Source organism: Myxocyprinus asiaticus, chromosome 1, assembly GCF_019703515.2.
Source record: "Myxocyprinus asiaticus isolate MX2 ecotype Aquarium Trade chromosome 1, UBuf_Myxa_2, whole genome shotgun sequence".
In the NCBI taxonomy this organism is placed as follows: Eukaryota; Metazoa; Chordata; class Actinopteri; order Cypriniformes; family Catostomidae; genus Myxocyprinus; species Myxocyprinus asiaticus.
Window position 1 is genome coordinate 33298256 of NC_059344.1, and position 144179 is coordinate 33442434.

The 144179-nt window shown below is 40.0% G+C and overlaps 5 protein-coding genes across 12 annotated transcripts in view; 3 read left to right on the forward strand and 2 right to left on the reverse strand.

The window, feature by feature from the left end:
* Positions 1 to 26332: 26332 nt before the first annotated feature.
* On the forward strand, positions 26333 to 51771 carry LOC127448405 (palmitoyltransferase ZDHHC1-like). Of its 3 annotated transcripts, none has more exons than XM_051710905.1 (11): positions 26333 to 26938; positions 27855 to 28103; positions 28424 to 28599; positions 29096 to 29197; positions 33011 to 33138; positions 33285 to 33440; positions 37313 to 37434; positions 40667 to 40758; positions 49140 to 49254; positions 49427 to 49529; positions 50156 to 51771. In XM_051710905.1, exons 1-11 carry the CDS (start codon positions 26867 to 26869, stop codon positions 50719 to 50721), a joined length of 1881 nt encoding a protein of 626 aa, XP_051566865.1. In that variant the 5' UTR covers positions 26333 to 26866; the 3' UTR covers positions 50722 to 51771. The 3 variants fall into 3 exon arrangements, with proteins under 3 accessions (XP_051566865.1, XP_051566881.1, XP_051566873.1); XM_051710921.1 differs by having other exon boundaries at positions 50300 to 51771; XM_051710913.1 differs by having other exon boundaries at positions 40670 to 40758.
* Positions 51772 to 61281: 9510 nt separating this feature from the next.
* Positions 61282 to 68016, forward strand: LOC127448506 (tubulin polymerization-promoting protein family member 3-like). Of its 2 annotated transcripts, none has more exons than XM_051711120.1 (4): positions 61282 to 61399; positions 65131 to 65328; positions 65540 to 65693; positions 67198 to 68016. In XM_051711120.1, the coding sequence occupies exons 2-4, from the start codon at positions 65141 to 65143 to the stop codon at positions 67387 to 67389; spliced, it is 534 nt and encodes a 177-aa protein (XP_051567080.1). In that variant the 5' UTR covers positions 61282 to 61399; positions 65131 to 65140; the 3' UTR covers positions 67390 to 68016. The 2 variants fall into 2 exon arrangements, with proteins under 2 accessions (XP_051567080.1, XP_051567070.1); XM_051711110.1 differs by having other exon boundaries at positions 61316 to 61399; positions 65111 to 65328.
* Positions 68017 to 73471: 5455 nt separating this feature from the next.
* Positions 73472 to 80247, reverse strand: LOC127439882 (uncharacterized). Its single transcript, XM_051696171.1, has 8 exons — positions 80097 to 80247; positions 79896 to 79980; positions 79272 to 79390; positions 75334 to 75584; positions 75069 to 75183; positions 74814 to 74951; positions 74426 to 74542; positions 73472 to 74318 (listed from the first exon to the last, which is right to left on the reverse strand). The coding sequence occupies exons 1-6, from the start codon at positions 80245 to 80247 to the stop codon at positions 74923 to 74925; spliced, it is 750 nt and encodes a 249-aa protein (XP_051552131.1). The 3' UTR covers positions 73472 to 74318; positions 74426 to 74542; positions 74814 to 74922.
* A 14818-nt stretch (positions 80248 to 95065) lies between these two features.
* LOC127448442 (dipeptidase 2-like) lies at positions 95066 to 108557 on the forward strand. 2 transcript variants are annotated; one of them, XM_051710973.1, is made up of 12 exons: positions 95071 to 95222; positions 98905 to 99052; positions 99605 to 99753; positions 100640 to 100766; positions 101376 to 101505; positions 104475 to 104616; positions 104794 to 104863; positions 105378 to 105554; positions 105824 to 105908; positions 106027 to 106102; positions 106410 to 106545; positions 107625 to 108557. In XM_051710973.1, the coding sequence occupies exons 3-12, from the start codon at positions 99614 to 99616 to the stop codon at positions 107814 to 107816; spliced, it is 1275 nt and encodes a 424-aa protein (XP_051566933.1). In that variant the 5' UTR covers positions 95071 to 95222; positions 98905 to 99052; positions 99605 to 99613; the 3' UTR covers positions 107817 to 108557. The 2 variants fall into 2 exon arrangements, with proteins under 2 accessions (XP_051566925.1, XP_051566933.1); XM_051710965.1 differs by lacking the exon at positions 98905 to 99052 and having other exon boundaries at positions 95066 to 95222.
* A 294-nt stretch (positions 108558 to 108851) lies between these two features.
* LOC127448372 (solute carrier family 12 member 4-like) overlaps positions 108852 to 144179 on the reverse strand; it is a 36500-nt gene continuing 1172 nt past the window's right edge. For 2 of the 4 annotated variants that reach the window (XM_051710862.1, XM_051710871.1), the window contains 24 exons: positions 134499 to 134571; positions 134187 to 134284; positions 133732 to 133863; positions 132385 to 132531; positions 131276 to 131330; positions 130962 to 131092; positions 124929 to 125170; positions 124423 to 124637; positions 124070 to 124234; positions 123830 to 123928; positions 123606 to 123663; positions 122989 to 123163; positions 122412 to 122530; positions 121834 to 121932; positions 121408 to 121527; positions 121162 to 121266; positions 120450 to 120618; positions 119925 to 120120; positions 119555 to 119724; positions 118653 to 118784; positions 118437 to 118544; positions 117648 to 117835; positions 110733 to 110866; positions 108852 to 110589 (listed from right to left, as the gene is read on the reverse strand). In XM_051710862.1, coding sequence (XP_051566822.1) covers positions 110498 to 110589; positions 110733 to 110866; positions 117648 to 117835; positions 118437 to 118544; positions 118653 to 118784; positions 119555 to 119724; positions 119925 to 120120; positions 120450 to 120618; positions 121162 to 121266; positions 121408 to 121527; positions 121834 to 121932; positions 122412 to 122530; positions 122989 to 123163; positions 123606 to 123663; positions 123830 to 123928; positions 124070 to 124234; positions 124423 to 124637; positions 124929 to 125170; positions 130962 to 131092; positions 131276 to 131330; positions 132385 to 132522 — 2910 coding nt within the window. In that variant the 5' untranslated portion in view covers positions 132523 to 132531; positions 133732 to 133863; positions 134187 to 134284; positions 134499 to 134571 and the 3' untranslated portion in view covers positions 108852 to 110497. Of the gene's footprint in view, positions 110590 to 110732; positions 110867 to 117647; positions 117836 to 118436; positions 118545 to 118652; positions 118785 to 119554; positions 119725 to 119924; positions 120121 to 120449; positions 120619 to 121161; positions 121267 to 121407; positions 121528 to 121833; positions 121933 to 122411; positions 122531 to 122988; positions 123164 to 123605; positions 123664 to 123829; positions 123929 to 124069; positions 124235 to 124422; positions 124638 to 124928; positions 125171 to 130961; positions 131093 to 131275; positions 131331 to 132384; positions 132532 to 133731; positions 133864 to 134186; positions 134285 to 134498; positions 138135 to 144179 lie in introns of those variants that run through there. The other 2 variants (XM_051710853.1, XM_051710844.1) reach the window with 2 other exon arrangements.

The following is a 144179-nucleotide window of genomic DNA, read 5'->3' on the forward strand; positions in this document are numbered from 1 at the left end:
TGTAAACATCCTGAACTACTTATTCTTTGTTTGTCTGCATTCATGATTTATGTAAGTTAATAAGTTATGTTTGTTATAAGTTAAAAGCTTATTTTATAATATGAAGTGGCACTGTCCTGTTTGAATTGAGCTGTAATGTGTATTCTGTTTTCCTATTTGTAAACCGCACATTTGGAGTCCAATCAGCTTCACCCTGTAATAACTCCGGCAGCTACAGAATCTGAAAATCAAACAGACCTCCTTCGTCCATTATTTGAAGAAATACAGGAGCAAGGCATATTAATCAAATACATGGTCATGAGTGGATCCTTATTATCCTTAAAGTCTCATCATTCTACTCCCAAAGTTCTTAGCAAGTTTCTGTCCAACGGATTGGTTTTATTTCTGCTCCTAACCATATTGTTCAACAAAGAGTGTCTTTGGTTCAAGCTCATTTCCAACCCATGTTTCCACCTCTCATTAATCATAATGGGCCTCCTAAATGAAAATGTACGAAATATACAATATATTTTGAGTAATTTATGCGTAAAACGGAGCTTCCCGAAAACTTTCTGTTCAATTCACAAACTCGTATTCCCCAGATTTGTTAGTAAAACGCGTGTTAGTAAATTCCAAACATTCGTAAATAGATCGCGCGAGCATGTTCATTCACAATTATCATAATCCACGCTCATGAAAACAAAGGCTTCTGACTAGCTAGTAAATGAGAAAAGGAAGCTTTTAACATCTATGCGAACAGTAATAAAAGTTTTTTTAATTGTTTTAATGGAGTGCATTCACATTGTCAGATATTGATTTAGCAAACACTTGCATGTTCGTTCTAAAAAGAAAGTGAGTAACTTACAGTCACTGCATGCTTTTGCTGTCATCTGAGGTTCTTTTGTGAATTAAACAGTCCATGAGGTCAATAAAAATGGTTTGACATGAAGCTTTAATGTAAAACAAATTTCAGTTCACGGTGACAGGAGGATGTGTACCAGCATTAACCTTCTGCTGGAAAAACGATAAGCAGAGTTGAAAAAAAAATATACATGCAAATACTTTGAAATAATACATGCAAGCAGCAAAGAAATTTTTCTAAATAATTGTAGGCTATGGTTTTAAAAGAAAACAAAGCTTTTCTTTTATTATTTTATGTAATTTTTTAAGGGTAATATAGCCAATTTAATTATTAATTCATTATTTCATTACTTATTTGATTTTACTTCTATCAAAAAAGTCATGGCAGTTTGTCTGAAAGAACACAACACGTTCGGATGTCTTACGTATGGTTCCCTATCTGTCACTCACTCGACGTTGGTGTCGATGTAGTGACACTAGGGGTCACTCTTGGGAGCCCGAGACACCTCTGGTCTTTGATAAAAGGCCAATGAAAATTGGCAAGTGGTATTTGCATGCCACTCCCCCGAACATACGGGTATAAAAGGAGCTGGTATGCAACCACTCATTCAGATTTTCTCTTCAGAGCTGAACGGTCATGCTCACTGAGCTGAATACTACTGTTCATTCACCTCTGCTGGATCTGATGGCGCATTTCAGCGGCTTCTCCCTCCTCTGCACTGGTGCACTGCAGAGAATGCCCCTGGGCGCTTCGGCAGAAAAACTAGAGAGTATATTTTCTGAAAGAGCATTTTTCCCCTCTAAAAGAGTATATATTTCTCTAAAAGAGCGCACACACGGAACGTCTTTTTAAAGACGCGTCTTTTTAAAGCTACTTTTCCGATTGTGTGTTATTCCTGGTTGTGCTCGTTATCTCTCGCCTTCTAACGGTCACGATCACTGTCTTTCGTGTCTGGGCACTGCTCATGTGGAGACAGCGTTCGTGGATGGTCATGTTCTCATTGCGAGAATATGTCCATGGCAACGTTGCGGTCGCGGCTCGCCTTCGTAAGAAAGCGAGCCACCCCAGAGGCTCCCGCCTCGGTCCTTTTACCCACGGGTTTGAGGCCAGCGCGGCTAGCACTGGGGGTGATTTGGGGACCCCAATGGGACTGCCTCCGCCGGGTATCCCCCCGCGGACCTCCCATTTCCCAGCACGCTCGTCTGCCCCGATTGGGCTTCCGGGTGAGTCCGCCGGCTCGTCTCACGGTGAGTTCACCTCTTATTCAGAGCCCGCGAAAGTGATGAGCTCTCGAGCGCAGCATCGGAGAGCGGGCTCATCCAGTCGGAAGCCTCAGCTGGGCTCCTCCCTTCAGGGTCGATCGCCCAGTCACAGGCTGATGCGGAGATGACGACATGCTTTCCCAGGCAGCCGCGAGCGTCGGTTAGAGTGGATTTCACCGCTCTTCCCTGAACCCTTGCGGCTCGGTGATTGGTTCCTGGGCTCGGGGCGCCGCTCAAAGCCACGCCCCACCCCGTTCATTTCTTCCCGGAAGTGCATGAAGAGCTGACAAGGTCGTGGGAGGCACTTTTTACTGCCCGGTCCCGATCTTTTCAGCTTCCCCGCTCTCAATACCCTCGATGGTGGGGTGGCCAAGGGTTATTCGGCAATCCCCCGGTGGATAAAGGCGCTCGCGGTGCACAATGGCCACACTAGTGGTCCAGGAGCGCCACCTTTGGCTCAACCTGGTCGAGATGGGTGAGGCCGACAAGACACGACTCCTTACTGCCCCCATTTCCCAGGCGGGCCTATTCGGCGACACTGTCGAGGACTTTGCAAAGCAGTTCTCGATGGTAGAGCAGTAGATGGATGCTAGCCGGCATATCCTGCCCCGGCGCGGCTCAAGATCCCGCACCCCATCTACTCATCGCCAAGGGCGTCCCCCTGCGGTGACTGCACCGGCTCCGCCGCAGCCCGCCCCTTTAGCCTGGCCCCGGCGTGGAGCCCACCGCAGGAAGCAGACACCACCCGTCTCGCGGCTGCCTAGAACCCGTGAAAGGCTTCAAAGCGCCCTTGAGATGGCGAACCAGGGACAACGAAACCCGCTGCTCTGGAGCTGGTAAACAGATCTTCATCTTTTTGTTGCCTTTTGCATTTAATTGCGCTGCATGCCCAAGTGGCTGCAGTACTCAAGAGCTCAGCAAGAGTGGTTTCCTTGTTCCCTAGGTCACATATCCGGTGTGTAAGGCTGTCATCACGACCACCGTCCACCACTCCATTTGGCAGGTTGGTGCTCCAGCGGCGGTCTCCCGCCCTGAGCGTCCAGCTGTGGCACAAATCCACCCCCGATGTGACAGTCTCCATGGGTCACGAGGACAGGCCTCTTCCTCCCCCGTCCCAGGCTGTTCCGGGGGTGGTCACAAGGAGCCAGGTAAGTGCTTCGATGTCCTCGGACTCAGCACGGCCACGACGTGGTGTGGCACCTCGAGCTCCACCCCGCCGTGAGGCCCCACCTGCCGGTACATCCGATGATGTTGTCCCTTTGGTCCCCCTTGCGCGGAACTTGGACGCATGGCTTGCGCCTTCCAGTCCGTCACGAGGGTTGGTCCGGACCGTCCGACTAGGCTGCGCGATTCACTTCGCCGGGCATCCGCCCAGGTTCAGCGGTGTCCACTTCACCTTGGTGAAAGATAAAAATGCTGCTACCTTGCGCGGAGATCGCTACCCTCCTACGGAAGGACGCGATAGAATCTGTCCCTCCAGCCGAGATGAAGAAAGGGTTTTACAGCCCCTACTTCATTGTACCGAAAAAAGGCAGTGGGTTGCGGCCAATCTTGGACCTGCGAGTACTGAACCGGGCTTTACACAGACTCCCGTTCAAGATGCTGACGCAAAAACGCATTCTAGCGAGCGTCCGGCATCAAGATTGGTTCGCGGCGGTAGACCCGAAGGATGCGTACTTTCACATCTCGATCCTTCCTCGACACAGACCCTTCCTGTGGTTCGCGTTCGAGGGTCAGGCATATCAGTACAAGTCCTCCCTTTCGGCCTGTCCCTGTCTCCTCGTGTCTTTACGAAGATCGCAGAGGCTGCTCTTGCCCCGTTAAGGGAGGTGGGCTTTCACATTCTCAACTATCTCGACGACTGGCTAATCTTAGCTCACTCTCGAGACGTGTTATGCACACACAGGGACCTGGTGCTCTCACACCTCAGCCGACTAGGGCTTCGGGTCAACTGGGAAAAGAGCAAGCTCCTCCCGGTTCAGAGCATCTCTTTCCTTGGTTTGGAGCTGGACTCAGTCTCTTTGACAGCGCGCCTCATGAACGAGTGCACCCAGTCGGTGCTGGCCTGTCTGAAGGTGTTCACACTGAAAACAGCGGTTCTACTGAAACTTTTTCAGAGGCTCCTGGGGCATATGGCATCCTCAGCGGTAGCCACCCCAATCGGGTTGATGCATATGAGACAGCTTCAGCACTGGCTTCAGACTTGAGTCCTGTGATGGGCATGGTTACAGTTACGTGTAAAAATTAGGTCCAGCTGGTTGCCTGATCTGTGAGTTGCTGTGATGTGTAGTCTTTCCAAGTCAAATGTGGCCAGGAGAGTATTCAGTTCAGTGGCCTGGGGCTTGTCTTGGTGTATGTTGAAATCACCAAGACCCACAAGTGGCCTACCATCCTCCGGCAAGGAGGACAGCAGGACATCCAACTCCTCAAGAAAGTTTGTCAGCTGATCTGGAGGGCGATAGATGACAACAACATGTATTTTTGTGGGTTGCATTGTAGTAATAGCATGGAATTCAAAACTAGTATTGTTACATAGTGAAGAGTGTGGTGAAAAAGTCCAGTTGTTATGAATGAGCAAACCTGTTCCCCCACCCCTACCGGTGTGTCGAGGGGTGTGAGAGAAGGAGAAGTTGTTGGAGAGAGCAGCAGGTGTTGCTGTATCCTCTGGACGTATCCATGTTTCTGTCAGTGCCAGGATGCTGAGGGTGGACTGCGTGGCAAAGGCTGGAATGAAGTCAGCTTTGTTCACAGCTGACTGGCAGTTCCAGAGTCCCAATGAGAAAGAGAGCAGCGCAGGTACTGAAGTGCAAAGTGGCCGAAGGTTGTGTGGGTTGCGTTTGGTCTTGCATCGATATCATGTAAACGATCTGTAACAGATAACAGGGATGTGCTTGAAGGCATGCATTATTCGTGAAGTAGACATGTTAGTATATAGATGGAAAATAAGAAAAGAGATACAATAACAAGGTACTTAAGTGCTATGGTGAGTGGCGCCTTGTCGGTGTCCTTGCTCGGTGGACTCGCACAGGTAGACTCGCTGGTCTTTACCCAAGTAGGTCTTCACACGAAGGCTACCACTTCCGCTGCCGCTTCCGTGTCAGCATTCAAGTAAAATATATACACGATGATAATGAGCCGTTCGATGAAAAAAAGCAGGACATTAAATCTCTTACCTGGCGCTGGACATGCCTTAATGCTACTTAGCACAATAAAGCTAGTCACGTGGTCCCTGTGCGCGAGGTGACAAGCGCGGGAACAAAATCTGTACACCGCAAATAAATTATGCTGCACTTTAGCAATAAATAATACTCTAAAACAAGTGAAGCACTGTTTATAGACACTAAAAACCATGATAGTTTTACACACACTGGACAACCAACGCTAAATCTAGCAGTGAATACCCTGGGACAAGTCAAAACAATATAGCACACACACACACACTCACACCAACCCACGTTTAAGCGATGTGAGTTCAAGACAGTAAACAAACAGCACAAGTTCAAGACAGTAAACAAACAGCACAAGTCTAGCAATGAATACCACTCTACAACAAAGTAAAACAATGAAATAAACACACTTACACGTAACTGCAGACTCCTGTAGATAGATCGCTTCTCCTGTCCAATTTGGAATCCAATCCAAAAAACAAAAAAAACAAAAAGATAATTGTTGAAGGGAAAGAAAATTAAAATCATGTCTTGTCTGGGTCAGCCTGACTCAGGGACACATCATACAAAAGACTGGGTTTGTGTTTTGCTTTGTAGTATTCTTGTTTGTGTGAAAATGTCTTAAGCTCATGTCTCACATTTTCAAAATGAGAACACAGAACCATCATAAGCAATCTGCAGTAACACACTTTTACTCTATGATCCTGAGCTCACAATTTCCAAAACATAGGATGTACTAATAAACTAAAATCTTATTAATGATTACAATTTTACAATCTGCAGGTACAAGTAGCAATTCTGTGACACTGTGTCCAAGTAATCTGTGAAGGACAGAGTTAATATTTTTACAATAAATTTGACATATAGGATCTCAGCATTAGACTTTGTATGTGCAGAATCTTTTGCAGTGTTCTCAAGGTTGACATAATCTTGACATGAACCTTTAAAACATCAAAATAATAATTCAAAGTGCACAACTTGGATGGAGTTCAATACTTCTTCACTCCCTAGGGGCATATCAGTTTCTCCCATATGCTTTTTCTCACAGCTTATGCATCAACAACAGTCTCCCGCATTCAAACCTCTACTCTAATGTCAGATAAAATCAAAGGTAAATTCCAAAACCTATCTAAATGGCAGGAGTGGGTCCTGTATACCCATAAGCAGGGTTTATTTATTTATTTATTTTGTCCTCATTTTCCCCAGGCCAGGCTCTCACACTGTTATGGATATAAACAGCTGGTTGGTCATGCTGTTGAGAATTCAGAGAGATAAAGAAATGCTATGCCAGCAAGAAAAACTCAAGTATCCCAATAAAGTGCACCAACCACAGTGAGAAAAAGACTAATTGCTTAAATTACACTTTAAAAATGGAAACGAAAATCTGTTGCTTGTTGTGTCTGAAGATCATGGTTAAAGATCCATAACTTTTTTCAGACCACTAAATCAGGGAATAGCTGCAACCTAGTTTTATAGCATGCACATAACTAAAACATTTTTTTTTTTAAATTACAAACTGACTTTTACGTGCCCCATTCTGTTTTTCTTTGCAGTTTTCTGGTGAAATGAACATTAAAGGTGCTACAACAACTGTGCATTTAGAAGTACATTTAATGTAATACTACATGTAAAGCATCAACTAATATGACATTCAAATGTGTTATTAGTGACTTCATGCCTCTTTCTATGAGTAAAATTTGCTTCAGTAAAAGAAGTTTTAACTATTCGATGATTTAAAGAAATATATATATACAGTGGATAATGCATAATTTTAATGTTTACATTGTGCATTCATGGTGCTAATGTGCTAACACGCTATATGCGACCATAATATGTGCCTATTATACTCTAATTTTATGATGAAACTGATCATAATGATCATACAGATATAGGAGTTTGCACCAGCTCGTTAATAACTCTGCATGTCAATGTGTTCATGTTGACTGATCTTGACTGACTGAACAACATAAACAGAATAGAGCACAACAGTCTGGTTCCAGAAATGTAAGCGTAGTTCTAGCAGGAAGATCTCAGGATTAATTCATCAGGCATCACATCCAATCACAATACAGCCTCTGCTTTATAAGCCTGCCAGCAGCCTCTCATTGCTCGCATACTTTTGTGTTTTCACTTCATTTCACCGAGCACGGGTGCACATTTCTCAGTTGTCACTATTTTTAAATGCCCGAGTGTTCTCCTATTTGAGAAGCAGTTTCCAATATTCATGCATGTCTTTACGCACAAGTATTTCAATGTATGCGGTCTGATCATCCTTCAAGATGATGCTTCTTGCGATGTGTTTTCACTCCTAACGCACATCAAATCACACTGTATTTTCTTTTCTCATATGTCCACATCCGCGTTTCCTTAAAGGGAATCATCATTGCTGCATGTCCTTTGACACCTAGCGGTAGACATTGCTCATTACATTTCTGTATTTCATTTCAACAGCACAATGTAGATTGTGCTCAAATACAAGAAATTATCTAATCAAATCAAGGTATTATTTCCATATTCAGCTATGTCACATGTTTCATTTTATGAGAGTCATCTGTCATCATTACAGTGGAGAGATTTGTATTAATATGAGTCACTGGAACCATGAAGCTTTCTAAACAATGGAGCATTTCTACACTATATTTTTTTTCACTACGTTTAAATTCCTAGCTTCATTACTCAAGTTTCTGTGTACAGTTCATTTTCTGCATCTGCTGGTCAAAACATAAGCTCCCCATTCATGCTCTATACATTAGTTCATTAACATATGTGTTCACTATATGTGCTCGTGGTCAGGGCAGTAACATGTAGTAGCAGGTAAGTAAGGTATTTGAATGGCTTTATCTGGATAAAAACAGTGCTGGCGGCGTAAATGTGCTATCCAGGCACTGCAACTGCAGCTTGTCTTCTGCTGTGTGAATAAGTGTCCCACGACACCACAACCACAGTGTATTTTCTGCTATCGGTCTAGGTGCCACAATTGCGGCATGTCTCCAGGTCTGCTTTTAAGCATCCCATGACACTGCAAATACGGTTTATATAAAAGGATTTAAATTCCTTTCATATGGCAAAGCATTGTTTATCTTTGCAGGGGTATTGCACAAATAATACTCGCCCTCATTGTAGGGCTCAAACGTTATGAAACACAAATGTTGTTCAAGCGCAAAATATTGCTATTCTTTTGCAAAGGTATTGCACTAACAATGTCACCCTTATCTAGGGCTCAAACGCAAAACATGTTTATCCTCCAGCAGGGGTACTGCACAAACAACGTCACCCTTATCGTAGGGCTCAAACGCAAACATTATTTGTCCTTTTGCTGGGGTATTGCACAGATGACATCGACCTTATCGTAGGGCTCAAACACAAGCGTTGCTTTGTACATTTGCAGGGGCATTGAATAACCATGCCCGCCTTTTCGCAGGGGCTCAATCACAAGCAAGGACTCATTCACAAGCATTGTTTGCCCTTCTGCAAATATATTGCACAAATAAGGTTCACCCATTCATAGGGGGTCTATAATTCTCATAAGATAGCCTACCCTTCTGCAGGGTATGGGACAAAATTAGCATGTTGTACAGCCTTTACAGGCTTATGTTTGCTTCATTCCTTCTTTCCGTCATCCTCTGAAGACCTGGTTGTTGTCCTGAGTATAATTATTTGGTTTTGTATTTTCTTTTTGGGGCTTAGGTTGAATTAGGTCCTAATTCCTTTTGGGGTAAACTCCGCTCTCCTGCCGTCATCGCCTCCATTAGGATCTGACAGTTCAAGCAGAATCAGAGCACTGAACTGTAGGACGAGGCTTACACCAAATGATAGAAGTATCTATTTTTTTTGTATTATTCCAATAATCTCAAGTCTTTCTGATAGACATGTAAGCGTAAGCGTAGTTCTAGCAGGAAGATCTCGGGATTCATTCATCAGGCATCACATCCAATCACAATATAGCCTCCTTTTTATAAGCCTGCCAGCAGCCTCTAATTGCTCGCATACTTCCGTGTTTTCACCCCCCATCCCACCCCATCTCCACCAGTTTATGTCCCATCCTGGGTGGGGTAAGCTTCGCTCACCTGCCGTCATCACCTCCTGAAGGATCTGACAATTCAGGCAGCATCGGAGCATTGAACCGTAAAACGGGGCTTATGCCAAATGATAGACGTATCTTTTCATTTGTATTATTCCAATAATCTCGAGTCTTTCTGATAGAAGTAAAAATCCCATTTATTTACCCTATAGACAAATTGATTTTCAAAGATAAATTATAAACCTTTACAGACAGACGTACCGTGAGTTACGAGGTTGTTTATCAATGGTATGTGCTTCCGCTGAAGACATCCATCTGCATTATTTCAAGTATTTGGTTTAAAAAGCATGTTTGGTAGTGGAATTCATGGTAAACAACGTCTTGGTTACTGATGTAACCTCTGTTCCCTGATGGAGGGAACGAGACGTTGTGTCGACATAGTGACACTAGGGATTCGCTCTTGAGGGCCCCAATCACTTTTGCTTTATTCAGAAAAGGTCAATGAAAATTGGCGAGTGGAATTTGCATGCCACTCTCTGCCCCGGACATACGGGTATAAAAGGAGATGGCATGCACCACTCATTCAGAGTTGTGCTGAGGAGCCGAGAGAGAGTCCCGGCCATGTCAGTGGTCGGTTCAGTGCCGTGGCAGGAGGGACACAACGTCTCGTCCCCTCCATCAGGCAACAGAGGTTACATACAACGTCAAGTGAGTGACAGACAGGGAACGTCTTGGTTAGACATTCCCTGTCTGTCACTCACTCGACATTGTGTCAATGTAGTGACACTAGGGGTTCCTATACAAAACGCCGCAGGCACTGAACCATGTCACGAGGTACAGAGGAGCAGACTCGGGCAGGCTGCTGCGTGCCTTGCAGCGAGTGCTCGACCATGTCATGACCTTCAAGCGAGTTAGGTAAGGTGTCTCCCTGGTCCCGATAAGGTTGGGAGGAGGCACTTACCCGAGGAGGCTACAGGCAGTGACCTTTCCTGATTTTTGTATTAAGCAATTTCCCGCCGAGCACCTGCTAGAATAATGCTGGGGATGTGCTCTTCCCTCTCTAGGAGGGAGAGCACTACGGAGATCCTACCGGAGGGAGGTTAATATGTGGAGAATACCTCAGATGGACTTACCAATGGGGAAGTTTACATATGGAATGATGCCACTGGGGAGGACCCTCTCTACGGAGAGGGTACACAGCAACAGTGGCCGAGGCAGAGCAGAGCTCTGATGAGGGGAAGCACAGGGTTCACCTAAGGGAAACCAAACAGTGGAAATGCATCATACGGGATTACTGAGGGGGGAATCACCACGTATGAAGCACTGAGCCCAAGTACGTGGGCTCACCTGAAAAGGGGCATACCACGAGTACTGGGCCTGGTGGCGTTACTCCTCTGCTGAGTTCTCCACCGAATAGTGCTTCAGGAATTAAAGAGGCATCCAGTGTTCACCAGTTGTGGGGAACTGTTGTGGACAAGATAGCGCACATTATCACCTTAAAAGGGGAAAGGCACAAGTGCAAGCAATACACCCAACTGGCTGCCCAGCCTACCTGTTGTTACCCCGTAAAACTCGGGCCTAAACCGGATCTATGCGCAGGTTGTAGAACCTCGCAAAGGTATTTGGTGTAGCCCAACCCACTGCTCTGCATACGTCTGTTAGAGAGGCACCCCTCGCCTGTGCCCTGGAGGACGCAACACCTCTAGTGGAGTGTACCTGGACTCCCAAAGGGCACAGCAGGTTTTGTGATTGGTAAGCCAGAGAAATGGCATCCACAATCCAATGGGCCAACCTCTGTTTGGAGACAGCTTTCCCCTTCTGCTACCCTCCAAAGCAGAAAAAGAGCTGTCCGAGTGTCTAAAGCTCTGCGTGCGGTCCAGATAGATGCGCAGGGCGCGAACTGGACACAGAAATGACAAGAACGGGTCTTCTTCCTCTGAAGGGAGTGCTTGCAGTTTCACCACCTGATCCTGGAAGGGAGTGGTGGGAACTTTGGGCACGTAACCGGGCCGGGGTCTCAAGATCACGTGAGAGTGTGCCGGCCCGAACTCCAGGCATTCACTGGTGACAGAGAGCGCCTGCAGGTCCCCAACCCTCTTGATAGAAGTGAGTGCCACCAGGAGGGCCATCTTCAGTGACAAAGTGCTGAGCACAGCCTGCTCCAGGGGCTCAAAGGGGGCTCTCTGTAAGGCAGGAAGGACCACAGAGAGATCCCAAGAGGGAATCAGGTGCGGCCTAGTGGGATTCAATCTCCTTGTGCCTTTGAGGAACCTGGTGATCAGGTCATGCTGCCGTGACGGTGTCCCATCCAGTGTATCATGATATGCTGCTATAGCAGCCACGTACACCTTCAGGGTAGAGGACAACACAGACCCAACCGCGCATCTCTGTGGATCTTCCCCGCGGGAAGAACACCAATTTGTGAAGAGATGCCAGAATTGGGTGCAACCTCCCCCCGTCTCTTGGGCATGATAAAATAAGGGCTATAAAAGCCCTTGTGCAACTCGACTAAGGGGACGGGCTCTATCGCTCCCTTCACCAGAAGGGTGGCGACCTCCACCCGAAGGACCGAGGCATCCTCGCCTCACACCGTGGTGGAGAGGACGCCACTGAACCTGGGCGGCCGTCTGCCGAACTGGATCACGTAGCCAAGCTGGATCGTCCTGATGTGCCATCGTGATGTGCTGGAAAGCGCTAACCAGGTTTCCAGCCTCTGCGCTAATGGCACCAGAGGGACGATTGGATTTATCATGCCCGGGGTGGGTGGTTCGCAGCGAGGCAAAGCAGATGCCCCACCGGGAAGATCATCCGGGGGAGGCATGCTGCCCCGCGAGCCCGCAATGGTGGTCAGTGGCTGGGGCAGGCAAGCCACCCCAAGAACCACCGTACTTACCTATTTGCCAGCTTTCTTTCGACGGAAAACAAGGGAATACGAGATACTCGTGTCCCGCTCGTTGACCAGAAAGACTTTCAGCGCCTGGCTGTCATTAGCGTGAGGGCCGGAGGGGCTGAGCATTGGAGAATGACCCAAGGAATGAGGAAACTGCTCTTTTATTGACAATTTGGGTACCGGGGCCCAGAAGGCACCTGGCGATGTTACGAGGGTCCTCACCTCATCTGGGCCAGGGGTGGGAGTGGGACCCGTGCGCATACCTGAATTAAAGAGGTGTCTGGGGTTCACCGGATATGGGGAACTATTGTGGACGAAAAGGCGCACATTATCACCTTTGAAAAAAGGGGAAAGGCACAATGCAAGCGGTACACCCAACCGGCCGCCTGGTCAACCTGCTGTTACCGCGTAACACTCGGGTCGAAACCGGGTCTATGCGTAGGTTATAAAACCTCACAGAGGTATTGGGTGTAGCCCAACCTGAAGCTCTGCATATGTCTGCTAGAGAGGCCCCCCTTGCCAGTGCCCAGGAGGATGCAACACCTCTAGTGGAGTGCGCCCGGACTCCCAAGGGGCACGGCAAGTCCTGAGATTGGTATGAAAGAGAAATGGCATCCAAAATCCAATGGGCTAGCCTCTGCTTGGAGACAGCTTTCCCCTTCTGCTGTCCTCCAAAACAGACAAAGAGCTGCTCTGAGTGTCTAAAGCTCTGCATGTGGTCCAGATAGATTCACAGGGTGCAAACTTGACACAGCAACGACAAGGCTTGGTCTTCCTCCTCTGAAGGGAGCACTTGCAAATTCACCACCTGGTCCCGAAAAGGAGTGGTGGGAATTTTGGGAACGTAACTGGGCCGGGGTCTCAAGATCATGTGAGAATGTGCCAGCCCAAACTCCAGGCATTCGCTGGTAACAGAGAGTGCCTGCAGGTCCCCCACCCTCTTGATGGAAATGAGCGCCACCAGGAGGGCCATCTTCAGATACAAAGTGCTGAGCTCGGCCTGCTCCAGGGGCTCAAAGGGGGCTCTCTGTAGGGCAGGTAGGACCACAGAGAGATCCCAAGAGGGAATCAGGTGTGGTCTAGGAGGATTCAACCTCCTTGCACCCTTGAGGAACCTGTTGATCAGGTTGCGCTGTCGTGAGGGCCTCCCGTCCAGTGTGTCATGGTAAGCTGCTATGGCAGCCACGTACACTTTCAGGGTCTCCAGCCCTTCCTAAAGGAAAGACAGCACAGACCCGACGGTGCTTCTCTGTGGGTCTTTCCCACGGGAAGAACACCAGTTTGCGAAGAGATGCCACTTCAAGGCATACAGCCTCCTCATTGAGGGGGCTCTGGCCTGAGTGATCGTGCTTACCCCCCGTCCAGGAGCCAGACGTGGAGATTCCAGAGGTGCTGGAGCGTGCCCTTCCCCTGAGTAAGAAGGTCCTGTCTCAGGGGAATGCGCCAGGGAGGTGCTACTACCAGGAGCATCAGATCAAGTCCGGTTGGGCCAATACGTACCAAGTCCGATTGGGCCAATACGGCGCAATGAACAGGACTTGCTGCGCTTCCTCCCTGACTTTGCACAGATTCTGTGCAATGAGGCTCACTGGAGGAGACGTATACTTGCGCAGCCCCCAAGACCAGCTGTATGCCAAGGAACCCGTGCCAAGGGGAGCCTCGGACAGAGAGTACCAAAGGGGGCAGTGAGAGAACTTTTGGGAGGCGAACAGGTCTACCTGCGCCTCCCTGAAGCTCTCCCAAATCAGCTGGACTATGTGGGGGTGGAGTCCCCACTCCCCACGGAGTGTTACCTGCCGTGAAAGCGTGCCCTCTGCATGGTTGAGGACGCCCGGAAGGTGAGTGGCTCACAGCGACTTCAACGTCTGCTGACTCCAGAGGAGGTGGCGGCAGGCGAGTTGCGACGTGCGACGCAAGTGTACGCCGCCTTGGCAGTTTATGTACGCTACGGTCGCTGTGTTGTCAGTCCGGACCAACACATGCTTGCCCTGAATCAATGGCCGAAGCCTCTGTAGGGCCAGCAATATCAAAGCATGCAGACAAAAGATTGGGCGCAACCCTCCCCCTCACTTGGGCATGATAAAATAAGGGCTGTAAAAGCCCTTGCACAACTCGGCTACGGGGATGGGCTCTATTGCTCCCTTCGTCAGAAGGGTGGCAAACTCCGCCCTGAGGACGGAGACACCCTCACCCCGCACCGTAGTGGAGAGGATGCCACTGAACCTGGGCGGGCATCTGGCGAACTGGATCACGTAGCCGAGGTAAATTGTCCTGATGTGCCACAGTGAGGGGCTGGAGAGCGCTAACCAGGCCTCCAGACTCCGCGCCAGCGGCACCTAAGGGACGACTGTACTTACTGTGGCTGGGCAGGGTGGTTCGCGGCAAGGCAGAGCAAGCGCCCCACCTGGAACACAGCCCAGGGGGGACGTGCTGCTCCACAAGCCCGCAATGGTGGCTGGTGACTGGGGCGGGCGAGCGACCCCAGAGACCAGCACACTTACCTGTTCGCCAGCTGTCTCTCGACAGATAACGAGGGAACGGGAGGTACTCGCATACCATGTGGGCGCCGAGGCCCAGAGGGCACCCGGCGATATAATACTTACCATGCGCTGGCCCAGGGGCGATGGTGGGGCTGGAGAGTTCACCCAGGCCAGACCGGTCAGAGTCAGTCACCTCATCCCTGGGTTGCCCATGCCAGAGCCGCCTCAAAGCCCTTGGGGGCCAGCTGACGAGCAGGTGGAGCCGACTTCTCACAGGAGGATCTTTTTCTCTGAGACCGGCATATGGGCTCTGATGGTATGGGAGCCGGGGCCGGCACCGCAGAGGAACGGCTCTGGTGAGAAGCAGATGGGGTGCAGGACTTCTAAGATGTGCTCAGTCTGCTTCCTCACCATCAAGAACTGATGGGCGAAATCCTCTACGGTGTCACCAAAAAGCCCCCCTTTGGAGATTGGCGCATCGAGAAAGTGGACTTTCTGTGGGAAGGGCGGGCATCAGCCCAGGACGGAGCGGGTTGGGAAGCAGTCGCGGTGGCTCCTTGCTTCATGAAGAAGGAAGTGAGCCGCGACTGCAACGTTCTGATGGGCAGGTTCTCGCAATGAGAACATTACCCTTCCCCAAAAGCTGCCTCGGCATGCTGGCGCCCCAAGCACTCGAGACAGATTTCATGGCTGTCCGGAGGGGAGAGATAACGGCCACATCCAGTAGCGCAAATGCAGAAGGATATCTTTAAAAAGATGCCAAGCATTTGTGCGAGCTCTTTTAGAAGGAAATATACTCTTTTGAGTATACTCTTTTAGCCCCCGCAGACTCAGCCGCCGAAGCACCCAGGGGAAGCACATCACTCGACTGTGCGAGAATGTGACCGCTGATATGCACCATAAAATCCAGCAACGTAAGCGAAAGGTGAAAGGATGAACACAATACATGCATTCGGCTCCGAAGAAAAAATCTGAATGAGTGGTGCACGCCATCTCCTTTTATACCCGTATGTCCGGGGGGCGGAGAGTGGCATGCAAATTCCACTCGCCAATTCTCATTGGCATTTTCTATTTTAAGCAAAGGTGATTGGGGCTCTCAAGATCGAACCCCTAGTGTCAGTACATCGACACAACGTCGAGCGAGTGACAGACAGGGAACCAGAAGCACCAGCAGACAGTATCAGCACACCATCACACAACCAATCAGACTATACACAGAGAGATAGTAGAACAGAGCCATGTCATCTAGTGGCCAAGGCCAATAACTTTGTAAGCAGTTTTGTCTGATAAAACATTATTCAAAATAGGAAAAAACCGCAGATGTTGTGGGTTTTGCAGTTTTGCAGTTTCCCATGCAGGAGGTATTGTTCAGAAAAGCACTTAAGTGAACAGCATTGTTGAAAAATGGTTCAGAGGGGTGCTTTAGTAATCATTGATTCAATCCAGATTGAGTCTGGTCCAATCCTCTCATTTCTTGGAAGCGTCCCTGAGATGTTCGAGACGTATGGTTCTACTTCTGAACCCCATTTGTAAAGCAAAGCAGAAACCAGATGACTTCAACTGAACTGTTAATTAATGTTAAGTAAGGACATTACAACTATGTACAGAACCCACACTTATTCTTATCTTGTTTCCAGATTTTAAGGACACAAACTCTTTAACTTTCAGACAAAATATCAGTTAAAAACAGATGTCATAAACCAGAGCATTCTGCAACTATTTATATACTGTATGTTTCTTAAGAATAAGTAATGTCTTATAAGCAGAGTGTGCTCAATTGATGTGGCAAAGTCTGAACCTATGTGATTTAAAAATGTACATTTGGCTGAATGGATTGTAGTCTAGATGTAATCATTACCTTTCAAATACACATGCCTAAATGTGTCCCCCTTCAACCAGCTCCTAAATCAGAAAATTTAGAAAAAAGGGAATATAGAGAGGTGACCAACCTTGGTGATACATTTTCTGAGTTAGAATACATTAGTCCTTATCAGACACTTCCAGGGGTTTTGTCCCTAAGAAAACTTTGAAGTAGCTTTCAAGAATGACCATCAGGGTAACACTCAATTCTATGTTGCACTAGGAAACAATTAAACTAAACATCTAAAGAAATATTTCACATTCTACACTGCTGCACACTTGGGAAAATGTGTGAATCATATTTCCCTTGACACTCTTCTTTTGTCATGAACATGTGACATAAAGACTGAAATTCTGTGACTATCCTTGTTTTGCTTGTACAGGGACAAGCAACCAGTCATGTATTCTGTGTCCGCACTATGCTTAATGGTTTCCTTCCTTTCGTGTCACGTCTTTCCAGTGCGCACACATTGCAGAGTGTCTGAGATTACGAGATCAATTTGATCCTCTGTTACACTTTGGAATGGGATTGTAATATGGATTTTTTATATTTACAGTACATAATCACTACCACAACCAATTTAAGGATACTAGGTGTGTAGTGCTGGCATTGCTTACTGTGTAAGAGCTGACTGTAACTCCACCACCTGGCTCTGTAAATCATAATGATGTGTTTTATTCTGGTTGTTCTGGTTTTTGGCCATGACTTTGAAGATGTTCTTGAACATTTCGAGGCCAACACTAATGCAAGTCTATCACAGATAAGGACATTTATGTCAGTTGTGGTTTAATTTGTTTCTTAACCACTCACATTTTGTCCTTGGTATATTTAATGATAAAGGTTGAAATGAATTACTGCAATCAAAACGTGCTTTACCTTTGCACCTTTGCTTTTTTTGTTAATGTACTCATGAAGAAACATAGTAGGCAAAAAATACAAGTAGGTAAATGTACAGGATTAGAGATCGAACAATAGTGTTTTTAAAGAGCGATACGATACTAATTCTTTTTGCGTTTAAGTGTCTGAAAAGTGATATGCATAACCGATTTTTAATTCTTGTTTTCGTTCTGCTTTTTGGCACAATAACAGCTTAATTTATCACTAACCTCTGAAGGTCAACTGCTTTACAAAACTACCTGTAATAGCCTATTATGCACAAAATAATATTGTTTGTACAACAAATTAATTTAACTAGTTTTAGTTGTGATATACACTAGTGCAAAGCCCCTCACTTAATTAATATTTAAGAATTAAAGTATTTTGTATCTAACTTTATCTGTAAACCCAATATTAAAGAACCAATAACCGATTAAGTGGAAAAGTGTAAATATCAGTTAAAAATATCTAACAAGGATTGCACAAAGCTGGGAATAAGATCCAACCCATTTATAAATTATGTTATGGTGAAACTCCAGCTTAAACAGTGATCCGAGGGCAGACCGCCGAGACCATGGCTGGCAGCTTGTGCTGGGGCACTCATTTCCCTGTCACTGCCATAAAATACAGTTCCAAGTATTGTGCATGGTCTGTGTGTCTTCTATTTTACAGAAGACAGCGGAAAAGCTGGACAGCCTCTAAAGTGATGACTACCCAGATGCATACCTCTGAAAGATGCAACCACCTAGACATTTATCACTCCGTGCAGTTTCCTTGAGGACAAATGCTTTAATTTCTACATTTTCATTACTGGATTTCATCCTGCCCTGAACTATATTACATCCCTAGTTATTTTATTAAATACATTCCTTACTGGTATTGGGAGGTTGTTGGCTTCAGAAAAACATGTTGCAACTTCTGTTATGTTATGCTACTCAAAGTATTGTCTGATTTGAAGAGATGGTCTGTAGTTTTGGGTGGGCAAGCACACACAAGGCAACAAATGTATTAAATTGTATAAAAATACTTTTTTTGATGCTATTGTTTTTGTGCTCTAGATTCTTTTATTTATTTTTTTTCTGGTGCGCCACCTCCCTCCGAGTTCACTTCCTTACACACAGCAAGGGCCAAATCTCCCTTTGTGAAGAAGAGGAAGAGTGTGCTACACCAACAGCAATCCCAGGAGACTCCTGTAGAGGACCTGGCAACAGAAGTGAAGGATCCCCCTGACTGTCCTCATATACCCACAAAAAGCAACCCCACTGTACACAGCCCTTGCTGCCACAATCATTCTTCCTGCGGTGAGAGGTAAAGAGGGAGCTGGGAAGTGGTATGAGGTGGCACAATCACGTTTTATGTAAGGTCATTTTCGTAACAGCGTGAATCATGGGGGGTGGGGGCAGGAAGGTGTTTAACAAAATCAGTTATCATGAGAAAGTGATAAGAATTGATTGTCAAAGCACAGATAGAGAAGATTCCAAGGTCAGATTCCCAGAGAGCATGCCTCTGACGTTTTTTGCTCCTTTGACCCTGCAACGCTGTTGATTCTATACGCTCAATTTTCAGTCCAGTGCAGAAGAGGCCAAGAACTCCCAGTATCTCTATGTGTAAGGCCACAATTGGAGAAATTAGATAATACTGGAAAAGAGGGATAAATTAAACTGGAGGGAAAGAAAATGAGGGTGTGACTCATTCTATGTGACAATAAGGATCGATTGAACACAGTAAGTTTACAAGAATATGTAAGAGTAGCTTTAAGTCTATAATCTGATGTATTTGATATACTTAAAGAAAAATACACTAGCATTATTTCTAAATTTGAACTTCATGCATACATTTTATTTTATCACTTTTAATGATTTTAAGGATCAGCTATTATTTTACAATCAAGATACATGATGACAGCATCATACTACATTTTGCCACTATGTCAAGGATTCTAATAAAATTCAAGATGTCATGAAAATTGGATTTGAAAAAACATTGCAGATTAACAAAACCAATTCAAATTCAGGTTTCACACTTATTCCATCTCAACAACATCACTATATAGATGATCTAAAGGGTAAATGCCTGTATTGTAAAATATAACATAAGGGAGGCCTTCAAGACTGTAGCAATGTTAAAATTGTTTAATATTTTTCCTTAATAATCACTACCACAGAAAACAAATTTGTGATATCACACTAGCTGTCCTTATAGGGCAAATCATGTTTTGTCAAAGAAAAGAAAAAACAAAGAAAACTGTGGGTCATTGAGGTTAAATTCACAGTTTGCCTACTATTAAAGATGGAAATTTCTGTACAAAGTTTTTTTTTTTCTTTCTGTAATTACATAATGTTGTTTATATTATCGTGATGTAATTTACAGTACACTCAAAAAAAACTTTACAGGGACCAAAAAAAGTTGCAATTACACAAACCATTATGAAGACTGAACGAGGCCTGGGTAGCTCAGTGGTAAAATACGCTGGCTACCACCCCTGGAGTTCGCTAGCTCGCTAGTTCGAATCCCAGGGTGTGCTGAGTGACTCCAGCCAGGTCTCCTAAGCAACCAAATTGGCCTGGTTGCTAGGGAGGGTAGAGTCACATGGGGTAAACTCCTTGTGGTCGCTATAATGTGGTTCATTCTCAGCTGGGTGACTGGTGAGTTGAGCGTGGTGGATGGTGTGAAGCCTCCACACATGCTATGACTCTGTGGCAACACGCTCAACAAGCCATGTGATAAAATGCACAGGTTGGTGGTCTCAGACACAGAGGCAACTGAGATTTGTCCTCCGCCACCCAGACTGAGGTGAATCACTATGCGACCACGAGGACTTAAAAGCACATTGGGAATTGGGCATTCCAAATTGGGAGAAAAAGGGGAAAAAAATTAAAAGAAAAAGATGGTCCTCATGCCACTCTGTGAATGAGCTCAGTAAATTGACATGAAGTACAGTTTCAGGACAAATTCACTTAGGGTCCCCTTTTCTTTTGATTAACAAGACCATAAGCCTGTCTGTCACATTCAGTTCCTGAGAAACTGAATATTTCCCCATGCTGAGCACTTCATGTTTTGTTCTGCTTCCTGCTTCTAATTTTATCAGGCCAGAGGTGCAGTGTGCCAAGGCTTGAGCATGAGGTGTGTGTGTGCATGTACTTCTGCCAGATTCTCTGCAACAGCTCCCTCCACTCTTCGTTTTCACCCTTAGCCTGAGGCTCTTTGGTCTGCACAGTTCTTGTCATGACAAATCTCAACCTAAGCCATTGAATAAAGTTATGGTGTCAAGGCCAAGGCATAATAAACTCATTCTTGACAGCATTGCCTTGTTCAGAACTATGGAAGGTCAGTGACACCAGAAATTAATCTCTGTATCTCATAACCAGCTAAATTTCGGTCCTACTAAAAGTTTACATTGATTTTACACAGGTGCAAGTCTTTGCAGAGACAGAATGGCTAGTACTTGAGAGAGATGGACTGTAGTAAAACACTTAATGAACAGCTGGACTGAGGAGTTTGAGAGATCCCTTTGGTGAGCAACTACTAGGGGAACTCAGATCTATTTCGTTTTATTTGTATGAAAGCGTGTGTGAGTGTCATCCCAACCCCAAACAAACTCATTGGCCCCTGTTACACTCTCTACTGCTGACACACACTCCTGCAAAGGAAAAATCACATAAGCCCACTTGTGAGACAGTCCAAACTTTCCCTTCAATAGAGGAAGCCTCTGTAATTAAACCCTGCACATTCTTTACAGCTTTTACTGCTTGGGCCGCATCAGCCCCATTCTCAGCCAAACACTGTTAGCTAAACATTGTGAGGTCCTCTTCCACCAGAATGTCAAACAGGGATAGAAATAGAGCTCATTATTCTCAACATGTCTTGGTGGGATATCAGCAGATCCTGTTAGGAAGTTTAAATTAGTAGCATGCAACATGCACTCTGCAGCATCCATTTACTATGTAACATGTTTGCAGAATATCATGCCTATAGACATGCTCACTCCTCCAATTTCAACTTATTTAACCTCTTGTTGGGGATCATGGGGGGTTATTCATCAGTCTTAGCACAGAGTATGGTATATCACTCTTTGGAGAAGTAAGCTCGTGAAAAGGGAATCGTTTTGGAGCTTGGTGGGGTCTGTAGTGGGTTAGTTATGAATGATGGTTTGTAACAGATTGTTTCTGCACAGCCATAAACGTTTTCTGTCACATGAGAACGAGAGAGGTGCTTATCATGCCTCATCACTTCAAGCACTGCCTGGAGCTCAGAAGAGTCATGCTGACTGAAAACACATGTCATCCCCCAAAGTCCATCCTCAAAGGCCCCAGCTCTCATTTGCAGTTATTGTAGATCTATCTATCTATCTATCTATCTATCTATCTACAAGGTTGGGAGGGTTACTACAGATTACAGAATACATGCTGTAAAATGTAATTTGTAATGTATTCTGTAACATTACTCAAGGTCAGTAATGTAATCTAAATACTTTGGATTACTTCTTCAGCACTGGTAGATTTTTTCACTTGTTTTGACTATAAAAAATCTGCCAGTACAGTAAGAAAAAATACATATGTTAAAAATACATTCTCTGAAAAACCTAAATATCTTATGCAGTGTTGCTTCTAAAACAAGATAAAGAAACTGATCATGTTTTAAGGATTCTCATCAAGAATAAGATTTTTGTCCTAATGTGAAAGGTCTTACTAGAGAGAAAAAAAATTGAATCAAACATTTATTTTCTTGATAAAAAAAAATACGACCATGCTTGGTAACAAGTGCATGTAAAATGGCTAGAAAGAGCATTTTAGCTTAGCATAAAGATATATGTTCACATGACAATTTACAAAAGGTTTCTTTATATTTCTACTGCTCCAAACGTCCTTCAAACTTACTTCTCTGTCTGCTTGTATGAATGTCACACATCATAAGAAAGTGTTCCACTGCTGTTCAAATGCTCTTTGTATCGCATCATTTAAACTGATAAATATTTTCCAACTGAATAGACTAAATATTCAATTAAACAAATGACAATAAAATGCAAGTAATCTCTTCAGTAATTAAAATACTTTTTGAATGTAACTGTATTCTGATTACCAACTATCTAAATTGTAACTGTAGTCAGAAGTTTACGTACACATTAGCTAAGGTGGCCAGACGTCCCGTATTCAAAAGCTTTTTCTAGTGTCCCGACTTATTCCGAAAAAATCGTGTTTTGTCCCGTATTTCCCCTCTCCAAAAATGTATCTATCGCCTATGCGGCTTTCTCAGTCACGTGAGTATTCTAATCAAAGGTAGCCAAGGATACGGCTTGTAAAACCAATTAAACCACACTGTGTTATTTGAAGTACATGATTAGATTAATCTATCCAATCACAATCCCCTATCAATAGACGTCAAGTTAGTGAACTGATTGAAGAGTCAGTTTGAAAGAGCACACAGATTAAATTGCGGCTGGAAAAATGTCAAGGAAGTGTGCATGTACATTTAATGAGATCTTCCAAATGAGTTTAAATTTCTAAAAAGGAGTCACAGACAGAGCCTAGTAAAGTGAGGTGTGTGATTTGTGGAGCTCGCTTTTCCATCGCCCATGGAGGCCGCACCGACATCACGCAGCATGTTCATACAAAAAAGCATGTGGATGCTACTAAAAGTAAGTGTGCCACACCAAGTGTTAGCGATATTTTTGTGAAGCAAGTTCTGAATCTGATAAGGTACATGCAAGTGAAGGACTTTTTGCTTATCATTCTGTTGTACACGGCCATATCTTTGCACATTCATGACCTGAGAAAAGTTTTGCAGGCCTGGCTGGAGGAATCATTCATACCCTCTGACATTAAAAAGCAGTTGAATGCCCTGGTTGAAGCTGGTGACATGCGAGCGGATGATATCTTTTGTGCAGTGAGAAACTTTTATTCAGCATCGGTGGATTACCTCCAAATTCGGAGCCGCTCATTGGAGAACACAGAAAAACTTGAGTGGGCCCTACTGAGGGACATCCCAGAGTGGAAAGACATTCAGAGCAGCCTCGAACACTTCTGCTCCAGAATCCCCGCTCTCAGTTTGACTGATGAAACCACGCTATTAGATGAGTGAGCTTGCGTGAAAAACATTGTCACTCGTCGCATCACTGACTGGAACAAGAACAAGACGGCTGTGTCTGAGAGATGGGCAGATGTTTTTCTTGAACTGGAGAGCAAGACCATCAACTTCGGAGTCTTGTTTTATGCCTGCCTGGGACATCTGCATCTGTGGAGCATGTGATCTCATTAATGAATGCAGCATGGACACCGGATAACTCTTGACTGTAACAGTCATGAAGGCAATACTTTTCGTACGTCTTAATTTTGGACTAGACTGCTCTGCATTTTACAATAAACTCTTAAAAGACAAGCGCACACTGAGAAAAATTGCTGCCAGCTAAAAGTACAAGGTGACAACAGTTACAGATGCGGATGCACCCTCTACTTCGCATTGATCTGTGCCTAGGTAAGGATACATCAATTTCATTTTTGCTGGGTGGAGACTGTCCCGTTTCCACAAGCAGGAATATGGTCACCCTAACCATAGCCAGATACATTTAAACACATGTTTTTCACAATTCCTGACATTTAATCGTAGAAAACATTCCCTGTCTTAGGTCAGTTAGGATCACTACTTTATTTTAAGAATGTGAAATGTCAGAATAATAGTAGAGAGAATGATTTATTTTAGCTTTTATTTCTTTCATCACATTCCCAGTAGGTCAGAAGTTTACATACACTTTGTTTGTATTTGGTAGCATTGCCAAATACAATTTGGCAATTGTTTTTTCCACAAGTTTCTCACAATAAGTTGCTGGAATTTTGGCCCATTCCTCCAGACAGAACTGGTGTAACTGAGTCAGCTTTGTAGGCCTCCTTGCTCGCACATGTTTTTTTATTTCGGCCCACAAATTTTCTATCGAACTGAGGTGAGGGCTTTGTGATTGCCACTCCAATACCTTGACTTTGTTGTCCTTAAGCCATTTTGCCACAACTTTGGAGGTATGCTTGGGGTCATTGTCCACTTGGAAGACCAATTTGCAACCGAGCTTTAACTTCCTGGTTGATGTATTGAGACGTTGCTTCAATATATCCACATAATTTTCCTTCCTCGTGATGCCATCTATTTTGTTAAGTGCACCAGTCCCTCCTGCAGCAAAGCACCCCAACAACATTATGTTGCCAACCCCATGCTTCACAGTTAGGATGGTGTTCTTCGGCTTGCATGCCTCACCCTTTTTCCTCCAAACATAACGATGGTCATTATGGCAAAACAGTTCAATTTTTGTTTCATCAGACCAGAGGACATTTCTCCAAAAAGTAAGATCTTTGTCCCCATGTGCACTTGCAAACTGTAGTCTGGCATTTTTATGGCAGTTTTGGAGCAGTGGCTTCTTCCTTGCTGAGCAGCCTTTCAGGTTATGTTGATATAGGACTTGTTTTACTGTGGATATAGATACTTGTCAACCTGTTTCCTCCAGCATCTTCACAAGGTCCTTAGCTGTTGTTCTGGGATTGATTTGCACTTCTTGCACCAAATTATATTCATCTCTAGGAGACAGAATGTGTCTTCTTCCTGAGTGGTATGATGGTTGCGTGGTCCCATGGTGTTTATACTTGCGTACTGTTGTTTGTACAGATGAATGTGGTAACTTCAGGCATTTGGAAATTGCTCCCAAGAATGAACCAGACTTGTGGAGGTCCACAATTGTTTTTCTGAGGTCTTGGCTGATATCTTTTGATTTTCCCACGATGTCAAGCAAAGAGGAACTGAATTTGAAGGTAGGCCTTAAAATGCATCCACAGGTACACCTCCAATTAGCCAATATCAGAAGCTAATTGGCTAATTGCCTAAAGGCTTGACATCATTTTCCAGGCTGCTTAAAAACACAGTTAACTTAGTGTATGTAAACTTCTAACCCACTGGAATTGTGATATAGTCAATTAAATGTGAAACAATCTGTCTGTAAACAGTTGTTGGAAAAATTACTCATGTCATGCACAAAGCAGATGTCTTAAACGACTTGCCAAAACTATAGTTTGCTAATATGAAATCTGTGGAGTGGTTAAAAATGAGTTTTAATGACTTCAACCTAAGTGTATGTAAACTTCTGACTTCAACACTATCTATCTATCCTTTTATTTATTGCCTTTGTAAGATGTTTGGTGAAAAGGAGACACATTCTCATCATATTGTGTTATTTAAGATGATTCATTATCCAATATTAAATGAATCTTCTTCTTTTTTTCACTTTAATGCTTAGATTGATAACTTGATAACTAGATAAGAATGTGATAAATGATTAGCATATTAGCAAATTATTAGCATAGATAGATAGATAGATAGATAGATAGATATTATTTTTATATGATTGTGGAATTATTTTTAAAATGAGATGTGCATACTGTATGTCCTATTAGCATGTGTTTTAATTATAAAACGAGTTAGGCCACAAGCCAGATGATGTCTAAAGACTATCAAAATATGTTTCCTTTCAAATAATACATAAAATCGTAGTCATTTACTACCATCTTTAAAATATGTTATCCGGTTCGAACAAACTTGGTTCTTTTAAATATTCTACTTCTTGCAGCCTACTTATAAGCGTCTAGGTTCTTGTAGTAGGAGGAAGTACAATGCTCCCATCTACTGGATTATTGCCTACAGTGCAACACTGCACAATTCGTGCCAAATAGAAACAGCGCAGCACTACGAAATAATCTGAAATCACGAATAAACTGAAACTAAAACATTTCGAAACAATTTGCCTCTCTCATTTTTCATTTTATAAACTTTAAAATGTACCCTTTCAATAAACACGTTGCGTGTTTCAGTGTGTAATACCTGACAGACAAAGAATATTTACTTTGTTATTTAATGCTATGACTTTTAGTTTGAAATTAAATGTATGTACCGGTTTTCCCGGATGTAGCTGCGTCGGTCAACTATTGTTTATACAAATTGTCACCAAACGCCAAAAAGGTGGATGCGATGCAGTTGTCTCTGTATCGTAATACCTTTATTGGTTGCTATCTTAATAGTCATTTAAGCGCTTTTGATATTGAACGACTGAGGGTCAGATATAGATGTGATTTGTTTGCAGAATAATTAGTTAACGGTACAGTCATTCAGCCGTGCTCTCACGACACCGGATAACTCAGCGACAACTGCTTTCGGTCAGTGTCTTTTATTGGTTAGATGCACAATAGCAGGGTGGTTAACTACCATATCTAGACGAGATTAGTTTACCCACTGCTGAGAGCGTGTATGGGCTACTGTGCCGCCTACTCCGCTCTCAGTCTACAGCCAGTGAAAAATGTGTTTTTATTATTATTATTGGATTTAAATGAGTACGAATAGAGCTAGCCGCCACACAGAGGTGTTTTGTTGGTGCTAAGGATGAGTAAGGCTGAATGATGTGTTGGGTTAGTTGCGGTCTTCCCGGGAAAGAGAGGGGAGTGCATGAAATGCTGGCTGATTGAGGACAGAGATGTTGTGGAACAGTCCAAAGCTCTGTCATCACTAACTGAGCTGGTAAGTTTTATAGTTTACCACGAGGCTGGTCATTTATTTATAACAAATCTTGGCTAAAAGAATAAATAATAATAATAAAAAAAATACTATGTTGTAAAACACAATATCAGGGTGTTTCTTTAACTTGGTGCAATTTCACGTCCCAGGCGTTTATTTTAATTTTTTAATGTTAAAATATTTTATAAAAAACATGTTTTTCTTTCTTTTTATTATTATTATTATTATTATTATTATTATTATTGTGTGTATATATATATATATATATATATATATATATATATATATATATATAATATTATTTGTTTTATTTTTTTTTAATTAAAACTTGCTTGGAAACCTTTTACCATGCCTTCATCATTGATTTCTAGTACATATTTGACTGTTTTAGCCTTGTCCCAGATTCATATAGCCAATGTTAAACTGTGAAAGTCCATTATAAAAATATGAAAAAAGTATGAATGAAGAGCATGCTTTAAATGAAACATGAGATGAGACAAGTGGTTTGAAAATAATAATAATAATAATAATAATAATAATAATAAGTTAAATATTTACTAGTGAGCAAAATATTTTCACTATATTCACTAATCAAGATGTAATTTTGCAAGAAATGGTAGAAATGACACTGTGGTGGGAATCATGACTTTCAGAAAAAATTACAAAAATACGACATAAATGTGCTGTTACACTATTGGACATTGTTAATAAACAAATGAAAAAATTAGTGTGAAAATTGTTTTAAAAAAGTGCCCAAAATTACAGAAGCACCCACCAGTGTTTCCACTTTCATTAAAAATTAAACTAAATTCGAAACAATTATCAATCATTGTGTTACCCTTGTTGTGTTTCATCAGACAGTTGCATGACATGAAAGCCTGTGTGTATTGTCTTATTAAACCTGTAATGCGTTTCAAAGGCAGGAGTGGCAGCAGAAGGCCTGCCTCTCATGGATGTCTGCAGTAAGAACTCAAATCGCACAGCCCCGGTGGGCGAGAGGGGACCCAGGCGAGCCGATGTTCCCCTGTGCTCTCGGACCAATGGTTGGAGCTGGCCTCCACACCCCTTCCAACTGCTGGCCTGGCTGTTTTACCTGTATTTCGCTGTCATTGGTTTTGGTGTGTTTGTGCCTCTGCTCCCCACACACTGGATCCCAGCCGGATATATTGTATCCTTATTTTGTTGTTTGTCATTTGGCCAAACTTTTTATTCCTGCAGACAAAGCTCCTTCATCCACATGTTATTATTATGCATGTCTGTTAACCTGTGGCATTAGCTTCCTTTGGAGGTTGAGAAATTGTGTGCAGCTAGTCTGACTTAAATTGGTTAGAGAGAATTAAATTATTTAAAGAGCTGTATTTGATCTGTTTTGTAAAATATTTAGGATGTTTGGCTTAAACATCTCTCTATTTGTTTTTCCTGTTCTTATTCAGCCCATAAAGGTTTACTCATTACATGAACAATTTCAATCTTTAACTCAGTGCTCAGTGTACAGGGATAACGTTTGTCTGTCACCTGTTCATGCATCTGATGGCGGTCTCCATCGACCCTGCAGATTATAATGTCAGAGCTAAGAGTTATAGGGGACCCATGCCGGTTTTTGACCACACCAAACATGCACACGTCATCGAGAACTGTCACTGCTACCTCTGTGAAGTTGATGTGTAAGTACAGACAGATGATTCTGTCACTTTGTCTATGGTTGTGTGGGTATGAATGTGCAGTGAGATGCAAATGTACTGAGGCACTAGGGCTGTCTTCAGGGCTGTATAGAATGAACAGAGAGGACAGCACACCCCATTTCCTTGATCAGATTTAGTGCATCTTTGATGTCTTCATGCATATTGTACTAAAGCAATTAGCCAAGAGAGGTTGTGCATTACAGTGATTATCACAGTTTAAGGGTGTTATGAGGCATTATATAATGTTCTCTTTTACCCCCTAAACCATGGCAAAATCTCTAATGGAGGTGGGGTTTTTTTTGTTTGTTTTTTGCTTGAATAAAATGGTGGTTAGATCCCAAGCCTTATAAATACAGTTTGTTTATGCCAGTAATAAACAATTGTTCAAAAATAATTCATAACTTTGTAGGCCTATTATGTGGAATTCAGTTGATGTTCTATCACAGTCCCCAAACCTTTCTTGTTTTCTTCTTTCTAGAGGCCCAAAATCAAAACACTGTAGTGCGTGTAATAAGTGTGTGGCAAGCTTTGACCACCACTGTAGATGGCTAAACAATTGTGTGGGCAGCAGAAACTACTGGTGAGTTGTTTTCACTTCCTCCATACTCCGTCATCGTGTGGGTCCACTTCACCACCTCCTGGTGTTTCCTTGGACAGCAGTTAGTAGCAAGCTATATAAACAGTTTGGCTGTCTTTCAGGACAGATTCTGTGTGAAAGACTAATATTCAGAAACAGAATTTTATAGTAAATGAAACTGTAGCCAGAATGCTGACTAAAATTTGACATGATTTTATGGCATCGGTAGCATTTTCACAAGTGGAAGTCATAAAGCAGAAATGAGGTCAAGTGGCATTGCTTGGCATAACATGCAAACAGACACCCATAACTAAGTTTTATGTAGAATAGAACACCTTTGGGATGCTGAATAACTAATTTTAGCAACATATTTTTGAATAAAGAAGTATGAAGAAGAAGAAATATATATTTTTATTTAAAGGGGTCATTAAATGCTATTTTTGTATAATTTTATTATATTCCCTGAGATCCACTGATAATGTCAGTAAAGTTTTTTTGCACGAAAACTGTCATAGTTTAGTAATAAATGATCATTTTCCACCGTCTCTGGCCCTCTGTTTGAAACGCTTGGTTTTGGCCTCAGCGTCTCCTTTAAACTTCAGTGTAAATGGCCACTGTTCTGATTGTCTACCATCGTGCAGCCCCTTAAATTCAGCCATATTTGGAACTCGGTCAGAAGAGAATAAACAAGCTCTCCACAACATTATAAAACTAAATTTCAGGGTTTACACATAACACACATCCAACACATTGCACCTGAGTATTGTAAACTTTTCACTCAAGCACATCAGCACCATAACTATTAAACAGTCATGACTTATGAAATATTCATGAATGAAACTGTTTACTCACGGTTTTGCTGTCAAGTCCAAGTGTTTTTAACAGCCCCATTATTCAATAACAGTTCCATTGCAATGCTTGAATCGTGTTATAACTGGTTCATAAGCAGTCCATGCTGATATTTGCACATACACAGTCCATAGCACAATCAACAAAACGCACACACATTTGTGCACTGCACAGATCGCCATAAACGCATCCAAACGGTCAAAGACATCCAGCTAATGCTTGTTTACATACACCAACAATTAAAGATAGGGCAGATGGGCACAAGAACAGCAATACGCAGAGCAGCTGAATGAAGCCGAACGGAGTCTCCTTTTCTAAGTTATAGTTGACACCGCGTCTTTTAAAAGTGCCGCGATAAACATGACAACGGTCAAAGACATCTGTGTAATGCATGTTGTATGCACAAAAAACTTAAAAATAGTCCAGATAGGTCCCCTTTTGGTGTTCAAGATTAGTTGGTCTCACTAGGCCTGTCTCTCTTCCTCTATGCTTACGATACAAACTGAGCGCCGGTGGGCAGGGCCAAGGGTGCAATGACACATGTTGTGGGGCATGTAAATACAACTGAGCAATGTCTCGTTACACCATGAACGCACAGTTTTGAAAATGAGATGTTTCAATAGAGTGGGAACTATAAATGCTTTTTTTAGACTGGGGAGGAAATTTTTGAGTTATGAAATTTACATTATGTTTATCAATGAATATCAAGGAAAATGTGATTTTCTTCTCAATTTGATTCATGACCCCTTTAGCATAATAATATACTACCGGTCAAAAGTTTAGGTCACTTACTCATTCTTTATTATTATTATTTTTCACATTTAAGGATAATAGTAAAGTCATCAAAACTATGGAAGAACAGAAATGGAACTATAGGAATCGTGTTGTGACTAAAAAAATTCCAAAATAAATCAAAACTATGTTATATTTTAGCATCTTCAAAGTAGCCATCCTTTGAATAGAATTTGTAGAAACATACTCTTGACATTTTCTCAACCAGCTTCTTGAGGTATCACCCTGGGATGCTTTTTAAACAGTATTGAAGGAGTTCCCATCTATGTTGGGCACTTATTAGCTGCTTTTCTTTATTATCCGGTCCAAGTCATCCATTTCAAAAACGTTTTTAATTTTTTTTTTATACAATTTTAGTTTTATAATGAAATAAATTAATATGTCGGCACAATTATATTTTTGTCTAGAAAACTAATTTCAAACATTTAAGCATACACCTTCAAATCAAAAGGTTTTTAAGATCATGAGAAACATTTCAGTCAAGTGACCCCAAACTTTTGAACGGCAGTGTGTGTGTGTGTGTGTGTATGTGTATGTATATATATATATATATATATATATATACACTATATTGCCAAAAGTATTCGCTCATCTGCCTTTAGACGCATATGAACTTAAGTGACATCCCATTCTTAATCCATAGGGTTTAATATGATGTCGGCCCACCCTTTGCAGCTATAACAGCTTCAACTCTTCTGGGAAGGCTTTCCACAAGGTTTAGGAGTGTGTTTATGGGAATTTTTGACCATTCTTCCAGAAGCGCATTTGTGAGGTCAGACACTGATGTTGGACGAGAAGGCCTGGCTCGCAGTCTTCGCTCTAATTCATCCCAAAGGTGCTCTATCGGGTTGAGGTCAGGACTCTGTGCAGGCCAGTCAAGTTCTTCCACACCAAACTCGCTCATCCATGTCTTTACGGACCTTGCTTTGTGCACTGGTGCGCAGTCATGTTGGAACAGGAAGGGGCCATCCCCAAACTGTTCCAACAAAGTTGGGAGCATGGAATTGTCCAAAATCTCTTGGTATGCTGAAGCATTCAGAGTTCCTTTCACTGGAACTAAGGGGCCAAGCCCAGCTCCTGAAAAACAACCCCACACCATAATCCCTCCTCCACCAAACTTCACAGTTGGCACAATGCAGTCAGACAAGTACCGTTCTCCTGGCAACCGCCAAACCCAGACTCGTCCATCAGATTGCCAGATGGAGAAGCGTGATTCGTCACTCCAGAGAACGCGTCTCCACTGCTCTAGAGTCCAGTGGCGGCGTGCTTTACACCACTGCATCCGACGCTTTGCATTGCACTTGGTGATGTATGGCTTGGATGCAGCTGCTCGGCCATGGAAACCCATTCCATGAAGCTCTCTACGCACTGTTCTTGAGCTAATCTGAAGGCCACATGAACTTTGGAGGTCTGTAGCGATTGACTCTGCAGAAAGTCGGCGACCTCTGCGCACTATGCGCCTCAGCATCTGCTGACCCTGCTCTGTCATTTTACGTGGCCTACCACTTCGTGGCTGAGTTGCTGTCATTCCCAATCGCTTCCACTTTGTTATAATACCACTGACAGTTGACTGTGGAATATTTAGTAGCGAGGAAATTTCACGACTGGACTTGTTGCACAGGTGGCATCCTATCACAGTACCACGCTGGAATTCACTGAGCTCCTGAGAGCGGCCCATTCTTTCACAAATGTTTGTAGAAGCAGTCTGCATGCCTAGGTGCTTCATTTTATACACCTGTGGCCATGGAAGTGATTGGAACACCTGAATTCAATTATTTGGATGAGTGAGCGAATACTTTTGGCAATATAGTGTATGTATATATATATATATATATATATATATATATATATACACACACACACACACACACACAAGACAATTTTCAGCTACCTGTTTAGCCAGCATGCAGGCTATGTGATGATGACTAAGTTTTGAGCTTTGAGGGCTTAATTACCAGTAGTACTGTATTTGTTGGCATGTGACCAACTTACCTGCTTTTGCTGGAAGCAGATAGTATACAATACAAAACATTACTGATTTCTTTCATTGATTTCAAACTGATGCCTCCTAGTCTCTAGGACCAGAGTGAGGGAATTTTCTGCATTGATTTCTCTCTTTGAAGCCCTGAGCTCAATCTTATTTAATTAATTTCTCTCTCTTTCTATTCCTGGCAGGCTTTTTCTCAATAGTGTGATTTCTGCTCTGCTGGGAATTGTTTTGGTTGTAGTTATTGCCAGTTATGTTTTTATAGAGTTCTTTTTGGACCCAACAAAACTCCGATCTGACAAGCATTTTCTACAGGGTAAGAGGCACAATCTGTGTGTCTGTTTGAAGATGCGTAAATGTGATCACAACAACATATAATTTTTTTGCAGACAATGTGATACTTCTGTCCACATGTTAAGTGTCTCAGCTTCTGTATTTCTCTCTTGGTCTTTCTTCCTGCAGTGAAGAATGAGTCTGTAGTGTGGTTTGTATTTCTGCCGGTGGCTCCAGTCACCACTGCAGGTCCTGCCATTCCTGCTCTGGCAGGTGTCACCATTGCTCTGGGCCTACTGTCTGCACTTTTGCTGGGCCACTTACTTTGCTTCCACATATACCTCAGTGAGTACACTCTTCTGGGTAGGGTTGCACCAGCTGTGCATAAATTCTCACGTAAGTTGGGACATAAAGTTCACACTAAGGGCTACTACTAGTTAGTTTGTAACTAAGGTAGTGCTTAATTTGGTTGCACCACCTGTTCTTAAGGCAAGACTTAACTAGTAGGTCATAAGCTCTCCGTAAAGTAATGCGTAGTCGCATAATATGACGTTTACCTGTATTGATCCGATAAGCAGCCTTCAAATTTGTACACAGATGTATTAAAAAGCCATGCATTTCAGTTTGATCTTACGGTCAGTTACGGTTGTTGTTCAAACCTTGTTTGCTTACGTAACTGTCAGCTATAATAAATGATATCCCACTGAAATACGATATGCAATAAAACAAGATTTCATTAATGGTATATTTAGCCTATGTAATAACTGTATCTAAAATGAATAAGGGACAATAAATAAATAATTACTTATACAACAGGGTGGAAAAATAGACATTTATTCATTTTAATATCATATATATCATATATGTTGAAACTTAACACCATAATCAAGAAAGTGCACCGTTAGATCGGTTTCATGCTGAAGAAGTACGTTTTTTACATAATGTTTTCTCCCGTAAATATAAACGAGTGTAAATGCCAACATCATCATTTTTGTTGAAAGGACGGAAGCCTGTCAACTAAAACATGAGCTCATTGATATCATTAAGTGAGTCTGCTTTTTTATTCCATCCGTTACTCCTGGTCGGAGGCTTCCGTAAATATTTAGTTTATACGTAGGGTTACGTTCTACCTGAGTTTAATGGTGCAATGCTCAAATATTTAGTATTGCATATATTGTGATTTAGTGCCCATTTACACCACAACTAGGCTAAGTTGTAACTTACATATAGCTGGTGCAACCGGCCCCTGAAAACGGACTTTAGAGAGAGCACTCCCAACACTGCATTCCTCTGATTTCAAAATATTAGCTCCAAAGATAAAACTCTGGCTCCAGTAATATACCATTTTGGCCTGAATTATTCTCTCATAGTACAGAGTTATGTGCCATTGAAAATCCACTGGCAAACTGCTCCTGTGGGAAAGCCGCAAAAGCATTTTTGTTTACATAATATTGTTTTTGTACTTTTCCTAAAAAACAATTTGACATTAAGCTGCCCTTGAAAATGTAAGAATGTCATTGCATAAGACAAAAAAAAATTACAAAAATATAAAAGAGAATGGCATTTATTGTAAAGAAAGATAGCACAAGCATACTTTTCAAGCAAAACATTTCACAAAAAGATGTTTGTTAGGATTTGAAAATACAACAGATGTACTGTTATTTGTACCTATCTTGAAAGTGATATTTACTGTAGTAAACTACCTGCATTTCTTGAACTTTGACAGTACAGTTACTCTCAGATGGATTGTGTCAGAGATCAGTTAGTAGGCTGTTTTCTAAGCACTCATCATGGGAATTAAGATTATGTATTCCTCTGATACCTGGAATCAGTGCCATTTCATTTGGGTTGAGGATCCGGTGTTGTCTTAGTTCCACTGCATAAAAGAGACCCCAGTATGATTACTATATTGGTTGTATGTAGTCAACAGGGCCATTCAGTTGGGGCAGATCTGTGCATATAGTGCCAGCCCTAGTAGCCAAGGTAAAAGGACACCACAGGCAGGAACACAGTTTTCTAAAGCCATGCCGACAAAGACCATCATCTTACGATCTGTCTCTGGTTTTGTGGTATTTGATCTCCTGTTACTGTGGATGTTATTACAAGTAAAATGTTCTCTGTAGGTTTAAAGTTTGTCAGTTTACAATATAGGATACATGCCTAATAATTACAGTTGAAGTCAGAAGTTTACATACACCTTAGACAAATACATTTAAACTCAGTTTTTCACAATTCCTGACATTTAATCATAGAAAACATTCCCTGTCTTAGGTCAGTTAGGATCACTACTTTATTTTAAGAATGTGAAATGTCATAATAATTGTAGAGAGAATGATTATTTCAGCTTTTATTTCTTTCACCACATTCCCAGTGGGTCAGACGTTTACATACTCTTTAGTATTTGGTAGCATTGCCTTTAAATTGTTTAACTTGGGTCAAAGGTTTTGGGTAGCCTTCAACAAGCTTCTCACAATAAGTTGCTGGAATTTTGGCCCATTTCTCCAGACAGAACTGTTGTAATTGAGTCAGGTTTGTAGGCCTCCTTGCTCGCACATGCTTTTTCAGTTCTGCCCACAAATTTTCTATCGGATTGAGGTCAGGGCTTTGTGATGGCCACTCCAATACCTTGACTTTGTTGTCCTTAAGCCATTTTGCCACAACTTTGGAGGTATGCTTGGGGTCATTGTCCATTTGGAAGACCCATTTGCGGCCGAGCTTTAACTTCCTGGTTGATGTCTTGAGATGTTGCTTCAATATATCCACATAATTTTTCTTCCTCATGATGCCATCTATTTTGTGAAGTGCAACAGTCCCTCCTGCAGCAAAGCACCCCCACAACATGATGCTGCCAACCCCATGCTTCACAGCTGGGATGGTGTTCTTCAGCTTGAATGCCTCACCCTTTTTCCTCCAAACATAACAATGGTCATTTTGGCCAAACAGTTCAATTTTTGTTTCATTAGACCAGAGGACATTTCTCCGAAAAGATCTTTGTCCACATGTGCACTTGCAAACTGTAGTCTGGCTTATTTTTGGCAGTTTTGGAGCAGTGGCTTCTTCCTTGGTGAGCAGCCTTTCAGGTTATGTCAATATAGGACTCATTTTACTGTGGATACAGATACTTGTCTACCTATTTCCTCCAGCATCTTTACAGGGTCCTTTGCTGTTGTTCTGGGATTTATTTGCACTTTTTGCACCAAACTCCATTCATCTCTAGGAGACAGAATGCGTCTCCTTCCTGAGCAGTATGTTGGCTGCATGGTCCCATGGTGTTTATACTTGCGTACTATTGTTTGTACAGATGAACATGGTAACTTCAGGTGTTTCCCAAGGATGAACCAGACTTGTGGAGGTCCACAATTTATTTTCTGAGATCTTGGTTGATTTTTTTATTTTTAATTTCCAATTAGCCTATCAGAAGCTAATTGTCTAAAGGCTTAGCATCATTTTGTGGAATTTTCCAAGCTGCTTAAAGGCACAGTTAACTTAGTGTATGTAAACTTCTGACCCACTAGGATTGTGATATAGTCAATTAAAAGTGAAACAATCTGTCTGTAAACAATTGTTGGAAAATTTACTTGTGTCATGTACAAAGTAGGTGTCCTAAATGAATTGCCAAAAATATAGTTTGCTAATATGAGTGGTTAAAAAATGAGTTTTAATGATTTCAACCTAAGTTTATGTAAACTTCTGACTTTAACTGTATTTGCCTATTGCCAGAAATTCATCATTTTAACTACATGTGATCAGCTCTTTCTTTGGGTTAATGCATATACATTAGGCAAGCTCAGTTTGGGCCACCCAAGCTTGGTGATTCACCTGCTCCATATTTGACCACTTTGGGGTTGATCATGCACTAATTTGCTTGCTCATTCTTGTGTGCACCATCCAAACAGTCCCCAGGATAGACTAAAAGAGGAAAAGAGAGAAAAATCAGACTTGGAACAGAATTATATAAACAACAGAAAAAACAAAAAGCTTAAAATAAAAAATTATTGGCATTTAATTACAGTATATTATATTCATCCATTATATCCATGAACAGCCCTTACTATGTGCCACAAGGGAGCATTCGTAGGTAATGCAGTGGGAGTAGAATTTCTGACATCATCTCAAAAATAAAACATCTAATTTAAGTATTTTGAAGTTTTCTGTATTTTGACTAATAATATGAATAAGATACTCATATCCTGAATTATATTTGTTCTCTCCTTCAGTGTGGAACAGACTTAGTACATATGAGTATATTGTGCGGCAGCGACATCGGCAAGAGGCTAAAGATTCCAGAATGGCCCCTCCAGAGAATGAATCTGCCATTCCAAAGATGAATCTTATCAAGGTGAAACTCAGACAAATACATTTATGCTTAGCCCAGCAAAATTTGGTTAAATTAAATTTGGAGTATGCGGTTTTCTGTAACATTAAAAACTTGCTATAAATTTATATTTTTTCCCCACTTACATGTAACTTGCAAATGTACCTATTTGCTGGTGTATTTAGTGGATGATTACTCTACAGAGGTGTCACCTGTTTGTTGATGCAGGCATAGTTATCGTAACAGATCTTTATCAGGTTTATTCCACCTATTATAGACACCTGTTGGCACCTATTGTTTTCGTGTACTTGTATATTAATATTTCAAGAGCATAAATCAAATGCACAGTTTTAGGGAAACATAGGTTTATTGATAGCATGGACAGACGTCCCGTTTTTCCCGGTCCTGTATTTAAGCACTTTTTCTAGTGTCCCGACTTATTCTGAAAAAATTGTGTTTTGTCCCGTATTTCCCCTCTCCTAAATCTCTATCGCCTATCATTACTTTTTCAGTAATGTGAGTATTCTAATCAAAGGTAGCCAAGGTTACGGCTTGTAAAACCAATTAAACCACACTGTGTTATTTGAAGTACATGATTAGATTAAACTATCCAATCACAATCCCCTATCAGTAGACATCCAGTTAGTGAACTGATTGAAGAGTCAGTTTGAAAGAGCACACAGATGAAACTGTGGCTGGAAAAATGTCAAGGAAGCGTGCATGTACATTTAATGAGGATCTTCCAAACAAGTTTAAATTTCTAAAAGAGGAGTCACAGACTGAGCCTAGTAAAGTGAGGTGTGATATTTGTGGAGCTTGCTTTTCCATCGCCCATGGAGGCCGCACCGACATCACGCAGCATGTTCATACAAAAAAGCATGTGGATGCTGCTAAAAGTAATTGTGCCACACCAAGTGTTAGCGATTTTTTTATTTTTTATTTTTTGTGAAGCAAAGTTCCGAATCTGACAAGGTGCGTTCAAGTGAAGGACGTTTTGTTAATCATTCTGTTGTGCACGGCCATAGTTTTCGGTTTACTGACTGCACTGCGATGTATGTATGATCCGAAATTTTCTTCTGCCCGCACCAAATCTGAAGCTGTCATATGCAACGTACTCGTTTTTGTGCAGCTGGACTATCTGGACTACAAATTACTGCAGCGTGGCAACATACGTTTCCTCTCTCTTGGTCCAGCTCTTGAAAGAATACTACACGTTTTCAGTGGTCTGCATGCATACTTTCATTCTCAAGCAAAATTCCCAAAGTTTCTAAGAGACATTTTAAGCGATCCTTGCACTAAACTTCGGATTGGCTTCGCACTCAAGCAAACAGCCACTTTTAATCATGCACTGGAGATAGTAGAGCAAGACCACATATCAGCCCTGAGAAAATGCACATTCATGACCTGAGAAAAGTTTTGCAGGCCAAGCTGGAGGAATCATTCATACCCTCTGACATTAAAAAGCAGTTGGATGCCCTGGTTGAAGCTGGTGACATTCAAGTGGATTATTATTATTTTTTTGTGCAGTGAGAATTTTTTTTCAGCATCGGTGGATTATCTCCAAAATTGGAGCCGCTCATTGGAGAACTAAAAACTTGAGTGGACCCTACTGAGAGACATCCCAGGGTCAAAAGACATTCAGAGCAGCCTCGACTTCAGAATCCCCACTCTCAGTTTGATTGATGAAACCATGCTCTTTGATGAGTGGGCTTGCGCAAAAAACATCGTCACTCGTCGCATCACTGAGTGGAACATGAACAAGACGGCCGTGTCTGAGAGATGAACAGACATTTTTCGTGAGCTGGAGAGCAAGACCACCAACTTTGGAGTCTTAGCCAAGGTCGTGGAGTTTGTTTTATGCCTCCCTGGGAGTTGTTGTGCTATTGCTAGTGGTAGCCTTTGTAGTAAGAAGTTTGTATTCAAAAATCTGTCAGTTCCCCACAAAGGCTTGAGCATTGAATTGAAACATTGAAACAAAGCAAGTATTGCCCACATACATAATCACCAGGGTGGCGAGCCCATGGCAGTCTAGTTGTTTTAACAACCTGGTTGTTAAAACAACCTTGTGTGGGGATGTAATTGTCTACGCAGTTGCTTCCCAGAGCAATTAACACATTCCCAGGAAAACGTCTCCACCATCCTGCTGCCAAATCCTCACAGGGGTCGGCACATTGAGCTCACACTGAACTATGGGAAGTGAGCGCACACCATGAGTTCATTTCCTGCGACAGTGTGACTCTCCCAATATGGACCATTAGCACTGGGTTTAAATATAAGACTATGAGCAGGTGTGACAATAACATATTGCCCTTGGTACCATCCAATAGCCAGAAACTCAAAGATGATGACTTAGTAAGGTAAGCTATGCTGATATTGCCTTTTGTCAGTAATGTAACAAATGATATTACTTTTTACTCCATATTTACAAGTCCTATAAGTCATATCTAGACATATCTGTCATATCTAGACAGGTTGGAATTTTAGTGAATGCTTTGCAGAAGTCTTAACTCAGTATTACACCTCATGAAAGCACTTGAGAGTTGTACATTTGACTTCACTGTTTCTTAAGATCTGTTATCTTTGGTCGCTATGCAGATTTTTCTGTTGGGCAGGGTTGCCATCTCAGTAATCATACACAAGCAAACATGTGCTATCAATACCCCACACCCTTAAAGTACACAAACTTGCCTGCACATACTCTAAACAAAAAATACATCTGTCCTCATTTACTATTATGTAAAAATGCCTCTTGTTGTGGGCATAGCAACTGATGTCTTTATTGATTGACAGGTTCTGTTGCTATAATACCAAGACTTGGCATTGATGTGGGCTTGCATCTCATGCACTGTAATTAAAGCTCTGTTAATGTGGATTAAAGCCATGGTGAATGATTCAGGAATTGCAGGACAGCTCTTTATTTCACTCATTAGTCTAGCCAAGACCTGTGTTAATAGACCTAGTCCATCCCCACATTGTTTAGCAGAAATTGTGTAATTCTTAAATCACTGGAGACTTTTTGTGTAATGAATAGTGACATTTACAATCTGTAGTCCATTTGGGCAGTATAGATTCCAAAAGGCTGCACCCAATGAAGTCCTACTTGAGTTGTAGAACTATGCTTCTCTTGAATACTGCAGTTTTGTAATTTTGTAGCCAGTTACCTAAGCAGCTCTGCAGTTCTCTGTACAGTAATTGCTAGAATTCTAGAGTTTCCGTATCTCACCACTATATTATTTCCATCATCGTTTTCCTGCAGCAGCAAGTCAGTTATACTGGAACGCTCGGCTACACTAACCCTGAGATGGAGGTAGAGGATCCAACTGCCATGAGCTCCCAAGAAGGATCAGTGTAAGTTTTGCTAGACCAGGGGTTTTCAAATTCTTAAACAGTACTTTGCAGATTTTGTGAGCTTTAAGGAGATGATTGATTCCTTTAACATTGACTCAAATAACACAAATAATCTCATTTATTTTATTGAGCAATTATGGTATGATTTCTGAGTCAGTTCTGTGAAAGTTCAGCTGGAAGTGAAGGAGAGATATTAAAGCTTTTATGGTGCCCTTAAAATGTGAGCAAGAGGATCAGTTTGCAAACTAAAGAACTTTTATTTGTAAGTTCTTTATACTGTATGTGGAGGAAATAACCCATTAGTTCATAATCCAGGAGTATGCATTTAAAATCCATCTTTTGTGAAGCTTTTTGTTTCACTGAAAAAGCTCTATAAAAAAAAAAACATATTTTACAATCAGTTCACAAAGTATTAAGCTTCTCAGGCTCTTAAATTGACCAGTTCTTCAGAAGCAGTTCCTGGAGTCTGGTGTGTTCATGTGTCTTATTGCATAAGTATCAGTCAGCATTGACGGTAAGTTTTAAAATGCTAATTACAAAACCGGCTTTCACGAAGTTGTCATAGTGACTGTTTTCTAAACAGAATGAGCAGACTTATTTCCCATGATTTGAGTAATAAAGGACAGTTTTAAAGAAGTTTTCAGTGCTACTGTTTAAATTTCCAGGGCATTAAACATGAAAGGCCTCACTGTTAAACTGCTGTAATCCCTATTCAGTGATAATTTTAAGTAATTGTTAGACATATTAATGGTTTAAAAAAATGTCAATCCCCTAATCACAAGATCTGCAAGTTTTATCTGAGATAGTAACAGAGGGTGTTGAGTTCAATAAAACATTTTGTTTCTGCTAGAGCTTGCAACTGTAAAACTTAATATTAAAGAACTGGTCGTTTTGCACAGACTCTAAGGTACATGTTGGTGCAAGCCATCTTGATAGCTGTCAACATTCACTGACTGCATTTATATATATATATATATACATACATACATACATACAGTTGCTATCAAAATTATTCAACCCCCCTGACCAGCAGTACATTCTGGTGATGTGAATTAAAACACATCAACTTAAACCTCAGTAAACAGTCAAAGTAAGTTTTTAATACACATTTGAGTGATTTTGAGAACAAAGAGTTCAGTTTACTCAAACTTTAAAATAAAAAATAACTAATTCTCTCCACAAATGTCTTGTCAAAAATATTCAACCCCCAAAGTCAATCATTTGTGGAGCATCCTTTATCCTTAATAACAGCAAATAAATGTTTCAGGTAAGTATTCTCAGGCTTCGGACACCTCTCTATTAGAATTTTTACGCATTTCTCGTGAGCAAAAGCTTCCAGCTCATTGACATTCTTTGGTTTCTGTGCTGCCACTGCTTCCTTGAAATCCCAACAAAGGTTTGCAATGAGATTTTAATGATGGACTGAAAGGGCCATTTAAGGAAATTCCACGACCTATCCCTGAACCAGATTTTGGACAACTTGGATGTATCCCTGGTGTTATTGTCTTGCTGGAAAGTCCAGTGATCATCAAGCTTCAATTTACACACAGAAGGCATCACATTTTTCATGCCAAAATGGCCCGATACCTGAAAGAATCCATGGTGTCAGTCACATAGTCAGGATAGCCGTTTCCTGCAGCTGCAAAACACCCCCATAACGGGACTGACCCACCTCCATGCTTGAGTGTGGGGATGGTGTCGTTCTTGTCATCACCTTGTCATCTTACTCCAGACGTACTGCTGACCCATGGGTGTAAAACTCATTTTTAGTTTAGTGTCATATGTCTATAAAACCTTCTTCCAGGACTCCACAGGTTTTTCCTAATTACTTCTTGAATATTCAAATCAACATTTCCCTTGGTGAAGTTCGGCTTTCTTCCACATCCCAAGAAGGTTGCTGATGTACCATATTTAAAAAAAATTATGAATGGTGCTGCCAGCTTTGTCAATTGGAAATCGAAGTGCCTTGGAAATGTACTTTTAGCCATGACCTTTCTTGTGTAATGGAATAATCTCCTCTATTAGCTTTTGAGACAGCTTATTTTTAATTGCATTTTTTGCATAGAAATACATTTTTGCTTACAATGCTAAACTTACATTTTAAAACTTAAATAAGTGCCATTGCAGATTGATGACTTAATTTTGTTTTAAAACAATTACTTGTGTAGCCTTACATATTTAAGAAACAGCTACATGCAATAAGGGTTGAATAATTATGACATGGCTGTATTTAAAAAAAATCCTGCTATTTAGAAATATTAGGTTATATATTCACACTATGACTTTGAATGTGTCACTAAACTGATATAGATATAAAGTTTACAAATTCTGGAAAAGCTTACCTTTGTAAATCCTTTCTGTCTTGGGGTGGGGGGGATATATATATATATATATATATATATATATATATATATATATATATATATATATATACAGGTGCTGGTCATATAATTAGAATATCATCAAAAAGTTGATTTATTTCACTAATTCCATTCAAAAAGTGAAACTTGTATATTATATTCATTCATTACACACAGACTGATATATTTCAAATGTTTATTTCTTTTAATTTTGATGATTATAACTGACAACTAAGGAAAATCCCAAATTCAGTATCTCAGAAAATTAGAATATTGTGAAAAGGTTCAATATTGAAGACACCTGGTGCCACACTCTAATCAGCTAATTAACTCAAAACACCTGCAAAGGCCTTTTAAATGGTCTCTCAGTCTAGTTCTGTATGCTACACAATCATGGGGAAGACTGCTGACTTGACAGTTGTCCAAAAGACGACCATTGACACGTTGCACAAGGAGGGCAAGACACAAAAGGTCATTGCAAAAGAGGCTGGCTGTTCACAGAGCTCTGTGTCCAAGCACATTAATAGAGAGGCGAAGGGAAGGAAAAGATGTGGTAGAAAAAGGTGTACAAGCAATAGGGATAACCGCACCCTGGAGAGGATTGTGAAACAAAACCCATTCAAAAATGTGGGGGAGATTCACAAACAGTGGACTGCAGCTGGAGCTGCTTCAAGAACCACTACGCACAGACGCATGCAAGACATGGGTTTCAGCGTCTCGCCTGGGCTAAAGACAAAAAGGACTGGACTGCTGCTGAGTGGTCCAAAGTTATGTTCTCTGATGAAAGTAAATTTTGCATTTCCTTTGGAAATCAGGGTCCCAGAGTCTGGAGGAAGAGAGGAGAGGCACACAATCCACGTTGCTTGAGGTCCAGTGTAAAGTTTCCACAGTCAGTGATGGTTTGGGGTGCCATGTCATCTGCTGGTGTTGGTCCACTGTGTTTTCTGAGGTCCAAGGTCAACGCAGCCATATACCAGGAAGTTTTAGAGCACTTCATGCTTCCTGCTGCTGACCAACTTTATGGAGATGCAGATTTCATTTTCCAACAGGACTTGGCACCTGCACACAGTGCCAAAGCAACCAGTATCTGGTTTAAGGACCATGGTATCCCTGTTCTTAATTGGCCAGCAAACTCGCCTGACCTTAACCCCATAGAAAATCTATGGGGTATTGTGAAGAGGAAGATGCGATATGCCAGACCCAACAATGCAGAAGAGCTGAAGGCCACTATCAGAGCAACCTGGGCTCTCATAACACCTGAGCAGTGCCATAGACTGATCGACTCCATGCCACGCCGCATTGCTGCAGTAATTCAGGCAAAAGGAGCCCCAACTAAGTATTGAGTGCTGTACATGCTCATACTTTTCATGTTCATACTTTTCAGTTGGCCAAGATTTCTAAAAATCCTTTCTTTGTATTAGTCTTAAGTAATATTCTAATTTTCTGAGATACTGAATTTGGGATTTTCCTTAGTTGTCAGTTATAATCATCAAAATTAAAAGAAATAAACATTTGAAATATATCAGTCTGTGTGTAATGAATGAATATAATATACAAGTGTCACTTTTTGAATGGAATTAGTGAAATAAATCAACTTTTTGATGATATTCTAATTATATGACCAGCACCTGTATATACAGGTGCATCTCAATAAATTAGAATGTCGTGGAAAAGTTCATTTATTTCAGTAATTCAACTCAAATTGTGAAACTCATGTATTAAATAAATTCAATGCACACAGACTGAAGTAGTTTAAGTCTTTGGTTCTTTTAATTGTGATGATTTTGCTCACATTTAACAAAAACCCACCAATTCACTATGTCAAAAAATTAGAATACATCATAAGACCAATAAAAAAAACATTTTTAGTGAATTGTTGGCCTTCTGGAAAGTATGTTCATTTACTGTATATGTACTCAATACTTGGTAGGGGCTCCTTTTGCTTTAATTACTGCCTCAATTCGGCATGGCATGGAGGTGATCAGTTTGTGGCACTGCTGAGGTGGTATGGAAGCCCAGGTTTCTTTGACAGTGGCCTTCAGCTCATCTGCATTTTTTGGTCTCTTGTTTCTCATTTTCCTCTTGACAATACCCCATAGATTCTCGATGGGGTTCAGGTCTGGTGAGTTTGCTGGCCAGTCAAGCACACCAACACCATGGTCATTTAACCAACTTTTGGTGCTTTTGGCAGTGTGGGCAGGTGCCAAATCCTGCTGGAAAATGAAATCAGCATCTTTAAAAGCTGGTCAGCAGAAGGAAGCATGAAGTGCTCCAAGATTTCTTGGTAAACGGGTGCAGTGACTTTGGTTTTCAAAAAACACAATGGACCAACACCAGCAGATGACATTGTACCCCAAATCATCACAGACTGTGGAAACTTAACACTGGACTTCAAGCAACTTGGGCTATGAGCTTCTCCACCCTTCCTCCAGACTCTAGGACCTTGGTTTCCAAATGAAATACAAAACTTGCTCTCATCTGAAAAGAGGACTTTGGACCACTGGGCAACAGTCCAGTTTTTCTTCTTCTTAGCCCAGGTAAGACACCTCTGATGTTGTCTGTGGTTCAGGAGTGGCTTAACAAGAGGAATACAACAACTGTAGCCAAATTCCTTGACATGTCTGTGTGTGGTTGATGCCTTAACCCCAGCCTCAGTCCATTCCTTGTGAAGTTCACCCAAATTCTTGAATCGATTTTGCTGGACAATCCTCATAAGGCTGCGGTTCTCTCGGTTGGTTGTGCATCTTTTTCTTCCACACTTTTTCCTTCCACTAAACTTTCTGTTTACAAGCTTGGATACAGCACTCTGTGAACAGCCAGCTTCTTTGGCATTGAATGTTTGTGGCTTACCCTCCTTGTGAAGGGCGTCAATGATTGTCTTCTGGACAACTGTCAGATCAGCAGTCTTCCCCATGATTGTGTAGCCTAGTGAACCAAACTGAGAGACCATTTTGAAGGCTCAGGAAACCTTTGCAGGTGTTTTGAGTTGATTAGCTGATTGGCATGTCACCATATTCTAATTTTTTGAGATAGTGAATTGGTGGGTTTTTGTTAAATGTGAGCCAAAATCATCACAATTAAAAGAACCAAAGACTTAAACTACTTCAGTCTGTGTGCATTGAATTTATTTAGTACACGAGTTTCACAATTTGAGTTGAATTACTGAAATAAATGAACTTTTCCACGACATTCTAATTTATTGAGATGCACCTGTGTATATATATATATATATATATATATATATATATATATACACAGTTGTGCTCAAAAGTTTGCATACCCTTGGAGAATTGGTAATACCATTTTTAAAGAAAACATGAGTGAGTAGGCAAAACACATTTCTTTTATTTCTTATGGGATTCATATTCAACTAGTTTATAACAGAATGGCACAATCATAAAATAAAACATGGCAACAAAGAAAAAAATGAAATGACCCCTGTTCAAAAGTCTGCATATCCTTAGTTCTTAATACTGTGTATTGCCCCCTTTAGCATCAATGACAGCATGCAGTCTTTTGTAATAGTTGTCTATGAGGCCCCAAATTCTTGCAGGTGGTATAGCTGCCCATTTGTCTTGGCAAAATGCCTCCAGGTCATGCAAAGTCTTTGGTTGTCTTGCATGAACCGCACGTTTGAAATCTCCCCAGAGTGGCTTGATGATATTAAGGTCAGGGGACTGTGATGGCCACTCCAGAACCTTCACCTTTTTCTGCTGTAACCACTGGAGGGTCAACTTGGCCTTGCGCTTAGGGTCATTGTCATGCTGGAAAGTCCTAGAGCGTCCCATGCGCAGCTTTTGTGCAGAAGAATGCAAATTGTCTGCCAGTATTTTCTGATAACATGCTGCATTCATCTTGCCATCAATTTTCACAAGATTCCCGTGCCTTTAGAGCTCACACACACCCAAAACATCAGTGAGCCACCACCATGCTTCACAGTGGGGATGGTATTCTTTTCACTATAGGCCTTGTTGACACCTCTCCAAACATAGCGCTTATGGTTGTGACCATAAAGCTCTATTTTGGTCTCGTCACTCCAAATTACAGTGTGCCAGAAGCTGTGTCAAGGTGTTGTCGGGCATATTGTAACCAGGCTTTTTTGTGGTATTGGCGCAGTAAAGGCTTCTTTCTGGCAACTTGACCATGCAGCTCATTTTTGTTCAAGTATCGTCGTATTGTGCTCCTTGAAACAACCACGGCGTCTTTTTCCAGAGCAGCCTGTATTTCTCCTGAGGTTACCTGTGGGTTTTTCTTTGTATCCCGAACAATTCTTCTGGCAGTTGTGGCTGAAATCTTTCTTGGTCTACCTGACCCGGGCTTGGTATCAAGAGATCCCCGAATTGGGGGCCTGGGTAGCTCAGTGGTAAAAGACGCTGGCTACCACCCCTGAGTTCGCTAGTTCGAATCCCAGGGTGTGCTGAGTGACTCTAGCCAGGTCCCCTAAGCAACCAAATTGTCCCGGTTGCTAGGGAGGCTAGAGTCACATGGGGTAACCTCCTCATGGTCGCTATAATGTGGTTCGTTCTCAGTGGGGCGCGTGGTGAGTTGAGCATAGTTGCCGCAGTGGATGGCGTGAAGCCTCCTCACGCGCTGTCTCCGTGGCAACGCGCTCAACTTGACGGTCTCAGACGTGGAGGCAACTGGGATTCGTCCTCTGCCACCCGGACTGAGGCGAATCGCTACGCGACCATGAGGACTTAAAAAGCACATTGGGAATTGGGCATTCCAAATTGCGAGAAGAAAAAAAAAAGAGATCCCTGAATTTTCCACTTCTTAATAGGTGATTGAACAGTACTGACTGGCATTTTCAAGGCTTTGGATATCTTTTTATATCCTTTTCCATCTTTATAAAGTTCCATTACCTTGTTACGCAGGTCTTTTGACAGTTCTTTTCTGCTCCCCATGGCTCAGTATCTAGCCTGCTCAGTGCATCCACATGAGAGCTAACAAACTCATTGATTATTTATACACAGACACTAATTGCAATTTAAAAAGCCACAGGTGTGGGAAATTAACCTTTAATTGCCATTTAAACCTGTGTGTGTCACCTTGTGTGTCTGTAACAAGGCCAAACATTCAAGGGTATGTAAACTTTTGATCAGGGCCATTTGGGTGATTTCTGTTATCATTATGATTTAAAAAAAGAGCCAAACAACTATGTGATTATAAATGGCTTCATATGATCACTATCCTTAAATAAAATACATGATCAGTCATATTTTCAAAATCAATGCCAAAATTTCACAGTTTCTGCCAGGGTATGCAAACTTTTGAGCACAACAGTATGTGTGTATATATATATATATATATATATATATATATATATATATATATATATATATATATATACACACACAATGAAAGTGAATAGTGACCGAAACCAACATTCTGCCTAACATCTTCCTCCACAGAATATTTTTATTTTTGATAAAACTATCCCTTTATAAATAAAGGTCAGTACTTACCAGTTACTGTAAAAATGGCCATTTAATGTTGACAAAATGCATTGAAATGTTAGAAGAAATCCTGAGAGAGAACCTGTTCTATATAATAAGTATATTAGAGATAGACAAAAACACTTACAGAGACATGGTACAGTGCCAGTTTGATTTGTTCCTCTGTATAGATTGGTTTACCAACTCTTAGATACTTATTAAAGTGATTTCCGTGTGTGGGAATTCCCTGCATTATGAACGTGGAACATGCAGGAATGATTAAAATTGTGTGAAATACCAATAATCCCGTGCTGAATGTCACACCCTGAATACCACAGAATGTCTGACATCTTTCGAGGTACTGTGAGCCGACAGACCAGCAGTTATGCAGGGTGATCAGAATTTGGAAACAGTTTGTCATTACTTGTCATTTTGTCTTTTTGTTTTCATCTTTTTGACATAGCTGGAGAAAACATCCAAGAGCATTTAGCAATCATAAACATTTCTTTTAACAAAATGATCTATGGCATAACATCTAAAATAAATACGAGTTGTGAATGTGAAAACATTGTGTATGTCCACACAGGCGTTATGGTAACGGCCGAGTCAAAGGTCCATCCGAGCAAATAGGTGAAGAAGACCTCCTCCCTGCTGTCTCAACAGAGCGCAAAGCATCACCTCGCCCTCACAAACGCACGCAGGTGTGACACAATCACACATACAAGAACAACCAGACATACAAAACCGATTTTATATCAGTGTCATTTTCAGGGTCTAAATACGAAACCAATGGCCCGTTCACCCTACTGTGTACTTTGACTGAAGTTAGCAGTATGCCTCAGTATGTGAAAACTTTCTTGATTATTTGCTTAGAAAAAAAAGAAGAAAGTGCGCAAACTTGCATCTGAGATAAGCAGTGACAGGTCCACTGACACCAGCACCACCAGAGGCATGCCAAGGACTTCTGCTGAGCAGGGTAAGACACACACAGCAGCTGATTACTATAATATCTTATTGTTTTAGTTTTATTTCTAAAATTAAAAATTCTGGAGAAAAATCTGGATTTCTAGAGATTCTATTTTTGAGATACGTCACTGGATTAGGATATTAGTATGATAAGAAATGCATTGCTATGTTATGATATTAAACAGTGCAGGTAAATTTGCATCGCAGAACACCCGGTTTTCTTTCATCTTAGAGTGGAGAATATCACTTAACTAGATTAAAGTGTAATAGGGTGTTATTATGTAATATGGTGGTGGAGAATGTCTTTTCTTGATTTATAACTTTGTTTTAGCTCCCGGGTGCCTTGTTTTTTAAGTTGTGTTACACTGTTTGATTAGTTATGTGCTCTAGAGTTATGCGTGTCTAGTTCAAATGTTTGATCTAGTGTTTATATCCCTGTTCAAGATGTTCTTGGCTGCAGTTACAGTTGTTCTTCAGTGTAGCGGTGTTCAGTGTTCTTGATGTTTTTTAAATATACATTTAATACTTTTTTTAATAATTTGTTTTACTGTTCAGAACAATATTTTCAGTGGTGTGTTAAGTAGTCACCTTTGTGATCTGGGTCTGTGTGTACATGTCTTTGCTTTACACAAATAGAGTCCTCTGTAGCTGCCGCCACTGTGTCCTCCTCTCTTGGTCAACGCTTACCCTTCCCAGCATTTCCCCTACGGGCCTCCCTTCTTCCTCTTGCGCTTGTACAGGCTGCTGGCCCCCCTGCTGAATATCATTCTGACTCTGCAGAATCTCTGGAGGAAATCCCCGTAGCAATGGCACGCCTTGGTAGTGCCGCCCTGGCAGGGGCTTCGACCCCCATCTGCACTACTACTACTGCTACTGCTGCTGATGCTGATGCTGCTTCTGCCACCCATTCCTCTTCTCTCCAGTGTGCTTTGCCTCCCTCAGCAGCTGGACAGCCGCTACCCTCCCCTCTGCCCAGGACCAAGAGGAAAGCATCAGCTCGTAAATCTTCAGAGCAGAGGTTTGAGATTGTGTCCCATAATCTAACTATGTTTGTGAGTCGAGAGAGCGGGGAGCCTGCCATGCCCCGAGAAGGCATTTGCTCTGAGGAAAGTTCACACTTAGCAAAACGCAAACAGACAAATAAAAAGAGAAGTGTGGAGGATCCTAAGCCCAGCTTAAGAGGAGGAACCCCACTGGCATAGCAAATACTACACACTATAGAGACACAACACTCCTAGTTGAGTTGTTTTGAAAACAAGAGGATCGGATAAAGACTAATCTGATCTATCTGATCTTTTGCTGGTTTAAACCACGAATGCTTGTTGTCATCAGTCAATGACGTTTGGTCTAAACTCATATTGCAGAAAGCTGCAAATAGACACATTTGACAGAAGTCTGATCTCAGATCAGAATCATATATAAAAATATTCATGAGGTTGTGTAATGTGAAAGCTGATGTTAGATCCTGCGCCTTGGACTTTGACACACAATCCCTCAATAAACTTTTGAGGAATCCTATCAACTATGTTCATTACAAACTGACTTAGCTTTTCAGAAATTCCAGTACATTTCACTACAATTTCACTGTAGCATTGCAAAAATATGTTTTAATACGTAATGAAATGCAGATGTCTGTATTTATTTATATATGTTAAATGCCAAAGTTAATTTATGATGCATAGGTTTTCTAAGCTTAAACATGCTATTTGACCAATGTTTTTCTTTTTCCATTTGTTTTTTGTTTTTTGTTTTTTTGTTTTTTTTTTGGTCAGTATTTGTACATTATTCCAAAAGTTACCTTATTTTTTTAAACTATTATTATTGTTATAATTATCAGTCTTGTATTTATTTATTGTTGTTTTTATAAGCTTTTATTTGTCTGGTTGTTTGAATCAAATCCACATGTGTTTGTGTGAACTTGACTCTTCAGTATGTACTACAGAGTGTACTTGTGGTAATATTTTAACCTAATGTCACTTATGTTTTCAGTTATTTTACTATTTTGAAACTGCTAGCTGTGAGACAGTGGTGGCCTGAGAGGGAAGCAATAAAAAATATGTTTTTTATGCTTTTTGTTTTTTGTTTTTTCTAATTATTATCCACCAATTACTTTTTAACTACATTTTCTTCTCAGTCACCAATGAGCAAGGTTTCAATGGCTCTCTGTTTTTATTTAAGCATTTAAATATTATATGAAAACTGAAGAATGAGTGATGTATTTTTGTAAAATTTTAATAAATGTTTGCACTACAGAGGACTTCTGGGTAATGCTTTCTATATTTCTGCCTATATTTATAATGCATAATTCTGGGAAGGAATATTCTGGGTTCAATACAAGTTAAGCTCAACCGATAATGTTAAGTACCACAAAATTGAATTTCAGCTCGTTCCTCCTCTTCTTCAAAAAAGGCACTTTCAGTGGAATATTCTGGAATACAATGGATATAAAAACATTGCTGCTTGTTCTGCTTCTAAAATAATAATAATAATAAAAAAGTATAGGTATATTAACCATTTATATGATGTTTCTAAGCCTTTGAAACCCTTTACAATATGATTTCCCTTTCTCAAGGGCCAATTATTGATTTTGACTTTTGTTTTTCTTTGACACTGTCCTTCTGGAACTCAGGTGGCCCATTTTGTAATATCAAGGATAACCAGTGTAACCATGGCATCAGGACACTACAACATAGTAACACAGACTGGTGGGGAGAGGCACGTAGTAGAAATTGTGTCAGGACTTGGTGACAGCAGTAGCATTACTGACACAAACCTTTTAGCTGGAGCTCTGGGGCATCCTGCATGCTATTGTTTTAAACGATGTAACTACAAGAGCTGTTTTTAAAATCCACCTGAAATTGACTGATGTGGTCAGATCATTCTTACTGGTACATGTTCATTGACTGTGCTAATCATTATAGTCAAGCAAAGACTGTATTATGAATTTTTTTTTTTTTTTTGCATTAAATACTGTATAAAAATATGATTTTATGTAGGGTTTAAATGACTGCTAAGACCTGGAGCTTTTCAAGTTTTGTATACACACAATTCCCCTACATATTTCTTTTTAAAGCTGAAGTGTGTCATTTTTGTGCCACTGAACAGAAGCAAAAATAAAAAATGTCCTGCGTCCAAAATCGCGTACTGTCACAGTACTGAATTTGATTAAGGATGCACTTCTCGGTCGGTAAAACAGTATGTTCTTTTAGGTATGTATGATAGTAGTATGAATAGATTTTGGATATACTTCATCTGGGGACATAGGCATTGTCCTGTGACCCAAATATATGGCGTAAAAACAACAACCGCAAAAATAATCTACTTTGGTTTTGTTAAACAAGCACCATTTATACACAAGGAACAACCATCTTGGTATAAATGTCACTTTCATTTGGGAAGAGCCGCCCAACTCTCTGTTCACCACCATTTTTTTATTTATTTATTTATCCAGCATTTTGACTGTGACATCGCCTAAACTCCTGAGGGATTATGGGATCGTAAAGTGTCCAGTCGATCCGTACTTCAGAATCTCACCGGAAAAAGTTAATCATCCGGGTATTTCTCGCTTAGGCCGGGCATACATTGTCCTTTTCAAAAAATGTTTCCTATTAGGAGAAATCGCTTGGAAAATATCGGTGGTCGTGGCTCGTATCAGGCGAGAGGAATTTCGAGCAGAGGTGAGTGGCTTACAAGCAGCTTGCTACCTCCCGTTCATTTTTGAACATCTAAAAAAAAAATTATACTGTTGGACAGAATTTGTGAGGAATGTGTGGCTGAACGAGCAGATTTGTCGATCTACTTAAAGTTGACCGATCAGGAGAAGGCTTCACAACTCATACAATCTATGAAAACTGAGTGTTCATGAAGGTTTTACACATTTGTAATGAGAAGGATTCGACAGCAAGGTAATACTGTTGTTCAAACAAATCCTTTGCCATACCGATGAGTTGTAAAATTTCTGTCAATGTCTATTTTTATCCGTCATAGGCCTGCTTGTTTCCATTTCAGTTCTAAGGCTACATTTAGGGGCATGTAGCAACCATAATGTTATGTACACAATAGTGGATATACAGTACTGTGCAAAAGGCACATAAGATGATTCACAAAAGCATTTGTCTTAAGATGGTTATTTATATCTTCAGCTTTAGTGTATCAATAGGAAATATAAATGTTAGACTCCCAAACATTTCTTTTGCAAATAGAAAAGATTAGAATAGAAGAACAGGGAGCCCTGCAACAGATGGCATGGTCCCCACAAAGCCCCCAACTGAACATCGTGTCAGTCTGAGATTACATAAAAAGACAGAAGCAATTGAGACAGACTAAAAAGATAGAAGAACTGTGGCGAATTCTCCAAGAAGCTTGGAACATCCTATCTGCCAACAACCAAGAAAAACTATGTCCAGGTGTACCTAGGAGAACTGGTGCTGTTTTAAATACAAAGGTGGTCACACCGAATATTGATTAAGCTTTTTTATGTTTACTGGACTTTGTATTACATTAAGTGATAAATGAAAACTATTTATTATATAATTTTTTAAGACATCCTTACTATGCATCATTTTTCACAAGTGCCTAAAACATTTGCACAGTACTGTACGATAGATTTTTTTGACTCCCAAAGTGTGAGTCTGGTGAAATCAAGGACTTTTAGGGTGGAAGTTCTGCCTGTCAGTCTGCTGCACTGAAACACAGATCTTCTTCAGTATACGCTTATCAACATGCAGTGTCAGATGAGAAGCGAGCACATCTGAAGCCCAATTATACAGATACTCCCCTAAAATACTCCAAGTTCTGCTATAAATGTCATGTTTGCGCTTAGAATAAATCCAGGTATAGTTGGCAGAAATGGTGCGCGATTTTTCACACTTTGTTTTTAATTGTATACTTTTTGGGTGCTTTATTATCATGTAGTTACTGGCCGTAACACACTGGCACAATGATTGATGTAAGCAGACAGCATTTGGAATAATTTCAGTCAGTGTTTAAAAAACATCTGTAAATGATGGAGAGTTTTCAGTTAACGCAGCCTCTGGCCATACCTGTATTCTTTTTATTTCTAAATCGCAAGCTATTACTGCCACAAGAAATTAAAATCTCCTCCTCTGGCTTTATATTTATAATGATAAATGGCATGAAAATTCATACGATTACTTCGGAATTTGCCATGTCGTATAGTCAGGTTGTGTACCACTGCATCTGTATGATTATCAGAAAAACTGAATCGTAACATGTTCAAGAGCTCATGACCTCCCGAGTGTCAGAACTTGCACTGTGTTTGCCCGGGCTTACTGTTTTATGAATACTGAGGAACATACTACTCCACTGGCATACTGTTTTTGGCATACAAAATAGTAAGGAAGTATGGATATTTGGATGCAGTGTCTGTTTTCAAACAGTCTTCCAAATATGCCTGCCCCAACTCACGCCATTTGTTGAGTCAATGCAGTTGTGTTGGGCTGAACAACTTGTTCAAAACAAACAGATGGTGCCAAAGAGACACAGCGTTTGCATTTTTCGAGAAAAGAATGGCTTTCTTTAGTTGTCTCTGAATGTTAGCTGGGATAGGAGAAAGTATTTTAACACAGAGAAAGTTCAGCTTTAAAGTTCAAATCCTGTTCATCGAAAAGTTTTAAAAGTTTAAATCTCATCTTTAAAAAGAAAATCACAGATTTACAGTAAATTATGTTTTCTATTTCTATTGCATTTTGTGGGAGGCCCTACTAGCTGCAGAGTGCAAAATTAAGTTCAGTCTCAGAATAAAAAGAAGAGTCCTTATGTAGAGAAATAAAGAATCCTACTGATTATAATCCATCCCTAAAGCCTTTTTAATCAAGATGTGTAAGTCAGAAGATCTAAACCAAAACAGTATGTCTGCTGTACACTGATACACACCTTTCATGGCCCCAGTAGTTTTACTCTGGATATTTATTTAGTCCATAAGAGCAAATTAAAAAATAAACCAAAATTTGCCTTCTCCATGCAGCTGGGGTAGGCTGAAAAAGTGTTCAAACAATCATGTCAAAATGGGTCTGTTCACTTATGTCTCTCGGTCTGTTTCATTCATTTCCAACCATGACCTCATCTATATTCCTCCACAAAATAGGAAAGAAAACCAGCTATGCTAGCAGCAATGGTATCTATGACAACATTATAAACAAAGGCTGAAATATGAAGTGATTTTTTTAAACCATTTGCTTGACCCCATGAGTGGCTCCCTCACATCTCTCTAATTCTCCCACTACCTGGCTCATTACATCAAATCATTGTTGTGGACACCAATAATCATTGTTGGACAACTTTAGACCCAGTACTTTTTTTTTCCAATGGTCAGAAGTCTGCACACTCACACATACAGTACACACATGTAGGCTTCAAAAACACATTACACACTTAATATTCTGTCACATGCAAAAGAAAGCTCCCTTAATGACTCATACACCAGTGGTTGGTGGAAGAACCATTTTCCATCATACATCAAGCATGCAAAGACACACATGCAGAAACACACACCCTGTGTACAGTTCCAGACTTTTTGTTCTGAACTGCACATCTGTTTTCTGTTTGCTATGGGCTTTTCTCTCCTTTCACACAGCTCTAAATGAGCTGAAAATGAGGAGTAATTAGTTTTCTTTGAAAAGTGGTTAGGTAAATGAAGCAAATACAACGAAAAAAAAGGGAGAGAAGGAAGAGTAAGTTATTTGATATTTTGGTTTGGAGCAGCCCAATAATCCTTCATCTGCTGACCACTACATTACACGCACATTGAATCGTGATGAAAGAGTAATGATGATAAAATATAAAAGAATCAATTGATGATGGCAAACCTCTTTGCAACCACCTGATTGCATAGTCTCAAAAAGTCTGCAAGAAAAAAAGAAAAGAAAAAAAAAAGAAGCAACAGTGTCACAATATACATGCTTCATTAATTTTTTGATTTATTTTGTTTTATTTCATTATTTAGTGTGTTTGTGTATAAAATGTCTTGGTTGTATGTAGAATATAAACAATAACTGTTTTATTTGTATTGGAGTTACAGTGATAAAGAGGTGCTAAGAATGAGAGGGTAAAATTGGATGTTAGCTGAGACTGTGTGGTACATGCATTTCATGCATCTACTGATATGCTGAAATGCTGCATTGTAAGTGTTCAGCCTCTGTTTGACATGTTGTACTTTGTAAATGTCAGATTATGGCAGATACTGCATTGTTCACTTCGCTCATGCCAGTCTGCAGTGTGAAGTTTGATATAACAACAAAAAGTTTCCATGACAACACACATACACCTACTAAATATGTAAATCATCTAAAGGTCATACAGATTTACAGTGCGTGTCTTAGTCGCATGCTTTGTGCAACATCTGAAGCTGAATGTGTAACAGGCATAACATTATTGAAACTTAAAAAGTTTGATTGATGGGGCTTTGAGTGTGTGCAGTGTATCAAACATATTTACGATCAAGTCATTGTTTTTACAGAAAGAAATTATCAAATCCAGTAAGTTTCCATATTAAATGATAATGTCTATAACAGAGCCTGCGTCTAAGTTTTTTTTTTTTTTTTTTTTTACAATTCAGAATGTGAGGGGTTTTCAAAGCACAGGGTGAGTATTTATTGGCCAGGCACTGCAAGTTCAAGTTGTGGATGAACTCTTGCTCCCAAACAGAGAGAAGGAAGTGATGAGCCTCCATATACTTACATATCTATATGCCTACAGCCAATCCACTGAGCACATTGCCATCTGTGTGTGTATGCACTACATCTTAATATAAGTGTAGCATAGCATAGGGACTGAAGCTCAGAGCAGAAGTTTGCTGGTTCAAGTCTTGCAAGTAGACAGTCATAAGCCACCACTGTAGCCACTGTGCAAGACACTTAAGGGATTACTCACCCTCATGTTGTTCCAACCCCTTATGATTTTTTCTTCTTCTGTGGAACACGAAATGAGATGTTAGGCATAATGTTAGCCTGAGTCTCCATTTACTTTCATTGCAGAATACAAATATTACTGTTGCTTTGGATAAAATTATCAGTAAGGTGATGGTCATTTAATAAATATTTATGGAGTTTGCTGAAACTGCTTGGGATTTATGGAACTAATCAATGCTTCAATATTCTAACACACAAGATGTTGAGTTTCTAATAGCTTCCATATCAGTGAATATCTTTTTCTCTTGAACAAATAAACACCACACAACCAATGCATTGTTATAGTATATGGTATCATATCATGCCTATGTGTGTTTCTGGTAGAGGAAGCTGTAATATAATCTAATCAAATGAGTGATGGTTCATTTCATCAGATCACTTTTTGGAATGGCGACAAAAAAAAAAAAAAAAAAAAAAAAAAAAAACCTGCTTTAGATAGCTGCTTATCTACCGTTTAGTAACCCCCTTGGGTGACATACCAAAAGCACACTTAAATACCTGCATTGTAATATACAAACACAACTTAATTGTTGTGCTCAGGAAACCACACCACCCAACTGGACAAACGAGAAGAGGTTAAATTTGGTGCTGTTGCACTGTAAGTATAACCTTCTTAACTTTATCATTCTAGCTTTAGATCATCTGATTCTCCTGACACTTCCGCTCTTGTTACAACAATGTCATCAAAAACAAACTGGATAATTCTTACAAAACCTTTCAAGAACATTTTCTGGTCCTAATTTACTCCAAAATCCAAAGAAACTAAAATCAATTATATTTAGCATACTGTACATGAAGCCTATTTTAGGGCCATTATTATTATTTTTATTATTAATGACATTGTTTTCATGAAATTTTTGCACATTTTACCTTCCAATTCTCATTACCACAATGCAAAAAAGATGGCCATTATGATATTCTCATTATTCCAGTCTTAAAAAAAAAAAAAAAGATATGTGTTTTTAAATCGTTGTACAACAGCATCTTTTTCACTGGCTGTTCTGGTAACGAGAATAATCACTAAAAACACAGTGAATAGTGAAAGTATACATTGTACAAAAAATTCTTAGAAAACCACAAAAACATGAGTAAATATGCATCTAAGTAACTTTTACTAGTAAAAAGTATGTCTGCTGCATGCCACAGTTTCAAAAAAATGCTGCAAAGAAATGCTTATAGAGTACCTTAAACAAAAACGTCTGTGTATGAATCCAAATGTGAAGCTAATCAGAGTGAAACAGTAAATCTTTCAGAAACATGATTCAACATATGAACAAAAGTGCTCCTTGTGTGAGCAGCTAAAGTCAGCATTTGGCAAACAGTTTGTATGAAATGCAATTCAAACAGTCAATTGTACAGTCTTACATAGAATTGGCAAGGCAAGGCTCTATCACACTTCTCTATATGTATGAATTATTCACTTCATTATTGGTTGTAAAATGTAATATGCTCCATGTCATGTGTAGTATTGACGAGGCGAGAGAGCAGGATTCAAGTGCAGCAATACTTTAATTAACAATGACAAGAAGGCAAGGATACACAAAAAACGATGACTCAGGTTACCAAACAAGACAGTCATTTGAGTTAACATAAACACATGTAACAACATACAAGAATTAACAAGGGTGGAACTGAACAAGAAGGTATATATACACAAGGTGCTGATGAGGGAATGGAGATCAGGTGGCTGTGATGAGGAACAGATGGCAGTGATGAGGGCAGTGCATTCTGGGTAACGTAGTCCGGGGGAACAAGACAGAGGACGAAAACCACTTCAAAATAAGAGTCCTAGGAAACACGGTGACTGTGACCCTCCAATCATTTGTCATGCATTTACAATAAATTGATGCTATACAAGTACAAGCTGTTTTTAATGTGTGAATACGTTTTGGCCCTGCATGTTGTGCCACTTGTTAAGTAATAAAAAACAGCATTGTTTTCATATACGATGTGATAGATTCAGAATACGTTTAGAAATAAGTGATATCCTTTTGATTTCAAATTATGTATTTGTGTTTGTCTGTAAATGTGTTAGTTATGGCAAAGATGGTTGAAGATATAAACAGCTCCCCAACAGATATAAACAAAAATATCTCCATGATATTTAGTTCCAAACAAACACATTTGGCTCCAGGTTATTGCTGACTAGTGATTCTAGTCTTTATGTGTCCTGTTCTATGGACCAAATGAGGAAAGACACAGAGGGCAACCCTGGAAACAATTAACTATGTGGCTGAAGGAGGAGTGCCAGGACAGACAGAAAGAAAGAGAAAAAGACTTGGAGAGAACGTTAGCGGGCAAGAGGCAATGTTCACCAAGCTCCTCTGTGAGGCTAGGTCTTTTCTTTTTGCCTGACAGAAAGTGTACATGCTGGGACAATGGCACCATAAACATCTCCAAAGGAACAGTCATAACTGATCGAGAGTGTTAGAGTTAGAAATGTGAAAAAATACATAATTTGCCAGATGCATGTTTCTGTAAATTATAGAACAGTACCAGCACAGTCATTTCATTTAAAAAGCTACAATACAACTACAAGGCTTTCCTCACATGTGCACAAACTGTATGTAAAATGTAACATTGTAATATACTTTGATGTGTTTCTGTTTGTTTTAGAGAGCATTACTTTCCCAATAAAGAAAAGCCTTCAATTACTACAAAACATACATTCACAAACATTCTTGAGCACATCCTGCATTCTGGTAATTAACCACTGGCTGTCCCAGGATGAGCATCTATGTACACTTCAGCTCACTACACTGAAAAAGTGGTAAGGTAACTTGCAATTTTTAACTAAAAGGAATAGTTCACCCAAAAATGAAAATTCTCTCATCAGTTACTCAACCTCATGACATTTCAGATGTGTATGACTTTCTTCAGCAGAACACAAACAGAGATTTTTGGAAGAATATTTCAGCTCAATGCAAGAGAATGGTGGCCAGAATCTTGAAGCTCCATAAAGCACATATTGCCATCATAAAAGTAGTCCAGATGACTCAAGTGGATTAATAATCGTCTTCTGAAACGGAATTCCAGGTGTGTAAGAAATATCATTGTGTGAAAGAAACATATAGTGTGTAAGCAAACATTTTTAGTAAAATAGTACATTTAAATAGCAAATATTGATCTATTTCTTACACCTAGCGTTTCGCTTCAGAAGGCATTATTTAATCCACTGAAGTCATATGGATTACTTTATTGATGGATATATGTGCTTTTTTGAGCTTCAAAATTTTGACACCCATTCATTGCATTGTGAGGACCTACAGAGCTGAAATATTCTCTCTCTCTCTCTCTCTCTCTCTCTCTCTCTCTCTCCACACACACACACACACACACACACACACACACATACACACACACAGGCAGAATTGGATGCATTGGAGTATTCTAACACATGCCCACTAACACACACATGCATTGTTGGATGCGTAGCAATTCTTACACTTCTGAATCAAACACCCACAGACAGTTGAATGAGTAGCATTTTCATACAAACACAACACAGAAAAATGGAAGATAAACACAAATAAAACAGAAATACCCCCACTCTGGACTGTGTTTAAATGCTTTCAGTGGCTGCCCTGTACGTTGTTATGCTCAAACCTCTAGTTCACCCCGGTTGATAAATGACCTTGGTCACTACAGCCTGAGTAGACTACAGTCTCTCTCTCTCTCTCTCTCTCTCTCTCTCTCTCTCTCTCTCTCTCTCTCTCCTTTATTGCCATCCCTTGATGTTAAACAGGACATCTCCATAGATACAGGGATAAACACATGATAACAAGCCCTCTGCCTTTTAAAGCCAATTTCAGAAAGGAGTAACAGGAGAGACAGAGAAGAGAAAGAGAGAGAGAGATCAGGAGGGGATAGAAGTTGTCCACTGGGTGTGTGTGCATGTGTGTGTATGTGTGTGCGTGTGTGGATTGGCAGCAGCTGGGACACAGCAGCACAGGTAAGAGCAATCTCACTCATACTCTTAGTGCATGTATTAGAATGGTCTTAATATGCAGATGCACTCTACACCTGAATGGATGCCTCCATAAACATCCATGTGAAAGTTGGAGACTGCAGTAACAGTGCCTGTCTTCTTCTATATGTAGACCCAAAATATTCTTGCCATACACTTTGGATCATTGAGACTACCACTGTGGGTTTTTTTCCCCACCTCTACTGAATATGAGCACACACGCACACACACACACAATATTTATGCCATGCACATGCCGATACATAGCAGCTAGCAATCATGGTTTACATACAGTATCAATGTTGTTATTTATGGTGTGCTGTATCAATGTACTACTGTGTACTGTGAGTTCAGTGAATATCACAAATGCACAAACACAAAGCAGTGTTATTTTAAGATTGTCCGCTGTACTAACATGCTGCACTGATTTGGCCTTTAAACAAACACAAATCTGAAGTTTGAAACAATACTTGCATTCATTACTTTGAGATGCAGGTGTTAAATGAATATTCTTGGTGTCTTAAATGTTGCTTTTTTTTTTTCTTCTTCTTTTTCTTCTACTGGTCATAAATGTAACAGAACTAACAAAACAGAATGCAGATGTCCTGTACATGGTTCTTCTATGTTTTTAATAACTAAAAACTGCAACTACTCTTTTGCAGTACTACTCTTTCTGCTACTTTTACCCCAATTTCTGCAGTCTGGCTAAGGTCTATCAAGTGCCAAAAGATGAAATCATGTTCACTTCTGTGATCATTATGAGTGCCACTAACTAAAATTATTTAGATTACAAATATATAGCAAATATACAGATAAAGCATGTTGTTTTCCCAGTGACAAATTGGCACATACAGATCCTATTCATATTATCATTGCTGTACAAAACATAGCTGACATCATCAGGTTAAGTATAGTGTCGTCTTATCTAAAAGTAAACACTCATTAAGATGGCTATCAAACCATATCAGTTTTATGGTTTGTTAAGTCATTATCACATACAGTACATGTAACTCACTCAGATCACTCTTAGTTGGTTATTAAATCCACTATACTACAGTGTGCAGAATAAATCTAATATAATTTGGTGTGCAATATACTGTAGACTGTGTGTAGAAATATGTTGCATGTATTACATTCTGGAGAATACTGATATCTTACATGCAGGATCACAGACAAGGGTTAGCCATTAAGCTTTATAGCTGAAACTGGGGAAGATTATGCTACGTCTGCACATAAAGGGCTGGACAAAGATAAAGTCTTCAGGCCATCCCCTTGTTATTTGGATGTGTGTACAGTATGTTTGAGTATGTTGTGTCTTGATGGGTGGGTAAGTGTCTTTGAGTTTCCCCTTTTATACAATGGTTTCCATAGTCACTTTCACAAGGTCTTGTCCAGAGTGAGGGGATCTCTAGGAAACTGTGCTGTGTGCTTACTTATGTGGACGGGTGTGTTTGTATGTTAGTTTGTGAGAGACTACAGTATGTGTGTGATATAGAAGGGTGAGGCTCATACTCACAATGATGTCTTTATTCGGCAGCTTCTCGTCAGGGGGCAGGGCTGCACACTTTGGGCATAACCTCAACAGCAGGCTGCATACGATCTCTCACACACACACACAAACACACACACGTTAGTGCGGTTATCCTTATGAGGACTCTCCATAGACATAATGATTTTTATACTGTATGAACTATAGATTCTATCCCCTAAACCTAACCCTCACAAAAAACTTTCTGCATTTGTACATTTTCAAAAAACATAATTTAGTATGTTTTTTTTTTTATGCGATTTGAATTATGGGTACACTAGACATGTCCTCATAAACCACATTTATAGCAGAATACCCTTGTAATTACCAGTTTGTAACCTAAAAAAAATTTCCTCGTAAACCACCCAAACCCGCACACACACAACTGTACACAGGACACACACTAAATACACAGGACACACTTGCAACGTTAAACAAAACAAGACCTCATGTAAAACGTGACTCAGTGATAATAATCCTTATCACATATGAAAACAAATTGTCCTTTGAATATAGAAAAGACTCAAAACAAATTTTCTAAATTGTAAATCAGACAAGCATAACCCCAAGCTCTAAGAACGCACAGAAACAGAGAAGCACACAAGTTAACAACACTAAAGTCTTGGTCAGTGGTGTTCTGTGTGCGTGTGTGAGCTGAGAGGAGATTGCAGATGGCTAAAGGGGTTGGAGCTGAAGTATGGTCAAGCCCACCCACTGCTTCTGTGCTCTCATCGCCTTTTTATGAAGCAGTCGCTGCCAAACCTTTGGCAACAATCTGAAACATTCCACAATCACTCCAAGACACATCAGACCATCCACACACCAACTGGCCTGGCCTGTGCAGACACACTGAAGAAGTCTAGAATCAACCTCACTGGACTTCTAAAATTCCATTTCATTCAAACAAAAAACACAACTCTGACCCACAGTTCCAATTAATTTATGCAGTTGCAAGTACAGAGACTACAAATTCGCATTTTACATAATTTGGGACATTTGTTATTTACTTCAGCCTGTTAGTATATGGTCCACAATATGAAGTCTTTGAGGCTGAAAAAGTTAATTGCTCTACTCTGTATGAGCTGCAAATATCCAAATGAATCTGTTTCTACTAGAGTGCTCTCGTTCTCTCAGTACACTGTTAATGGGAAAGAAGGCAGTGACAGGTAATAATAAAAGAATACAGTGACAGGGCACTGCAACGCAAAGATGTTTTTTATTGTATTACAGGGATAGTTTACCAAAAAATGAAAATTCACACTCATGCCATCCCAGACGTGGATGACTTTCTTCTGCAGAACACAAATTAAGATTTTTTAGAAGAATATTTCAGCTCTGTACAGTAGGTCCATACAATGCAAGTGAATGGTGGCCAGAACTTTGAATCTTCAAAAATGACATAAAGCCATGTAGGGGAATAATACAGCTATACCCAGTAAAGAAACCAGTTTGAACAATGAAGATCAGGAGTCAGAGTTGAAGTTTCCACCAATGAAGAGAATTCGAGTTCGGGTCAAGTCTCAAGCCCTCCTCCAAGGACAGCGAGCCAAACACGTTTACACTATTCTCATGGCAGGATTACATTAACTTGCAAACTACTGAACTATACATTTCCACCTTTGAAAAGCCCCAACCAGTAGGTGTCAATATGCAAGAAGAATGTGAATTGCCAAAAAGCAAAAGAATGTGAAAGTGAAAGCAGAGATTTATAGTAAAAAAAGGACAGTTATCAGTCTGCTGAGTGTTGTTTGTCACCTTATTGGCTCACTGCCTTACAGGTCTTAAATCTTTACATCAGGTTCTGCTGCTCCACACACACCTAATGTGTGACTTTTGGCTGGTGCTCTAATTTACCTTTTTTTATTAAGGCATGGAAAACCCAAATGAAAAACATGTTGAAGAACATTTTTTATGGTGGACCACTTCAGATGTTAGCTGGGCATATTCACTTGAGAGGCAAAAACCCTGCAACAAGAAGATCAGTAGTCAAATATCTCAAATTAGAAATCACAGGACAATTTAGATCATTCATATTATCTGTACAGCCAGAGGCTTCAGAAGATTATTTATTTATTTGTTTTTCAAAAGATGACATCAGCAACTATTTTTATGCCATGAAGCATAATACACACCTCTTTGACAAGATAAATATTTCCATTAAATCATAGTCTTACTTTTTGTTTGGCAGAATACCCAATATGGCAGAGAGCACAGACATTGACCAGCTTCTGAACTCCTTTAAGAAGTTTGCCATCCATGGTGACACCAAAGCTAGTGGGAAGGAGATGAATGGGAAAAACTGGGCTAAACTATGCAAAGACTGCAAAGTCATTGACAGCAAGAACATCACCAGCACTGATGTAGATATTGTCTTCACTAAAGTCAAGTGAGTTTGTAATCATTTTTGTTATTTATACCTATTTTAATACACTATCATCACGCATGCATTAGATCCACATAATTTTAATAGATTTAGATATTTTGCACGTTTCATAGATTTAGTATAAGAACATATTTGCACCATATTGACAATAGAGATGTTCTCAATAAGACAATTCACCTTATATCGAAAAAGCTACTTGTACCTTATGATTCAGATCAAAGACATCTCGGGTCATAACATATGAGGAGTTCCAGAAAGCGCTGGAAGAATTGGCTCCAAAGAGGTTTAAAGGTCAAAGCAAAGAGGAGGCACTACAGTCTATATATCAGTTAATTGAGGGCAAAGAACCTACCAATGTTGGAGTAACGGTAAGGCAGTAATTTGAAAACAATCATCTGAGGTATTTTTTAATGACCACTTGGAAATTGATGAATGATATTATACTGTACACATGATAGCATCAAAGTCAATGGCTTCAAATTAAAACTAAGAATCTGAATGTTTTATTGACGCTGACTACCACCCCTGGAGTCGCGAGTACGAATCCAGGGTGTGCTGATTGACTCCAGCCAGGTCTCCTAAGCAACCAAATTGGCCCGGTTGCTAGGGAGGGTAGAGTCACATGGGGTAACCTCCTCGTGGTCGCGATTAGTGGTTCTCTCTCTCAATGGGGCGCATGGTAAGTTGTGCGTGGATCGCGGAGAGTAGCATGAGTCTCCACATGCGGAGTCTCCTCGGTGTCATGCACAACGAGCCACGTGATAAGATGCGCGGATTGACTGGCTCAGAAACGGAGGCAACTAAGACATGTCCTCCACCACCCGGATTGAGGTGAGTAACCGCGCCACCACGAGGACCTACAAATAGTGGGAATTGGGCATTCTACATTGGGAGAAAATAAATAAATAAATAAATAAATAAAAAGACTCTGAATGTTTGAGCTGATGTTTAAAACAATAACATTAATATATTAATTTATCATATCAGATATTATAAATAAATAAAATCACTTATAGCTCAGAGAACAGCTATGGCTCAGGAAGTTAAGCACAAAAAAATAAAAATAAAATAAAATGAAGGACCTGTTGGTTTTCTGGTTTCCCACTTTATGACAACTTGATTGTTATATGTGAGCTTATTGCCTGAATATTTTCACTGTAATATGAACTAATAAGCCTGACAGACGTAATAAGGCAAAGTTTCTCAATCCTTCTTATGGAGGCTTCCCAACACTGCATATTTTGGATCTCTCTCTTAACAAACACATGGTTCAACTCATCGTCTAAAGAGTAGAGTTCTCCATTACCTGAATTGAGTGTGTCAGATTAGTGAGACACCTACAGTGTTCAGGAGGCTCATGGAGCAAGATTGAGAGACACTGTAATAAAGTCTCTTCACAACACTAGAGGGCAGTAAAAAAGCAAAAACAACAACAAAACAGTAAATCAAAAACTCTCAACTATTAATCTCTCCCTGCTTTAAATGCTTTATTAGCTTAGCATACTGTATATCACCTGTCTTATGATTTATTTTAAAGTAAAGGGTTAAAGAGGATTTTCAGAAATATTTGATGTGATGGTATGTAGTGTTCACCCAACAAAGGCTCTGAAATAACCTTTTAGAGATTATCCAATGAAATAGCATTGATATTAGTTTGCTGGAACACAATCATCTTCACGTTCAAAGTATATTTTCTTTTTCTTTTTTCCCCAGTCATTTGATGAGCACTGTCATTATATCACTTTTGCCCAATGCTATTGTTATATATTTAGTATAGGTCTATTCTGTCATGCCCATGGTTGTTTGCCAACTTTGATCTTGCAGTAATTCAATAACTTTTATTTATTTTCGTTCTTTCTCTCACCATTGTAGAAAGTGGCAAAGACTGCCACGGTGGATAGATTAACCGACACATCAAAATATACCGGCTCTCACAAGGAACGCTTCAATGAGAGTGGGAAAGGCAAAGGAAAAAGTGGGCGGGAGGAGATTGTGGAGCATACAGGCTACGTAGGGGCATATAAGAATGCCGGAACTTACAACGAGAAGACGAAGGCCAAGTAAGGCCTCGATCTCCATGTCAACACGTTCTAAGCTCTGTGCTCCATCTTCATCAGTATCAGTGACTCAGGAAGTGTTATTAATGTTTGTCTTAAAAGCATAACGATACAGGACATGGTATTATGGTCGGTCTTCATTTGAAAGTTGACATAAAGGTCAGAGTGGAACCTGTGAGAACTGGTGTCTCTCATTTCATGCTGTTACCAGCCCCTGCAATACATAAGATTTCAGGAGAACATCTCAAAGAGCAAGTATTAACACAAGCATACAGGTGGGGAAACAGTTAAGGAATGTATCCATTTCAGTTTTAATGTTGCTGTGTAATTGCTACAGTGAAATGTGCATCTGAACATCATTGTTCCAGGGAAGGAGAGAAAGAATAGAGATCCCTTTAAGAGTTTTTTTTTTCTTGCCCAAAATTAGTAAGGACGCTCTTAATTAATTGCTATCATTAAATTCTCACACAAATTCCTTGCTAGAAGTTAAATAACAGCAAAGTGATTCTTCAAATGATCATTCCTAAATGGTAAACCAGTTTTACATGTGTGTATCCTTCTGTTGTATCTTTCTTTTTAGTTATTCTACTTTATTACTGAAACTGGAAATTGCATTTATACAATGTTGAATAAACTGTTACTAAATATTATTTTGGTGATGTATTTTAAATCTTTTGTTTTGTATTTTTTTCTAATGTAAATAACAAATAAATTATATAAACAACATTTTTAGGTAAATTTTTTTCAGCAAAACCCATCATGTGAGGTGCAAGATAGGGGTCTAGAAGCAAGGCCTAGAAAACACAAAATAACATTGTTGTAATAATAATTGGTTCTAAAATAAATCAGAAATGCTGATCTATCACGTTAATCATTCACTGCTTGCAAGTTGTGTCCTCGGTTGTTTAGCATTCAGGGCGCGTTAGAAGGGGTCTCATTACTGAAGTCCACAGTTATTGCCTGCTCTACCACTTATAAACCTTTTTTTTTTTTTACCGTGGTAACCATTTCTCACAAAATAATTACAATTTGTTGTTACTGAAGAAATACCACTGGTATACCAGCCACTATCATCAAAATAAAATAAAAAGTTTCATAATACAAAGTCAACAACACTTTTTGCTGAACTTTTATAGAAACATGTTATAGAAACAAATACTGAGAAACAATATTGAATACAAGTAAAGACAAATAATTATAAAAAAACAGACAAGGGGTTAATCTTCAAAGAAGGCTCTTCAATTATGCCATCTTTTAAGAGTCTTCTTCGAAGATTAACCCCTTATCTGTTTTTTGTCTACTGAACTTTCTTGGAAAGATTGTTTTAATGTTTCAGCAGCAGATGTTTTAAACAACTGCATAACCCATCCAAGAGACTGTCCATATATCCCTCACAGCCTCGTTGTCATTCATCAAAAATCAAAGATGGCGCTGCTGTGAATAAACTCTATTGACCACAAATTCAAATCTAGTGTACTCTATAGAAAAAAAAAGAAAAAAAAAAAATCGAATATTTGTGTAGTCCAGGCCAGGTAGCCTACCGTATATTTCAATATTATTCAATCAGATCATCTCAACATTTTTGACAAAAAAGTGCATGAATAAACTAAATGTTCTAATGGTTGTATGTCTTTTTCACAAAATTTGCACATTCCAATCCATATTAAATCTGTCTCTCAAAAAATCATTACATGGATAAATGTCACTGATACTTCTGAGATGACTTTTTTAGCCTTTGGTAAAATTATAAAAGAAAGATATTTCGTTCTAACCCTTACCACAACCTATTTCGTAAAGCAACAGACGAGATGTGTGCGGAACGCCGATCCATTTGTCCGATGTCTGGTATGGGACAGACAGGACACCGACCCCAGTCCCTCATGGCTAGGGCACCTGGCTTCAGCAGTCTTCCTCTGCCCTCGGTTTATTACTAAAAACACTCGTACATGGCTACGTTTGTTTGGTTCATCTCCTTGGAAGCCTTTAATCAAAAACATCTCGCTCTGTTCCAGCTCAAACTTTTATTGCACATGTAGGCAGAACTGGCTAGACTAGTGATTCCCAAACTGTACGCGGAATGCCTCCAAAAGTTGCACATGCCACACGACTCTGGAATGTGAAACTCAATTCCTCACATTCAATACAGAAATTGAATCAGGAAAGAATCTTACACAACCCTCGTTATTTATACAATAGCTTTCTGTCACTGATAAAAGACACATATAAATATAAATAAATGTAATTTACAAAGAGAGTTTAAAACATTAAATATAGTAATCCATGTTGTTACTGAGCGCAAGATTAAAAGATGGACAGAAAAAGGGATCATAAGCAATATTCAAACGATTTTTGTATTTATTATTATTATTATTATTATTATTATTATTATTATTATTATTGCAATATAAACAAAATTGACAAACAAAGGACAATAAACAGAAAACAAAATTCCAGGAGGGTTCCAAGCAAAGAAAAGGGAGTAAGTACACCATAAAAGAGTATTTTTAGCTATCACATTTATAGAGTTCTTAAAAGAATTTAAATATAACTAAATGTCTTTCCTTAAAAATAAAAAAGCAGACATTTTCTTCGAACATATACATATATGAATATAAAATTTCAGAAAGAAATAATAATAGCAATCCAAACGTTGGACAGTATAGTCTACCATCAGTTGACATCATGAAACTAAACTTTCGGCTCAATTGTACCTCCTAGTGGCACTTTGTAGAGTGGCAAGGTAATGCCTGTTTTGTTTTGTTGTTTTTTCTCAGCAGGGAATGATGTAAACATTGTACATTGCTTATAGCAAGGAGAGCTATATAGCACTCTGGCACTACGTGAATGCACATGGACAATAGGATAAATAATAATAATAATAATAAAATAATAATAATAAAATGCCCAAATATTTGCATTTTTTAATTTTTAATTTTATTTATTTATTTTTTAAACGGTGGGCCTGCAGATTTAGGCTACTCCAAACACAAAAATGAAGGTAGGGTACAACGAGGCTAAGTGCACACCTTAAAGAAAATTAACTTTTTCTGGTCACAAAATGTATCAAGATTGAGAAAAAAACGATTTATTTTTATTTTTAATCATTGGGTTGCAGAGAAACAACACAGATTTATTTATTTCAGTATTGTATTTAAAAAAAAAAAAAAAAAAAAAGAATAAAGAAAATACAAGAAATGAAATACAGTACAATGAAATACAAAAATGAAATTCAAAAAATTAAATAGGCTACGGAAATGAAATACAGTAGAGGCTAATGTCAAATGAAAATACTAACAGGGCATTAGCCTACCCATATGCTTCAGCATACATCACCTTAATATATGCTTAATACATGCTTAAACACTCACAGCAATTTATGCATTTTTAACCAGGCTTTAAGGACATGTATAACAGTTTAATGGTTCTCAACCCTGTTCCTGGAGGCCCCCCAACACTGCACATTTTGTATATCTCCCTTTTTCTGACACACCCAGTTCAGGTCTTTGAGTCTCCACTAACGAGATGATGTGTTGAATCAGGTGTGTTTGATTAGGGAGATAACCAAAATGTATAGTGTTGGGGGGCCTCCAGGACAATAAAATTCTCATTACACATGCTCACTTAAAGGGGTCATGAACTGAGAAATCAAAATTCCCTTGATCTTTTGACATATAAGAGGTCATTGTGCTATAAAAACATGCTGTAAGTTTCAGAACTCAAATCTTTCTCGTTAGTCTAAAAACATCTTATATTGAAGCCAATCTGCCAAAACGACAGGATGTGGAATGTACCACTTTATTACGTAATAGTGTGGCTAAACACCACCTCCGAAGAAGATGATCAACGCCTGCTTCTACATCACTGCCTGTTTAGCCCCGCCCACCGATTCACGCATGTCTACACAGAAACCACAGGATAAAGATGGCTCCGAAGACAACAAGAGGCTGTGCATTGCCAAGTTGTGGAAAAGCAGTCTTTGCATTGCCTTCCTTCTGATCCCAACATTAGGAAAGAGTGGATGAACTTTATTTTTAATGAAGTTCCAGACCGCATCAGTAAGAACTTGGTCCTTTGTTCACTTCATTTTACTGCGGATTCGTTTACAAACAAGGCACAATTCGACACAGGATTTTCAGAAAGATTTAAATAAAAAGACGATGCTGTGCCGACTATATTGGATCCGACAGTAATGCCGCACCACAGAAGTGTGAGTAACTGTTATTACGTGGTCACTATTGCTTTGTCTGTTATTACAGATCGTTTGATATGCACCGAGTTTTTATGCGTTTTTAACCTAAATCACAGCAGTGTCCACCTATGAAGGATGTAGGCTGTCAAACATACATGCAGAAGTTTACATCGGTGGGCACACAGCTGTCCTTTGGAACAAGTTTTTTTACTTAAATGAAAATGATTGATGGTGAATATAAGAACGACAGCTTGACAAACGATGGTACATTCATTTATACTTCGTTTACATGAAGCAGCGCGAATTATCATTTGTCAGCTATAACTGTATTAACGTCTAGTGTCTAAACTTTATATGCAACAACCAATGAAATATAAAACGTGCAATATGCATAAATGTTAACAACATAACGACACGAACAGCTTTCTGTAGCGTCTTCGGCTAAACTCTAATATAATGTAATAGGCTAACTACCTCACAAATACATAAAGTATAAATATAAATAAAGATGATTATTTACCAGTATCCTTGCCATTTGAGGTGCAGGTTCGTTGTCTTCTGATTCAGGATCAGACTCTGGCTCAAACATGTATGGCTGAATTTCACCGGCTGCCATTTCTCAACATCGGAAGTTTTCAAAACAATTCCACACGTGTACTGACGGGGGCGTTGAAAAATTTTAAATATGCAAAACTGTTAGCCAATCATACCAGTGGGCATTTACTTCCAAGTCTACAATCCGCCACGTCTATTCAAACGGTGTGTTATGATGAGGGAGGTCAAAACAGGACAGAAAATAGCCTATTACTTCCAAATTATGATGTTTTTTAATGTAAAAATCTTGATAACATTATAAGTGGACCTCAGAGAACAGTACAGAAAAAAAAGGCAGTTCATGACCCCTTTAATTGTAAGACACTTTGGGCGATAAATCATTAAATAAGATATGATTTCATTCTAAATTTGCACACCTAGTTCTCACATGTGTGCAAAACGTGGTCAAACTCCACACATGAAATCCATATGCATCCTTCAAAAATGATCCATAACAAACACTCAATTTTAACATATGACTCTTGCGAACACGTTTAAATGTAATTCATAAGTATTTTGTGTAAAAATGTTATACTTACCCAAAGAATTCTCAAACGATGAGCAAAACGGGAAGCTCTCCTGCACAATACGTCATCAAGGCTGTCTCGTTTAATTTTTATTGGGAATGCAAAAAAGGTTAACAATTGTATAAATGTAAGTGCATATACATAACAGGCATTGACAATAGATAAAATATAAGAAAAAAAATGAAACGAGACAGCCTCGATGACGTATGTGGCTGACAAATGTGACCTCCGGAGGACACAGCCTTCCAAACGAGACACAGCCATAGAGAGCCTGGAGATGCTTCGTTCAGCGGTGATGGATGCGATATATATCTAAGGTGTTTGCAGTGTATGTTGTATCTGGTGAATAATCATTAGTGTGCTGATTTAGCTTGTATAACCAGGAACTTGCAGCCAACAAATTTACTGAACTCTTAGCAGCATACACACCGTTATGACTGGTAATGTAATAAACCTATAGTTCACATGAAAATTTAAATTCACATCTTACCCTCATGTGGTTCCAAACCTGTAAGACTTGTCTTCTGTGAAACACAGAAGGAAATGTTAGGTAGAATGACAACCTCCACCATTTCGTGTGTGTGTGTGTGTGTGTGTGTGTGTGTGTGTGTGTGTGTGTGTGTGTGTGTGTTTTCTATACAATAAAAGTGAATCATGACAGTCTACCTAACCTTTTTTTCTCATATAAGAGAAATCTTGCAAGTTTGGACAAACATGTAGGTTAGTAAATGACAATTTATTGTTCAAACTAAGTACCAATGTCAACTATGAATGCATATTTTTACAGATGCAGTTGTATGTAGAAGCATACTGACAGTTTTATAAATGTTGTTTTTCATGCACAGGGACTATGGTGCTACTGTTTGTTAAAGTATATTTATTTACAAACTATTTTACAAAGGCATTTTAAAATTATTCTGATGGTACTACCAATAAACTTTATTTTTTATTTTTTAATAAATGCATTTAGTAAGATGCCATTTTGGGATAGAAGAGGTAATGATGAAGCAGTCTTAAGTACAAAGTTCCTTTTGTTCTGAGAACTAAGTTTATAAAGCATTAATCAATTAACACCAAATACACAAATTGACCATATTTATTGCTAAAATTAGGAACTGCATGAAGAAAAAATTACATGAGATCACATACATTAACAAAGTTGCCTTTTTGAACAAGACTTCAACAAACCTTTGCAAAGAATGATCATTAAAGACCAATTGTATAAACAATTCAAATCCATGAAAACAAACATGGACAAACTGGCCTATATCAAAAAATTTTAACCTTGAATATGACCTAAATATAGCTTTGGATGATTTAATGCTGAAAAAACATTTTTGACATGTGGAAATAAAACATCAAGGGACTGGCAACAAACACTGGTGTTAAATTTGAATGAACACAGCTTTGAAGCTAAACAAGGCCAAAACCAGTGTGACATGGCAATGCATGAAAGTAAATCATTTTCAAATGACTCAAAGTCAGTGTAATGTCCAAGGATTCTGAGCAGCTCAAAACATGTGGATGCTGTTGTAAAGCTACCTTTTATGATTTCAAAGGTAAGCTCCCTGGGTATAACTTCCCACCCAGTCCAGAACTTGAGGCCTTTCAATTCATCAGGTGATGCTGTGGATCAAATAATAGAAGCTTTTTAATTTCTCAATTCTTGAGTACTTAAAACTAGGACAACTTTGAGGTTTTCTTTACAAAAGTAAATCTCTAGCATAAATTACCACTTTCTATGAAGTGCCGAAGGTATCCAGAGATGCGACACGGCGTCTAATGGGTACTCTGGAGTCTGAATCATCGCTGTCCTTTTGATTTGGCCAGATAATTCTCGGAAGAATTTGCTGTATTGAAAAAGAACAATAAAAAAATAAAGGGAGTGAAAATGTTTGTCCAAAACATGTCCCATTTATTTTAAGGAATACTACATTGTACTTTATTTGCACAAAGGTACACATTGCTCAAAAGGTGATAAAGTAACTACATGAAGAAAACGAATTTATCAGGGATATTAAACAGTAGTAAGAGTGTGGATGTTTGCAGTAATGGGACAAACACACAATCTGAAATAATGAATGAAAAGTTTTATTTTGCCATTGGTAATATAAAGCTTACTTAAGTGATACATGCTGATGACTCAGGAGGAAAAAGTAGAGGCACTGTGTCTGGATGTTGGGTCAATACTGTCCACAGTGGAGTGTCTTTAAGGCCACGTCTCATTTGCTTAATTTGTCATGATGTTCGCCCAATCACCTGTTTTTTTTTATACAAAGTGAACTCAGACATATTACCAGTACATTCAACAATAAAAAGACTTATTACATTAGTAGGTGTGTAATATATCTGTGGTAAGAAAAGGAAGACTTATACAAGCATCCTCAAAAAGCCATCTACGGTTGATGTCTGTAATGCCAGGAAGATCCCAGGCATAGGCCAATTTCTGCACCCTGCTCTTTTCTTCTGAAAATTTTGATTCTCCTTCAAGCTTTACACCAATGGAAGGAAAAACAATATTACATTAAATTGGTGAATGACAATGATATCTATAAAAATACAAACTGCAATTAAATAAAATAATAATCATGTAGCATGTGAAGATATCAATATTGTCAGTGATTGACAGTGGTAAACATACAAGCTGGATTGTATCACGGATATCCAAGTCAGGAATGTCATTTAGTTGTATAGTTGCAGTGTCAGGATTTCCTCCAACCAGAACATGTACAAAAGCTGGGCTTAGGCCTGATAAACTTGGCCCTCCATGAATGAATGAATGTCCCAACATCTTCCCTGCCATTACAAAGAGGTCACTTTCCACAAGAAATCGAGACGATGATGGCACCAAATGAGCCTCTCCCTCAAAGAGCGTAGTGATCTCTGTGTTTGCTGGGGGGAGGGGAATACATAATCTCTTGCAACAATATAAATATACTTTTCAGTTGAACTATTTATATTTGCTGTGTTTGTATAGTATTATTCTTTTTGTATAATATTGCAATCGACGTTACTAAAATCAATACAGGGCTCAACGGTAAGAATTTGTTACCCCCCTGCTGGCCCAGTATGGATAGTAGTTCAGATTTGTTTCTTGCCCTGCAAGAAAACAATTTTTCACTGGCCCCATCAAAAATGATAATGACTTTTTTCAATATATTTTTATATGTATATGTGGCAAAAATATTTATACATTATTTATATGATGCAAAACATTACAGGTTGGTTTGTAATTTTAAATGAATTCTTACTGATGCGTGCAAGATTGTCCTAAGTCATTCTCGCAATTTTGACAAAAACTTATCTATGCTAGTTAGTAGCCAAGTAGATCATTTAAATATTAATTACAAAATAATAATCACAAAAATCCAAATGTTACGTTTTCAGGCAATGAAACATTTTCACTAGATTAACAAATGTTATTTTTAGTGACAACATTGCACTGGCAAGTCACCATTCTGTCAATTGGCTGAAACTCTCATACTGACCCCAGACCATCAGGCCATCCTTAGTGTTGAGCCCTGCAAAATGTACAGTACTTCCCAACACAATTTACTTTACTTTTTCATGTTATTGAAAAATGTATTGTGGACCGACCAAAGTTTATGCTGAACCCAGACTTCAGTCTGTCAATGCATGTTGAGAAAAAAAAAGCGTGTGACGCGTTCACCAATAACAGAATCACCTAAAAAATAAAAATTAATTTAGATCAATACGTGAATACTTTTACTGCACTTTCTGAAGGGTTAGGTCACCCAAAAATGTACTCACCCTCATGCCGTTCCAAACCCACAAGACTTTTGTTCATCTTCAGAACACAAAAGAAGATATTTGTAATAATCTTTCAGTTGTTTGTCCATCCATTGACAGTCACATCAAATCACATCAAAACATTGATCAATGCACATACATGGACCACATCAACTATGGCAAACGGAAGCTCAAACAAACATGCTTGATACACAAGAACTAATGAGGTTTGTTCTCCCACATCACTGACACTCATTTGAGCTTCCATTTGCCATTGTTGATGTGGTCCATGTACAGTGGTGGACAAAAATATTGGCACCCTTGGTAAATATGAGCAAAGAAGGCTGTGAATAAAAACCTGCATTGTTTATCCTTTTGATCTTTCATTCAAAAAATTCACAAAAATCTAACCTTTAACTGAAGTAAAACAATTGAAAGTGGGGAAATATCTCATTATTAAATAAATATTTTTCTCCAAAACACATTGGTCACAATTATTGGCACCCCTAGAAATTCTTATGAGTAAAATATATCTGAAGTATATTCCCATTCATATTTTAAATTTTTTAGTGCACCTGGGTGACTAGGAACATGAAATAATTCAGCCATGACTTCCTGTTTCACGGGGGTATAAATATGAGGTAACATAAAGGCCAAATTCCCTTAATCATCAATCACAGTGGGTTAGACTAAAGAATATAGTTCTGATCTGCGGCAAATGGTTGTTGAGCTTCACAAAATGGGAAGTGGCTATAAGAAAATCGCCAAAGCATTGAAAATGCCCATTTCCACCATCAGGGCAAAATGTAAAAGTTCCAATTAACTGGAGATCTTAAGAATCGGCCTGGAAAAGGACGTGTGTCTATATTGACTGTACGCACAGTGAGGATGGTTCAAGTGGCCAAAGAATCTCCAAGGATCACAGCTGGAGAATTGCAGAAATTAGTTGGGTCTTGGGGTCAGAAAGTCTAAAAAAAAAAAAAAAAAAAAATATATATATATATATATATATATATATATATATATATATATATATATATATATATATATATATATATATACAGTATATATCAGACATCACCTACATCACCACAGGTTGTTAGGGAGGGTTTCAAGAAAAACACCTCTGCTCTCATCCAACAACAAACTCATGCACCTTCAGTTTGCCAGACACTACTGGAACTTCAAATGTGACCGGGTTCTATGGTCAGATGAAACAAAAAAATAGCTTTTTGACAGCAAACACCAGAGATGGGTTTGGCGCACACAGAGATGAAGTAGTACCCAATGCCCACGGTTAAATGTGGTGCTGGATCTTTAATGTTGTGGGGCTGTTTTTCTGCCAGAGGTCCTGGACATCTTGTTCAGATACATGGCATAACAAACTCTATCAAATACCAACAGATAAAAAAATCAAAACCTGGCTGCCTCTGCCAGAAAGCTTACAATGGGCCCTGGTTGAATATTCCAGCAGGACAATGATCCAAAATCAACACAAAAATGGTTCTCTGACCACAAAATCAAGGTTATGCCATGGCCATCCCAGTCCCCTGACCTGAAACCAATTGAAAATTTGTGAGGTGAACTGAAGAGGAGAGTCTACTAACAGACCTCAGAATTTGAAGGATCTGAAGAGATTTGTATGGAGGAATGGTCTCAGATCCCTTGCCAGGTGTACTCCAACCTCATTAGGCATTATAAGAGAAGACTCAGAGCTGTTATCTTGGCAAAGGGAGGCTGCAAAAAGTATTGAATAAAAGGGTGCCAATAATTTTGGAGAAAAATATTTAATAATGAGATATTTCCCCTGTTTCAATTGTTTTACTTCAATTAAAGGTTAGATTTTTGTCAGTGTTTATTTTTTATTTATTTTTATTTTTTTATGAAAGATCAAAAGGATAGACAATGCAGATTTTTTCACAGCCTTCTTTGCTCATATTTAGGTTAGTAGGGTGCCAATATTTTTGGCCACCACTGTATGTGCAGTGATCAATTTTTTTATGTGATTTGAGAGTGAAAAAAGGCATAAAATTAGATCTGTTCATCATTCAAAGCGATTGTGTCACTTCAGAAGACTTAGATTAAACCGATTTAAATGTATTACTCTTACGATTTAAAAGTTATGTACTTTTTGAAGCTTGAAAATATTGATCACCTAGACTTTCACTGTGTGAACACAAACAGCTGTGATTACTTAAAATATCTTCATTTGTGTTCCAAAGATGATCAAAAGTCTTATGGATTTTAAATAACATGAGGGTGAGTAAATGACAATTGTCATTTTTGGGTGAACTTAACCTTGGTTCATGTTAATTACAACATATAGTATCACATTTTTTAAATTAAAAGTTGTATATGTTAACATTAGTTAATGCATTATGAACTAACAATGAACTATTGCATTTTGATAAATTAACATTTAGAAAGATTAATTCTGTAAAAATATATTATTTGTTGTCAGTTCATGGCACCTTATGCATTCACTAATGTTTACAAAAGGAACCATAATGTTAAGAGTTACCATTTAATTTACCTTTTAGTATGCAAAATAAAGGCCGTGCCCATTCTACATGAGGTCTCTTATAAAAAGAGAGCCATATCCCGTTCTCCTTATTTAAATGTAACAGTGGCTCTCTGGCATGAGTATGAAGTAATGCCACTCGAAACTGACACATGGCTTTAGTTGGGTCTGCCAGTCTAGAGATATAAGAAGTTGTATCATACCTTTCCTTTCATTTTCACACAAAAAAGCAGGATTTTAACTATGTAGTACTTTAAGTGCATAATTACATTTTTATTTCCAAATTAGTCGAAGTAAACCCATACAACCTTCCAGATGTACTGAAACAGAGGTAGATGGGCTTATTGTTTGTTCATCAGGAACTTCAGCACTACTGCGCCTCGACTCGTTTCCATGATTGCTCACATTAAGATCATCATGTGCAGCACTGAAGTTACATAAAAGAAAGTGATAAAACACCTGTTTTACAACTGACCAAAGATTTTACAAAAAATTAATTTCTGGAACTCATGACACTGTTGTTCTTTAAAGAAAGACTTCCAAAGAATGGGGAAAAGAACTGTTTGGTAAATGATAAAAAATTAGTATTGTGGATTGCACATCTATGAGAAACACCCTTAAGGCCAATCACATCTATGGGAAGTGTAGCAGACAGCACAGGATGAAACTTGCTTTGAATATCTTAACTGATGGCAAGAATGCATAAGATCTGCACAGCTGTCTTTGCTGCAAGTGGAGGATTCTTGGATGAACAAAGTTTGAATGCAGTATTTATTATTTTATTTAGATAGAAATAGTCATTTGTAACATTATAAATGTCTTCACTGTAATTTGTGCTCAATTTAATGCATCCTTGGTGAATAAAAGTATATATTATTTTCATATGTCTATAAATTTATAAACAATATAAATGTATGTTCATTTACATTTACCTTTCGCCACATGAGCTAGCATGTATAATAATGGACTCTGGGGAGAACATTTCCAAACACATTGGACAGGGTTGATGAACAGATTCTTAAAAATGGAAACAGAGCAAACAAAGTGTGATTTTATCAGTAGTAACATTTTAATAATAACACTTAAAATAGCATTAGTAATATAATAATCTGTGCCTTTGCAAAAGATCTTACCTTTCTGCTCATCAACATCTCTGATCTCATTGTTGTTATGATCCTTCTCCTCATCGTCATCCTCCACGACGATTTCACATGTCTTAACATGTTCTGTGAGTATTTGAAGTGGAAACAATTCTCCACCCTTCTGGCAGACTGCTCTTAGCATGCTGCTGAATGCTTCTGAGGTATGTTTTAATGGACTGACGTCTAGCTCTTCTTGAATTGGGCTATATAAATTGGCCCTTTCCCAGATGTTTTTAGTATTCTACCCATATATCCACAATCGAGCGGAGCAACAAGGGAGAGCTTCCGACTACCCCATCCTCCTAAAGAAATAAAAATAAATAAAACAACAACAAAATTTAAAGTCTCAAAATATAAATCTTCACTCTTAGTGGCCTACCAAATATCTTGGTTGGCCCCCCTGCAAACCATGAGACAGGACCCCACCCACAAGTAGTGATGGCATGCACAAGTGTTTGTACAGTGCCCTTCATAATGTTTGGGATAAATACTTTTTTTCTTAATTTTCCTCTGTAGTCCACAATTTTAGATTGGTAATCAAACAGTTCACAAGTGGTTAAGTGCACATTCTCAGGCTTTAATAAATTTTCATACATTTTAGTTCCAACATGTAGAAATTACAGCACTTTTTATACATAGTACCCATCCCATTTCAGGGCACTAGTATGTTTGGGACACAGCAATAATATGTACATTAAAGTCATCACATTTAGTACTTTGTTGCATATCTTTTGCATGCAATGAATGCTTGAAGTCTGTGACTCATAGACATCACCAGGTGAAGAGTATCTTCACTGGTGATGCTCTGCCAGGCCTGTACTACGTGGCATTAAAAAGTCTGTGCAAACAAACTGCATTTTTGCAACTTTGATGCAGCTTATATATATATATATATATATATATATATATATATATATATATATATATATATATATATATATATATATATACAGTGGTGTGAAAAAGTGTTTGCCCCCTTCATGATTTCTTATTTTTTTGCATGTTTGTCACACTTAAATGTTTCAGATCTTCAAACAAGTTTAAATATTAGTCAAAGATAACACAAGTAAACACAAAATGCAGTTTTTAAATGAAGATTGTTATTATTAAGGGAAAACAAAATCCAAACCTACATGGCCCTGTGTGAAAAAGTGATTGCCCCCTAAACCTAATAACTGGTTGGGCCACCCTTAGCAGCAACAACTGCAATCAAGCACAAAAAAAACAAACACATACGTGCCCTAAGTACAAGTATAAAAGTGTTCATAAAGAGAGCAAATTCTTATAAGCAGTGGTATCTTTATCATTGCTGCACTGACCTCTGAGTAGTAGGCTGATCCTAGTTTACTGTACTCTAACACGTTGTCTGCAGTAAAATGACTATTTGGTCTGTGTAGTATTGTTTCACTGTTGTATTACTGTATTATTATTTGTTCAAATGTCATTATATGAGTAAAATAATTTTTGCAGGCCCACATAATGTAGGCATTCTACAACAATCAACATTTCATAATGTTCTACTTATTCTGAGGTATGTTGCTTTTTTGTTTTTAAATATTTCCCAACATTTGCAATATTGTGAGATAACACCTAGTATTTATTTATATGCAGTGATTATATCAGTATGTAAATTGCTTTCCATATATCCTTTGCAATGCAATGTAATTCAAGGTTGTTGACTTTGCAGTAAAAACTCATTGCATTTGAAAATATTCATGGCATTTGTGCTTGGACCCCGATGATTGTCGCTTGCAGCTATATAAAAAATGTATTGTCGCTAAGTCCTTGTTCTACTTCCACTCTATTCTATTTACAAAAAGGATTGTTTAGATCTCTCAAATTTATATTTGATATTGACAAACAAGTGCAAAAGACATAAAATAACCATCTGAATACAAATGTTTTATGTGAAACATCTAATGCCTAAGAATTATGCACAATACTGTATAAATAAATGTATGACATAACATGCTCAGCTTTCTTTTCCAAACAAAAATAACATTTAGGTTACTACTGTAAATTAACCCCACACATAGACTTATCAAAAGATTTGAATAAAGGTTTAAAAAGTTTAAACTGGCTTTTTAAGAACTTATTTGGGAAGAAAAATATATTAATGTACTTACCTCTTCATGAGTTATATTTACATCAAGACTGACAGTCTTCTGGCCTAAACCAGCCTGCATATGCACTACCTGCTCTGTTCCCTTAGGTGTTCATTCATACTGATGTGGTAAATGGTAGAAAACTACATCTAATGGCTTCAACAGTTTAGATGGCACAGGGCTGCCTGCAGAAAGACGACGTTTGCCCTTCCGTTTGGCAAAAAGTCCTGGAAAGGACCTATTTGGGAATGGGAAAAAAATATCAGTTAAACTTATTAAAGAATGTTGCGACATGTAAATTATGAAAACACTGCATACTGAAAGCATTTTGAATATATCTGTATATAATTTTGTCAATACATGTTGATGGAACTGCATCCAAGACTTTTACTCACTGTTACTCTTGTGTATATAGCTAGAGCAGTGACAAGTGATTTGATACAATTGTTTGATTTGCTAAACCTTGTCATTTCCATCTGAAGAGTAGGTCTTGGTGCCTGGTAGGCTGACTGCCCACTCTGACCTCCCTGACCTTCTCTGCATATAGGTAGACACATGAAAATCAATTAGTCCTTAGTTAACAGAAACAAGTCTTAAAGTTATTATTCCACTGAATCTAGATACTGAACCTGACATAAAACTCCCTAAAGCTTGTACCCCCTTGACTCTCACAAGAGGTCAAAAGGGACACTAGATGCCTTGCAGCTTGCAAAACATCAGCTTGACTAGTCTGTAAACACAATTTAACAAGACACAGCTTAGTATTGCATCATATATTTTCACTTGCATCCTAAATCTTACAATATTATTAAAAAGTTAATACTACATAAAAACAATACAACACAAACAACACAGCATGATAAAATGCAAATTGAATCCATTCATTTAGAGCACAGAATTTTCCATATTTCACTTCTATTTTCTCTAAACTACTATTTGTATGTGTCAGTTATACTGTACATTATTAGTCTTGGTATCATCCTTCCGTCCAAGTTCACCACAATAACAGTAGTTTTACACAGAGGACGAAAGCAGCGTAAAAAAAAAAAAAAAAAAAAAAAAAAAAGGCATTAGCTGCAAATCTGCGACAGTGATTATCACAAATACATGTTTTGTTATATAGTAAACGAATTATGTAGTCTTCTGTCTATTAGATGTCAGTAAACTCTTTTTGTTTGTATAGCTCAACACAAGTATGTAGCAAAATTGCAAGTTATCTATCACATTTATACTGGACATTTATTTTTATTTTATTTTATTTTTTTATAATTTAGCAACAGTAAAATGAAAAATAAACGACTTACTCTTAAAAGAGGCACTTTCGTTTGTTCCTCCACCATGTTGGTCTTCTTAAAGGAATAGTTCACCCAAAACTGAAAATTTGCTGATAATTTACTCACCCTCAGGCCATTCAAGATGTATCTGAGTTTCTTTCTTCATCAAAACAGAATTTAAGACTTTTAGGATTTCATTTCAGGCCTCCTCTTCAAAACAATGCAAGTGAATGTCCTCCATTTCTTGATGGTCCAAAATGCATATTTAGGGTACATCAAAATAATCCACACGACTCCAGTCGACAAATAAAGGTCTTCTGAACACAAACGATTGATTATTCTTTAGAAACAAAACAATACTTCTATACTTTTTAACTACAAATTTTCGCTTCTGAACATCTCCGTGACGTGCGCTCATGAGAGGGATGCCCGGCCACGGAAATGCAGGAGGAAAAGGGGAAACAGAGCCGGCGTTCTCATCAGAGTGAGACGCCGCGCAAATCGACCCCCGCTACCCAGTATTCTACTGGCAAATGTTCAGTCTCTGGATAACAAGCTCTGAAAGCGCGGATCTCTTTCCAATGAGAGATGAGGGACTGCTGCTTTATCTGCCTTACGGAAACTTGGATGTCTGCGGAGATTCCAGACTCAGCCATCGAACCCGTGGGGTTCTCCGTGCACTGAGCAGACAGAGCAAAAGACCTCTCAGGTAAAAGCAGAGGTGGTGGTGTATGTTTTATGATCAACAAATCCTGGTGTGATCAGAGGAACATACATTCTATCAAGTCTTTCTGCTCTCCTGATCTGGAATTTCTCATGCTTCTGTGTCGACCATTCTGGTTTCCGAGGGAAATCACAATGATCATTATCACTGCTGTGTACATCCCACCACAAGCCAACACAGTCCGCGCACTCAAGGAACTGTATGGGATTATAAGCAAGCAGGAAACCGCGCACCCTGAGGCCACATTCATTGTGACTGGGGACTTTAATAAAGCCAGTTTCAAATCAGTCGCACCAAAATACCACCAACACATCAGTTTCAACACACTAGGGGTTTGGGTTTTGGACCATTGCTACTCTCACTTCCGGGATGGCTAAAAATCCCTCCCCCGCCCATAATTTGGCAAATCGGACCACTCTTCTATTCTGCTTCTGCCCGCTTGCAGGCAGAAACTGAAACAGGAAGCACCCACCCTCAGAATGATCCAGTGCTGGTCGGACCAATCAGACTCTACGCTACAAGACTGTTTTGATCACACGGACTGGGAGATGTTCCGGTTCGCCTCTGATGACGACATCGAGCTTTACGCTGATAGCGTAATGTGTTTCATCAGAAAGTGCGTAGAGGACGTCGTTCCAACCAGAACTGTGCGAATCTATCTGAACCAGAAGCCATGGATTAATAGCGATGTTAGCACGGCACTTAATGTGCGGATCTCCCCTTCTAAGTCCGGGAACGCGGAGGAGCATAAACAAGCCAGTTATATCAGAACAGCAAAACGCCAGTACAGGGACAAGATCGAAGGACAGTTTAACACCACCAACTCTAGAAGCATGTGGCAGGGAATTAACATCATCATGGACTTTAAAGGGAATAAAAACTCCGCCATGAACACTGCTGCCTCTCTCCCGGATGAGCTAAATACTTTTTATGCTCGTTTTGAGGGAAATAACACCGCCCTCGCGGAGAGAGCTCTCGCGGCCGAAGCTACAGAGGTTAGTTCACTCTCCATCTCTGTAGCGGATGTAACCTGATCCTTCCGACGGATGAATATCTGCAAAGCCACAGGTCCAGATGGCATTCCGGGCCACGTCATCAGAGCGTGTGCGAACCAACTGGCTGGTGTTTGTACGGACATTTTCAACCTTTCCCTCTCTTTGTCTGTAGTCCCCACATGCTTTAAAACGTCCACAATTGTACCTGTTCCAAAGCAATCCAAAATAACTTGCTTAAATGACTGGCGTCCTGTTGCTCTGATCCCCATCATCAGCAAATGCTTTGAGAGACTAATCAGAGATTACATCTGCTCTGTGCTGCCTCTCTCTCTAGACCCATTGCAGTTTGCTTACTGCAACAACCGCTCCACTGATGATGCCATTGCATCTATAATACACACTGCTCATTCCCACCTGGAAAAAAGGAACACTTATGTGAGAATGCTGTTTGTAGACTACAGCTCAGCATTCAACACCATAGTGCCCTCCAAGCTTGATGAGAAACTCCAGGCTCTGGGCTTAAACAACTCGCTGTGCAGCTGGATCCTGGACTTCCTGTCAAGCAGACGCCAGGTGGTTAGAATGGGCAGTAACATCTCCTCATCACTAACCCTCAACACTGGAGCCCCACAGGGCTGTGTTCTCAGCCCACTCTTGTATTCTCTGTACACACATGACTGTGTGGCAACACATAGCTCCAATGCCATCATTAAGTTTGCTGATGACACGACGGTGGTAGGTCTGATCACTGACAATGATGAAACAGCCTACAGAGAGGAGGTGCACACTCTGACACACTGGTGTCAGGAGCACAACCTCTCCCTCAATGTCAGTAAGACAAAGGACTTCAGAAGAAAAGACAGAGAACACAGTCCCATCACCATCAACGGAGCACCAGTTCAAGAGAGAGTGGAGAGAGTCAGAAGCTTCAAGTTCCTGGGTGTCAACATCACTGAGGAACTCACATGGTTCATCCACACTGAAGTCGTTGTGAAGAAGGCTCATCAGCGCCTCTTCTTCCTGAGACAGCTGAGGAAGTTTGGAATGAACCACCACATCCTCACACGGTTCTTCACCTGCACTGTAGAGAGCATCCTGACTGGCTGCATCTCTGCCTGGTACAGCAATAGCACCACCCACAACCGCAAAGCACTGCAAAGGGTGGTGCAAACTGCCAGACACATCATCGGAGGTGAGCTTCCCTCCCTCCAGGACATATTTACCAGGCGGTGTGTGAAAAAAGCTCGGAGGATCATCAGAGACTCCAGCCACCCGAGCCATGGGCTGTTCTCACTGCTACCATCAGGCAGGCGATATCGCAGCATCAGGACCCGCACCAGCCGACTTCATGATAGCTTCTTCCCCCAAGCAATCAGACTTTTGAACTCTTGATCTCCCACAATCAAAATACATCAGCACTGCACTTTATTACTCTGACTCTTATATCTCACACCGGACTGTCATAAATTATATTATTATTATATTATATTCTCTCTTAACAACTTACTATCAACCGACAGCCTGAATGTCAATACAGTACAATACAACCTACTGTACATTCTATATATACTATATATACTTTTTTAATTGAATAATGTGTATATATATTGTGTGTATTGTATACTGTACAGTGTATGTTATTATTGTATATTGTGTTGTGTGTAATTATGTGTATATTAGACTTTAAATTGTGTTGTGTTAATCTGATGTTTATTGTAAATTGGTATATGTCTCATCACTGTCACGATTGCTATGTTGCTCGGAACTGCACCCAAGAATTTCACACACCATTGCACTTGTGTGTAGGGCTTTACTGGTTGTTTAGATCAGTGTTACTATCAGAAATAATTAATAATTATTTCTGTGGTTATTAATTAATATTTGAATTAATCAATTGAATCTAACTCATTAAAACCACATATGGGGCTCCAGTAAATGTAGTGTGCTACGTTTAGGAGCAAGTTTGGTTATTAGCAATAATTAATAATTATCAAAGACAATTATTAATTATTAAAATCAATAGAACATTGATGAGAATCAATGTTAGCTTTTTTATATCCTTTAAATCAACAATCATCAAAGATAATTGTCAATTATCAAAAATCAATAGAATATTAATAAGTATTAACATTGACGGGGCACCACCCTGAAATCAGGGACTAATAACCAAATAGTAAAACAGTCTCAATATTAGATTGTTTTCTTAGGAAAATCGACATACGAAGAATATCGATTTTCCGGGAAAAAAAACAATGAATGAAGGTTTGAATCCGAGCACTGACATCCTGTCAGCATGACACAGGCATATGCAAAACAAACCAAAACACTTCTCTTTGTAATATAAACAAAGTTTATTTATGCAGTAATATCAATTAATACTTAATACAATGCAGTCAATAAACTTCCGACTTACAACTACAAACTAAACAGTGATATGATTAGATATGGAAATAAAAATAATCCTATAACACATAAGGTGTGTGTGTGTGTGTGTGACAGTGTGTGTGTGTGTGTGTAAGGAGGGATGCGCACAAAATGGCGGACGTGACTCTCGTGGAGAGTATGTCATGCGAGACTTCCGGCCAGGGAATATGACCGCGAATGGGGGCGGAGAGAAACCAGTCAATGGTGTCTACCAAAGCTGGGCTTTAGCATTTAAGCTATCTACAAGCCAAAAATGTGTGCCAGAATGTTTGTGAGGGGTCGCGTGTGTGTGTGTGTGGTTAGTATGAGAGAGAGAGAGAAGTGACAGCCCTAAAGCCGATTTCACGATCGTGGGAGAGAAAACAGCTGTTAGTTCATCGCTCAGAGACGCGGTGGACGGCTCGTAAACAGTCCCGCGTTATTTGACTCTTTAATGGATGATCTCAGTTGCTGTCTCACCCGCGATGGCGAAATTGCACAACAGTCCAATTTGGTTGGACCACAATACAGCAAAACAAATTCGTGATAATTAATACCCTGAGTATTAATAATGAGCGGACATGGCGGTCCGTAATCTGTACAATCAAAAAAACCTTGAAACACAAGAATAACACACTATAATATTCTATCTCTGCCCAGACGTAAACCTCTTACTTGAATCGCATAAGGACACAGGTAGAATGTGTTTTCCTCCGTCCTTTAACTCTGACCCGGTTCCTTGAGGCTCGGGTGATGACGGGAGGCCGTTTCCTCGCTCTGTCGGTGGGCGGTACGGCTGTTGATTCTCAGCGGGCTGGCGGAAAACTCAGAAATATCGACTTGATTGAAGATGGAAGAGAAATCTTTAATCTCTTCACTTCTGCAGGCAAACGGATGAAGATGCGAATTGCTCGGCAGTCTCCTTCGGATCCGTTAGAGTGTTCAGTGGAACACAGAGTAATCTCAACTCGTCCAGCGAGATGGAGATTGTATGGCCACAGTTTCAAGTCGGACGTTACTTCCTTGTGCCACGAGGTTGCACCTGAGAGCAGCGAAGAGCTGCGTCCACACGCTGTAAACAAAGTCGCTGGAAGCAAATCCCGAAAGCATTTCAGAGGTGTTTCAACTCCTGATGATGTCATGTTTGAGGGACTTTCTGTTGTGTGCCTCATCCAATAGGAGTTGAGAGTTCGATCCTTTAGTGAGCAAGGCTTCATGGGATTTGCAGTTTGTTTTGGACTCCCTTTGTTTGATTTTGGCGCGATTTTTATCATTAAGATTTACGACTTGGAATGTGGGGGCTTGAGTTAGGTTTTTACAACTGTGTTAGGCCTGCCTTTGTCTTCTATCTGAATACATGAGGCCCAACATGTGTATATGGCTGTGTGACAATAAAAGTGATTTGATTTGATTTGATATCTGTGAGGTCGTCCAGGTCTGTGGCTGCAGCCTCAAAAACACTCCAATCCATGCAATCGAAGCAGGCTTGTAGTTCCCGCTCTGCTTCATTGGTCAATCTCTTTACAGTCCTTGCTACTGGCTTGGTTGATTTTAATTTCTGCCTGTAGTTTGGAAGAAGATGAACCAGACAGTGATCAGAGAGTCCCAAAGCTGCTCTAATGCATCCTTTATTATTGTGTAGCAATGATCCAGTATGTTCCTGTCTCTGGTGGGGCATGTAATGTGCTGTTTGTATTTGGGCAGTTCATGTGTGAGATTTGCTTTGTTAAAATCCCCAAGAATAATAATAACTGAGTCCGGGTATTGTTGTTCCATGTCTGTGATTTAATCAGCCAGCTGTTGCAGCGTTGTTTTCAAACACGCGTTTGGCGCGATATACACACTCACCAGAATAAACGAGGAAAACTCCCGTGGCGAGTAGAAAGGCTTACAATTAATAAAGAGCACTTCCAAATTAGGACAGCACATTCTCTTTAATGTTGTTACATCTGTACACCAACTTTCATTGATATAAAAGCATGTTTCACCGCCTCTCGTTTTCCCCGTTAAATCTGTGATGTGATCTGCTCTGAACAGCTGGAAGCCCGGCAGATGTAACGCGCTGTCCGGAATGGCTTCACTCAGCCAGGTTTCTGTGACGCACAAGGCAGCAGAGGTTGAAAAGTCCTTGTTTGTGCTGGTGAGGAGATGTAGTTTGTCTGTTTTGTTAGGAAGAGAGCGGAGATCCACTAAGTGAATACTCGGCAGCGCTGTTCGAAATCCGTGCCGACGGAGTTTGACCAGTGCACCGGCTTGCCTCCCTCGCCTGCGTCTCTTGAACAGCAAAGCTGCGCCTCCAACTAAAATGTCTAGCAAAACTTCTGAATATTCGAAAACCGGGAAAAGATTGTCTGGTACATGTTGTCGAATGTTCAGCAGTTCGTCTCTGTTAAAACTGACTGGAAAAAAGATTACTAAACACAGGACAAACAAACAAAAACAACAAAAGAACTGAGGAGCTCCACACCGAGGCAGCCATCTGTGGCACCATCATGAAGTTTTTGGGTGGACTATTCCTTTAACTCCCGCCAACCACTAAAGTGCCTGGTGATTGGCCAAGAGAGAGTTTGATTACATCAATGCTCGTTTGCTCTACCCAGATGTCATCCTCAAATTTTGCCACCTGAATTTTTCAACCCGTATTCAACAACCTGAATATTGAGACCTGAATTTCACATCCTGAAATCCACCACTTGAATAATAAAAACTTGAATTTTACAACCTGAATTTTTTGGAGGTGAATTCACACAAAATATTTTCTAATATTTAAAATTAACAGCAAAAATTTTCGATAACATCAAATTACACCCAGTCTTTTTTCAATATCATGAATTCGGAGGCTTTTTCAAGTTCTGGTGATATAAAAATGATGCCATACTGGCCTGATTGTGCCTCCCCTGACTATCTGTTTGTCTCATCTGAGTGTTTTTCCTGTGTTTGCCTTGTCTCTTACGCCCTCTTGTGTCTTGCAGGTGCCACGTTGAGTTTGTCAGCTCCAGCTGCCTTTGCCGCTGCTGACCAGCAGGAGGTGGAGGGGCCCGCTGCAGACGGCCAGTCCCCAGTCGCTGCCAGCGCTCACAGCCATGGAGGCCGTTCTCCAGTCACTGCCAGCGCTCACAGCTATGGAGGCCTTTCCCTAGTCGCTGCCAACACTCACGGCCACAGAGGCCATTCCCCAGTCGTTGACAGCACTCACGGCTACAGAGGCCATTCCCCAGTCGCTGCCAATGCTCACAGCCACGGAGGCTGTTCCCCAGTGGTTGCCAGCACTCACGGCCACGGAGGCTGTTCCCCAGTCGTTGCCAGCACTCACAGCCACAGAGGCTGTTCCCCAGTCGCTGCCAACGCTCACGGCCACGGAGGCTGTTCCCCAGTCGCTGCCAGCACTCATGGCCATGGAGGCCGTTCCCCTGCTGCTGCCAGCGCTCCTGGCATGGAGGCCGTTCCCTAGCTGCTGCTAGCACACATGGCCACAGAGGCTGTTCCCCAGCTGCTGCCAGCATCCACGGCCATGGAGGCTGTTCCCCTGCCACTGCCAGCATCCTCGGAGGCCATTCCCCTGCCCCTGTTAGCATTCATGGCCACAGAGGCCGTTACACCATCTCTGTCAGTGACAGAGGCCAGCGCTCCCAGTCACAGAGGTCGCCAGCATCCTCTGTCCAATCTGTCCAGTCCCCTGTGGTCACCTCTCTGTCTTTCCAGCTCCTATTGGCTGCCGCTCTGTCGGACCACATGCCAGCAGCTGCCTTCCTTCTTGACCCCTGTCCAGCAGCCACCGCTAAGCCTGACCCCTACTCAGCGCCCACCACCACAGCCAACCCTATCCAGTCTTTTGACCCCTGTCCAGCGAACGCCGCCCAATCTGCTGACCCCTGTCCCTGCCCTTCCTGCCAGTATCTTCCTCTCCAAGACTGAGACTTTCCCTACCCTTATCCTATCCCTGACCTCGGTCTGCCTCCTCACCAATCCATTCCCTACAGCTGTTCTAGTCCCCTCAGTTTTTGTTCCCTTACCCTTTCCCGAAACTCAGGTCATCCAATCTGTCCCCTGTAGTCTTCCTTCCCTGTCTGGATTGGCTTCTTTGTCTGCCCAACTTGTTCCCTGCTCGTTACCTGACCTGTTTCATTCCTGGGCCTTCCTCCCTGGCCACCTGACCTTACTCCTCCCCTTAAACCTTTTCCCTGGCCTTCTGACCCTGCTCCTTCACGAAATCCCTCTCCCTGGCTGCCAGTTTGCCAGCTCCAGTTGCCTTGGCAACGATCATTACTCCAATCACCTGATAATCCACGGCACCTGCTCTCCCAATTACCTCTCCCTATATAAGCTCTCCTCGTGTTGAGTCCTTTGTCAAATCGTTTGTATTGTGGTGCTGTTTGTAACCAGTTGGTTTTGTCCTGTTCCTGTTATTCACTTGCCGGTTTCTGGTTTTTGTGAGTTTTTCTAGTTTATCTTTCTGTTTCTGTTTTTCCCCCTTCGTGGGAGTTTTGGTTTGTTCTTGTAAATAATCCTTTTCCTTGCCTCCCTGAATTTGTGTCCTGCCTTGCTCTCTCTGTTATTGTGACAGCACAATCCATCTGTATGACTTGAGCTGTGAAGATTCCAGGGTATCAAGAGGTCTGTTCATACACATAATTTTTCATGGAGACCTGATGCTTCATATTCACATGCTGGTGAGACTGTTTACCATTATCCTCTTTATACAGTTATCTTTTCTGTTTTAGCCTATAACAAAATAGGAATAGCAATTCTTTCATTTTATAAAGCTTAAACAAGACACTTTGCTTTAGAGCCGTTTCATCACAGATGAACCAAAGCATTTCTGTCTCCCTCTTTCTCAGCTCATGGGAATAGTTGGTTCTCCATTGCTGACGTGATTATATTGAAACACTTACGTCTCTTGTCCCAGGAAATGCAATGCAGATTAATTTGACACAAACTACTTTTTGTAGTGCATTCTGTAGTGCTTTTGGATATTTTAAATCTTATGGACATCAGGTAAGTTTTAAAATAGTTTTAAGCCTTACAGTGAATTTTAATTGGCAGAAATTAGGTTAACCTTAAGTAATTATTTTGAAACAATCTAAAAGTGTCTTATAAGAATTTCTGTACATTTACATATTGTAGAGATTTAAATGAATAGCCTGACATGTTGATTTAACATTTTCTTCCTTTGCTGTATTAGCTGCATTATTATGCTGCTTTTTTTTTTTTTTTTTGTGTGTGTGTGTGTGTGTGTGTGTGCGCGTGCGCGCGCAACAGTAAAAGAGGAAGGTAGCAGATGTTTTATGCACTCTGTTGTGGTAAAAAAAAAACAGGCCTCTAAAATTGCAATACCCGCTGGCATGTTTTCCGTGGCTACAATGGAAGAGCTGGCATTTCATGATGACCGATGCACTATTGCTGGGGAAAAGATGCACACAGCTTGAAAGCTTCCCTGTGGGTGCACCTTCCATATTTAAGAAAATGACAATCTTACATAACAGTAAAAGGTTTATTTGATTACAAGAGAGTGCTTATCCACCATACAGTAAGTGATGACCAAGCCTTCCATCTGAATATAATTATCCCCCCACGTGGCAGCTGAGTGGGTGACTCTATGGTATTTCAGTATTTCTCTGGCAATAATTCAGGCAACAATATTCACATTTATTTGCACTTGAACCTCTTTACATGGTCTCTCAGATGCTGGTGTCTCTGTGTGTTCTCATGTCATGCTTGTGTTCATGGCTGGATCAGGATGTGTCATATCCCACATGTAGGATATCTTTCGATAGCATTGCCAGAACTGGTCATACCACAAATGAGCAGGAGGGGGTATCACTAAAAGGCAGTTTGGGCCTGCTGAGAGGCCATTTGCTACTAAGTGGAGCCAATCAGTCACCTCAATCATTTCTTCTGTTTTGATGGAACAGCCAATAAATGATTTACACACTGTAAAGTAACCACTTATTTGTTTCTCTCCTTAATTGCCTAAATGGCATTGTGGAAAATACTTAAAAATTGATCATCCAAACAATGTGTTGAGGGTTCTCCTTAATGCTATGGCTAAATGGGATGTTGATGTACATGCAAATGTGTTTTGTTACATTTATCAACAGAGTTTGATATCATCGTGATCCAAGCTTTTGCCACTGCATTTACTCTTTTAATCATATTTTAAGAAATGTGCCATTTAGTAATGATTTGAATTTCCCCTGCCATAAAGTTCTCTTTTCACAGGTTCTCATAGTGTTAGCTGGCTGCCTGACTTTTCAATTGAATTGGTGCACTCTTCAATATAGTAATTCTACTACAGAGAGACCACTCACAGGTAATATCAGGTAAATGTGAGAGTGCCCTTGTTAATTTGTTTTCTGGTGATATAGCTGTTATATTTTATTAATCCACTTTGGGCTGAGGTGAATATTGTATTGGTCAATTACGCTTCATTTAATTGACATTACCTTTTCAGGCAGCCTACACCTGGAGGAAGAGATTTCGGCAGCCTAGATTTCCCTGAGGAGTCAATACAAGATTTGAAACCAACAAGTTTAGAAGAATTTGCTAATGACCACATTTTGAGACTACCTGAGCAGGAGTTAAAAGAATGTGACATCCACTTTAAGTTAGTTGATGAAAGTCTGTGGAAGTGAAAGACAGTTGTGGAAATGTCCAACAGAAAATATCTATCAGTGGAAATTAAACATAGAAATACAGAAAGTGTGTATTTAACACACATACTAGTGGCTGTAATTTGGGTATAGAATAGGCAGACTATCGATAAAACGTCAACAGTTTTACATTTTTCTTAAAGAAATAAAACAAAATATTGTTTAAAACACAATGCAATATTTAATACATGTTTTTTTGAGGTCATAAAATGCAGACTGACTTGAAATGATGCTCTTCATAAAAAATAAACTTACAGTATAGCTATGCCTCTTAAATTACAATTTGTAGAAAACCAAAGAGTATTTTTCAAGCATGTCATACATTTATTCTTGCTTTTTAATGTCAGGCCGTGTTCTAAAAAGTCTATGTTCCAAGTTCTATATAAAACTTAGTCCTGCAACTAGGCTGGTTTGGCGTGGAGAGCTTTATTAACTGTTGATATTTGTTAAGACCAAGTGCACCCTCAAAGAGCATCATGCACCACAAATAACATGAAAGGAAGAAAGTATTGACTGAAGATACCTGTAGCATGTGTTCACTGAAAATAGAAAGCAGGTCATCTTTGTATTTATTTATTTATTTTGGTTTTTGGTTCTATATTGTTATATACATTTAATAGATTCTTCTTATTTCATATTTGTTTGGTCTTTTGTTATTGTTTTATTATTGTTGTGGTTGTAAAATTTGTGAAAGTCAGGCAGAATATTTGTCTTGCTCACATCTGCCCGCAGTTATACCGTCCAAATGTGGCAGTGTTTATGTTTATGTCACGCAGAAGAGGGCGACACTTCTACGATTGGCAAAGCACTTTACCGTAAACTGAGGAAAAACTGTAATGTACAAGACACGACCAAATCCTGTCTTATCAAGTTCCGCAAAGAAGAGCAGTTTACAGACGCATAACCTCATACAGTCTAGATATCTCTCCATGTCGATGAGAACTTTAAACCAAGCATCCTAAGGCGGTAAGTAATAGTGCTTATATTTATAATATGTTGTGTCTTTTACATATGGTCTCTAAATAGACATTATGTTTGGCATTTCGGGCGTGTTTAATGCTGTTTTGGAAGCTGTGTTGGACATAACGGAGTAGGGGACACTGGGGTTATTTGTCACACTTTGTACTCTACTGAAGTCGGAGTAAGGTAGGGTTAGAAGACATTTACTGTAAAAACATATAGCTACATCGAAGTCTTGATGACATAATAATTGCTGAACATTACTACCGTACCGTCCCCCCCCAAAAAAGATACAGTTCATTTAACACATATTGACCCATAGCGTGGGGTGTTGTCACTTTACATGTAAGGGGGTAATATTTATTGACATTGATTTGAGAAGAATACTTCAATACTTGAATACTTAAGTACTAAGTAACTAAATTAAGTACACGCCCACTTCTAGAAAAGTTGGAACAGTATGCAAAATGCCAATAAAAACAAAAATAAGTGATTTGTAAACGTACTTTGACTTGTCTTCAAATAAAAACAGTTTAAAGACAGTGTAGTTTTCATGTGTAAAACATAATCAACAGCTTTTTGAAGATATACTTTTTTTTCCTGAAATTGATGCCTCTGCAACACATTCCAAAAAAAGTTGAGACAGGTGCAATTTAAGACTAATAACAATGACCAGTTGAAATAACAAGGTGATATGAAACAGGTGAGGCAATCTTGTTATATAGTGTAAAAGGAGCCTCCAAAAAAGCCTTGTCCTTCAAGAGCAAGGATGGGTTGAGGCTGGAGGCTTGCCAATTTGCCAACAGATGTGTTAATAAATAATTCAGCACTTTGAGAACAATGTTCCCCAAAGTCAAATTGGAAGGATTTTGGGCATTTGACCCTCTACAGTGCACAATATAGTTAAAACATTCAAGGAATCCAGTCAAATCTTAGTGCTTAAAGGGCAAGGCCGAAAACCACTTCTGAATATGCGTGATCTCCAATCCCTCAGGTGTCACTGTCTTAAAAAATTACATTCATCTGTAATGGATATTTTGACATGGGTTCAGGAATACTTCGGTAAACATTTGTCAATCAACACCATTTGCACTGTATCCACTGATGCAAATTAAGCTTTAACATGCAAAGCAGAAGCCATACATCAACACTGTCCAGACTTCTCTGGTCTCGGTTTCATCCGAGATGGAAAGTAGAACTGTGGAATTGTGTTTTGAGTCCACATTTCAAATAGTAAAAAAAAAAAAAAGCCATTGTGTTCTCCAAGGCCAAAGAGGAAAAGGACCATCTAAGCTGTTATCAGCATCAGGTCCAAAAGCCAGTGCGAGTCATGGTATGGGGGTGTGTCAGTGCCCATGGTATGGGTAAATTGCTTGCACATCTGTGAGGGCACCATTAATGCAGAAAGGTTTGTAGAAATTTGGAGCAACAAATAGCCTACCGCCATCCAGATGCTGTCTTTTCCAGGGATGTTCCTGCATTTTCCAAGCAAATTCTGCCTGGATTACAAGTGCTTGGCTGTATAAGCAGAGGGCGTGGGCATAGTCTTTCTAGTAAGTGAGTCCACTGTCAGCCATCTTTGGAACGCTCCCTGGAGGCTTATTTCCAGTCATGACAGTGCAGCTCCTATCTACTTGAATCGGGGAACACTGAAATCTAAAAAAATGCTAGCCAAGCCTATGTTTAAACAACATATTTCAAATCAGCAGTAAAATCTGACAACACTGGTATCATAATTTTTTTTTTTTTTTTTTTTACCTCATATTATGCTAAAAAGCACAATTTTCCCAGCTTGTGTAGCTAATACACATGCGTGTTCTTGAGTTGATTGACAGTCGATGTCTCTGTCTAAAAGGTGATTGGCTCTTTTACCTGTAAGGTGGGACTTCCTTTCTAAAATCCATTGACCGTTGGGTGCTAGAGCTCCTTGGTTGGGCATTCCAATTTTTCCCATTCATTTTAATAGAAGTGGCCCATCTCTCATAAATAAGTAGTCTCTGGTGGGGGTGCTAAACTGGCCTGCCTACAGTCCTGACCTGTCTCTAATTGAAAATATGTGGTGCATTATGAAGTGCACAATACCCCAATGAAGGCCCCGTACAATTCTGCAGCTGAAATCTTGCATAATAGATGAATGGTAGAAAATTCTGCTTGCCAAATTTAACTTGTTCCCTCATTGTCCAAACGCTTAAGTGTTATTTGAAGAAATTATGTTACACAGTAACGCTCAACTGTTCCAACTTTTTTGAGCATGATGCAATCATGTGATCTGAAATAAGCATATTTAAAAAAAAAAAAAAAAAAGGAAACTATTAATTTCACAAGGTAAAACATAAAATAATGTGTTGTTGTAGTGTTCCAATATAGCAAAGGGTGAATAGAATTTACAAATGACTTTTTGTTTTTATTGACATTTTGCATACAGTCCCAATTTATTTATTTTTTTTTGGAATTGAGGTTGTATGAAATGAAGTAAATTAACTAAAAATACAAAAAGAATTAAAAATATATCATTAATATATTTGCTTTTTAATGACTTACCAGCAATAATGTAAACAGTAAAAAAATTATCAAAAAATGAAATCATCGAACAACAATAGATGTCACTATTAGATTAATTATTTTTAGTACATTTAGTGAATGGCTATGCTTTTGTTAATTTTGACATTATAGATACTGTATATAAAAACATATACACAGTTTTGGGGAGTAACGGAATACATGTAACGGGATTACGTATTTAAAATGCAAAATATAAGGAACTGTATTTCACTACAGTTACAATTTAAATCATTGGTATGTAGAATACAGTTACATTCAAAAAGTATTTTGATTACTGAAGAGATTACTTTGCATTTTATTGTCATTTGTTTCATTTAATATTTAGTCTTTTCAGATGGAAAACATTTATACATATAAATGATGTGATCCAAAGTGCATTTGAACAGCGGTGAAACACTTTCTTATGATGTGTTATATTCATACAAGCAGACAGAGAAGTACGTTTGAAGTAAGTTTAGAGCAGAAGAAATAGAAATAAACCTTGTGTAAACTGTCAGCTTTACACTAAGCTAAAATGCTATTTCTAGCCATTTTACATGCACGTTACCAGTCACGATCATATTTTTTTATCAAGAAAATTCATGTTGGATCATAATTTCATTTTTTCTAATAAGACCTTTGATATTAGGGCAAAAATCATATTCTTGATAATAATTTTTGTATTGTTTTTCTGTAAAAATATCTAAAAATGCTTAAAACAAGATCAATTTGATTGATCTTGTTTTAGAAACAACACGCATAAGATATTTAGGTTTTTCAGAGAATGTATTTTTAACATGTGTATTTTGTCTTACTGTACTGACAGAGTTTTTATAGTCAAAACAAGTGAAAAAATCTACCAGTGCTGAAGGAGTAATCCAAAGTATTTAGAATACGTTACTGACCTTGAGTAATCTAACGGAATACTCCGTTAAATTATTTTACAGCATGTATTCTGTAATCTGTAGTGGAATACATTTCAGAAGTAATCCTCCCAACCATGCATATACAGTACCGTGAAAAGTCTTAGGCGCATTATATTTTTCACAAAAAACATTTGTCTTAAGATGGTTATTTTAAATATTCTGCTTTTAGTGTATCATTAGGAAATACCAATTTTAGATTTCAACATTCCCTTTGCAAATAGAATTGAATAGAAGAAGAACTAGAAGCCCTATAACAGATGGTATGGCCACCACAGTGCCCGGATCTCATCATCATTGAGTCAGTCTTGGATTACATGAAGAAACAGAAGCAACTGAGACAGCCTACATTTTGCTGTTTTGAAGGCAAAGGTGGTCACACCAAATATTGGTTTAGCTTTTTTCATGTTTAATGGACATTGTATGATGTTAATTGAGAAATGAAAACTATTTATGGCATTATTTGTTAAGACATGTACTGTATATGAGACGGACAAAGTTGACAATTTTTTGTATATTTGTATACTGATAATAGTGATCTGTTTTTTATGTGTATTTGATGATGGGGGATTCATGGGTAGGCTACAGTAACACATTTCATTTGGAGGAGGAACATTTTTATTTATTTATTTTGAAGTGAAAAATTAAAGTTAGAATTAAAGTTAGACCATTGGGTTCATTTGAGTTATATGCGCTATCATCAAATTTAAGCTTTCTAATGATATAATAATTATGTTTCTACTCCAAACCTTTGTCAAGATATAATCGTTTAAATGTTGGCTGATATTGTAATATGAATGTTTTCCTTTAGTGCATAACACTCAAAATGTGTTTCTGAACAAAGTGACTAAAAATAATGGAGCACAACTTTTTTGTTATTATTTATTTCACCTAATACTTCATATCACTTATTTCTATTATCAGCATCATAGGATGTTGATATACAAAGAAGCAAGCATCAGTGGCCCATGGATACTCTGGTTCATTTGCACCCTTCTCTCACTTCTTCATGGAGTAATATCTGAAACCAGCAGAGCACTGGATATTATGACAAAATATCCACTAATCGATGGGTAGGTCTCTCTTTACTCTATCTATTTAACTCTGTGCATTAAACAAATTTAAGAGAAAAACGAATGAATGGTATTGTCACGTTTGTGTGTTTTTGTTCAATTTCATGTTTTGATTTCATGTCTTTTATTATTAAATTTAGTTCCTTGTTTGTCATGTGATTTCCTTGTTTGTCATGTGACCCTTATGTTCCACCATGTTTATTAGTCTTTTGATTGGTTCTTGTGTATAGTCTTGTTATCTTGTTATCAGTTCTGTTTTATCATTGGTTCTTGTTTCATTGTCTAGTTATCTTGTTATTAGTTCAGTTTTCCCATTGGTTGTCATGTTACCCCTGTTTGTGTATTTATAGCCCTCATGTTCTCTTGTCTGTTGTTGAGTATTGATTGAGTGAATGTAACATTGTTGTGTTTCTTGCTCATGGTGTTTGTTTTGTTTTGGATACTTTGTAGTTTTTAGTTAATAAACTGTACTTGGGGTCTTCATCGTCTTTGTCTCGTCATCATCATCATTCTTGTCGCGCTTGCCTGCCACATCATTGCAGAATACTCGAACATGAGGGTTACAAATACACAGACAGGGTAACATGACAACCAATGATAAAACAGATCTGATAAGATTAACAAGAACCAATCAAAAGACTAGACTAATAAACATGATGGAACATGAGAGTTAAATGACAAACAAGCAACAAAATTTCCAAATAAAAGACATGAAATCAAATTCATGAAAACATGAAATTAAACACAAACATGTGACAGGAATACTGGATGATGAACGAGTCATGTCTGTACACATAATGGAGAAAAACCTGTAATGAAAATAGTACAGTACATGTGACATCTTATGATTTCACAATTAATACTGCTTATCTTCCTCTTCACCCAGTCACAATGACCTGGCGCTGCGTCTGCGAATACAGTATAAAAACAAACTGAGTCAACTCAATCCGCACAATATTCCTAAATTGGCTACAGATATCACTCGCCTCACTGCTGGTCATGTTGGAGGACAGGTAATTTTTTTTCTGCTTGATCCTAACAAACTTTTTAATTTTGTCTAATTCAGTCATCTGCTAGTTATGGGAACTATCATTTTTGTACCATTAGAAATCATAAACTATGCTTTACTTAGTTATTGGACATAGACGGAACAAAAGGTCCAAAGCTGTTCTGCCCCTGACTCCCCAAAGTCACACACCGCTTCTAAATTGTGTAGTTCCACAGGCATTGTATGATTGTTGGGTTTTTAGAGATTCATTGTTATTGTTATAATTGTTATATTGCTAGAAAATTACATAACAATTACATCGCATATCTCAACATACTGTATGCTTTGGTGGCTTTCATATTATTTGTGAGTTTATGCCAGTCCATTTTTAAACATTTTAATGTAATTTTGATCCAAAAACTTCTCTTGGTAATATTGTCTAAAGCAAATTTCTATCATTAAAACAACTTTCTGTTGATTATCTGCACTCTCCTCCTCTTACCCTATCATGTATTATGACATAATGTCCACTGAAACCTCCAATTGCTCAAAAAAAGGGCCACAAGAGTGCCCAGTTGGCTCTTTGTGTAATCCGTACCTGACTGGAGAGACTTAAGCACTTTATGTTTGTCAGATCTTTGCAGCATATGTGTTATGTACGGCTCAGGACAAGGATGCTGTCAGACTGACTATGGAACAGATTGATGTCATTCGTCGTCTGTGTACTGAAAACCAAGAGTTGGAACTGGTCACGACAGCTGGAGGTACTATTGCCCCCACCCCTCAAAAAGAACACTTTCCCTTTCTTGTAATTGAACAGACCTGTCTGATGTTTTAAAGGATATGCTGAACAATTTGAGGAATTCAATCAATACTGTCCTTTAGTTTTAACATATTAAAACATGCATGCTGCAATACAGTGCTTGAAGTGGCCGAGTACTTACCGGTACGCAGTACCTGCACTTTTCTAATTTAGTCAACAGAGTACCGGCAGTTTTTCTTGTGTACCACCACTTTTCAGAGTCTCCCGGTACAATGTAATTTATTTATTTTAAGTCTGAACATCCGAGCGCTTTCTGCACAAAACTCAGTGGTGAGTTTAACAACACTCAGCGGCACGTGCAGCAGCATCAGCGGTCATCAGAAACAATCCGTGGTCCAGTTCCGGACCGGAGTGTGCGTGTTTAAGCTTGTCTGGGCTTAGTTCAGTTACACTGCTCTTTAAAACATGAACCAGCAACTTTTAAGGTGAGCACATTTTATCGTGTCTTATTCAATCAAATGTATTTATGCAAATTGCTTAGAAGATGCAGTCAAAACTACAGACTTAAAAAATACTTAACAGCTGTTACAGAAGTGATGTCAGCTCATATGCACAACCTTTTTCAACAAAAGAGAAATTGATGATGAAATCCGAACCTTTAAAAAAAAATACACAAATGTTTGCTTTTATTCTCCATTCTTCAAGTGTTAAACGGGTATGTCTCATCTATTCAGGGTCAGTCATGCTCCTAAAAAGTGATAAGGTGATGCATCATTAAACCTGCATACATGCATATATCCTGATTGTGTTTGGTTCTATAATCAGACGTGTGTGAGTTCTCAATCCCAAACATCATCAAATAATTTTTTTTCTCTGTTTACCAATGATTATTTGCACAAATATCTGTTTCCTGCACAAATTCACCATATGTGCAGGTCAAGAAGAGGCTCATTTTCCCCCCCTGAATGGGAGGATAATAGAGAAAAGGGAAGAACAGGCATTGCATTTTTTCATTATTTTATCTAAAGACATTTCTATGTTAGATTGCTCATGTGGGTTGATATTGTCAAAGATATACAGACTTTAGCAGATCTAAATGTTCTTCCTCTGTTTTCATAAACAATAATCCTACATTGTAGTGTATGTTTTTATTTTCAAAGTAAAGTTAATCGAAACCTGCTGGTTATTCGAGGGTGTGAGGTCCATTTTGTTCTTTAGCCAGATCTTAAAAGGAATTTATGGCCAGACCTTAAAATATATTAATTAAATTCCACTGACTTTTTTAATGTAAACAAACACAATATTAAGTGTTTTGTTTTTCATGTTTATTGTTAACATGTTTATTACAATGAAAATGTTAGGTAAGAAAAATATGGAAAAATGTTTGGCCCCCATTGTGTTTTCATCTGGATAATCTAGCCCCCTAAGAAAGTAGTTGAAGAGCCCTGGCATATAGTAACCCCCGAATGTAATTATTTATTTTTAAATAAACATGTTGGGAATAAAAGTGGTGTCCGAGTATCATTTACCTAAATAAATAAATAATAAAAAAACAATTATAATTTAATACTAACATGGAGAGTACCTGCGCTTTTTTTTTTTATTTTTTTTTTTCACTTCAAGCACTGCTGCAATATCAGGAAGTTTATACATTTGTATGTAATCACAAAATCTCTTGTAGACTATGATTTTGTTGAGACTAAGGGAAAACAACAAAAAAGAAAATCACAACCTTTTCCAGAGTCTGCCCACAGCTGACAAAGCTTAATAGAATTGCTTCTAATCTAGACATACAGTATCTTAGTCTAGTTGTGTTAGTTTTATTTTTTCAAACAAACACTGGATACTTTTGTTACAGCATCACTGTATCATTGAAGAAATGAATAGGCTCTGTGATTCCAGCCCCATAAACACAGGATACATACATGTCAATTTATTAAATTCATGTCATATATTTTCTTTGTTACTTTGCAAATTGTTGCTTCAGCTTTTATGTCTTTCCAGTGGAACTCTTTACTGGAACTCTTAGAGACATAAACATGCTTCCATCCTCACAAACAGACTACAGAAATCTATTTCCGGAGATGTTGTTGAAATCATAATCTTCAACGCATTCCAATTAACAGAATTCTTGCCTCCACTTGTTGAGTATGTGAAATGAGAAGAGAGCATGTGCAGTCTCACAGCTACTTGCCTAAGGATACTGTAACCTCACTCAACATGATATGACCAATGAAGGGCACCTGAGACATTCTAAAACAACCAGCTTGCATTTAAAATATCACACACAGAATTTTGTGCAAGAGTTCTGTGGGAAGTAGATGTTGTGCTCTGCAGGGCAGATAGTTTTAGAAGTTCGACAGTCTTAATTGTTTGAACACAAATGTCTAAGTTAACTCTTTGTTAATGTCTTTACTGGTTTGAGGTCTGATATAAAAATCTGCAAGGCATGTAGCTGTATAATTAGCCCCAATGACCCAAAAATTATTTAGGTTGATATCACTTACTGTTCATGTCATCTAGAAGGATGGTGGTATTGGATCATTGAGATCAACTTTAAGGATCACTTATCAGACAACTGTAAGATAAAGGCAAGCCAATCGCGAGAGACACCAGTACACACTCCAATACGAGTTCTTAGAATTGACTTTTTGCGTAGTATAGGAACTACAATAGCTTCATTAATGATACGTTATGTTAAATGCCATGTTATTTATATTTATTTATTTTCATACATTGTAATTAGTATATTTTGACTTAAAACCAACTAAAATCAACTAAAAAAGGGGGAAATTTTGTTGTACAGGGCCAGAGGCTTATTTATGATACTGATGTGGAGACAATAAAAAAAAATATATACAGGATTACACAAAGAATTACACAATCTTGCAAATTATTTGTGTCCCTCAGGAATTGGCAATCAAATATTTATGATAAACATTCAAAGTAATGTTTTTGTGTTTGTTTGAGGAATGAGAAACAGTGCAAAAATTGCATGTCTAATCAGTGTGGAGGGAGGTCACTCCATTGACAGCAGTTTACCAGCACTGCGCATGTTCTACCAGCTTGGAGTAAGATCCATGACCCTTACACACACCTGCAACACACCGTGGTAAATACTCACTCATACATATATCAAACCCTCATAAAAATGTATGCAGTCCTACAAACATGTCTTTTTATAATGGTTGAGAGGAATACTCTTACTGTACTTACACACCTGCTGTCTGGTAAATGTTCCTTTATTATACTTCATTTATTGTTTGCAACTTTCTCCAAAAATGTGTAGGGCTGAGAGCTCATCTAGACTTTACCCATATTACCAGCGGAAGAAAAATAGCCTGACAGAATTTGGGAAGGTAAGGGTTCCTTCTCAACAGACATAAGTCAATAAATCAATGTAAAACAAAACAGATGCGGATTAAGAAAGTTAAATACAAGATAGTTGAATCAAAGTTCTTTGTAGAGTTTGACCCTCTATAACAGGCCTTTCATCCTCTTCTATATAAGAACCCTTTGTTTTGCCCTGTTTTGAACATGGGGTAACCTCCTCGTGGTCGCGATTAGTGGTTCTTGCTCTCAATGGGGCACTTGGTAAGTTGTGCGTGGATCGCGGAGAGTAACATAAGCCTCCACATGCGGAGTCTCCACGGTGTCATGCACAACGAGCCACGTGATAAGATGCGCAGATTGGCGGTCTCGGAAGCGGAGGCAACTGAGACTTGTCCTCTGCTACCCAGATTGAGGTGAGTAAACGTGCCACCACGAGGACCTACTTAGTAGTGGGAATTGGGCATTCCAAATTGGAAGAAAAGGGGATAAAAAATAAATAAATAAGAAAAGAAAATGTATATGTTCACTTCCTTTTCCCAGGCAGTGGTGAATGAAATGAACAGGTTAGGAATGCTGATTGATCTGTCCCATACATCATGGGAGACAGCCAGAGCAGTGCTGAAGCATTCTACAGCTCCAGTTATTTTCAGCCACTCCTCAGCCCATGCTATCTGTAACGACACTCGCAATGTACCTGATGACCTGCTACTGCTCCTGGTGAGACCATCATTCATTGTGCTATAACAGGCATAGATCTCTAAAGCACTCATCTCCAAAATATCAGTTTTACTTACTGAAAGAAATAAAGATAATAAAGACTAATGTTAACATATACAACATTTAATTTAAAAAATGTATTAGTATATGTTGAAATTAACATTAGCCAAGATTAATAAATGCTGTATTATGTTATCTAATGTAGTTAACTAATGTTAACAAATGGAAACTTATTGTAAAGTGTGACCGTTATTCTGTTTTCTTTCTAGAAAGAAAATGGCGGGCTTATCATGGTAAACTTCTACAACAGATTTGTAGCATGCTCAAAAGAAGCAGACGTCTCTATTTTGGCTGGTAACACAACATACATACAGTACATCATATAAAGGGACATAGTCAGTGTTAAGTGTTTTTCAGCATTTTTTTTTTTTTTTTTAATCAGAGACTTATGTTGTTGTTGTGGTTGTTTTAGATCATTTTGATCATATTAAGGAAGTGATTGGAGCTGAAAGCATTGGGATTGGAGCAGACTTTGATGGGGCAAATGGGTAAGTAACCAACCGAATAAATGTTTATATCTCAGAGCTCTCATGCGATTTGTTCATGCATTCTTGTTGACTGTTTATGTGGGTACTGGGAATCAACAGCGTTGATGTGTGCCTGCTGTGGATCTGTGCTTGCAGAATTCTGCAGAAATGTGAATGCATGTCATTCACAAACTTTTACATAGCCTCTGCCTCTTGCATGTTTGTTTATTAAATATTTTGGCAGATTCTATGAGGGCCTATGCCCCTTATCTACATGTGTGTATATGTGTGTGTGTGTGTGTGTTTATGAATGCCTGTGTTATTACAGATTCCCTCAAGGCCTGGAGGATGTATCCAAATATCCAGCTCTAATTGGGGAACTGATGTCAAGGAACTGGAGTGAGGAAGAGTTGGCAGGAGTTTTAAGACTGAACTTCCTTCGAGTATTCCAAGAGGTTGAAAAGGTCAGGAATATATATTTAAGTATTATTATTCTAAACATTCAGATTCAAGTCACTCAAGGTATGCATAAATCAATCTTGACCTTTTAAAGAGTAGTATGTAGCAAACATAGCAAACTGTTGCTGATTGACCCTTGCAACTGACATTATGTATAACATATGATTCCATAAAACAAATACATTTTAAATTGCTCATGTCTTCATGGAAATTCCATCTCTTATTCCTTCATTATGCTGCCCCTGCCCACGAGATGGGGTATTCAAGCAAAGACTCATTTATTTTGGTATGATCAGACCATCACAGAGATATTTACAACAGAAAAACCAAACTTACAAAACACAACTGAAGAGTTTGAAGTCAAAAAGGAGATGCATTTCAATGTCCAGCCTTATTTGTATGGTATTTCCACTAATACCCTACACGCATATCACGTTACCTTTAGGCTTTTTTTTTTCTAACACCACATCAACATCCTATTTTTATTTCACAATCAACATATGCAGCTATCCCATGCAAATGATCACACCACATTGTGTTCCTTCTTGTATCCAGCTTTTTCTCTCTCTTGCTGAACATCTCATAAGTTGCTCAGTTGCTGAATTTGCTTAGTTATTTAATATTCAGATCACAATTCTCTTACTTGAATTCACCACGACCAATTTCCCTTTTATTCCCTCTGAAAACATCTCTGATGAAAATGTACTACAGCTTTTATTTGCACATTGTGCAACCTGTCCCTCCCAGTTGTTGTCCAGATTGTCTCCCCTGACCTGTTTCTTTACTTTCTCTCCAAATGCCATTGCAGTAGGTCCACACATCCAAATTGAAGAGTTTTGATCTAATACCAATGTTCAATTTGGACCACAGCCAAAGAAGAAATGAGTTTTGACTGCTGTCTGAAGTCACACTACACTTCAAGTCTCATGTTTTTTTGGGGTTTTTTTTAAGGCTTTTTTGACTGGTATCATTTGCAACAAGTGAAAACTATTTCCCTCTTTAATGAGTCAGTATGGTCAGAGCTCATTTGGATACATTTTAAGTATTTCCGTCTCTCTTTTTCTCTCTCTCTTCATATGTTCAGGTGCGTGATGATATGTCTAACACTTTACCCAGTGAAGTTGAAATCCCATTTTTGGAGGCAAACAACAGCTGTCGCGTGATACTGACCCATCCGGTCATCAGTTCTGAGAGAAGCTATCGAAACAGAAATTCTCCTTTACTGCCTGCGACAGCTCTAGCCTGGTTCATCTCAGGTTTTGTACAGTTAATCTAATTGTAGAGCAATACATCAACCAAGGACAGTGTACAATCAAATGTCTTATTGCAGATTGGCTTCAGACCAAGAGTTAAATTGAGTGCTGAATCTGATACATTTATTCCTTTGAAGGTATACATTGTCAGGTATGGAAGCAGTTCTTGAAAACTAAACTTGAGATTTTTTTAAATATGGATTTCTAGTAGACCAATTTAATTACTGTAGCTAATGAAAAACAGAAATGCCTTTTCTTTCAATAAGCTTTTGAATTAAACTTTTTAAGAGAAGTTTTTTTTTTTTTTTTTTAAATAAGAACTCAAGTTGCCCATTAGTTGATTAAATAATAGTGTAACAGCAGTATAGTATTCTGTATGTATATGGGACTGTGTGCGACTGTGTGTGCATTCTGCATGTGATTGTGTGTGTGTGTGTCATAGTCTAACCCATTCATCTCTCTCTCTCTCTCTCTCTCTCTCTCTCTCTCTCTCTCTCTCTGTGTGTGTGTGTAAGAGTGGGTGTGAATCTTTTGCACTCTGGATGTTTTATAGCCTCACCCCTTCATTTCTGTGTCTGTTCATTCAGCATTGGGGCTGTTATATAGATTGTATTCAACACATATAAAAAAAAACAAAAAATACTCTGTTAGGATCTTTCCCACTCATTTCCTATGGTTTATTTTTATTTGTTCATCGAATTATTTTCTTTTTTTCTTTTTCAAATTGCATATCTAAATAAAGTCACCAAGTTTTGAACCACTCAGACTGAGGAAACCCTTTTTGTTAAAAAAACAAAAATGAAATCGGTCAAAAATGACAGAAGAGCCTAGTAGGGTTAAACTGGGATATGAGAAAGTATTTTAACAAAAAAATGACACTTCAACTTTACGTCTTGTTAAGCTACATGACAAGAATATGTGAGGTGTGGAGTAAAATCTTTTAGATATAAGATCATAACATAATATATAAGATAAAAAAGAACTCCGAGTTTGTAAACGGAATCTGTGGTTTAAACAGATTTTCATGTAGCATGTTTTTTTTTTAATTCATGGAGCACTTTATTGGAACTTTTTATTTTATTTATTTTTCAACTGCTTGTTTCAAGTGTTTAATCTTATAACATAAAACAATATACAGGGAGTTCATAGAACATTATGACCAATAACCAATAATTATATTTGTTTAACAAACATTAAATTTTGTCTGTATAGTCATCATGCCCTACAGAAAGAATAAAAATTATGTATTAGTATCCAAAATGTTTGAGTTTTGCACTAAAATGCATGTGCAGTATGTTGAAAAGAACAGTTAATTTACAATGAAATGTCTTTCTCTGTATCTTTCTATTAACCTTTTTTTGAGGTAGCAAGCACTAATATAGCACTAAGCTATAATTTTTTTATGTAAATTCTGGAAGTTTCTATGGACTCTTACGATTGCGACGAGATATCGCTTTATTGAACTGACTAGCCACATTAAGAATTAAGCTTCAGTTTTGATTGTTTGAATTTCATGATGACATTTATATGGTTTGAAATCTGAAAATAAAAATGACTTAAAACACAGAACAATCAAAAACGTGTTGTGGTCTAAAATCACACTTCTGTATAAATAGCCCATCGCGACCTCTGACTCAATTTTATAGAATGCGTCACATTTGAAGCAACCCAGTAAATTCATTAAACATCTTACCTTTAGGGATTTAAGATAACTGTGAGGTGGTTAGCCTAACTTTTAAGATGTTATTTACGACAATTTTTGAGAGAGAAAAAAAAAAAATGTTTTAAGAACAAGTTTTTTGTTAAGAACAATCTTAAGAAAAAATATAAGAACTTTCTTAGGAAATTTTTTTGGGAATACAGAACATTCTTAACAATTTTCTTAAGTTAGAAATTAAGAAGAAAATGGGAAGTTAAGCAGAATTATCTTAAGAACGTTTTGTGAATCAGGCCCCTGTTCCTTTGGTTATTTTCTGAAGCTAATACTTTCAATACAATAATGGGCGTTTCTACAAATAAATAATAAGGACAAAATAAATAAAATAATTACAAGAACCCGTGGAAATTTAATTTCAGCACTTGTGTTCTGAATGACTGTCTTGGATGTATCTGGAACACTCATTTGTTAACTTTTCCAGTTAGAGTCATGATAAAGTCTTCCTCCTTTGCATGTTGTCATAGTGTATAAAACAATGTTTCATGTTGTGTACAAAAATGTTAAGGTTTCAAATATAATGAATTGTTACAGTTTTCTTGATGAGTTACCCAAGTCTTAATTGCCTCTAATATTGTTGACGTTGAAAGTACTTTTTGCTTCATCATCATCACAGATATGTATTGCTGCTGGCAAACGCTCTACTGTTAACAGAGATATTCTGTACTCATTTTTACACAAGGATTGCTGTTGCTAGAATAAAAGGTTATTATTTTCATGTGTTGCAATCATGGCCTAAATTCAGAACTAATTGTAATGGTATGAAGGTGGAATGAGTTCATTTGGAAAGGTACACATTTGAAACAGCCCAAACATGCATTGAAGGATTTGAAGTGAAATTAATTTATCTGGTTGTGCACATCAGTGCCCCTTTATAATCATGACAGATATGTCTAGGCTGGCATAAGATGGTGTGTAGTTCAGTACGCATAATTTTAAATAACACTTTTTAAAAAATGTATTTAGGCCTATGTATTGATCTTTGGTCTGTTAGGAATATATGGTGATGACCTCACGTCCTCCACCTCTTACAAGAAGTACTCTTTCTAGACCTTCAGTCAACACCTCAAGAAATTCCATATCTGAAAGCTCTGCATTAAAGAAACAGCCTGGGAAATATATAAAGAAATGTAATGTCTACACCAATGTGAATGAGTGGTAAATTTAAACAAACTTTCAACAGTAACATTATATAGGCAGACTGACAACCCTATGTGAAGGATACAGTTTTCATCTCCCTCTTGATTGCGTGGAGGACCGGGCATGTTCAGCAGAACCAGTCTGGCATCATGGGACCTATTAACAATAACCTCATTCAGCTTCACAGCTGTGTGCATCCGCCGAACATTAGACTGGTCACTATAACAAACACAAGTACATGCTCAATATAGAATTGAACAAGATGGATCCAAACAAAACTGCATGTTTTGCAAATGTGTAAAAGTTCATTTAAAAACTGTGAGGTGAGGTGAAATTAAACCAATCCAACTAATATATTTTATATTAATAGGACTCTAAGCTTTGCTTTGAAGAAAATAAATATACACGTCTACATATTTTACGTATCTGTAGAAAATGCAAATACAACAAGGAACAAAAATGAACATTTTCAAATTATATTGAAATGAACCATTATTAGTCAAAGATTCTTCTCACTTTTGTACTAACTGTGAATGTGTAATGTAAAAAAATAATAGTTACCTATCTGTCACTCACTCGACGTTGGTGTTGATGTAGTGACACTAGGGGTCACTCTTGGGAGCCCGAGACACCTCTGGTCTTTGATAAAAGGCCAATGAAAATTGGCGAGTGGTATTTGCATGCCACTCCCCTGAACATACGGGTATAAAAGGAGCTGGTATACAACCACTCATTCAGATTTTCTCTTCGGAGCCGAACGGTCATGCTCACTGAGCTGAATACTACTGTTCATTCACCTGCTGGATCTGACGGCACATTTCAGCGGCTTCTCCCTCCTCTGCACTGGTGCACTGCAGAGAACGCCCCTGGGTGCTTCGGCAGAAAAACTAGAAAGTATATTTTCTGAAAGAGCATTTTTCCCCTCTAAAAGAGTATATATTTCTCTAAAAGAGCGCACACACGGAACGTCTTTTTAAAGACGCGTCTTTTTAAAGCTGCTTTTCCGATTGTGTGTTATTCCTGGTTGTGCTCGTTATCTCTCGCCTTCTAACGGTCACGATCACTGTCTTTCGTGTCTGGGCACTGCTCACGCGGAGACAGCGTTCGTGGATGGTCACGTTCTCATTGCGAGAATATGTCTATGGCAACGTTGTGGTCGCGACTCGCCTTCGTAAGAAAGCGAGCCACCCCAGAGGCTCCCGCCTCGGTCCTTTTACCCACGGGTTTGAGGCCAGCGCGGCTAGCACTAGGGGCGATTTGGGGACCCCAATGGGACCGCCTCCGCCGGGTATCCCCCCGCCGACCTCCCATTCCCCAGCACGCTCGTCTGCCCCGATCGGGCTTCCGGATGAGTCCGCCGGCTCGTCTCACAGCGAGTTCGACCTCTTATTCGGAGCCCGCGAAAGTGATGAGCTCTCGAGCGCAGCATCGGAGAGCGGGCTCGTTCAGTCGGAAGCCTCAGCTGGGCTCCTCCCTTCGGGGTCGATTGCCCAGTCACAGGCTGACGCGGAGATGACGACATGCTTTCCCGGACAGCCGCGAGCGTCGGTTAGAGTGGATTTCACCGCTCTTCCCTGAACCCTCGCGGCTCGGTGATTGGTTCCCGCTCAAAGCCACACCCCGCCCCGTTCCTTTTTTCCCGGAAGTGCATGAAGAGCTGACAAGGTCACGGGAGGCACTTTTTACTGCCCGGTCCCAATCTTTTCAGCTTCCCTGCTCTCACTACCCTCGATAGTGGGGCGGCCAAGGGTTATTCGGCAATCCCCCGGTGGATAAAGGCGCTCGCGGTGCACCTATGCCCGCAGAGCGCGGGTGCCCAAAGCCCCCGTCCAAGGCCTGTAGGTTTACGTCGTCTCTGACGGTCAAAGCCTACGGTGCCGCTGGACAAGCCGCCTCCGCCCTGCACGCCATGGCTCTCCTGCAAGTCCGCCAAGGCGCTAAAGGAACTGCACGAGGGTAGTTCCGCCCCGGGATTGATGCAGGAACTGTGCTCGGCGACCGACCTCGCTCTCCGAGCGACGGAGGTCACGGTGCAGTCTCTCGGGCGGACGATGGCCACACTAGTGGTCCAGGAGCGCCACCTTTGGCTCAACCTGGTCGAGATGGGTGAGGCCAACAGGACACGATTCCTTGCTGCCCCCATTTCCCAGGCGGGCCTATTCGGCGAAACCGTCGAGGACTTTGCCCAGCAGTTCTCGATGGTAGAGCAGTAGATGGATGCTAGCTGGCTTATCCTGCTCCGGCGCGGCTCAAGATCCCGCACCCCATCTATTCATCGCCGAGGGTGTCCCCCTGCGGTGACTGCACTGGCTCCGCCGCAGCCCGCCCCTTCGGCCTGGCCCCGGCGTGGAGCCCACCGCAGGAAGCAGACACCACCCGTCTCGTGGCCGCCCAGAACCCGTGAAAGGCTTCAAAGCACCCTTGAGATGAGCGACCCAGGGACAACGAAACCCGCTGCTCTGGAGCTGGTAAGCAGATCTTCATCTTTTTGTTACCTTTTGCATTTAATTGCGCTGCATGCCCAAGCGGCTGCAGTACTCAAAAGCTCAGCAAGAGTGGTTTCCTTGTTCCCTGGGTCACATATCCGGTGTGTACAGCCGGCATCACAACCACCGTCCAACACTCCATTTGGCAGGTTGGCGCTCCAGCGGCAGTCTCCCACCCTGAGCGCCCAGCTGTGGCACAAATCCGCCCCCGATGTGACAGTCTCCACGGGTCACGAGGACAGGCCTCTTCCTCCCCCGTCCCAGGCTGTTCCGGGGGTGGTCACAAGGAGCCAGGTAAGTGCTTCGATGTCCTCGGACTCAGCACGGCCACGATGTGGTGTGGCACCTCGAGCTCCGCCCCGCCGTGAGGCCCCACCTGCCGGTACATCCGATGACGTTGTCCCTTTGGTCCCCCTTGCGCGGAACTTGGACGCATGGCTTGCGCCTTCCAGTCGGTCACGAGGGCTGGTCAGGACCGTCCGACTCGGCTGCGCGATTCACTTCGCCGGGCATCCACCCAGGTCCAGCGGTGTCCACTTCACCTTGGTGAAAGACGGAAACGCTGCTACCTTGCGCGGAGATCGCTACCCTCCTACGGAAGGACGCGATAGAACCTGTCCCTCCAGCCGAGATGAAGAAGGGGTTTTACAGCCCCTACTTCATTGTAACGAAAGAAGGCGGTGGGTTGCGGCCAATCTTGGACCTGCGAGTGCTGAACCGGACCTTACACAGACTTCCGTTCAAGATGCTGACGCAAAGATGCATTCTAGCGAGTGTCCGGCATCAAGATTGGTTCGCGGCGGTAGACCCGAAGGATGCGTACTTTCACGTCTCGATCCTTCCTCGACACAGACCCTTCCTGCGGTTCACGTTCGAGGGTCAGGCGTATCAGTACAAAGTCCTCCCTTTCGGCCTGTCCCTGTCTCCTCGCGTCTTTACGAAGATCGCAGAGGCTGCCCTTGCCCCGTTAAGGGAGGTGGGCATTCGCATTCTCAACTATCTCGACGATTGGCTAAACTTAGCTCACTCTCGAGACGTGTTATGCGCACACAGGGACCTGGTGCTCTCACACCTCAGCCGACTAGGGCTTCGGGTCAGCTGGGAAAAGAGCAAGCTCCTCCCGGTTCAGAGCATCTCTTTTCTCGGTTTGGAGTTGGACTCAGTCTCCTTGATGGCGCACCATACGAACGAGCGCACCCAGTCGGTGCTGGCCTGTTTGAAGGCGTTCAAACAGAAAACAGCGGTTCCACTGAAACTTTTTCAGAGGCTCCTGGGGCATATGGCATCCTCGGCGGTGGCCACCCCGCTCGGGTTGATGCATATGAGGCCGCTTCAGCACTGGCTCCAGACTCGAGTCCCGAGACGGGCATGGCGCCACGGGACACACCGCGTGGCCATTACGTCGGTCTGTCACCGTCTTTTCAGCCCTTGGACCGACCTCTCATTTCTATGAGCAGGTGTTCCCCTAGAACTGGTCTCCAGGCGCGTCGTGGTCATGACAGATGCCTCCAAAACAGGCTGGGGCACTGTTGGCAATGGGCACGCGGCCGCCGGCCTCTAGACGGGTCCGTGGCTGCGTTGGCACATCAACTGCCTCGAGTTACTGGCAATTCTGCTCGCCCTGCGGAGGTTCCGGCCGTTGATCCAGGGCAAGCACGTGCTAGTTTGGACAGACAGCACGGCAGCGGTAGCATATGTCAACCGCCAAGGCGGTCTGCGCTCCTGCTGTATGTCACAACTCGCCCGCCGTCTCCTCCAACGGAGTTAGCAGCACCAAGTCGCTGCAAGCCACTCACATCCCGGGCAACCTCAACACTTCGGCAGACGCGCCGTAACAACAGGTTACCCTCAAGGGAGAGTGGAGACTCCACCTTCAGGTGGTCCAGCTGATTTGGAGTCGATTCGGTCAGGCACAGGTGCACCTGTTCACCTCCCAAGAATCCTCCCACTGCCCGCTCTGGTACGCCCTCACCAAGGCCTTCCTCGGCATAGACGCGCTGGCACACAGCTGGTCCCCTGGCATTCGCAAATATGCGTTTTCCCCCAGTGAGCCTGCTCGCACAGACCCTGTGCAAGGTCAGGTCATCCTGGTAAGCACCCTACTGGCTTGCCCAGACGTGGCGCTCGGACCTCACGCTTCTCGTGACAGCTCCCCCTGGGCAAATTCCCCTGAGGAAGGACCTTCTTTCTTAGGGAAGGGGCACCATCCGGCACCCGTGCCCAGACCTCTGGAATCTCCATGTCTGACCCCTGGACGGGATGTGGAAGACCTAAGCTGTCTCCCACCTGCGGTGGTAGACACGTTCACTCAGGCTAGGGCTCCCTCTATGAGGCGCCTGTATGCCTTTAAGTGGCGTCTGTTTGCTAAGTGGTGTTCTTCCCGTCAGGAAGACCCCCAGAGGTGCGCAGTCAGATCAGTGCTTTCCTTCCTGCAAGAGAGGTTGGAAGGGAGGCTGTCCCCTTCCACCTTGAAGGTGTACGTTGCTGCCATAGCAGCACACCGCGACACAGTCGACGGTAAGTCCTTAGGGAAGCATGATCTGATCATCAGGTTCCTAAGAGGCGCCAGGAGGCTGAATCCCTCCAGGCCGCGCCTTGTTCCCTCATCGGACCTCTGTAGTTTTTCAGGGTCTACAGAGAGCCCCCTTCGAGCTTTGCAGTCAGCCGGGCTTAAGGCACTCTCCTTGAAGACTGCCCTCCTGACTGCGCTCACTTCCATCAAGAGGGTAGGTGACCTGCAAGCGTTCTCTGTCAGCGAAACGTGCCTGGAGTTCGGTCCGGGCTATTCTCACGTGATCCTGAGACCCCCGACCGGGCTATGTGCCCAAGGTTCCCACCACTCCTTTTAGGGACCAGGTGGTGAACCTGCAAGCGCTGCCCCAGGAGGAGGCAGACCCAGCCCTGTCGTTGCTGTGTCCGGTGCACGCTTTACGCATCTATTTGGATCGCACGCAGAGCTTTAGAATCTCTGAGCAGCTCTTTGTCTGCTTTGGTGCACAGCGGAAAGGAAGCACTGTCTCCAAGCAGAGGATCGCCCACTGGCTCATTGACGCCATAACTATGGCATGTCTCGCCCAAAACATGCCACCCCCGGTAGGGCTACGAGCCCATTCTACCCGTGGTGTAGCGGCTTCTTGGGCCCTGGCCAGAGGTGCCTCTCTAACAGACATTTGCAGAGCAGCAGGCTGGGCAACACCCAACACCTTTGCAAGGTTCTACAACCTCCGGGTGGAAGCGGTTTCGTCCCAGGTAGTGGCACGCAACACAAGCGGATAAGCCTGGGATAGCCGGCCTGGTGTATCGCTTGCACATAGCGCCTTCCACCTCCTTTTGAGCTGAAGACGTGCGCTGTTAATTCCCAGTAGTGTTCACAAAAGTTGTTCCCTGGTTGACTTCCTCCGAGCCCTGTGGCAGTCGAGTTTTCGGAGAGACTCGCTGCCGGACCAGTACACGCGCTAACTAAGAGCCCGGTTCTGGGGTAGGTGCTCCGCATGTGGCGGTTCCCTGTAAGGCTAACCCCATGCGATCTATATCTTCCGCTAGTTCGTTTCCCTACTGGCAAACTGCGTCTTCCTTGGGCAGAGCCCCTCAGTCTCCATGTTGTAGTAACTCCTCCCCCATTGGGCAGGATCTACCTTGAAGGCTCTCCACATGGTTGGAAAGACCATGTGATGTATTCTTCCATTTAAATATCCCCCCCTCTCTTGGGGCGAGGTGTGGTCTCCGCGGTGTCCTCCCCTTGGGAGGGACACCCCCCCGACTAGACCTGGCGGCCCAGTCAGATAATCCCCCTTCTTTTTTAGGGAGTGGAAAAAGAAGGGGAAAGAGGCCACAACTGCATTAAGCCTGTCTCTATCTCTGGGTAGTCGACTTGTCCCCAAAAAGGGCCGTTTGACACTCATAACTGTGTTGGGGGAGGTTACATGTCGACCTGGTGCGCTGGCTATGAGGCACACAGCAAGTCTGCCCACCACACACCGCCAGTTCACGTAACACAGTTCAGCCTTGTGGCGTTTTGTATAGGGACCCCTAGTGTCACTACATCGACACCAACGTCGAGTGAGTGACAGATAGGGAACGTCATGGTTACTGGTGTAACCTCTGTTCCCTGATGGAGGGAACGAGACGTTGGTCCCTCCTGCCACAACGCTGAACTACCCGCTGAAATGGCCGGACCTTATATCGGCTCCTCAGCGTAAAACCTGAATGAGTGGTTGCATACCAGCTCCTTTTATACCTGTATGTTCGGGGGAGTGGCATGCAAATACCACTTTTTTTCACTGGCCTTTTATCAAAGACCAGAGGTGTCTCGGGCTCCCAAGAGTGACCCCTAGTGTCACTACATCGACACCAACGTTTTGTTCCCTCCATCAGGGAATGGAGGTTACACCAGTAACCATGATGATCTATTGTTTCAGTGTTAAACATTAAAAACTACAAATGTAACCCCAAATGCTGTGGTGATGGTGGTGCAGTGGTGGTGTGTATGTGCTTGTTCTCGCTTGCCTACTCACGGTTTAATGCTAATTAGTTCTCTGAAATTTTCTGGTGCATTGTTTCTGTTTCGTCTCTCTGCTTCCATCTTTTCACTGGTCCATGTCATCTGGTTTTTCTCTGGTAATACTTCAATTGTTTCCTCCTCTTCATCTGAGTACAGGCTGCCCATTCTTACTAATGAGTGTCTGTCTTTAATGAGCTGGGCCTAGAGTGAAGAGTTATGAGAACACATTACACACATGCTACACCATGCTTATATTTGGCTTTCACAGTTACTGTAACAATCACAGCAAAGAATCTGGCAGGCAAAATTATGGCAAACCTTTCCAAAAAAATCAGTATCCTGTCTTTTCTTGATTACATCACCTTTTCATAATGTGGCTGAAAAAGTGACTAGATTACTGTGAATCCCTCTATGGCAATGCTTCATATCTGTAATTAGCTATTAAGAAGCTCTGATATTTTCAACAAGCTTTTTGCCCATTTAATGCTTTAGTCTTTACCAATTATAGTCTCCCAATAATTTCTTAACTATGAAATACTATTTATGTAAGATTTCCTGTTGGATATGGAATCTATGGATTTGTGTCTAGACAAAGGGAAATACATCTTTACTTCCACTGCATTCACAGCAAGCATACAGTAGAATGCTTTGCAGCTCTCACAATTTTTCCCTTTCTTCCAATAGAATAACAGAACAAAATAATACTTATCACTATACTGTAAAGAACAAAATATACAAATATATTGTTTGTATACTGTAAATAATATACCACAAGTAATATAATACAAGTGTTGCAAAGTACCTCTCTGTCTCTTTCTGCACTGGATAGCCTCATCTGTTTTAGCATCTGTGACCTCTGTTCCATCATCAGTGTCCGCTCATAAGTATACGCTGTGATGTCACTGTTGTGCTGCAAATAATGGTAAAATTAGGCATTATTAAATCATAATGCACTGTAATTGGCATAAATCCTGCTTCTGATGGGGTGAAACAGTAAAGATAAAATGTTCTGGCATACCATCTCAACCACCTCCACCTCTGCTTCTAATCTAAGCTGGTATAAGAAGGTTGCCAGGTCCTTCTTCATCTGAATGCTGTTATCATCCATTTGGGCCACAGTGAAGATTCGCATCTTACATTTACGCCAGACCTGAAGTACAAAAAGGAAGCCAAAGAAATTGATTTAGTTAGTCCCTAAAAATGTCCTTTTTCAGTAAACTCTACACACGCCACAGTTTACAAAATGTTAAAGGAATATTCTGGGTTCAATACAAGTTAAGATTAATTGTCAGCATTTATGTTGATTACAACAAAAATTAATTTCATCCCTCCTTTACTTTAAAAAAGCAAAACTATGAATTACATTGAGGCACTTCCAATAGAAGTGAATTGGGTAAATCCGTAAACATTAAAATACTTACTGTTTCAAAAGTATTGCCACAAGATGTAAACAATATGCATGTTAATATGATTTTAGTGAGATAAATTTGCTTGTAAACCGTTTCTGTGTAAAGCTCTTTCCAATTTTACAACTTCATTGCCATTACGACGTAACACATTAAACCCTGTAATCCCGGTAATTGATGATTTAAACTTTACAGCTCAAATAATACACAAGTTTTAACAAGTTTTTAATAATTAATGGAAGTGCTTATATAAAATTATAAGCTTAAACCCAACAAGAAAGAAAAGAAGGGATGGGTCAAAATAATTTTTTGTGGTAATCAATATTATGCCACAAATGCTGTCAATTAAGACTTACTTGTATTGAACCCAGAATATTCCTTTAATCCTTAAAGTATTTTTTAAAAACTTTTAAATTACATTAATTTGTATTGTATAAAACAAAATTTTTAAGGCAAGACACTCAGTAAAGAGTTAATGACTTATTTTACAGAAATTTAATTGTTAATTGTTCACCTTATGCTGTTTGAGTAGGAAAGGCAGGAGCATAAGCATTCCACCATCATGAACAATCCACCAGACATCAATGTAGCCATCAGTGAAGCGCTCATGGTTGCTGGGATAGAATGACACATTCTTTGGAACCATCAGAGCCAGGTGGGCAGCTGTAGTACAGCGGACTGTATCTATTGTGAAACAACCATAATGAAAAAATTTGGAACATACGAATATACACATCAGCCTAACTTAAGTGAGTTTGTGTAAAATTACAGGTTCAGTGGAAACATTTAAGAGCGTACATTCTTCAAAAAAAAAAAGGAAAAAAATCCCCAAAATCCAAATGTTCACAAGTTCAGCAGAAAATATCCACTTTTTTTGCTCTTACTGATAAATGTTTTCCAAGCCCGTGGGTCCTCACTCTGTCTCCAGCCATATGGCCAACCCATAACGACTGTGTTGTGCTTCATGCCTCCCAGACCACAGGACTGGATCAGGTGAGCAATCCCCTCTCTCACTTTGGAGGCGACCACCACCTGACAGAACCCCTTCACCCGCTCAATCTCCATCATATTCTTTATTGCCTGGCGAATGGTCCAAACACCGCAAAATCATTAAAACCTCAATATCCATTGTTTTATTTTATTTTAAGATATGAATCATCTCCTCTTGTTATTTCTCAACATATTCCATATTTTTTGACAGCACTCAAACATGTGCACTGTAGAGTGTATAGAGAGTTGCAAAGATCTAAAATTTGACAAGTACAAATATTGGCTGTAACCAAAATATTGAACATGACCAATAACGTTAAATTGTCTTGATGATGATGAATTAGAAAAAGTCTTATTTAGATTGCAATTACAGTCATGATGATGGATAAAAGTTTGTGCATTTAGGGTAACTTCCTCACCTGTCCTGAGGCTTGTGTTTCCCCATAGCATTCCAAGAAGTTGCCCTGTATCACTGATCCCACGATAGTCAGGCCTTTTCCTGCCTTCAACTGTGAGGCAAAAGTAAGCATTCTGGGATACTTCACGTGTAGGTCCTCATCCAACTTCAGCAGAACCAGCAGCTGTGGCCTATTAACAGTATTCTTGTTAATGTAATTATTATGCAATCATTTACAATTAAACATTATTTAAATTAAAGAAAATTATTTAATTTATTTATTTATTTTTTATTAAAAAAATTAAATAAAAAAAGAAAATTTCTTTTATAGCATTTTCAACACCAGATGTTTGAAGCCTACATAATACTCGTGTGTCACCTAAATAACACTTACTGGTAAAACAAACACTGTTTGAAGTAAGCCTAAAGGAATGCATTAGTTCAAACAATATCTTCTGGGTAGACATTAAAGCAGATGGGAAAACATTAATATAGCCAAATAATTTTCAAATATGTATTTTTGAATATATCAGCTGATAACCATTTAAGTTATTTATTTAGCAAAAATGTTTTTTATCAAACGTCTTTATATTTTTTTCTTTTATGATTTGGATAATAAAATCTATTCTATGCAAAGAAGAGTAATCATCTGTGGAAAATAGAGACATTATTGTTCTGTACCAAATCTAAAAATTGTGAGAAACATGCTATTGTTAGGAAATATTGTGATGAACCTCCAGTTTTTGGTGTGGGGTGGTCCAGCCTCCAGGCGAAGGAGAGAGTAACGGGCTGCACTGAGAGACAACCCACGAATCCCATCCCCCCATTCCTTTTCTGCTCTGAAAGAGAGAAACATATACAAGAGAGAGGGTTTTAAACAAAGGAGGTAAAATTGTCCACATCCTGATTCCCTGCCAAGTGCACATAAAACTTCCCAGTGAGTTATGTCAGTTTAATGGATGTCATTATGAATCACTTACCCTTGATACTCAATGTACTTGTAGATCATACCAGCAATGCCCATTGCTACAATGGCATAGTACCAAGAGGAGATAAACATAAGTGCTAAACACATACTCATGCCCAGAAAAGACAGAGTCCTAAAGGGAGAGAACACAATGAGATCTTGCACATCAGAAAGAAGACGTTTATTTTACTCAATACTATTGTCAGAATTATTTCATTAACGGTCAGTTCTCCAGTTTGTATATTTGTTTGTATAGCTGTCGCTACCTCACCTACTCAAATTGTTTAAGTAACAGCAGGGAGGAAACAGCAAATAATATCAAGGGCAGAATGTCAGTGAGCTTCTTTGTGAACTCAGTTTTAGCTGAATGCAAATGTGATTTGCACAAATAAGGTCCTATGAATGTAAACATGCACATGCAATGCAAATGCACACCTACCAGTGGTAGTATTTAAACCTTGGTCTCCAATTTGGTGTTCTTAAAAGTGTTTGTACAGCGCACGCCAAGTTTACAAAAAGGTAACACATCAGGAAAAACCTGTTGAGAGAACAAGCATATTTAAATTAGAATTTTTGATAGGTAATACAAATGTATAATGACAATCCATGTGAGAAACCACATGTTTGTTATCAAATGTGTGAGTGGAAAGAATGCTGCAGCAAATGTGCTGTTCATATAGTCTGCCTATGTCACTAAGTTGCACAATAAATATATATGAGGAGATGACTTTCAGAATTAAGCTGATCTCAGCTTCTAAGTAAGTAGTCATTTTACAGTACATAGGTACAATGATCATTTCATTTTCTTGCTCCTGCCAATACAGCACGTTCATTTTACAGATACATTTAGTTTCTTTACAATTCAATTAAGTTTTGGCATCTGTGTCAAATGTACTACAAAATTATGAAATGCTTTAAAAATGGCGATCAATATAAAACTATTACTTTTTGTAGGCTGCATTTATTTTGTGAATTTGAGTTTTAAGTTAATCTGTGATTTGTGGTAACAGGCCTCACATGGAGAGAATAGGAGCGACCATATCCAGTGAAGCAATGAGGATACCAAGTTCTGCTATGAGTCCTGTAAGCAGCAGAGCCCATGTGGGCTCTCCGTTAGCTTTACTATGCCCAAACACCTGTGTTTGCAAATATGCACATTCAAACAAACACAGACACACAGGAAGAGAAAGTAGCAGTCAGCTGTCTGCAATCAACATTACATATTTAGGAACAACATTTTACATATGGGCATGCAAATGCCTGTTTTTATGGCTTTTGTGGCTTTGCATTTCAGAAAAGGAAGTAAACATAAACCAGGAACAGAGAATACAGACATTTCCATCTCATTCAAATTCCTTTCTATTAAGTCGAGGCATAAAGTGTTGAAAAGTTAATGTAAAAAGTATTAATGGTGGTAGAAAAGGCTTTCTACATTATAAGACACAGCTAGAAAACAAAAATGCTGCTTTTTCATACAACAGTATACTGTACAGTATGTGCATATAAATATTATAATGAACAAAAAGGACATGATGATGAATGATGGGAAGTGTCTCATGTACTGTAGATATTATGTGATCTGTAGAGCTCTTACTCTTAGGAAAGGAATGATGTTATCCTTGGCAATGGCTTGCAGGAGGCGGGGAGCTCCTGTCAGGGACTGAAGCCCTGCACCCACTGTAGAGAAGAAGGAGCCGATCACAATGACCCAGGGCGAGGGCCACGAAAGAGTGCCAACGACCAAGTTTTTATTGACTGCATCTCCAAATCTAAAAAGCACACACAAGAACACATACGGCTTATGTTTGCTTTATAGCCATTCAAACATGTTTTGCAGCAAACTATACAATGGGAGCTTAAAGACATGGATCATCTTTTTCTCACCCTCATGTTGTTCCAAACCCATATGACTTTCTTTCCTCCACTGAACACAAGAGGAGATGTTAGGCAGAATGTACTCAATCACTTGTTGGAAAAAGATGCCATGAATGTGAATGGTGACTGAGGCTAACATTCTGCCTAACATCTCCTCTTGTGTTCAACAGAGGAAAGAAAGTCAAATGGGTTTGGAACAATATAAGGGTGAGTAAATGATGACAGAATTTTCATTGGGCGAACTATCCCTTTAAACAATGCTCATGCAATATTATACAGTAAAATGGTTTGCGAGATGGTGGTGTTTGTATGTACTGGACTCTCAAGATGACTTACTTATCTCTCAGCACCACACCCTCAATACAGGCCCCAAACAGAACCACAGAGCTGAAATCTATCAAATTAATCAAGGAATGCTTTCGGAAATGGTTGAGTTTGAGTGAAAAATGGAATGCAGTACAAATATAATGTCACTAGTCATATAAACTAAATAATGTTCTGTTGATGAGACTAACGTTTGCTTTTTATGTCATAGCAGTTGCAATAGCAATAAAGGATACAGACAAGAGAGGTAGTGATAATAGCCAGAATTGTCCCTATTGGTATAGACTTCTGTGCATCTCTCAGATCTCCAGATCTGTTTGATCCTGCCATAATGCCTGTCCCAGAGACATAGACAGATTGAAGTAGAGAAAATATCCTACTGTGTATTTTAAGCAATTTTCACTCAGGTCATAGTACAGGCATAGACAAATAAATCTACTTCTTAACTAAAAACAGAATGGACAGATACATTTTACCTGTAGCAGAGGGAAAAAATATTCCCACCAAGAGGGTGAAGGAAGTGGCAATGTCAGCAGTCACGTAGAAGCCAAAGCTCTCCATGGAGCCGTGCACATCAACAGAGGTCAGACTCGCCTTCTCTAGAATCTGCCCCTTTTCCATGTAATCCCCCCACATGTTTTCTTCAACACATAAATAACTCAGCCTTAGTGAAATAAAGGGATGAATCCACTTACCTATTAATTGACAAGCAGGCATCTAGACAATCTGGCATTAAATGCCTAGTTGATTCCATCCTTACATACGAAGCTTGTTGTGTAATTTTATCTGTCCTGTTGAAATGCTGTAGACCAGACATGGGTGTCCCTACCTTTGATGATGCCACTGGCCATCCCAGGAATACCTTGGATCTTTGTAACATTGTTTTGCGCGAAGTACTCATCACAATGAGCTGTGCTGGAATTCTCAGAGCTGCAGAAATTATTCCACAGCTTGCTGGGAACCGTGTCATTACCGACAACTTCTGTCTTCCCACACACATCAAAAAGATCCTGGGCCAAAGTCCTGTTTCCTAACATGCAGATCCTACACAGTAAGAATGAAAAAGAGTAAACAGATAGAATGAAAATGTACATTTATCTGTGTCTAATTCTCATTTTGCATTACAAGAAAACAACAGCAACACTCCGATCTGACTTTTGTGATCTGACTATTAAGTAGGAAAATCTATTGATCTATGAATCAATTTACCTTTGTATAATATTCAACATATATTCTAGGCTCAATCTTTAACAAGGGAAATTTAACACATCCCAAAGTAAAGTATAACTATTTGTGCTTTCTTTGGACTATCAATACCGGTCTTGCCAGACTTACGGAAACTCAGGAGGATGGAAGATGGATTTGACAGCTCCGGCATAGATGGAAACAATGGAGATTATGACACAGGCCAGGAAAAGGGAGGCGAACTTGTTGACATACTTGACCCCCACAAAGACAACCACAGCCATAAGGCTCAAACAAATTGTGCCATACACCCGCATGTTATTTAGCAATGTACCATTTCCTGCATGAATATCTTTGGGATGGAATATGGCGGCCTGAGGAATCAAATATGTCTGTGGACAAAAGAGTTGATGAATGATTATTTTCAAGGTTGGATCATCTTTGGGTTAAAAAAGAGCCAATAGTCGGATGGCCTGTATAGGCGCTATAGCTTCTTTATAGTCTGACTCTAGTCCGACATACACTTATGCACATATTTGTGTGTGTGTGTGTGTGTGTTACACCTGCAGCGCCTGCTATCTCTCCTGAATGCTGCCAGAGGTTGCCATCTCCAGAGTACTAACCCTTCCTTCACGAACTATATTTCCCATAATCCTCCGCTCAGACTGATTACTCACCCACCTGTTTCACATTATCTCTGACTATTTAAGTTCCCTGTTTACACGCAATGAGTGCAAAGTCTTGTTCTGCCTAGTCTGCAATTCTGAGCATTATTACCATTCCTGTTTTCCCTGTGTTTTGACTCCTGCCTGTTCATCATATTTCCCAGCCTGCTTGTGTGTTTTTGAACCTATTGTCTGTTTACTGGATTACCCCTCTGTCTCTCGGATTTACTTGGTTTGCCTTTCTTGGACTGTCTTCCTGTGTACCGAACCCTTGCCTGCTTTTTTGTTTACCCTTTTATTTGCTACATTGTTGTACTGTTTATACGTTTATTAAACTGCATATGGATCTTAACATTACAGCCCCGGCATCTTCATCACAGAAGACTTCACCAAACTTAGATCCAGCAGCCTTCCAACAGTTACACAAGCTTGTTACAGCGCAAGCAATGCTTACCAGTCACCATCAGTAGCTGTGCAAGCTCACCTCTATCACGGAAGAACTCTTTAAATCCGTGCAGCTAAAACTACAAGTATCTTCGATGGGGTTTTCCACAAGCAACTCAGCCAGTAGCGCAACACACTCACAGCTGTTGTTAATCCTCGACTCTCGCTGCCTGAGAAGTTTGACAGATCACCCAGTAAGTGTCGAAGATTTCTCTTGCAATGTGAGCTTTTTCTATCTCCGCTACCTCAAATGTATCCCAATGATAAAGCTCGTGTTTCCTTTATTGTATCACTGCTGTCAGGAAAATCACTAGACTGGTCTACTGCAGTATGGATTTGTGAGAACATTTTAAAACACACTTTGTCTCACTTCCTAGCTCGTTTACAGGAAGCTTTTGAACACTCTGAGGATGGTAAGGGCTGAATTCTCTTTATCCTTTCGCACACTAGCAGTGCAAACAGTGTAGGTGGAGGACACTTTGAAACTGTTGTTCCATCAGGGGTTAAATCCTGATCTTCAAGCTGAACTAGCATGTCGTGATGAGGGGAAATCTCTTGATGAATTCATTAAATTAGCCATTCGTCTGGATAACCTGATCAAAGCCCATCATCCAGTCAGCTCTCTACAGACACTTCACTCTGACATCGCTGCAACCAATTATCACAAGCCAATTATGCAAGTGGGTCTTTCTTCTCTCTCCTCCAAAGAACGAAGACACCATCTCTGGGAGAGATTATGTATCTACTGCAGACAGTCGGGACATTTACTGGCTGCCTGCCCTACTCATCCCCCTAGGAAGGGGGATGCGGTGGTGAGTTTGGAACTTTCAAACCTAATTCTTATTGAACAGTTTGAAGTTTCTGTTACTTTGCATGTTCTAAATAATGAACATCATGTATCTGCCATTTTAGATTCAGGGGCTGCAGGTAACTTTATTGACCTGGGTCTCGCCATGAATCTAAATCTGTCTTTTGTCCCCTGTGTCCCTCCTTTACATGTATCAGCGCTAGACGGACGACCTCTGGGCTCTGGCAAGATTCAACAAATCACCCGAACAATTCGTGTTCAAGTTGGACTCCTTCATCATGAGGAGATTCAACTCCTAGTCACTCACTCTCCTAAGAACCCGATTGTTCTTGGCCTGCTATGGCTGAGACTTCACAACCCTGAGATCTCATGGAGAGATGGACAAATCACTCGTTGGAGTGCTTCCTGTTTCCAGTCTTGCCTCAACCTTCCTGAACCCATTTCTCTCCCTCCTGTAAGTACCATGACTATCCTCGCTGAGAAGGAGATGTCGATCCTGCCACATTATTATTTGGATCTCCAGGAGGCATTCAGCAAATTAAAGTCTACGCAACTTCCTCCTCACCGTTCCTGTGACTGTGCCATTGACTTTCTGCCGGGCACCTCTCCTCCATGTGGATGAATATACCCCTTATCAGAGCCTGAAACTAAAGCAATTGAGGAATACATATTGGAGTCCCTAGAAAGAGGGTTCATTCGACCATCCACTTCTCCTGCTTCTGCTGGTTTCTTCTTCATAGGAAAGAAGAACGGGGGCCTTCGTCCATGCATTGACTACCGAGGCCTGAACACAGTCACCATCAAGTATTGCTATCCTCTCCCTCTGGTACCAGCAGCATTAGAGCAGTTACGATGTGCCAAAATCTTCACCAAACTGGATCTTCGTAACGCCTACAATTTATTCCACATTCGGGAGGAGGATGAATGGAAAACTGCCTTTTCCACACACACTGGCCACTACGAATACCAGGTGATTCTTGTCAGACTTTCCAACAGTCCATCTGTCTTTCAAGCCTATGTAAATGACATTTTTTGCAATCTTATTGGCAAATGGGTTATTGTCTACATCGCTGACATTCTGACATACTCTTCTTCCCTTGAGGAACATGTTCAACATGTCAGAGTGGTGCTCAACCGCCTCATTCAACATCAACTGTATGCCAAGATGGAGAAGTGTGAGTTTCACCAGTCTACCATCTTTATCCTGGGATATGTCATCTCCCCTGAGGGGGTCACCATGGACTCCTCTAAGGTGCAAGCCATCCTGCAGTGGCCACTACCTGTGTCTATCAAGGAACTACAGCACTTCCTTGGTTTTGCCAATTTCTACAGACGTTTCAGCTCGGTGGCTGCTCCACTCTCCTCATTGCTCCGAGGAAAAGCTCTGAAACTAATCTGGACACCTTCTGCTCGTCAAGCCTTCGATGACCTCAAATGACGCTTTACGACTACACCGATTCTCCATCATCCAGACCCCACTCGACCCTTCATGCTGGAAGTGGACGCCTCTGATTCAGGAGTTGGTGCAGTACTCTCTCAACGACAAGGATCTCCCGCCAAACTCCATCCCTGTGCCTTCTACTCATGCAAGTTGTCAGCTGCTGAGAGAAATTACGATGTCAGCAATCGTGAAATGTTGGCCATGATAGTGGCTTTTGAGGAGTGGAGACATTGGTTAGAGGGAGCTCGTCATCCTTTCCTGGTGATCATGGATCATTGCAACCTGGAGTACATTCAGTCTGTTAAGCGTCTAAACCCTCGTCAAGCTCAATGGTCTCTATTCTTCTCCAGGTTTGATTTCACCATTACCTTTCGACCTGGCTCCAAGAATACCAAAGCCGATTTCTTGTCCCGCATTTATGGGTCCACTACATGCAACAACCCTGTGACTCCGATAATCCCACCAACACTCATTGTCACTCCCGTACAATGGGACATTATGGCAGACATCACCCATGCTCAGAACCAAGAACCCACTCCCACTGAATGCCCTCCTGATAAGGTCTTTGTTCCCAGATCCTTGCGCAACAGTTCTTCAATGGGTTCATGACTCGGCCTGCTCCAGACATCCAGGCGCACAAGCTACTTGCAGGTTAGTGCAAAACCAGCTTTGGTGGGAGAAACTGAGGTTGCTGACTATGTTAAGAACTGTTCGACAGCTCCCATCTGGTCTCCTTCAACCTCTGCCTGCCCTTCATCGTCCTTGGTCCCATATCGCAGTGGATTTTGTCACAGATCTACCCAACTCTCAGGGTTTCACTACCATCTTAACCGTGGTGGACTGCTTCACTAAGGCCTGTAGATTCATCCCTCTGCCCAAGCTCCCCTTGTCTATGGAATGTGATGAGAACCTGTTCCAGTGTGTTTTCCACTTCTATGGCCTACCAGAAGACATTGTCTCTGACCGTGGTCCCCAATTCACCTACCGAGTCTGGTCTGCATTCTTCAAATTGCTCAACCTCAACATGAGTCTAACCTCTGGATATCACCCTCAGTCCAATAGATAAGCTGAACACCTTAATCAGGACCTAGGTAAATTCCTCTGGGCTTACTGTCAAGTGAATCAGCACGACTGGAGCCATTTCCTTCCCTGGGCCGAATATGCTCAAAATTCCCTGTTCAAACCGGCCACCGGAACCACTCCTTTCAAGTGCATCCTAGGTCTTCAACCCCCACTCTTTCCCTGGTCTGGGGAGCCATCCAATGTACCTGCAGCCGAAGACTGGATGCAGTGCAGTGAGGCTATCTGGGATCAAGCTCACGTCCACTTACAACAGGCTATTTGCCGACAGAGGAAGCAGGCCAATCTCAGCAGCCTGGCCCCAACTATGCTCCAGGGCAGTGGGTTTGGCTATCCACCCAAGATCTTCATCTTCGGCTCCCATGCAAGAAATTAAGTCCCAGGTATGTTGGCCCTTTCAAAATCCTTCGTGAAATCAATCCTGTGTCCTTCAAGCTTCAGCTCTAATTACCATGTTTCCCGCACCTTTCATGTTTCTTTGCTCAAACCCATGGCGCCTCCAAGAGAGGAGGGCTCTCAAGACCCCCAGAGACCCCTTCCATTCCTCATTGATGGAGAGGAGATACACAAGCTCCTGGACTCTCGATGCCGGGGTCGGACTCTCCAATACTTGGTTGACTGGGAGGGCTACGGTCCTGAGGAGCATTCCAGGATGAACTCGGAGGACATTCTGGACCCTGCTCTCATCTCTGAATTCCACCACGATTTCCCTAATCATCCCGCTCCCAGAGGTCATGGTAGACCCAGACACAGACAACCTCCTCCGTGTCAGGAGCCACTCGCGGGGGGCTCTGTTACACCTGCAGCGCCTGCTATCTCTCCTGAACGCTGCCAGAGGTCGCCATCTCCAGAGTACTAACCCTTCCTTCACGAATTACATTTCTCATAATCCTCCGCTCAGACTGATTACTCACCCACCTGTTTCATATTATCTCTGTCTATTTAAGTTCCATGTTTAAATGCAATCAGTGCGAAGTCTTGTTCTGCCTAGTCTGCAATTCTGAGCGTTATTACCATTCCTGTTTTCCCTGTGTTTTGACTCCTGCCTGTTCATCGTATTTCCCAGCCTGCTTGTGTGTTTTTGACCTATTGCCTGTTTACTGGATTACCCCTCCGTCTCTCGGATTTACTTGGTTTGCTTTTCTTGGACTGTCTTCCTGTGTACCGAACCCTTGCCTGCTTTTTCATTTACCCTTTTATTTGCTACTTTGTTGTACTGTTTATGTGTTTATTAAACTACATATGGATCTTAACATTACAGCCCCGGTGTCTTCGCCACATGTGTGTGTGTGTGTGTGTGTGTGTGTGTGTGTGTGTGTGTACTGTATATTTATATACAGTTACACAAACAAATATGTGTATAAGTGTATGTAGCTATATATATATATATATATATATATATTACACATATTGGCGTATAATTTCCCCCCCCCCCACCAAATGCTGTGAAGGAGGTGACATTAACATTACACATATACATTAACCTTAATGCTTTTTCTGAATGTTTGATATGATACAGTGTATAAATATTTAAGAGTATGTAATAAATACACCTTTTTATCTGTTCATGCATTTGAAACGTTTTTATACATTGTGTAATGTGTTGTAATGAAACATTAACCCCCCCCCCCCCCCCATTTGGTCCCCCTTAATGGTCAAACCAAGTGTGTGTGTGTGTGTGTGTGTGTGTGTGTGTGTGTGTGTGTGTGTGACATTTTTTTTTGTCATAATGAAAGGAGACTGACCAAAAATATTTCAGTTGCTCCCAGTATGTACATGGCAGCAGCGAAGGTTGTGCCCAAATAAAAACAGAGACCAACTGCACCACCAAACTCAGGACCCAGAGACCGGGATATCATGAAATAAGCCCCACCAGCTGCCAATTAAAAAATAAACAAACAATCATATATAATATATGAATATTGATATTTCTCTCTAATTTACAGTATTAGCTGTAAGAGCATAAGAATTAGGAATTAGAGTTTCACAGTGATATACCATTTGTAAATATATTTATTTGTAAAACAAGTTGTGTGAACCTCAAAACATTTTAAATTACCTGGTACTACACCATTTGTGGCAATAGCACTCATCGATATTGCTGTTAACATTGTCTGTTAAAGATGAAAAAAGAAAACAAAAATCATTCTTTAAAACATTGCTTTTCTTACATTAATAATATTATCCCTAAGGAGGCGCCTCAGAAGAGAGAGAGAGAGAGAGAGAGAGAGACAGAGAGAGAGAGAGAGAGAGAGAGACCAATCACTGCCTTAATGTACTTCAGTCACACTATTTAAAAAAAAATGTTATGTTCATAATGTCTTGTTAAATGCTTATTTTATTTTATATTGTATGGTGTATATTATTATTATAGTTATTTTATTCATTAAATGGCACCTTATTTTAATTTTATTTTTTTATTTTATTTTTTTTTATTTGTTACTGTTTTATTATTATTATTTGTCTTGTCATTATCTGTTTTGTGTATTAATGCTTTGGCAATATTGTATGCAAACACAATCATTCTAAAAAAAAGTACTTTAAATGTAATTTAAATTGAATTGAGAGAGAGAGAGAGAGAGAGAGAGAGAGAGAGAGAGAGAGAGAGAGAGAGAGAGAGAGAGAGTGAGAGACTGGTCACACAAAACGGGCTAATCAATCCAAATCCAGTAATACCTTATTATAACCACTGCATTTACTGCAGGGTTAACATAATCTAATAAAATAGATTTCCGGTTGATTTATGCAATCACAGTATTTTAATTTCATAGATGTATTTCAGATGTAAGCTAATACAGCTAACATCTGGAAACATTTTCTTGGCAAGTTGGCAAAATTTAAAATGTTAGGTTAGTACTTCATTAAATATGATGAACGTTTAAATGTTTTAAAATGGTCCTGTTTTGTTTGCAATTTTTCTGACAAACTTTGTCTATGTACTTTTTTTTTATTATTATTTAGTCTATGCTTAGTGACAGTAGTCCACAAGCTCTAATTATGGTAGGCTGTTTGTTTACAAACAAGACATGCATACGGATGTCCTAAATGGACACCACCATACATACACGTGAGGACAAGCAAAGGTACAATGTGGTGAAATATAATGGCCATAATCACATAGCCTGACAGTTTTTTCTTATTTTTATTTTGTAATTTTTAAGAACTTACACAGGAACAGCACATGAGAACAATGAAGAAGGACTGGATGACACCTGCTGTGCCAACTATCCAGGTGAGGCGCAGAAAGAGAATCACACCAAAGATGTTCTGCAGACATGGCAGATAGACTCCCATCAGTGTGCCCATATTCGGAGACTAGAGAGGAAAATTGGCAGAGAGAGAGAGAAGAGAGAGAGAGAGAGAGAGAGAGAGAGAGAGAGAGAGAGAGAGAGAGAACATTTTTGCAGGTGTTTATCCTTATTCTAACACTTAAAATTTTAAAAGGTCTTGTAAACTGTAAGCCAGTTATTCCAAAGCATTGATTGATTGATTATTAATCTGTGATTTGGAGAGCAATTAAGGCCACACTTCAGTGGTTCTTAAAGGAATCGTTTACTCAAAAATGAAAATGATGTCATCATTTTCACATTCACTGACATGCCATCTCAGATGTGTATGACTTTCTTCTGCAGAACACAAATGAAGATTTTCAGAAGAATATTTCAGCTCTGTAGATCCATACAATGCAAGTGAATGGGTGCCAGAGTTTTGAAGCTCCAAAAAGCATATAAAGGCAGCCTAAATATAATCCATATAACTCCAGTGGTTAAATCCATATCCTCAGAAGTGATGTGATGAGTGCGGGTGAGAAACATATCAAGATTTAAGTTTTTTATTTTTTATTTTTATTTTTTATTTTTTATTTTTTACTATAAATCTCCACTTTCACATCCACATTCGTCTTTTGGTTTTTGGCGATTCGTATTCTTCATGGATATCGCCATCTACTTGATAGGGCTGGTCGAAGGTGAAGATTTATAGTGAAAAAGGACTTAAATATTGATCCGTTTCTCACCATCACCTATCACAGCACTTCTGAAAACATGGATTTAACTGCTGGAGTTGAATGAATTTTCATGCCTTTATGTGATTTTTGGAGTTTCAAAGTTCTGGCCACCATTCGCTTGCATTGTATGGACCTAAAGAGCTGAAATATTCTTCTAAAAATCTTCAATTGTGTTTGGCAGAAGAAAGAAAGTAATACATATTTGGGATGGCATGATGGTGAGTAAATGATGAGAGCATTTACATTTTTGGGTGAACTATCCCTTTAACTCTCAGTGGGAATAAACTGAACCAGCATTTACTAGAGGTCACAAGTTTTGGCTCATATTTTCATAATGAAGCATGCTTTTTAATATAATCTGACTAAAGTAAAAAATGTCACAATAAGCAATACGCAAAAACCACATGCTTCCAAATGTTTGCACTGTCAAACGTTTTGGTTATAGTGAAAATACATTGGTGTAATTATTACTATTTAAAAGTTGTGTTTCTGCTTTCCTTTATCTCTACCTTGGGGGGTTTCCTCTTGGATGCATCGGCACTCTCTGCCTCCTCATGCTCTTTGGCTCCCTGAGTAACATTTGTGTAACTGACCAGCCGGCTTAGGAAAGAGGAGACCTTCGGCCTAATGTCCAACTCTTCCTATCGAAAGACACAATGTACCACAAATACCAAAAATGTAAACAATTTCCACATCTAAATTGTGTTGCCATTATTCCCATGTTTTCACATGAAATTTTCAAAAATGTAATGCAATTTTAAATGCTTTTTTTAGAAAAACAAACAAACAAATGTACACTGTAAAATTTGTTGAATGTACATTACTTTCTGGAAAGTTCTGTTAGACAATGGTTTTATTGCTACATCACAGTACTTAGTGGAGGGTTAGCACGTTTTTAGATTTGATAATTAATGGGAAAAAAAATTAAACAAAAACTAAATATTATTGTAAAAAAAAAATGAACCTCAAACAGGGCCAAGTTTCTGTCGTAGTAGTCATTCCTCTTTGATGCTGAGTCTGAACTGCTCAGGAAGGGACTGTGTTCTTTATTATTGCCATGACCTGAAGGAGAAGGGAATTTACACCTTATTTACAGTAATGGACAAAACAGACACACACACACACACACACACACACACACACACACACACACACATATATATATATATATATATATACCAACAGTCTTCTATCATTCATTTGCTCTATTATACATTTATGTTTTCCTTTTTACCTCCCTTGTATTTTAGTATTGCACAAATATGATATTACTTACCCTATCTAGATTGATTAAATATTTGTAGTCAAGTTTATGTAAAGAAGCACAGGAATCCACTGCCCATTTAGAACTGAGAGAGAGAGAGAGAGAGAGAGAGAGATAGAGAGAGTGTGAGAGAGAGAGAATAAAAGATAGGAACAGTCTGATTTCAGAATGGCATGCTACCATACCACTCTTGCTGCTGTTTCTGCTGTGTATAGCATATTATCCAACCACATTTAGTGTGGAGTTTTTTTTTTCTTCTTTTTTTTTTTCTCAGAATCGCTGTTAGTTTTTGCCCACATTCTGATGTCACTTCCTGTCTCACTAATGTCCTGTATGTTATGTAATTACAGTTAGAACTGTGCAACACATCAGTCACATCACTGTAATTATATTTTTATAAACAGCACAGTACATATATACCATCCTTATGTCTTAAAAAAAGGGGAGTGTGTGTAGACAGACATTTTAGACCATAACTTGGTTATGTTCAGATTTATTATACTGTATATTTATCTCCCAACTCCTTTAAGATTTATATTGTAAAATATTAAAACTTGACATCTTAGACCTTTGAAATGATGTATAGTTTTTTTTTTTTTTTGCTTTTTTCTTTTTTTTTTTAGACATTTCTTTTTCTTTTTCTTTTTTTTTTTTTTTTTTTACACCAAAGCTGACACTCATACTGAACACCCAGATTTATAGCTTTTGATTGACGTGAGTGTCATTTATTCAATATTTGCCCTTTAGAGGGTCAGACAGACATTAGAGAGAGAATATTTGAAAACTCTTTTTTCTTTTCCTGTCAAAACTTTACAGAGAGCAAAGAAGCAGAAAGAGATTATTTTGATTGTGCATGGATTCTATTTCCCTTAATTTCAGTCTATATCACAGACATGTTATTTACCACACTGGTCTTTCAAGTCTTCTTCCAAACTTTTTCATATACATGTTCTCTCTGCCTTAGTGTATATATTAACTCACAAATATCAGTCAAGAGTCAAGATCTATAATAAAAGGCCAGAAGATTCTTTCATAACAAGGCTGTGTTCTATTTGCTCTCTCTGCCTGCTATAGGTCTCACTCACCTGTGTCCAGGGTTTGTGTGCCAATAGTAGTAGAGTTTGCATTAGAATTGTTGTGACGCATGTTTTGCTATGTACAGCGAACAGTGAACTGTTACTGAGAGAGTGAGGGGTCCAGTATTCACACACACAAACACACACACACACACACACACACACACACACACACACACACGTTGGTGCAGCTATCATTATGAGGACTCTCCATAGGCATAATGATTTTTATACTGTACAAACTATAGATTCTATCCCCTAACCCTAACCCTAAACCTACCCTCACAAAAAACTTTCTGCATTTTTACATTTTCAATAAAACATTGTTTAGTATGTTTTTTAAGCTATTTAAATTATGGGGACACTAGAAATGTCCTCATAAACCACATTTATAGCATAATACCCTTGTAATTACCAGTTTATACCCTAATTTTTTTTTCCTCGTAAACCACTTAAACCTGCCCACACACACTTACAATCATTAAAATGTGTATGCACAGACAGTTACACATCCAATCAGAGACATACAGGTCTACAGTACACACAGCCCCTCAGGCTCAGTGTGCATGTACTGATGCATCACAAACACTGCTACACACAGTCATACGCAATACAGTCAATATGTGCTAATAGGACTGTAAGCAGAATCACACACTGGGGTTCAGAAATAGGAAACACATCAGAATCAAGCAAGTGACCTACTCCATAAATAAATCTAAATTCAGAAAAGGCCTCCCATTAAACTTCTAATCCATAATGTTAACACATTTAAAACTGTTGATAAAGAATGAATTATTGAAAATTTAGAGAACATCAGCTATCATTCAGTGATGGAGTCTTAATCTCCTTTTTTAGTTTGTTTTTAACAAATCAATACTGTTGCGTTAGGCCTCCACGGTTTTAAAATTGGTCAAATGCTGCCCTCTAGCTTTCAGGAGCTTAATACAATTTTGCTGAAATGTCAGCTGTCTTTCCCTCTGTGAGATATAATGTAAAATGTGGATACATTTTGAAATGTTGAATGTTAAAAGTGATTTGTTTTCTGAGAGCAAAAGTTTAAAAGTAACTTTGTTCCCAGATCTGATAGTTTAATTGTCTGTTTAAAAGTCTAATTGAAATTACTTGACAGCCCCCACACAAAATGTCTCTTGCTGGGTGGCTGCAGGAGGGTGAAGCAAAAGCTTAATGGTGACAGGTCTGAACACGTTAACAGGACTGTGCCAAAATGCTGCAGATCAAAGCCAAAGCAACCAGCATCACAGTTGTAGTGTTTAGTGTGTGTTAAGAGACTCTACACATTTAGGCATTTATCTATTCTAGAGTACAAGAACATTGTGATGAACATTAAACTGTTTGATGAAAATAAAAATAAATTCTAAGGGAAAATAAACCATTCTCTATTCTTTTCTGCATGCAATCCATGACTATATTCGTGTTTTTAAACCTTTCAGATGTTCATTGAACAGCCAGTTTATAGACTTGACCCTGGCCTGTGTACTTGTTGTAAGTACATTTTTACAGTAAAAAAAATAATAATTTAGCTATTCTCTAAAGATTACAATATAAATTCTTCCCAATAATAATCATTAAACATTGCACACACAAACTGTTGCTCCATACTAGTACATGGACTCGGCATATTTGTGAACCAGCTGTAGTGAAAAGTTATGTTCGAGCATCTGTTGATAAAATGACAGCCCAAAGGTAGACCAACAAGTTCAAATAGGAAGTTAGCTAACTATACCTTCAAAGTGGAACAGTGAATATGTTCCTTCAAAGATCGTGGTTTCAAGGGGCCAGTAGACTAGGTAGTTATTGTTAAGTGTTTGAGCTGGTGCCAGTGTCTAAATGATATGTCTATTATGATATTGTAATTATACTGTACCACTTGACTGTCATGAGTGTCGATAATGGAACAGTCCCATAGTAGTCATGAAATTCAAGCTGGGTATATGTGAACACGTGGCAGACATCTTTTAACACGCACATAGATTTTAATTTGTTGATTTGTGTGTGTATTTTGTGTTTAAGGTGACTTCATCAATATTCTTGGTTCCCACCTTTCTTTTTTTTTTTTTTTAATTTGGAATGCCCAATTCCCAATGTGCTTTTAAGTCCTCGTGGTCGTGTAGTGATTCGCCTCAGTCCGGGTGGCGGAGGACGAATCCCAGTTGCCTCCGCTTCTGAGACTGTCAACCCACGCACCTTATCACGTGGCTTGTTGAGCGCGTTGCCACGGAGACATAGCGCATGTGGAGGCTTCACGCTATCCACCGCGGCATCTGCGCTCAACTCACCACGCGCCCCACCGAGAACGAACCACATTATTGCGATCATGAGGAGGTTACCCCATGTGACTACCCTCCCGAGCAACCGAGCCAATTTGGTTGCTTAAGAGACCTGGCTGGAGTCACTCAGCCCGCCCTGGGATTCGAACTAGCGAGCTAGCGAACTCCAGGGGTGGTAGCCAGCATATTTTACCACTGAATCCACAGAAAGCAATTTACCCTGTCAGGAGCTTACATTCATCCCATTTATTAAACATTTAAAGTCTTCATTATGAGTGAAAGTCATGCTGTTTTGGACGATTTTAGCTTCAGAGTGTCTTTGGCAATACTTGGTTGTTTGACATGTTTGGCATAATAATGAGCACATTGCCAAAAGCGTGTGTGTGCGCGTGCCCATGCCTGTGATGTTTTATATTTGTGTTATAAAATTTTAGATTAACCACTGTGCTGATGAACTGTATTTAACCAACCCACTCTGTTCTCTCAACTGGAGAAAGAGGTCCCTGCATAGACACACAACACTCCTGATGCATCCTTACAGGTTAGTCAACCAGCTCCAGTGAGTATTACTGTATGAAAACATTCCATATCAACCAGTGACACTCTCACAGCTCGTTACATTACTTAATTATAATGCACTACTAAGTCAAGTCATTTTTATTTGTATAGCACTTTTCACAACAGTCAAAGCAGCTTTACAGGAAATTGTGCTATAACAAACAAACAAAAAAAAGCTGTAATGTCTTAGAGTCATCATTAATCAATATGCATACTGAAGTGTCCTTTTTACCATGTCAATAATTAGCAGTTTTCAAATGATGTCATACAAATTATTAGAGTTTAGCTTCTAGATGTGTTCACAGCTTTGCATAGAGATGTAGCTCTTATTCTGTAAGATTACTGGAAAAAAAGGTAAATTTGCTTGACCACTTATGGGCAAAAACAATTTAGCTGTTATTTGTTATTCAGAAAACAGGGTTACCATAAAATAAGTTTGTAACTGGAGTTTCCTGATTTTTATTTTTTTACAGAGAATAATCCTCATTGGAAAAGAGATGTCTTCTCAGATGACTGTTACCTGATGGTTTATGAGAAATGAAAAAGTGTACTCAGTCTGTGGATGAAAGTGGAGCATTTCATTGTTTCAAACTGATGTACTGTATAGGTCAGGACACAGGAGAGTATGACTTTAAAACACAATGGATTTATATTTACATAGAATATAGAACCTTCAGACTTTTCAGACAGTGATTTTGGATTTCAGCTGCTGTTCTATAACGAGCCCCTTTGAGCATATTATTTTGTCATCCTAAATATTTGTCAAAAAACACTACTTTGATACATTACTCTCAGTATGTAGAATATCTGCACTGGTTTGTGCAACCATCACTTCCGTTTTAGCTCAACAAATGATGGGATGGATTGCTTAACTTTTGTCTTATTCTGAAAGAATAAGTGTGTTGCTTTCGGGCACAACAGTGATTGGTAATAGCCTTTTCTGCATTAGGAAAGTACAGTTGAATGAGTCTGTGGAATTCTACCATGATGGGAGAGTAGATTGTACACAGACTTTGATGTCCATTAACGAGGGAGAATCTAGAGCCTGAAGAAGAAAAAGCTGCACCGCACACTCATGAAGCTCCAATGCTGTAATTTAAAAATCTAAACAACAAACACCAAGATAACTAACAGTTAGTTACGGTCCTCGAATCTGATTGGACGAGAGACGTTCCATGAGCACTGATGGTCTGACACCATCAGCACTCGGACACTTCACTGTGTGTGTGTATCACTCCGCTTGTGTTCGTGCGGTTCTAAACGGAAGTGTAAGAGCAGTGCAGATGTGTTAAGAGCTACTGTAGGCTATGTGTCTCTTTTTACATCAGTTTTTTTTACACTACATATGTTAGCCAGCAGTTGGTGGCAAAAGATCATTTTTGTGTGTAATATGAGCCAGTTGGTGATCCGCGTCAGCGCTCTGTGATCGCTACTACACTACTAAAGCTAGGAAATAGCTTTAAACAGCTTTAAACAAACAACTTCAGCATTACGGCTCATCACAGCTGAGAGACACAACAGACTGATTAATTACAGAACTCAAGGTGCTTACCTCTTACCGGAGTTTCCACATTGGAGAGGAAATACTGTTAAAAATGGCGGAGGACATTGCGGTTTCTATAGTGAAAGACTCTTGCGCACCGGCTACCGCGAAATAGAGAAGAATACCTCACTTGAACGGCTATTTTACCACTGAGAAAGCCAATCTTCAGAAAGCTTATAGCATCTCTGCTTGGGTGTGGCAACAGGTGATCACACACGCTCCGTCTCTCTCTCTCTCTCTCTCTCTCACTCACACACACACACACACACACACACACACACACACACACACACACACACACACACACACACTATTATGTTTTTATATAATTGTGCGAACTCTCCATAGACTTCCATGCATTTTTTTGGATTTTATACAGATCTAACGATAATTTCTATCCCCTAACCCTAACCCTACCCCTAAACCTAACCCTCACAGAAACCTTTCTGCATTTTTACATTTTCAAAAAAACATTGTTTAGTATGTTTAATAAGCCATTACCTTCGTGGGGACCGCTGGTTGGTCCCCACAATGTAGGTGATCTCAGGTTTTACTATCCTTTTGGGGACATTTGGTCCCCACAATTTAGTATAAACATGTACACACACACACACACACACACACACAAATCAGCACTGCTGTGATTACCTACGGCACTCGGCCTGCAGCCTCGTGCCTGCGGCCGAATCACAGCAGTGCTGATGTAGGGCCATATAGCACAATTGTGAGTGTGATATTGCTTATATACAACAGTAAATTTTAAAAAATTAGGAAAAACTGAGTATATATATATATATATATATATATATATATATATATATATACAGGTGCATCTCAATTAATTAGAATGTCGTGGAAAAGTTCATTTATTTCAGTAATTCAACTCAAATTGTGAAACTTGTGTATTAAATAAATTCAATGCACACAGACTGAAGTAGTTTAAGTCTTTGGTTCTTTTAATTGTGATGATTTTGGCTCACATTTAACAAAAACCCACCAATTCACTATCTCAAAAAATTAGAATATGGTGACATGCCAATCAGCTAATCAACTCAAAACACCTGCAAAGGTTTCCTGAGCCTTCAAAATGGTCGCTCAGTTTGGTTCACTAGGCTACACAATCATGGGGAAGACTGCTGATCTGACAGTTGTCCAGAAGACAATCACTGACACCCTTCACAAGGAGGGTAAGCCACAAACATTCATTGCCAAAGAAGCTGGCTGTTCACAGAGTGCTGTATCCAAGCATGTTAACAGAAAGTTGAGTGGAAGGAAAAAGTGTGGAAGAAAAAGATGCACAACCAACCGAGAGAACCGCAGCCTTATGAGGATTGTCAAGCAAAATCGATTCAAGAATTTGGGTGAACTTCACAAGGAATGGACTGAGGCTGGGGTCAAGGCATCAAGAGCCACCACACACAGACGTGTCAAGGAATTTGGCTACAGTTGTCGTATTCCTCTTGTTAAGCCACTCCTGAACCACAGACAACGTCAGAGGCGTCTTACCTGGGCTAAGGAGAAGAAGAACTGGACTGTTGCCCAGTGTTCCAAAGTCCTCTTTTCAGATGAGAGCAAGTTTTGTATTTCATTTGGAAACCAAGGTCCTAGAGTCTGGAGGAAGGGTGGAGAAGCTCATAGCCCAAGTTGCTTGAAGTCCAGTGTTAAGTTTCCACAGTCTGTGATGATATGGGGTGCAATGTCATCTGCTGGTGTAGGTCCATTGTGTTTTTTGAAAACCAAAGTCACTGCACTCATTTACCAAGAAATTTTGGAGCACTTCATGCTTCCTTCTGCTGAAAGATGCTGATTTCATTTTCCAGCAGGATTTGGCACCTGCCCACACTGCCAAAAGCACCAAAAGTTGGTTAAATGACCATGGTGTTGGTGTGCTTGACTGGCCAGCAAACTCACCAGACCTGAACCCCATAGAGAATCTATGGGGTATTGTCAAGAGGAAAATGAGAAACAAGAGACCAAAAAATGCAGATGAGCTGAAGGCCACTGTCAAAGAAACCTGGGCTTCCATACCACCTCAGCAGTGCCACAAACTGATCACCTCCATGCCACGCCGAATTGAGGCAGTAATTAAAGCAAAAGGAGCCCCTACCAAGTATTGAGTACATATACAGTAAATGAACATACTTTCCAGAAGGCCAACAATTCACTAAAAATGTTTTTTTTTTATTGGTCTTATGATGTATTCTAATTTGTTGAGATAGTGAATTGGTGGGTTTTTGTTAAATGTGAGCCAACATCATCACAATTAAAAGAACCAAAGACTTAAACTACTTCAGTCTGTGTGCACTGAATTTATTTAATACATGAGTTTCACAATTTGAGTTGAATTACTGAAATAAATGAACTTTTCCACGACATTCTAATTTATTGAGATGCACCTGTATATGTTGTTTTGTTTTTTTTTCTTACATGATATGACTTACCATTGCCTTAAAAATACCACATTTTAAAACACTTGTCTACTCTGATGAACTCTTAAATCTTCAGAGTTAATTTCATGGAGAATCCCCAGTGTCCTGTTAATGCCCTTCAAACAAACCTACATTAGGAAAGAACCCCAAAGTAAGCCAAGGAGAATGTTGTGTTTGTTATTGGAGGCTTGACTTGCCCCCATTCGGCACATGAGCTTTAGGTGAACCCTTAATAATCAATAAAGGGTACAATGACTGCCATTATACTGTACCTACAGTATATTTATTTTTATTTATTTTTTAGCTCTGTCCATGATCTTTATGTAAGTCCACAAAACAATTTCATGTGACAGATTAGTAAGAGATAAGTCAATATGAGACATTCTCTGCCTGTCAGGTAAAGCTGTCTTTCAACAAAAATTAATACAGGCCTCCTCTCAGGAAGACCATTGTAGCAGGCCTAAAGGACCAGCAAGGACATGAGGAGCCCAAAGACATTCTTGGTATTGAGGACTACCAGGCAGCTCCCACTCCAAAATAGCACAGTGGTGTTTTTATCTGTGTCAAATAACTATTCCCTCAGGTTCTAGAGAGGATTACAAAAGGAGACAGTTAAGGTCAAACACACCAGCTAGTTTTGTGCTATGCCCACTCATAAAACAATAATAATAATTAAAAAAAAAAGCTGTTCCAGTTGTGTTATTAGAGATCCTTCAATATAAATTTTTGTCTGACTACAACAACAGGTATAATATTTCCTTGCCATTTCATTTACCCATGTTGCTTGGCCTCTGTGTCAGACAACAGTTATTCAATCCTAACAACAGCTTTAATACCACTACCTATAGATGCCAGAATAAATATGAGCTGCCTGACATTCATGTTACACATAATTTAAGATTTGCAGCTGGTCTCTTCAACTTTCTGTTTTGTTGTGTCATTTATATCAAATGACACAACTATTCAAAAATTAATCTTCGTTCTTCACAATTCGTTCATCTTTGCTCTTTTCTGTCAGTCAGTTGCCTGTGTATGATGCTCACACAGTGCTCTCCATATATTCTGTTAAGTTGAGAGTTATTTCTATCTTAAGGCTATAACACTGTGTTTCCACTGGGGCAGAAGATATCTGCTCAAAGCCGCTCACAACACTACAGAACAACTTGATCCACGGCGCTGTCAATCCCACAATCCACCTCACGAGCGTGGCGCTCAGCTTCCGTAGGAATGAATTGAAAACGCTCACTCAGCTTCGCTCACAACGTGCCAGCGGAAATGTACCGTTACTCTCTCTCTCTTTCTCTCTCTCTCTGTGCCCTTTCCCTCATTCTCTTTGATTTGATAGAATCAAGTTGTCTCTCCTTGGCTAATGTTCTCTCTGAGGTGTGCACTTCTCAAGGATTTCTGGCACACAGAACAGACTTAATATTTTTTTCATATTCATGTAAAAAAGTCTCTCTTTATCTACCTTCCACCTTCACTTCCTCTCTTTTCCTCTAAGTAATGTGGAAGTTATGTGGTGTAGGGGTTTGTGCTCTAAGCTGGTCGCTTTTCTACTATAGGCCTGTTTTAGCACAGTGACCGCAGTGTACAGTCCTGCTCTTAAAATTGCCGAGCTGACACACAAGGAAATAAAGTTAGCAGTGTGAACACCCTGACTCTGCTCAGCCCAGTGCAGAAGCTGCCACACTAGACCAGTCTTCATCAACATATGCAGACACATAGAAAATCAAACTCATTCAATATGCTAGGACCTACAAATATATCTACTGCAAATCATACCTAAGCCTCTCTCTGTC

What these genes read in the sequence shown, in the direction of transcription:
- LOC127448405 (XM_051710905.1), top strand. Translation starts at nt 26,867, where the DNA reads ATGAAATGCTGGCTGATTGAGGACAGAGATGTTGTGGAACAGTCCAAA. An exon ending in TGACAAGCATTTTCTACAGG is followed by an intron (nt 33,139 to 33,284) that starts GTAAGAGGCACA and finishes TTCTTCCTGCAG; the next exon opens with TGAAGAATGAGTCTGTAGTG. An exon ending in TTGCTTCCACATATACCTCA is followed by an intron (nt 33,441 to 37,312) that starts GTGAGTACACTC and finishes TCTCTCCTTCAG; the next exon opens with TGTGGAACAGACTTAGTACA.
- LOC127448506 (XM_051711110.1), top strand. Translation starts at nt 61,352, where the DNA reads ATGTGTGTGCGTGTGTGGATTGGCAGCAGCTGGGACACAGCAGCACAG. An exon ending in GCTGGGACACAGCAGCACAG is followed by an intron (nt 61,400 to 65,110) that starts GTAAGAGCAATC and finishes ATTAAATCATAG; the next exon opens with TCTTACTTTTTGTTTGGCAG. An exon ending in CTACCAATGTTGGAGTAACG is followed by an intron (nt 65,694 to 67,197) that starts GTAAGGCAGTAA and finishes TCACCATTGTAG; the next exon opens with AAAGTGGCAAAGACTGCCAC.
- LOC127439882 (XM_051696171.1), bottom strand. Translation starts at nt 80,247, where the DNA reads ATGCTAAGAGCAGTCTGCCAGAAGGGTGGAGAATTGTTTCCACTTCAA. An exon ending in TGTTTCAGTACATCTGGAAG is followed by an intron (nt 75,585 to 79,271) that starts GTTGTATGGGTT and finishes CCCTCCCCCCAG; the next exon opens with CAAACACAGAGATCACTACG. An exon ending in ATGGCTTTTTGAGGATGCTT is followed by an intron (nt 74,952 to 75,068) that starts GTATAAGTCTTC and finishes AAAAAAAAACAG; the next exon opens with GTGATTGGGCGAACATCATG.
- LOC127448442 (XM_051710965.1), top strand. Translation starts at nt 99,614, where the DNA reads ATGTTGATATACAAAGAAGCAAGCATCAGTGGCCCATGGATACTCTGG. An exon ending in GCCTGACAGAATTTGGGAAG is followed by an intron (nt 104,864 to 105,377) that starts GTAAGGGTTCCT and finishes TCCTTTTCCCAG; the next exon opens with GCAGTGGTGAATGAAATGAA. An exon ending in AGACGTCTCTATTTTGGCTG is followed by an intron (nt 105,909 to 106,026) that starts GTAACACAACAT and finishes TGGTTGTTTTAG; the next exon opens with ATCATTTTGATCATATTAAG.